This window comes from Solanum lycopersicum, chromosome 12 (assembly GCF_036512215.1).
Source record: "Solanum lycopersicum chromosome 12, SLM_r2.1".
Classification (NCBI taxonomy): domain Eukaryota; kingdom Viridiplantae; phylum Streptophyta; class Magnoliopsida; order Solanales; family Solanaceae; genus Solanum; species Solanum lycopersicum.
In genome coordinates, this window is record NC_090811.1 from 6831662 (window position 1) to 6975840 (window position 144179).

Here is a 144179-nt window from a genome sequence, read left to right on the forward strand (position 1 = left end):
GTTTATCAAATCTTTTAATTTCATTAACCAATTGACTTTTTTTTAATAGTGATTTTAACTTTTAGAATTTTCAAAACATTTTTAGCACTAATGGAGGTTAGTAGATAAACAATGAGATTCTCAATCAAGAAGATTAATCATAGTGTGAATTTTTCTAAAAATAACATTAATAGAGGGTGAAAATGAACTAAAAATATGCTTACAAAATATATTTTTTTAAAAGTATATCATTAGGGATAAAATCTTCTTTTGATTAAAATAAATAGATTTAAAACATCATTACAAAATACAATTAAGTTAAATTAAAAAGGAATAATTGTATATAATGACAAACTAATAATATAAAATAAATATAGTAGCTACCATTTGATTTATTTATGTTTCATAGCAAACTCTCCCTCATATTCTCGCTCACCACCCTCCCTGTCTCACTCGCTTCCTTCGCTCGCCTCTCTCGCAATATACAATAGAATTATATAAATTGTGTTTCTAATTGTATAAAGCGGGAGAAAATAGTATATACACATGCAAATACATATGTCTCCGTCTTATACATTTATAATTATACAATAAAAGTACTTCCCTGCCCAAGTCTCTTTTATCTTTCTCTCTTTCTCGTTTTATATAAATTCAAATTGTATATAATTTCTCTTTTTCTTATATTATACAATTCGATTCAATTGTATATTCTCTACCCAAGTCTCTTTTGTCTTTCTCCCTTTCTCGTTTTATACAAATTCAAATTGTATATAATCGTCCTATACTCTTATAATTATACAATTTGTTTTATACAATTCTCTGCCAAATCTCTTTCTCTTTCTCGTTTTATACAATTCACTTCAATTGCATCTGTATAGCGAATTATATATATATATATATATATATATATATATATATATATATATATATATATATATTGTCGGCCAACAATAAAAAGAAGGGGTCATTATGTAAAGTAGTAATAGTATGTATTTTGTTTTTAGTGTCGGCCAAATATAATTAGGCCATGTGTAAAGTAAGTGTCGGTCACTTATATTGGCCAGATATGTAAGTTTGATAGTATAAATAGAGGGCTTTCCCTCATAATAAAATCAATCCTCTTTCCTCTCTACTACATCTCTCTAATATCGCTTCCACCCCCACATTGGTATCAGAGCTAGTTCACAAAAATAAGATATGGAGAATTCAGAGATGACAAATCTACAAGAACATGTATATTCGTTTATGTTCATGAGTAGCTAAATCTATTTATTCCTGATAATCTCTTGTTGATTATGATTGTTTATCATGTCTTAATAATGTTATAATAACCATCTTTAGAAAGTTTGCTACAGAAATATTCTGCGAATAAGTATGTCCAGACTATGCCATCCTAAGGTTGAAACCGATAGGCAAGAAGGCCGTTTAGGGGAGTAAACAAAGTTGAGGCGCTGTTAGGGTAACTGATCAAAAAAGAAAACTGTTGTAGTCACCAGACGAGATGATTATTAAACCATTATTATTACATAATAAATAAGTATAATCCATTAAGAGGTTGGAAGGAATAAAATCTTAGTGAAAGTGGAAAATAATTAAAATGAATACTTATCTACTGGATGATGATGTTAATTACGAGATATTAATACTCTATATATTAAAAGGTCTTAATATAGATATAAAAAGAGGAATTTATGGTATATTAGTAACATATGAGGTAATAGAAGTAACAACTCAAGGTTGGGCTGAATTAGATATACAAGATAATTTTTATGATGAATTTTATTTTGACATAAATGATTTATATGATGATCTAGAGATATTCAGAGATCAATGATAAAATATATATATTAGGTAAAAGCTAAAGAAAACATAGATCAATATGATAAAATATAATTAGAATTATAATGATTGAACAAAAAAGGTTTGAAGTTTGGCAAAAACGAAGTAATAATAATTATAAGATAAAATTTATTAAAGACCCAAACAAATTAAGTAAACTTTTTAAAATTTTGTACAGAAAAATATAAATGAATAATACAACAAGTAAAGAAATTAAAATAACAAAAACTAAGATAGATAAAAAAGTACGAAAGATATGGAAAAAATTAAAACCCTTATACATAGAATATGAACTATCACAACTTACTAAAACAAGTAATGATAAGACAAATTATTTGATAAATATAATTTCAAAAACAGAATACAAATATGTTTGTTATTTGAAAAAACAATATGAACAAAGAAAAATATAAACAACAATTGATAGAAAAAACAGCTGAAAAGAGACAAGAATTACAACATAGAAAAAGAAGACTAGAAGAAAATATTTTAGCAGGAGTATGTAATAAATCAATATTAGTACAAAGAAAAACTATATTTATGCTAGAACTAGAAATAAATTGCCTTGAATATAGATTACAACATAATATAATACATAAATTATAATGAATAAAGAAAAAATTGCAGTAGACGAAAAGACATGAAAATCAAGACGGAATGATAATAAAAATAATATTTTCAAATTTAGGAAGAAGATATAAAAAAATAGGAAATAACTTATATTTGATGTTAGAAAAAGAAACAGCAAAATTAGAAGATTGTTTAACAGCTATGATAAGAATAACAAAAGAAAATGAAGAAATAGATAAATCAAGAGAAATTGAAAAAATAAAAAATACAAGCAAAATAAGAAATACAACATTTAGAAGAAATAAAAAATACAAGAATAAGTGAATTAGAAAAAGAATTAGCTAGGTTAAAATTATTATATGAAACTAAACAAAAAGAGAAACAGATAGAAAAAGAAAAAGAGCTAGAATTAACAAATGAAATAAAAGAGATGGAACAAAAACTAAATGAAGACCTTGAAGTAAATAAATCAGATACAATAAATGACCAAAAATCAGAAATAAGTGATATAAGTGAGACATACACAGAAATTCTAGAACAGGTAAATAAACCTAAAAAATTAGAAATAAACACAGGAGATATGAATCGACCTAGTACGTCAAGAGTTAAAACTCCAGACAATAGTCCCAGAAATAGTCCTAGAATTAGTCCTAGATGGACACCACCAACTTATTATACAGAATGTTATCAGCAATCAGATAGAACTAACGCAATATGGAATAGTAGATTAAATAAAAATTGGATACCAAAACCAATAAACGAACAATATAATTTCTTAGATCTAGATTGTGTTACAGATATAAATAAAGCAATATTACTATGGATAGGAAATATATCTAAGCAACTAATAGATAACAAAATAAAAACAACAGAAACACCAAGGTATATAGAAAGAACATTTGTAGGAACAACAAGATTATGGATAGAAAATCTACCCTTAGAAAGTTTAGAAGTACTTAGAAGTGACAAGAAAATGGATGGATCTCCATCAGCAACAAATATAGATATACTAGATAAATATGAATCAGCAATAAGAAATGAATTTGGTGGTATGACCACAGATATAAGAGAACAAAATAGAGAAAAAACAATAAATAGGCAACTTATGACAAAATTAGCTATATGTAAAATGTGTTATATAGAAGAATACACTTGTGCATTTAAAGATATTATTACAAAGCAAAATACAATTTAAATGAAGCAAAAGAAATAAGACAACAATATTTTACGAAATTACCAGAACCATTTAGTACAAAAGTAATAAAAGATTGGAATGATGAAGGATTAGTAGATACTTTAGGAGCTAAGATTTTTACATCAATAGTTCATACAACTATGTAAAAACCAAAAGGAAAAATTAAAAATGGAAAAAGTACTAAACAAGAATTTAGCCTGTTGTAAAAATAAAATAGCACCACAGTTTGGATGTACAAATAAAAAGCAAAAGCCTAAAAGGTATAAGAATTATAGAAAAACTAAAATCAAGTATAAATATATGTAACGACCTGTTTAGTCGTTTTGAACAGCAGATTTTATTTCTGGAAAAACAGGGTGAGACGACGGAACCCACGACGGACCGTCATGGGCACGACGGACCGTCATGGGCACGACGGACCGTCATGGGCACGACGGACCGTCGAGGGGTCTCGTTTCAAAACACTTAGAAATTCTGAAAAATGGGTACGAAAATCGACTATCTGAACTTCGTAACAGAATGGCAGGACGGACCGTCACAAGCGCGACGGACCGTCACAGACTCTTCAGAGAATTAAGTCTCTGAACTCTATGACGGAGCAGCAGGACGGACCGTCGCAGGCACGACGGCCCGTCACAGGCTGCGTAATCCCAGGCGGAGTCGGATTTCTTTAAGGTTTTAAGGGACGTTTTTTACTATTCCGGCTTTAATTATAAAGTTAGTGGGTTAATGTAAATAAGTCTAATTACTTGGGGGTTAAAAGAGGTAACCTTGAGTAAATTAGTGGGTTATTATTGCCATCTTTTATTCTTAATTATATGATAATTAGGGTAAAAGAAAGAGGGTTTGAATAAAGAAAATAGAAAAAACAAAGAGAGAGAGGATCGAACGAGAAGAGGAAAATGAAAAGGCTTAGGAAATTGCTTGCTTGATCACGAATCTTCGGTGGAGGTAGGTTATGACTTTTATACTATTCGTAGTAAACTCTTAATAGCGAATGATATGTATTGGGTAGTGTTGTAAACCCTCCTATATGCTTAATTATGTGTTTGCATGTTGTGATTATATAATTGTGATAAAATAAACATGATGAAGCTATTGAATCCTAAATCTTGAAGAAAAAACCCTAATCTACTTTGTTAATGATGATGCCTTGGTATAAAGGAAGGCTTGATGAACGAAAGTAGTGAGATTAGGGGATCGAGTGCCACGTTCCGGTACCAGGATAGTATATGAGGATCGGAGTGTCACGTTCCGACACCAGGATAGAATATGGATCGGGTGCCACGTTCTGGTACCAGGATAGTATATGAGGATCGGAGTGTCACGTTCCGACACCAGGATAGAATATGGATCGGGTGCCACGTTCCGGTACCAGGATAGTATATAAGGATCGGAGTGTCACGTTCCGACACCAGGATAGAATATAGATCGGGTGCCACGTTCCGGTACCAGGATAGTATATATGGATCGGGTGTCACGTTCCGACACTAGAATTAGTAAAGAGAATGAATCTTGAAATATGTTAATATACTCAATTTAATGAACCAAATTCTCAAATGAGTATGATGGAGAGGCGTGAGTCCTCATTGATGAGCTTGGTGTTGTGACCAAGGGTTATGGTAATTGTAAATGCCGCATGTTTCGTATTGTAGTTGATTTTATGATATTATCTGATATATACTGTCTTCTATTTTGAGTTGGCCGATGATATCTACTCAGTACCTGTGTTTTGTACTGACCCCCTACTTTTATGTTTTCTTCTTTGTTATTTGTGGAGTGCAGCAAACGTGCCATCGTCTTCAACTCAACCGCAACTCTAGCCAGTCTTCATTACTCCAGATATCAGGGTGAGCTAATGCTTCTAGCTTGGACTGGATCTTCCTCTTCATGTCTTGATGCCTTGAACTTCCGGCATGGACTAGCTTTTACTTATTTTAGTTTCTTAGAATACTCTTAGTTTAGTTATTTGAAGTAGATGTTCTTGTGATGATGACTTCCAGATTTTGGGGATAATAATATTTGTTGAGTTTTTAGAAGTTGATTATTGATTTTCATTAATGAGTTTAAGTCTTCCGCATTATATTGTGTTATTATATTCGAAATGTTGGGTTTTGTATTGATTGGTTCGCTCACATAGCAGGGTAAGTGTGGGTGCCAGTCGCGGCCCGATTTGGGTCGTGACAAACTTGGTATCAGAGCATTAGGTTCGTTGGTCTCATCACACAAGAACGAGTCTAGTAGGGTCTTAAGGAACGGTAGGGGGACGCCTTTACTTTTCTTTGGGAGGCTATAAGACTTTAGGAAAATTCCATTCTTTCTTTCTTTCTTTCGTGCTATTACTTGGATCCAATTGGTATCTAGGTGATACAAATTGGTATCTGACCATCTTCAGTCTATTTCGCAGATGTTTAGAACTAGAGCAACAACTACGCCAACACCAGCACCGGCGGGACAGGGTGCGTCTGAACCAGCCACTGGGGCTGTAGCTAGAGGAAGAGTAGCGGCAAGAGGCCGTGGAAGAGGTCGTAGGAGAACGTCCTCTAGAGGAAGAGGACAAGCACCTATCCCATCTGATACTAGGGTGGTGACTCTTCCACCGACAGAGAAAGTAGTAAGAGAAGGGGAGGACGGGGAAAATGAATAAGTACAGAATGAGGAATTACCACCCCAACCTACCCCAGAGATGATAAATCAGGTTCTTGCTTATCTTAGTGGGTTATCTAATCAAGGTCAAACACCTCCAGTATTTTCTGCACCAGCACCTCAGGCTCCGGAGGTACAACATGCAGCTACTATGGCTCCCCGCATGGGTGCCTCATTGGAAATAGGCACGTTTCCTTGTCTGACTACAGGACCGATAATGACAAATGATCAGCATAAACTTTTCAGTAAGTTCTTGAATTGAAACCTCCAGTCTTCAAGGGTGCTGAATCTGAGGATGCCTACGATTTTCTGGTTGACTGTCATGAGCTACTACACAAGATGGGTATAGTAGAACGGTTTGGTGTTGAGTTTGTGACTTATCAGTTTCAAGAGAACGCCAAAATGTGGTGGCGGTCACATGTTGAGTGTCAACCAACCGAGGTACAACCTATGACTTGGGCATCATTCTCTAGCTTGTTTATGGAGAAGTATATCCCTCGGACTTTGAGGGATAGGAAAAGAGATGAGTTCTTGAGCCTAGAGCAAGGTAGGATGTCGGTTACTGCTTATGAGGCTAAGTTTCGTGCATTATCCAAGTATGCCACCCAACTTTGTTTCAGTCCACAAGAGCGGATTCGCCGTTTTGTGAAGGGGTTGAGATCAGAGTTGCGAATTTCATCCTTACAGGTAGCGGCTACAGCAAAATCTTTTCAAGAAGTGGTAGACTTTGTGATAGAGGTAGAGAGAGTGAAGCCAGATGACTTCACCATGGCATCGACATCAAAAAGGTTTCGAAAGGGAGGTGAGTTTAATGGTTCTTACTCTAGAGGACAGGGTTCAGGAGGTTACTCAGTCCGACCAATTCAGTCTTCACTACAGCCTGTAGTTGGGGGTCCACCTCAGACCGATCAACACTTCTCTGAGAGACCTATGCTTCAATCCAGAGAGTGTTATGGATGTGGGGAGACTGGACACATTAAGAGGTATTGTCCAAAACAGAGTTACAGACCTCTAAATGTTAGAGGTAGAGGTGGTTATGGAAGAGGCCGTCATTCTGGAGGACGCGGTGGTCGAGGTAATGGTGGTCACCAAAACGTTCGGGGTGACGGACAAATGGGAACTACTGCAGCGCAGCCTGGTAGAGGCAACGGGCAGGCAGGTGATAGGGCCCATTGTTACGCTTTCCCTGGGCGGTCAGAAGCGGAGACATCAGATGCTGTCATCACAGGTAATCTTTTGGTTTGTGATTGCATGGCTTTTGTATTATTTGACCCTGGATCCACATTTTCATATGTATCTTCCTCATTTGCTACTAGTCTTAAATTAAATTGTGAATTTCTTGACATGCCTATTCGTGTTTCTACTCCGGTGGGTGAGTCTGTGATAGTTGAGAAGGTGTATAGGTCTTGTCCTGTGACTTTTATGGAGAGCAATACTTATGTAGACTTGGTTATCTTAGAAATGGTCGACTTTGATGTAATTCTGGGTATGACTTGGCTTTCCCCAAATTTTGCAATCTTGGATTGTAATGCTAAAACTGTGACGTTAGCCAAGCCTGGGACAGATCCGTTAGTGTGGGAGGGTGACTACACTTCTAATCCGGTTCGTATCATCTCCTTTCTTCGTGCTAAGAAAATGGTTAGTAAGGGTTGTTTAGCGTTCTTGGCACATCTCAGGGATGATACTACCCAAGTACCTCCAACTGAGTCGGTTTCGATAGTCCGTGAGTTTTTAGATGTGTTTCCCGTAGACCTTCCGGGTATGCCACCGGATAGAGATATTGACTTCTGCATCGATCTTGAACCGGGTACTCGCCCCATTTCTATACCCCCTTATAGAATGGCTCCCGCGGAGTTAAGAGAGTTAAAGACACAACTTCAAGAGTTGCTAAGCAAAGGCTTTATTAGACCAAGTGCATCTCCTTAGGGTGCTCCAGTATTATTTGTGAAGAAAAAGGATGGGAGCTTTTGAATGTGCATAGATTACAGACAACTAAATAAGGTAACGGTTAAGAACAAGTATCCTCTTCCTCGCATTGGTGATTTGTTCGATCAGTTACAAGGTGCTTGTGTCTTCTCTAAGATTGACTTGAGATCCGGTTATCATCAATTGAAGATACGGGCAACGGATGTGCCAAAGACTGCTTTTCGAACTAGGTATGGGCATTACGAATTTGTAGTAATGTCTTTTGGTCTTACGAATGCCCCTGCTGCTTTCATGAGCTTGATGAATGGGATTTTTAAGTCATATCTGGATCTCTTTGTGATCGTATTCATTGATGATATATTGGTATACTCAAAGAGCAAGAAGGAACATGAAGAGCATTTGAGAATGGTATTGGAAATGTTGAGGGAGAAAAAGCTTTATGCCAAATTCTCCAAGTGTGAGTTTTGGCTAGATGCAGTGTCCTTCTTGGGGCATGTGGTTTCGAAGGATGGGGTGATGGTAGATCCTTCTAAGATTGAGACAGTGAAGAATTGGGTAAGACCTACTAATGTGTCAGAAATAAGGAGCTTTGTTGGTTTAGCTAGCTATTACCGCCGATTTGTCAAGGGATTCTCTTCCATTGCTTCCCAATTGATGAACTTGACTAAACAGAATGTTCCATTTGTATGGTCGGACGAGTGTGAAGAAAGCTTTCAGAAGCTCAAGACTTTGTTGACTACCGCACCAATCCTTACCTTGCCCGTAGAAGGTAAGAATTTCATTGTCTATTGTGATGCATCTTATTCGGGGTTGGGTGCAGTGCTAATGCAAGAGAAGAACGTAATTGCTTATGCTTCAAGGCAATTAAAGGTGCATGAACGTAGTTATCCGACCCATGATTTGGAATTGGCTGCGGTAGTGTTTGCCTTAAAGCAATGGAGACACTATCTATACGGAGTTAAGTGTGAAGTATACACGGATCATCGTAGCCTACAATATGTCTTTACTCAAAAAGATTTGAATTTGAGACAGAGGAGATGGATGGAACTACTGAAGGACTACGATATCACCATCTTGTATCATCCGGGAAAGGCTAATGTTGTGGCAGACGCCTTAAGTAGAAAGACAGGGAGCATGGGAAGTCTAGCTCACTTGCAAGTTTCTAGACGTCCATTGGCTAGAGAACTTCAGACTCTGGCTAACGACCTTATGAGGTTAGAAGTAAATGAGAAGGGAGGATTGTTGGCTTGTGTGGAGGCAAGATCTTCTTTTCTTGACAAGATTAAGGGAAAACAGTTTGAGGATGAGAAACTAAGCAGAATCCAAGATAAAGTATTGCGAGGAGAGGCTAAGGAAGCACAAATCGATGAGGAAGGTGTTTTGAGAATCAAGGGAAGGGTATGAGTACCCCGCGTCGATGATTTGATCAACACTATTATGACAGAGGCTCATAGTTCAAGGTATTCTATACATCCTGGTGCAACCAAGATGTATCATGACCTAAAGCAACACTTTTGGTGGAGTAGAATGAAGAGTGATATTGTTGATTTTATTGCCAAATGTCCAAACTGTCAGCAAGTAAAGTATGAACACCAGAGGCCCAGAGGAACACTTCAGATAATGCCCATTCCTGAATGGAAGTGGGAAAGGATTGCAATGGATTTCGTGGTTGGTCTTCCAAAGACAATGGGTAAGTATGACTCTATTTGGGTGATTGTTGATAGGTTAACTAAGTCTGTTCATTTCATTCCGGTCAAGGTGACTTACAATGCAGAGAAGTTAGCCAAAATCTATGTCTCGGAAATTGTTCGGTTGCATGGGGTTCCACTCTCCATCATATCAGATAGAGGTACGCAGTTTACTTCTAAGTTTTGGAAAACATTGCATGCGGAATTAGGTACTAGGTTGGACCTCAGTACGGCGTTCCATCCTCAGACCGATGGTCAGTCTGAACGAACGATTCAAGTGTTGGAGGATATACTTCGTGCATGTGTGATAGAATTTGGTGGTCAGTGGGATAGCTTCTTACCCTTAGCAGAGTTCTCCTACAACAATAGCTATCACTCAAGCATTGATATGACCCCATTTGAGGCACTATATGGGAGAAGATGTAGGTCTCCCATTGGGTGGTTTGATGCATTTGAATTTAGACCTCGGGGTACTGACCTTCTGAGGGAATCGTTAGATAAAGTGAAATCTATTCAAGAAAAGCTTCTAGCGGCGCAAAGTAGACAGAAGGAGTATGCAGATCGGAAGGTTAGAGACTTGGAGTTTATGGAGGGTGAACAAGTCTTACTGAAAGTTTCGCCCATGAAAGGGGTGCGGTTTGGAAAAAGGGGTAAACTAAGCCCAAGGTATATTGGTCCCTTCGAGGTTCTGAAGCGCATAGGGGAGGTGGCTTATGAGTTAGCCTTGCCTCCAGGGCTGTCCGGAGTGCATCCGGTATTCCATGTGTCTATGTTGAAAAGATACCATGAGGATGGAAACTATATTATTCGTTGGGATTCAGTCTTGCTTGATGAAAATTTGACTTATGAGGAGGAGCCTGTTGCCATTCTAGATAGAGAAATTCGCAAGTTGAGATCAAGGGAGATTGCATCCATCAAAGTTCAATGGAAGAATCGACCAGTCGGAGAAGCCACTTGGGAGAAAGAGGCTGATATGCGAGAGAGATACCCACACCTGTTTACAGATTCAGGTACTCCTTTTCGCCCTTGTTTTCCTTCTTGTGATCGTTCGGGGACGAACGATGGGTAAATTGGTATCTATTGTAACGACCTGTTTAGTCGTTTTGAGCAGCAGATTTTATTTTTGGAAAAACAGGCTGAGACGACGGAACTCACGACGGACCGTCATGGGCACGACGGACCGTTGAGGGGTCTCGTATCAAAACACTTAGAAATTCTGAAAAATGGGTATGGAAATCGACTCTCTGAACTTCGTAACGGAATGGCAGGACAGACCGTCACAGGCGCAACGGACCGTCACAGACTCTTCAGAGAATTAAGTCTCTGAACTCTGTGACGGAGCAGCAGGACGGACCGTCGCAGGCACGACGGCCCGTCACAGGCTGCGTAATCCCAGGCGGAGTCGGATTTCTTTAAGGTTTTAAGGGACGTTTTTGACTATTCCGGCTTTAATTATAAAGTTAGTGGGTTAATGTTAATAAGTCTAATTACTTGGGGGTTAAAAGAGGTAACCTTGAGTAAATTAGTGGGTTATTATTGCCATCTTTTATTCTTAATTATATGCTAATTAGGGTAAAAGAAAGAGGGTTTGAATAAAGAAAATAGAAAGAACAAAGAGAGAGAGAGAGGATCGAACGAGAAGAGGAAAACAAAAAGGCTTGAGAAATTGCTTGCTTGATCACGAATCTTCGGTGGAGGTAGGTTATGGCTTTTATACTAATCGTAAACCCTCCTATATGCTTAATTATGTGTTTGCATGTTGTGATTATATAATTGTGATAAAATAAGCATGATGAAGCTATTGAATCCTAAATCTTGAAGGAAAAACCCTAATCTACTTTGTTAATGATGATGCCTTGGTATAAAGGAAGGCTTGATGAACAAAAGTAGTGAGATTAGGGGATCGAGTGCCACGTTCCGGTACCAGGATAGTATATGAGGATCGGAGTGTCACGTTCCGACACCAGGATAGAATATGGATCGGGTGCCACGTTTCGGTACCAGGATAGTATATGAGGATCGGAGTGTCACGTTCCGACACCAGGATAGAATATGGATCGGGTGCCACGTTCCGGTACCAGGATAGTATATAAGGATCGGAGTGTCACGTTCCGACACCAGGATAGAATATAGATCGGGTGCCACGTTCCAGTACCAGGATAGTATATATGGATCGGGTGTCACGTTCCGACACCAGAATTAGTAAAGAGAATGAATCTTGAAATATGTTAATATACTCAATTTAATGAACCTAATTCCCAAATGAGTATGATGGGGAGGCGTGAGTCCTCATTGATGAGCTTGGGGTTGTGACCAAGGGTTATGGTAATTGTAAATGCCGCATGTTTAGTATTGTAGTTGATTTTATGATATTATCTGATATATACTGTCTTCTATTTTGAGTTGGCCGATGATATCTACTCAGTACCTGTGTTTTGTACTGACCCCCTACTTTTATGTTTTCGTCTTTGTTATTTGTGGAGTGCAGCAAACGTGCCATCGTCTTCAACTCAACCGCAACTCTAGCCAGTCTTCATTACTCCGGATATCAGGGTGAGCTAATGCTTCTAGCTTGGACTGGATCTTCCTCTTCATGTCTTGATGCCTTGAACTTCCGGCATGGACTAGCTTTTACTTATTTTAGTTTCTTAGAATACTCTTAGTTTAGTAATTTGAAGTAGATGTTTTGTGATGATGACTTCCAGATTTTGGGGATAATAATAGTTGTTGAGTTTTTAGAAGTTGATTATTGATTTTCATTAATGAGTTTAAGTCTTCCGCATTATATTGTGTTATTATATTCGAAATGTTGGGTTTTGTATTGATTGGTTCGCTCACATAGGAGGGTAAGTGTGGGTGTCAGTCGCGGCCCGATTTGGGTCGTGACAATACAAGAAACCAAGACGAAGATATTATATAAAAAATTATAAAATAAAACGACCATATAGACCAAAAAAAAATTATCCCAATGTACTTGTTATAATTGCGGAAAGATAGGATATTTAGCTAGAGATTGTAAACTACCCAAAGATCCGAAAAGGAAGCAAATTGCAGAAGTAATTATAGATAATGACGAATATATGCAAATAGAATACATAGACTATGAATTAAGTGAAAACGATAGTATATATGAAGTATCATATATAGAAACTGAAAATGAAGAAGAAAATATTAATCTAGATAATAATGAAACAGATGAAGAAATATAATGTCTGAAGATGAGATAAAAATAATATCTAAAGAAGATTATCAAAATGAAGAATTATCAAAACAAAAAATTATATTTGATAATACAATATTTGAACAAATAAAAGGAAAAGAATTAGATTTAAGTGTCGAAAAAGTACTTGAAATACCTACTTTAAGAAATTGGTTTAAAAGACAAAACGAAGAATACTATGTAGTAAGTCAGAAAGAACATATCATAGATTGCAAATATGCAAGAGGAAAAGCATATATATCTATACTAAGTAAACGAATAATAAATAAAGAAATACAAGATATAAAAGCTAAACCACCTATAAAATATGTACATTTAGGAGGAACAGAAATATTAATAAAAACTTGTTTTAGAGAAGGAATAGATACACCTATTGAAATATATTTAGCAGATGATAGAATTATACATCCTATAAAAAAAACGTAATAAGTGCAGTAAAAGGAAATTTAATATACCAAAAATTTAAATTTATAATAAGTGTCAATAATATAGTAGCATTAACAAATAGAAATATAGATAAATCATTAGTTCTATATTGGAAAATGTCAGGAATAGAACTAGCACCATGTAGCAAAATATTTAGAGCAAGATATAAAAACCTATATATATATTAACAACAAAACACAAAGTAACAGCAAAAAATAAAATTGATAAAATAAAGATAGAAAATCCTTTTGAAAAAATAATTATTGTAATAGACAATAATGACTATAGCTATAAAGAAATTGACATAGAAGAAGATTTAGAAATTATAAAAGAAAGATTAAGTACTTCAAGCGTACCAAATACACTAACAAGAGCTACCTCATCAAGAACGAGTACATCTAAAAGAAACTATGAAATCCCACAAAACTTATTAGATAAGGAAGAAATAACACCATATCATTATTTCATAACAGGAATAATAGACCAAAGAAGATATAATTTTTTTTGATAAATACAGAACAAGAAGAAAATTACATAACAAGAGAGTTAGTATTAGAAGAAGAAATTATAAAAACAGGACACATATGTCCTGGATTACCTAGGGAGATAGTAAATACAAATGAAGAAACAACAGAGAAAGAAGTAATTATAGGAGGAATACCTTTAATTATATCATTTAAAATTTACCAAGGAGATCAAAATGTTACATTAGGAATAAAATGGTTAGAAAAAGTACAATATAGAAAATGAACAATTAACAATAACTTGTCAAAATAAGAAAAATAATTATAAAAAGAACAAAATGAATAATGAAAATATTTATACTCGCAAAAATTATTGTAGAAGGATATCACAACAGATATTATACCCCTATGATAGATATAGCAAAAGCAAATATATGTAAATATAACTGTTTGCCAGAAGATAAATGGGAAAAATTAAAAACACCGATGGTAGTAACAGGATTTAATAATGAAGGAAGTATGATTAAATACAAAGCAAAAAATATAAAAATACAAATATGGGATAAAATACTGACAATAGAAGAAATGTATAATTTTGAGTTTACAACAAAAGATATGTTACTAGGAATGCCATTTTTAGATAAATTCTACCCACATATAATAACAAAAACACACTGGTGGTTTACTACACCATGCGGAAACAAAATAGGAGCAAAAAGAGTAAATAATAAACAACGAAAACCTATAGAATGGATAAAATAAAGTGAAAAAATAAATCAAGAAATGGAAAATATAAATAAGAAACAAATATCACAATTAGAAATTATCATATGTACAATAGATAAAGTTAAAATAATAAATGAACAACTAGAACAACTATATAACGAAGATCCATTACAAGGATGGGAAAAACATAAGACAAAAGTAAAAATTGAACTAATAGATGAAAATAGTATAATAACACAGAAACCATTAAAATATAACTTTGATGATTTAAAAGAATTCAAAATCATATAGATGAACTATTAGAAAATAATTACATACAAGAAAGTAATAGTAAACAAACAAGCCCATCATTTATAGTTATAAAACATAGTGAACAAAAAAGAGGTAAAAGTAGAATAGTCATAGATTATCGTAATCTAAATGCTAAAACTAAAACATACAATTACCCAATACCAAATAAAATACTAAAAATAAGACAAATACAAGGATATAACTATTTTAGTAAATTTCACTGTAAATCAGGATTTTATCATCTAAAACTAGAAGAAGAATCTAAACAGCTAACAACATTCACAGTACCGCAAGGTTTCTATGAATGGAATGTTTTACCGTTTGAATATAAAAATGCACCAGGTAGATTTCAACATTTTATGGATAACTATTTTAACCAGTTAAAAAATTGTATTGTATATATAGATGATATATTACTATATTCTAAAACACAAGATGAACATATAAGGTTGTTAGAAAAATTTATACATATAACTAAACACTCAGGTATAAGCTTAAGTAAAAAGAAAGCAGAAATTATGAAACCACGGATAGAATTTTTAGGAATACAAATAGACGAAAATGGAAAAAAAATGCAAACTCATATAGTACAAAAAATAATCACCCTTGATGAAAATATAGATACAAAAAAGAAATTACAATCCTTTCTAGGATTAGTAAATCAAGTAAGGGAATACATACCAAAATTAGCAGAACATTTAAAATCCTTACATAAAAAACTTAAAAAAGATGTTGAATATTATTTTGACAACAAAGATAAAGAACATATAAAACATATTAAGAATTTATGTAAAAAACTGTCAAAACTATACTTTCCTGATGAAAATAAAACATTTACCTACATCGTTGAAACAGATTCAAGTGATCATAGTTATGGAGGAATTCTAAAATACAAATATGACAAAGAAAAAATAGAACATCATTGAAGATATTACTCAGGGTCCTATAAAGAAGCACAAATAAAATGGAAAATAAAAGAAAAGAGTTATTTGCATTATATAAATGTTTATTGTCATTTGAACCATATATTGTTTACAATAAGTTTATTGTGAGAACAGATAATACCCAGGTAAAATGGTGGATAACTAAAAAGGTAGAAGATTCAGTTACAACTAAAGAAATAAGGAGATTAGTATTAAATATATTAAATTTTACATTTACAATTGAGGTAATCAAAACTGACAAAAATACGGTTGCAGACTACTTATCAAGACAAAGCTATCCAAACTGAGGACAAAAATGAACATACAATTGAAGAGCTATTCTAAGCCATTACTACACTTTGTACTAAAGTGGATAGAATGGATAATGAGATACAAAAGCTACAGACTAATGAAGAAAATCTGAGGTCTAAAGCTAATATAAGTCAGCAGCATGACTATAAAGATGCGGATCTATGTCGATCGGAAGACAGGAAACTTCCAGAGCTAAAAGGAGACGTTGGGAAACTCCATAAAATCCATGACAAAGTGTTTAAATACAGCTGCAGGTACAAGTAGGAAAGCTAGTGAAAAATCACGAAATACAAACCTAAACCAATTATTCATAAAACCATTTATCCAAAATACACAAATACAAATACCCACAGAACCACAAACTTCCACATATGCAATGAGCATACAAAGTGATAAAAAGAGGTACAATTACATTACACAATCTTATATCGAAAACATATATAATATCCAAACATATTTAAACCTAAACCCCAGATCCGCACAAACCAAAAATCCAAATGAAAATTACATAACCCAAAAATTACAAGGATATAATAGGTTGATTGCACAACCCAAAACTAGTTCAAATTTAGTTAAAACATGTTATAATTATGGGTTACTAAATACAGTATATACATATGATGGCGAAGAGATAAGTGGAATACCAGAATTATACAAAGCATTTGTCACATACAAAAGAGTTACCAAAGGAAATCTATTTTATATTAAGTTTTATACAGCACCAGCTGAGATATTATATGAAGAAATCAAATCACCAATTCAAGTTATAAAGATAGGTTTGACCAGAGATATGATAATACCAGAAGAGATAGAAAAACAAGTTGAAATACCGAAGATAGAGATACCAAACTTTTATGCAAATAAAAGAATAATTGGTATAGCAACAATTATACAAGAACTAGCTAACAATTATTTAAACAGCAATGCTATTTGGAGTTATTATGCAAGAGACCAAGTTATGATATATTCAAACTCCAAGGAATTAAGAAGAACAAATATGGAAGAAGTCTAGCGATGGATTTTATCGTTATTAAAACCAGAAGAACAACCTACAACAAGAGCATTAAAAAAGGAATTTATTTCAGAGGAGTTATTAGTCAGATATTGTAAGCTTATTGGAAACAAATATCCAGATCACAGATGTTCCAAATGTAACGGAGAAGATAATGTTATACCAGATGTTGATTTGGAGTAAAAATGGAAGAAATAAGAATAAGATTCTTTTGAGATAAGATTTACTTTTCATTAGCCAATGTATAGCAGCTATTTGTAAAGTTTTTATTTTTAAAGTCGTAGAGTAAATAGTGTGTGTCGGCCAACAATAAAAAGAAAGGGTCATTATGTAAAGTAGTAATAGTATGTATTTTGTTTTTAGTGTCGGCCAAATATAATTAGGTCATATGTAAAGTAAGTGTCAGCCACTTATATTGGCCAGATGTGTAAGTTTGATAGTATAAATAGAGAGTTTTCCCTCATAATAAAATCAATCCTCTTTCCTCTCTACTACATCTCTCTAATATCGCTTCCACCCCCCCCCCCCCCCGCACACACACACAGATATATATATATATATGTTATACAAACTTTGTTATAGCATATAATATTAATTTTATGTTTGTTTGCCCAATTAAAAAACATTAATGTAATATAGTCTCTTTAAATTAGAAGGAAAAGAAGTTTTATGAACCCAAACCTCAATTGTAAAGGTATGTTCATTTAACTTAGAAAGAATTTGCTAGTTCACTAAAAAGGTTTAAATGTCATATATTAAAAGAGATTAAATACTAATACAATCACTGTAAATACAAATTAATAATACAATACTTATTCTACTATTATAGATATGCTTTTTTTTGTTTTGTTTTTTTGTTTCTTGTGAGTTTCTTCTTTTATTACGTTAATTAAATATGGCTTACATTAATTACTTTTTAGATATTATATTTTTCTTTAATCCAGTTCTTATATTATAATAAATGTTCAAGTACTTTTTTTTTAAGAAAAAAAACTTATAAGAAAAGTTCTAGTATATTAATATAAGAGAAAATGGTCTAAACCCCCCCCCCCTCAAATCTATACTCGAAATCTCAACTACACACTCCAATTTCACGGGTGTCCTATTACCCCCTGAACTTCATAGTTTTCAATTTTCTACACACTTAAACGCTGACCTGTCATAGGAGGTGACAACACCTCCTCTAGGCGCGTGAGAACACCTTAAATTTTGACGAAAATTTTCTTTTTTTCCAACAATCATCTTCCCCGGCATCAAATAAACTATTGTTTCTTCTTCCCTACCATTAACCCTTGTTACTTTTACTAAAAAAATTACGATTTTTGCTAAAAAAAATAAGTAGGGTTTAGTAGTTTATGTTCATTTTTACTTCAAATCTTGAATTTAGGATTTGTAATCTTCTCTAATTTTTTATTTAGGGCTCTATTTTGAATTTTATATTTTCTTGAAATTCATCAAAATGACAAATGAAAACTTGAATAAGTTTTGTATGGATGAATCAGACCTAATGTAGCTCTTAATTTCACAAATCAACAAAAATCTAAGGGATAAAACAAAAACTTGAAATAAGAGATAAAGAACTAACCTTTTACTAAACTAGTTGATAAACTATGAAATCAAGTTGAAAATACACAATGAAGTCCTTCGATAATCAGCATAAATGTATATGCAAATGGAGAAGGAGATGAAAAAGAGAGAAAAAACTTTTGTGGGTTTTTTACATTTAAGGAGGAAAATGAGGGAAAAAAATGAAATTGGAAATTGAAAAGTGGGGACCCGGCGCGTGATTGAATATTTGTTTGGTTTATGTGTTGTGGTCAGCGTTTAAGTGTGTAGAAAATAGAGAAATATGAAGTTTAGGTGGGTAATAGGACACCCGTAGAGTTGGAGTGTGTAGTTGAGATTTCGGATATAGATTGGAAGGGTTTTAGACCATTTTCTCTTAATATAATAATGTTTAAGTAGTTTCTACAAAAACTTATGTATTATATAGGGCAACTAGGCGACTTATTGGACGTATAATTTTGCTTAAAATTTTGAGCTATCAGATATTGATTTTAAAATTTCTTAATATGCTAGTCAACCTATAAGATATCGATTCGTTAATGAATTGATAATTACCAGAAGATTATCAAGCGGTATTTTAGATAACTTCGAGCCCGTTTGGATGGACTTATAAAAAGCAACTTTTAAAAAGTACATTTGAAAGTGCTGAAACTTACAATTTAAAATAAGTAGTTATGTCTTTTGATAAAAGTGTTTCAGTTGAAAAAAAAGTTGTTGATGTATTTGACAAATAGGTGCTGGTAAACCCTTTTTTTTTTATCAAAATGTCTGAAATACTCTTAAAATTGTTAACATGATAAAAAGTTGATTAATTTGAGATTTTTATACTTAAAAAAGTTAAAACAATATTAATTTATAATTTACATCAATAAGTAATAATATTTCCTATCATTCACATATTTCTTTATCATCACAATTTTTTTGTAATTATAATTATTATTAATAATAATAATAATAAATAATTACAATAATAATAATAATAATAATAAAAATAATAGTAATAATAATAGTAAAAATAAAAATAATAATAATAACAATAATAAATAATAATAATAATAATAAATAAATAATAAAATTAAGAATAATAAAAATAATAAAATAATAATAATATAATATCATTATTAATGATAATAATAATAATAATAAAAAAAAAAAATAATTAAGGGCAAAAAGGTAATATACTTGGTGAACATAAAATGACTTTTAAGTTGAACGGAAAAGAGCCTAAAATACCCTTGAAGTATTGAATTGTAACAACCCGTGTAGTCGTTTTGAGCACTAGAACATTTTATGTCAGAAAATACTTTCTTATAGATTTAAATGGGTGTTTTGGAGTATTCATAATTATAATTATGAAATTAGTGGGGTAGTTTTATAATTAAGTTAGTTGGTGGTTAAAGAAAATAACTTTAAAATTGATAGTGGACCACTTTTATAACTCTTATAAGTAGTATATTAGATTAGGGTAGAGAATAATTTTGTAGAAAATAAGAAAGGAAGGGAATAACACAAAGCGGCGTTTGAACGAAGAAAAATCACGGGCAGCTTCAAGTAAACTATGCGACTGTTTCATTATTTTTTTGGTGTACTTTGATGGTATGTAGTACTTCAATTAGTAGTATGTCATTATTCATATTAGTGGGAAAAAGGGGATAAAATAGTTAGTTGTTAATCAATTATATGAGGCAATTACAGAAGGATTGCAAATCTAGGCTTCTTAATTAATTAGTGGAGACATTATTAGGGGCAATATAGTTAATCAATGGAAAGTAGAAAATCATTATATTTTATTAGGGGTTTGAATTAGAGCAAGAAAGGTAGGAATGTTTTTGCAGTGCGGAAGTCATGATAAGATTGTTTGTCGAGTTTTATTATCGAATAATGATAAGTTTAATTCACCTCATCATTTTTTTTATTGTTAAAATTGTTGTGGAACGATGTTGCTTCAGCAACATGGTATTGCATATTGTTTTTTTTTTTAAATTATAGTTGATGATTAATGACTATATTAATGGATAAAAAAATGGTGGAAAATTATTTTATTATATGAAAAAGGTAAGTATTTTAGGCATAATGATGAGTCATGAATGGTGTGAGGTGCTCTCTGTTGCTGCCACTGGTTTCATAACCAGTGGTTTCGATTTTAAACATAATAATGTTGTTATCTTATTATATACTAAGTTTTGATATATCGAGATAGGTAACTAAATATTAGATATATTGAATTACTTAAATTTTATTTAAGTTGCGCTAATTGGAAGAATTAAGATTTTCGCTTAGGTTTGAACTTTAAGGAATTAATTATAGAATTAGGTGCATTAATGGGTAGAGGTTAGACATAGAATAATTGGAGCTTTTGTGGGCTTATTAACTTACACCTTATTATATATGTATATATACTTTATAGATTGGGTGATCTTTTGAGTCTAGGCTTAACCTATAGTAATGTGGGTGTTGTTAGTTTCGAAACCTTATTATGAATATATACTTGAATAGATTGCATCGATTTGGAAGGTCAACAGAAAGGAAAGGCTCAAGTCTCAGAGTGATTGTTCGATAAATTGAGGCAAGTGAATTTCTAAACTCTTGTTAAGTATATGGAATGCGTGTATTTCCTTGTGGTATATGTTATATATGTTTGGGAGTAATGAGACTGGGTGATGGGTTGACTTTCACATTGATTAATTCTAATGATGAAAACAAATGGTAATAAAAGGCAATGTCAATAATGGGTTGTGTGTGATGTGTTGATAATATCCAATGATTTGAAAGGTTTGTTGAATCATTGTTGATGTTGTAAATTGTGCAATGTTATGAAAATGGTGATATACTCTTTATTTCTGTGAACAAGTCATTTGCATTATTTTGACACATGGTTGTGAAAAGTGTTATGTGCATTGAAAAAGAATGAGAAAAGAGAATGTACCATTTCGAGGGACGTATCGCGCGCCGCGATGGATACTATATTACGAGGGACGTATCGCGCGCCGCGATGGATACTATATTTCGAGGGACGTATCGCGCGCCGCGATGGTTACTATTATCGAGGGTCGTGTCGTGCGCCGCGACAGATGCATGGACAAATATGTCCCCCATGGGTCCCGGACTGAGAGACAACGGGTGTGTATCACTAGGTCAAACATGCATCATTATACTTGACATTGCATTCCATTGCATTGCACATACTTATCATTAGTGAACTTGATATCGTGTTTTGCTGGTCTTCTGATTGCCTTTCTGCGGAACTTGTGATTGATCAATATTGAGCTTGTTATTGCGTATATATAATTTGTTGAAGTATTGTTGTTGAAGATATGTAATTTGTTAAAGTGTTGATGTTGAGGATATGTAATATGTCTAAGTGTTGTTGTTGAGCTACGTGCTATGTAAACTGTGAGTTGTTAGGTTGGGTTGAATTTACTGCAGGTTGTAGTTGTGGAGGTTCGGTTGGGGGTGGTAGGAGTACCCGTATTTCATCCTCTTAGCTTGTGTTTAGAGGTTTACTTGCTGAGTACCGTGTGGTTTGGTACTCACCCCTTGCTACTACAAATTTTTGTAGGTTATGAGCCTTGATTTTTGTTGTACTTGTCATTCTCTTCTTTTCCGAGGCTTCTTGGAGATTTGTGAGGTAGCTGTTTTCATCTCAGCAGACTTTCTTCTCCTTAATTATGATCTTGTTCTATTCTAGAAACAAGTTCATTTGAGACTTGAGTTTTCATTTTAATCAATTGTAATATTTTAGAGGCTTGTACACGTGACTACCAGGTTTTGGGGTTTTTATTAAGTTACTTATATTTTATTTCCGCACTTAATGTAATGGTTGAGTTTTAGGCTGACTTGTCTTGGTGGGATAAGACGAGTGCCATCATGTCCATTTTTGGGTCGTGACAAAATGGTATCAGAGCCCTAGGTTCATAGGTTTCACGTGTGTACAAGTCGAGTCTAAATAGAGTCTCGATGATCGGTACGGAGACGTCTTTTCTTATCTTCGAGAAGCTATAGGACTTTAGGAAAGCTCATTTCTTTATTTCTTTCGTGCTACTACTTGAATCCAATTGGTATCTAGGTGATACTAATTGGTATCTGAACTTCTTTACTCTATTTCAAATATGGGTACTACTAGAGTATTTGAAGTTGAAATAGCAACAAACAGAAAGAATAAATAAATAAATAAATATGTCCTTAGAAATAGATATATTTTCTCGATCGCAAAATGTGGTGGTAGTCTTATGTCGAGTGTCGGTTAATAAAGACACTACTACGACTTCATAGAGTGAGGGTATATTCGAGAAAGTCATCGATACTTACTTGGTTAGAGTTAGGAAGTGTGTTATTCTGTTATTGAATTGATCTAAGAAGTAAAACAAATTTTTTTGGTCTAGAGAGAGAACAAATTCAATAATGTTTTGCAAATATTCAATGGGTAGAAATATGTGGGCTATTTGGGTACGATATTATGAATATGTATGGTGTGTTCTAGTGAGGTATCTAACGGACTTTCACATTGTGGCAGTACTAGGGTTATGTGAAAACATGTATGTTCATTTTCAAGTATGAATACTAATTACTAAAGGAGTTACCAGTTGTATGACATAGTCAGTAATTACTAAAGGAGTTACCAGTTGTATGACATAGTCAGTAATAAGATTTAGTGTTGCATTCACATTTGAGAAACCAACTAGTTTATTACTACAGGAACTTAGATTGAGCATTATTTTAAAAGAAAATTTTAGTGGTGGATCTTTGGGATAATATTAATACACTTAAGTTGTGAAATGTATCTTGAGGGTTCTGAATGAGTACTGACGATTTTATCTTAAGTTTCAAGGGATAGGTTGATACTGGAATGACCTAGTGAGTATACTTTGGGTGGATTAAGTTGAAAATTTTAGTAAGAAATTGCATATATAATTTGTTAGTCCCTTCATTTTGATTACTATATCTGAGTTTAAGGTGTCATGTCAAAAAAATAAAAATAAAAAATAAAAAAATTTGACTTTGCGATGATGAAAAGGGCTTACAAAGGATGATGGCAATAAGAGTAAGTTATGGATGGTGACGGAGATGCAAATTATAGAATACAAATTGTTGGTCAAATAAATTTTGTATGGTGATAAAAAAAAACTTGTGAGTATCTAAGGTTGAGATTTATACTATTAGTGAGTAATGTGGTTGTATGATAAATTTTAGGAGATTTAGGGCACACTCGAATATAATTTAAAGAAGCTGGAATCATAACTAAAATAAGATAAAATTTGTGGGATGTGTAGCCTTAAGAAAAATAAGTGAGCAGAATTATTTTCTCTGATTGTAAGAAACTAAAAATGTATCTTTGAAGGGATCGAGAATTGGATTCAAAATTGCGTGATTTCATCTATTTTGTTTTGGTTAAGGTAATAGCATAACAGGTTAATCAGCTTGGTTAAAAGCTATTGAATAGGACTTGAGAAAAGAGTGTACATACATTCAACTTGAATGTGACAATAAGTTCTTTTGTGATTTTGAGTTTAGTAATGAGTGCTATTGAGTTTTTAGCAAAGGATATGGTAAAATCTATGAATAGGCGATCAATGATAAGTTAAGATACATGAATTTCTAAAAATCTTCAAGGTATGAGCTAATGTTGATAGATTAGGGAATTTGGTTATATGGTGGAAATCATCGTTCAAGTTCCTTATTTTAAGTCGACATTCATGGTAGTATTAGTCAAGATATGAATTATTAAGGTAATAAATGATTAATCGTGTGGTGTATTGGGTAATTGAAAGAATTTATGCATGCTTTGGATCATAAAGTTGTTACTTTTGATTGTTAAAGGATCTAAGGAAGGGTTTACCCTCAGAGTTTTGATTTAGAGTGTGAAGTAAAATGTCATGGATTATTAGTAAAACATGAGATCGGTAAGCAAGCTAGATAAACAAGAGTTTGATATATTGAAGGAGCGAGATATTTAGAATTTGCACCATGAAAAGAATTTGAGAAGAGTGAAAGAATAAGACCTCTCGTATAAATCCATGGGGTGTAGTTGATGGTTGTTTTAATTTTTGCCTATGAGTTTAGATATAATTGTGAGATGTGAACTAGTTCGGTACAGACTTACTAGGAGTTTATCATCGATTTCTAAAAAAATTAATAATAATAATAAAAAAGAGTTTTGGTTTAGGTGACAAATAATGAGGTATGAAAATTTTAGTATTTTACAATGAGGTTAGATTGTTCAAATTAGGATAGAAGACTTAAGAATGATGTAAAATGTTAGATACAATTCTACATGGTTATTAAGAATAAAGTTGGGTTAATACTACTCCATTGATGGGACTTCATAGAATGTTAAGGTGTGTTGCATGGACATTTGATGGTTAATAGAGGTTATGAGCTTATAGTATACAGAATAGTTTGAGTGACAAAAAATTTTCCCAAGTGTTGGCATGATATATATATAATGGTTTAAAATGGTATCTCAAGCATGGTATGTGAAAGTGGTGTAGAGTTAACTTTGGGTGTGATTTAATAGTTTTGTCTCAATGAAAAGGTACTATCCCATTTGAAATTTGTGCTATAGGCCTTATTTGGGAGTCGTATCTGTCAGGAAATGCTTAAATAGAAAGAGATAGCCATAGCTTGAACATGTATTTGATAAGCATACTTTGATACTAATGATGGTTTGAGAGTAAGGTAGATAATCGATGTAGTTATACATTTTGTTATTATTAAGAGTGTTGACTTCAATGAATATGGAGTTTGATAAACCAAGTATGTGTACAATTATATTAGAGACATTCTATGAGGGGAGGTGTAGATCTCTAATTTTTTGATACTATTGAGATGAAACAATGGGTATTAATATTTTGGAATAATCATTGAGATAACTATCCTTTCTTGCCTTGACTTCCTTTGATCGTTCGAGGACGAACGATGGGTAAATTGGTATCTATTGTAACAACCCGTGTAGTCGTTTTAAGCACTAGAACATTTTACGTCAGAAAATACTTTCCTATAGATTTAAATGGGTGTTTTGGAGTATTCATAATTATAATTATGAAATTAGTGGGGTAGTTTTATAATTAAGTTAGTTGGTGGTTAAAGAAAATAACTTTAAAATTGATAGTGGACCACTTTTATAACTCTTATAAGTAGTATATTAGATTAGGGTAGAGAATAATTTTGTAGAAAATAAGAAAGGAAGGGAATAACACAAAGCGGCGTTTGAACGAAGAAAAATCACGGGCAGCTTCAAGTAAACTATGCGACTGTTTCATTATTTTTTTGGTGTACTTTGATGGTATGTAGTACTTCAATTAGTAGTATGTCATTGTTCATATTAGTGGGAAAAAGGGGATAAAATAGTTAGTTGTTAATCAATTATATGAGGCAATTACAGATGGATTGCAAATCTAGGCTTCTTAATTAATTAGTGGAGACATTATTAGGGGCAATATAGTTAATCAATGGAAAGTAGAAAATCATTATATTTTATTAGGGGTTTGAATTAGAGCAAGAAAGGTAGGAATGTTTTTGCAGTGAGGAAGTCATGATAAGATTGTTTGTCGAGTTTTATTATCGAATAATGATAAGTTTAATTCACCTCATCATTTTTTTTACTGTTAAAATTGTTGTGGAACGATGTTGCTTCAGCCACATGGTATTGCATATTTTTTAAAAAAAAATTATAGTTGATGATTAATGACTATATTAATGGATAAAAAAATGGTGGAAAATTATTTTATTATATGAAAAAGGTAAGTATTTTAGGCATAATGATGGGTCAGAATTGTAAGATAAAGATCAGTACATGGCGAAAGGTAGGCGTGTGGTGTGAGGTGCTCTCTGTTGCTGCCACTGGTTTCATAAACAGTGGTTTCGATTTTAAACATAATAATGTTGTTATCTTATTATATACTAAGTTTTGATATATCGAGATAGGTAACTAAATATTAGATATATTGAATTACTTAAATTTTATTTAAGTTGCGCTAATTGGAAGAATTAAGATTTTCGCTTAGGTTTGAACTTTAAGGAATTAATTATAGAATTAGGTGCATTGATGGGTAGAGGTTAGAAATAGAATAATTGGAGCTTTTGTGGGCTTATTAACTTACACCTTATTATATATGTATATATACTTTATAGATTGGGTGATCTTTTGAGTCTAGGCTTAACCTGTAGTAATGTGGGTGTTGTTAGTTTCGAAACCTTATTATGAATATATACTTGAATAGATTGCATCGATTTGGAAGGTCAACAGAAAGGAAAGGCTCAAGTCCCAGAGTGATTGTTCGATAAATTGAGGCAAGTGAATTTCTAAACTCTTGTTAAGTATATGGAATGCGTGTATTTCCTTGTGGTATATGTTATATATGTTTGGGAGTAATGAGACTGGGTGATGGGTTGACTTTCACATTGATTAATTCTAATGATGAAAACAAATGGTAATAAAAGGCAATGTCAATAATGGGTTGTGTGTGATGTGTTGATAATATCGAATGATTTGAAAGGCTTGTTGAATCATTGTTGATGTTGTAAATTGTGCAATGTTATGAAAATGGTGATATACTCTTTATTTCTGTGAACAAGTCATTTGCATTATTTTGACACATGGTTGTGAAAAGTGTTATGTGCATTGAAAAAGAATGAGAAAAGAGAATGTACCATTTCGAGGGACGTATCGCGCGCCGCGATGGATACTATATTACGAGGGACGTATCGCGCGCCGTGATGGATACTATATTTCGAGGGACGTATCGCGCGCCGCGATGGTTACTATTATCGAGGGTCGTGTCGTGCGCCGCGACAGATGCATGGACAAATATGTCCCCCATGGGTCCCGGACTGAGAGACAGCGGGTGTGTATCATTAGGTCAAACATGCATCATTATACTTGACATTCCATTCCATTGCATTGCACATACTTATCATTAGTGAACTTGATATCGTGTTTTGCTGGTCTTCTGATTGCCTTTCTGCGGAACTTGTGATTGATCAATATTGAGCTTGTTATTGCGGATATATAATTTGTTGAAGTATTGTTGTTGAGGATATGTAATTTGTTAAAGTGTTGATGTTGAGGATATGTAATTTGTCTAAGTGTTGTTGTTGAGCTACGTGCTATGTAAACTGTGAGCTGTTAGGTTGGGTTGAATTTACTGCAGGTTGTAGTTGTGGAGGTTCGGTTGGGGGTGGTAGGAGTACCCGTATTTCATCCCCTTAGCTTGTGTTTAGAGGTTTACTTGCTGAGTACCGTGTGGTTTGGTACTCACCCCTTGCTACTACAAATTTTTGTAGGTTATGAGCCTGGATTTTTGTTGTACTTGTCATTCTCTTCTTTTCCGAGGCTTCTTGGAGATTTGTGAGGTAGTTGTTTTCATCTCAGCAGACTTTCTTCTCCTTAATTATGATCTTGTTCTATTCTAGAAACAAGTTCATTTGAGACTTGAGTTTTCATTTTAATCAATTGTAATATTTTAGAGGCTTGTACACGTGACTATCAGGTTTTGGGGTTTTTATTAAGTTACTTATATTTTATTTCCGCACTTAATGTAATGGTTGAGTTTTAGGCTGACTTGTCTTGGTGGGATAAGACGAGTGCCATCACGTCTATTTTTGGGTCGTGACATGAAAATGGTACACAATTACCCCTATCCATCTATTGGCCCCCCAAATACCCTTCACATCCACCTTTGGGTCCAAATTTACCCCCTCACTAACGGACCAAAATTAAAAATAATTAAATAATATTTTTTTAATTACGTGGCACTCAACCATTGGTTGTAATTTAATTATTTAAAATAATTTTAAACCCACCCATTTTAACTAAACCCGCCCCACTTGACCCAATTGTAAAAAAAACCCATCCAAATAAAATACCCTAAAACCTTATTCCTCCAATTTTCACAACTTCCATGGACTCCATTTTATTCTTCTTCTTCCTTCATATATATCTGCTTATCAAAATGGTCCTTGATGTATATAAAAAGATTATCTTTTTAGCCATTACAATAATTTTGTTTGTCTGCTTTAGGATCTAATAGGCTTTTGTCATTGAATGATTATTTTAGTAATATTTATAAGGAGAGCTTCTTTTTAGTTTTTCCAATAAACTCAAATTAAATCACAAACGCAATGAGTAAACTTATATATATTGAGTTGAACGATTCACATGTATAAATATTAATTTCGAATTCTATCGTATTATTAAAAGTTATGCTTAAATGAATAAAATCCTTATATGTTTTCAATAAAATCCTTAATGAAGAAGAAGAAGAATACAATGGAGTCCATGGAAGTTGTGAAAATTGGAGGAATAGAGTTTTTGGGTATTTTAATTAAATGGTTTTTTTTTTAAAAAAAAATGGGTCAAGTGGGGTGGGTTTAGTTAAAATGGGTGGATTTAAAATTATTTTAAATAATTAAATTACAACCAATGGTTGAGTGCCACGTAATTAAAAAATATTATTTAATTATTTTTAATTTTGGTCCGTTAGTGAAGGGGTAAATTTGGACCCAAAGGTGGATGTGAAGGGTATTTGGGGGCCAATAAGTGGATGGGGGGTAATTGTGTACCATTTTCAATACTTCAAGGGTATTTTAGGCCCTTTTCCGTAGGTTGAAAAAAGAAGAAGCACCCCTACCTAGCTTTTAGCTTTTGGCTTAAAATAAGTCATTTTTGACCTAAAATAAGTCACTTTAACAATTGTCAAACACTTTAATAAGTCAAAAATAATTTTTAAGTCAATTTGACCAGCTTTTAAGCTCATCCAAACAGACTCTTGTAATTTCTATGGTACTTTTTTTTCTTCGGATGAACGCACCTTACAGAAAGGATGACAAGGATTACTTTAAGCAATAACAAGATCAAATGGATAAGTTGATCTAGATTATCAACTGGTTGTCTTATTTTCATTGTCCAGTGGAAATATCTTTATAAATGACCCGATAAATTGTTGCGTAGTTTTCATGTACATATCTTCAGTACTTTTGTGTGTTTGTTGACTTGCTCTCTATTTTTTAAAGCAAAATAGATAATTATAGCAAAGTAAATAGATTTTCATGACTTTAGGACTTTAGCCTTCAAGGGTGTGTTTGGTATGAAGGAATATGTTTTCCTAGAAAACAAGTAGATTTTGGACTTATTTTCTCATGTTTGGTTGGTGCGTAGAAAATATATTCGTAAATGATTTTTAGTGTTTAATTTATGAATGAAAAATGTTTTTGAGGAACATCTTTTATTTTTACTAGAGTAGAAAATAATTTATGAAATTAAAAATATTTTTTTTGGGTGGTGGTGGTGGAGGTGTGGGGGGATAGTGGGGTTGGGGGCAGGGGCAGGGGGTAGGATTGAAAAAGTAAAAATTTGAAGTTGATAGTATTTTTAAAAAGCAAAATTAATTTTTTTTTGGGTTGGGGTTGGGGATGGGGGTAGGGGTGGGGGTGGAGGGGGCTAGTAGGGGGGCTGGCTAGGGGGGAAGTAGGAGTTTAAAAATAAAAAATTAAAGTTGAAAATATTTTTAAAAAGCAAAATTAATTTTTTGGGGAGGGGGTTGGGGGGAGGGTGGCCAGGAATCGGGTGAAAAAATAAAATTTTGAAATTGATTTTTTTTTTAAAAAATGATGTTTTTTCCAAAAAAAAATGTAATTTGAAATTGAAGGATAGTTTTGGAAAATGTTTTTCTTGATTTTTGAAGGGAAGTCATTTTCTTAAATTTTGAAGAAAATGAGTTGATTTAGAAAACATTTTCCAAAACTTTTGTCTCAACCAAACATGAGAAAATTAGAAAACATTTTTCAGAAAATATTTTCGTTCATACCAAACACACTCTAAGAGTTCAGACTAACAAATGAAAAATATATAATTATTCTCACATATTCTGACAAAATATTCAATGAGACTATATATACCTAAAATAAAAATGTAATTATAATAACTCAGAACAAGTTAACAATTTATTTCGATAAGAAAATTCAATAATCCGCTACCATACCAATCAGTCGTTAACTATAACATTTTAATCCGTTCCTTAACCATTTATTCAATAATTCAATACAAATAAAATCAATTCTATGATTGATTTATCGATATCAACTAATAATCCATATATCAAATAGATTCTATCAAATACCATATTTGCATTAATAAATTTCTTAAATAAATATATATAAATATTGAATTTAAACTTAATTATTATTTCATAAAATTATTTTTATAGAACTAAAACTCTTAACTTTTATGTCTGAAAACAAGCCCATCGCACTGATCGACACGTACCCTAGTTTTTATTTTTATATGAATCTAAAATGACAAAAGCGACAGAAAACTCACAAGAAAAAAATGTCTAACAATCCGCCACCGTCGTCGCAGTTACCGCCGCCGCTGCCGCTGCCGCTGCTAGGTTACCCAGGAGGAACTCTCTCTTACCCTAAGCCGGAAGCTGAATACCATGAAATTGTTCAAAATTCCCAACTTTTCTGGAACAAACTTCAGAAATTCTCCGCATCACTGCAAACCAAGTTCCAGTTAGTCTAATTTCCTTTCAATTTCTTCTTTACCTTTACTAATTTTACAACTTCAATTACTTAACTTTTCGTTGTTCATTGTATTCAGAATGTCTATGTCGCTTCCGATTTATAATTATAATCAATGACCGCATTGTAATATTAAAACTGGAGGAAAAAAACACAAATGCACAATTATTCATTTCATGTCTATACATTTTAGGTATAGTTTATTAATTCGGAGATAGTTGCATTACTAAGTTTTTTTTAAAAAAAATTTGATGGAGGCGAGTGTCGTATATGTTCTAAGGTCTCTTCAATGAGAAGTTCAATGTTATTTTGTGAAACATTTATACTCTGTTTCGATGATTAATACATATTTTTTCATAGTTTATCGTATTGTGTTGTATTACATTGTACTGGAATATTTGGAACAGTTTTCACCTTGCATGCATTTTACCAGAGGTGTATCTAGAGGGGTTCCGTGGGTTCATGTGCACCCATACTCCCTCTCTAGATCATATATAGTAGTATAGCGCTAATTATCTTTTTTTAAAAATGCTTAAATATAGATGTGTGAACTCACTGTAAAAATACAATTATGATTGGGAGCACCTCTTTGTGTGAGTATATCATATTTTTTTTTTAGTAATACCTCTCCAAGTGGTTATCGGTAACACTTTTGACGTTTCAACTAATTTTTTTTAATTTTTTTTTCTTTGATATTTCAAAGTTCAAGAGTGTTACATTGAAAGTTCCTAAAGAAATTATATAATTAAATCAATGTGTATATAAAAATTTAAAACTAGTAATATTATGTAATTTTGACCAATAATTTTTAAATTTAACAGTTCAAATTAAGAACCTAAAGGTCAAACTGTTTGAATTTATATTTTAGATACATTTTTTTCATAATAGTGTACCCATAAATACAAACGCCTCTGCATTTTACAGGCATCAGTAGCATCATAAAGTGAAATCTCTTTTGAGGTACAAAATAGTAGGGTAAATAGAAAGTTGTTTCTTTATTGTTCTGGTTGTATAGTGTGCAACAACTTTCGATACAGGATAGGCCCATCTCAGGTTGGAGTGTTTGCTCGCCCTTAAGGCCTGCCAGTGAGATTTTCGCTCATTGCATCCACTTCATAGTTCTTTGAACATGGATGGTACTAGGACCCATTTTCAGTAGGTGGGTGTATAGTCATTCATGAGGTAGGGGATTTTGTAGGCGAGTGCATGGATAAATATACACATAGATGGAATTATTTTATGCAAGCTCATTTATCCTGTAGGTCGGCTCCAAAGCAGTGTTGTGAAAGGCGATCGCCTCGTCGTCAATGGCAAGAGGCGAGGTGACCTTCAAAAGGCGACACCATGACGACAAAAGGTGAGAGGCGAGAGGCAAGAGAAACGAGAAAGGCGTCACCTTTTGTATTTTCTTAAAAAAGGCGACCAATTTAGGGTTTTAAAAGTTAAAAGATAATTTTAGGGCTTACGACTAGAATCCTTGGCGACCAGCCAAACTTTCCTGACTACTCCAAAGTCCAACCAATTCATATTTCTTCTTCCAAGTTTTCTTTTGCCTTCTTCTTCGGACTTCAGAGTCACTTCTACCTTTGTTTTGATTTTTGTTTTGTTTTTTTCTCATTCAAGTTCTAGACTTTTAGTATGTACTATCTATTTTTCAGTTTTTGTTTTAAAATATTTGCTAATATGTTATTGCTATTGATTTGATTATTTACATTCCCAATTAAATATTTTAACTTTTTTGGTATTAATTGGTGCCACACTTCAAAAGGCGAGCGCGATCCTTGTCGTCTTTTATCGCCTTTCGCCGTCTAAATAACTATTCCAAAGTTATAGGATGATAAATAGTTCTATATAGTCTTTCATAATAAACGTGATAATCTTAACTTGTTTTAGTACTGTAAATGGTAGTCAAATTAATGTAGATAAAGATTAACTTTTGTTATCTTGTATGGTAGAAAGTCTTTATTTTGGAGAGAAATGATTGATTCAAAGTTTATTTACATATTATTGACCATAGAAATGACTTGATTGTAATTTGTCAAACTGCAGACTCATGTTAAAGAGGTTCTTTTGGTTTGTCAAATTTGCTAATTGCTTATAGAGTGAACAAAAAGTCAATGATGAAGTTTGGTGATCTTTCTTTTCAAAAACGTCAGTGTGATATTTCCTCCTTTCATCCTAACTTCCCTTGGTTTGCAGGATCCCTCTTGTAGCAGGAACACCACTAGATTTACACCGTCTTTTTGTGGAGGTTACATCTCGAGGTGGAATAGAAAAGGTATGTACAAACACACATTTTGCTTGTGACATATATATATATATATATATATATATATATATCATATTTCACTTCAAAATGTATTTTAATTTTTGGGAGAGAATCTTTGGTATGAAACTACAGTAAAATGCCTGATAAAAAAAAAAGAGAAAAAAGATGCTACAGTAAAATATAAGCATGTTAACACATGAAACTAATTCTTTTCCTTCTGATTGAATTGGATGTCATAGCCTCATTGATCCTAAATCATGTTAAAATATAATAATGGGCTTCGACTCCTTTAGCCTTTATCCCCCTCAAATGCTAGTTCGAAGGTATGTGAAGCTTTTCCTATTCTTTCCCTAGTTTCATTTGTTAAATACATGTTCCCCTTTACATACAAAAATTTACACTTGTGGCTGAGGAAGGTAGGATATATGATACGAAACAACTATGTTAATGCAAGTTAAGATCATTTGTATTTTGTTGTTGTATATAGACAGTCTTAGTACTTGCCTTAATAAAATTTCCTTATCTTATAAAAACTTACATGTTCTCTTTGCGAATACGTATAGACATGCAGATGTTTGTTCTCTTTGCGAATACGTATAGACATGCAGATATTTGTATGTCTGAGATATATACATCCAAAGGCTCTACTGGGCTTGGCTTAACTGCGTAAGGAGTTCCCAATTAATAATCCATGAAAATTTTGATTAAAGATGTCAAATTTTGAATGCACAGGTGTGACTCATACAAAATGTTAGAACCACTTTGGTGATTAGGTGGGAATTTTTAAAGGTAACTCAGTGTAAACTTGAGTGGTACCCTATAAATTGCAGCTGTTTGTTGTAGATTTAGAGGAGTGAGGTTTAAAGGGAGAAAAGATGTGAAAATCAATACTAAGATGCAATCTTCGGTCATTATGACATGATAAATACATACATTGTACACTAAGATACATCAATTATATATCGAATATTCATCAAGTACGCACTGATTATACACTTGAGACAAAATTTGTGATTCTACAATTAGAGATTTAAAGTTCAAAAGCAACTAATAATTGCTTGAAATTGTTATCAAGGTTAGAAAAATTACCACGACTACGTCATGAGGCCACTAACAACTTCCTATTTTCTATGGAACCCTATCCATCACAACAAATCGAAACATACAAATGTGACCGTGTGAAACCACATTCAAAGCTCCATTAAACACCTCAAATCCACAAACTCCATGCTATTTTGACCATCTCAAATAAAGATATAAGGTAACAACTTCATATTTGGGCGACCTTTATCAACCACTTCAAACACTAAATCATTGAAGAGATGGAGTGGATGAGGAGATGTAGGGGGCCAACAGGGAAGAATATAGGAAAGGCATAGAAGAAGAGAAGACAAGGAGGAGAACAGAGGACGACCATATAAGAGAGAGAGACTTTTGGAAACACAAAAAGTGCTTTTAAGCACTTCCATTTAGGCTGAAAAGTGTAAAAAAAGGTCAAAAAAAGCCAAAAGTTAGGTGTTCCCAACTTATGGCTTTTAGCTTTTAGATTATGAGTCACTTAAAAAAATCCAATTCAACACCCCCTAAAAATGGTGAATGTCGATATTAGATTTTTTATTTCGCGAAGTTTATAAAGATTGAAGCTTTTCATTGATGGATTGAATAGGTTGCTATATGTAGTGTAGTAATTTCTAAATTTTAACATGCACATGAAATACCTTTTGAATCAAATATCATAAGTTGCTGAACTGAAGAGAAATAAAATGTATATGACTATAAATAAAGATTCAACTTAGTCCAAAAGTTTGGCACAATTAACTTGTTGGTTGAACAGCACAAGTTCATTTTTCCAACAAAATAGAATAACACTCATAAATAATTGAAATAAAAAGTACAATAACGCAAAAATGGATAGGAAAATGCAACAAATTAAGATTCACAGTAAGAAAAAAGCAACTTGAAAAAACAGTGATAAAACAATATAATTATTATATTCTAAATCGAGGTCCTTGGAATGTCCATCATCTTCAACATTGGTGTCATTGCCTTCTGCTAGTCCTGTCTTTGTACCGCTTCCATCCCCTATTGCAGCCATAGTCTCAAAAAAAAATAACCATCATTCAATAAATCTTCCACTAGACTTGTTGATATTACATTTATGTTGTTGGATTGAGGATTTGGAGACTTTTCCAATTGTATCTTTCTTCCGTTAAATTTTAGCCGTTTTAGCAGCAAACACCTTTAACAAACCTTTCATTTGTTTTGTCTTGCATCAAGTTCATTTAATACTCTTTCCCTCCATTAGTTGGTTGAAGATGAGTTCCATCTCCTTCTCCTTATTCATTTTCTCTAATTTGCTAATTTGTTCTTCTTTCTTATCCGCTTTCCTCAGGAGATAGGTTTCACGGTTGACAGCTTTTTTAAGCCTTCTGTACTTTTGTAAAACTTCAATACCTCGTTAAGACATCCCCAGCCAGACTTGTTGATTTCCAAGCAATTGGTTGGGTATTTCTTGGCCTAAAAGTAATTATGTCGACTTCTACTTCATCTGCTTTCTTGAACAAACTTGTTGTTCTTCTACTATTTAGGATGGAGTTTCTCACATTTTTTCACTATAGTTCTCCTAGTAATCCTAATCCTTTTTGTAGCCATAAGCCTTTTTGTAGCCATATTTGACACTCGAACAAAAAAAAACACTTCCTTTTGGAGTAGAATACATAAAACTTGAAGAAGTGTGTAACTTTTACAGATGCCAAACAAGAAATGTCAATGTAGTCAAACTGAGAAATTTCGTAAGTTGGGGTTCAAATTTTAAATAAATTGATTATTGTAATCTTTTTTTAAGGAAATCGTTTTACTCTTTTCTAAGAAAATTGAAAATTGCTTAAATTTTGACAGGTCATGTTCCATGAATATTTTGGTAATAGGAAGCGCAATAATTAACTTGTTACACAGGCACATTTGGTAGAAAATGTATAGGGGATGTATGTTTTACAAAGATGTTAGCATATCATTAAAAAACACTTCTATCATATTTCAGTATTTTGATGGATAAATAGGTTTGTGATAAGTAGTAGTCATGCAAGGCGTGGGAAAAGGTATGAGAACTTCTTATTGATTATAGTATTTTTTTAGTTAAAGGTACAATAATGTACCGATTGTAGTAATTGATGAATTATAAGATGATATTTATTAAAGAAAAATGATTTTTTTTTTCACAAATAAGAGGCGTGATGACTCAAAAGCGATGGTCATAATGGCAATTGCACTATCCCACTGGTAGGTAAGCCAAGCCTCCACCAAAATTAATATCAAACAATCATGCGGAAATGACATGACAAGCGAAATCAAGTCTCAAAACCCAAAGCTTTCATAGATATAATAGAAGTGCGGGAAGCAAGAAATACACCCAAAATCTAGTGTCACTAGTAGTACAAGTGCATCTAAATTGAGTACATTACTTCAAAATATAAGACTATTAGAAATTGTAAAAAGACATATATATATACAAGATAGAAGAAGCTAGGCACTTTGTAAAAAGACATATATATATATATATATATATATATACAAGACAGAAGAAGCTAGGCAATTTGAACGACAGGTAGCTCGCTAACACTTCAGATAAAATGAATCTGCAGGGTTTGCTAGTGCTAGGATATGCATAAGAAAGATGCAACAAGAGTAGTATAAATACACTAACATGTGTACTTAGTTGTCATCATAGGCCTATAGAGCTAGAGTTAGACAATTATATCATGAGAAGTATTTAATGAATCTCGTTAAGTCAATATAATAGTCCAGTCCACTAACTCTTGCAAAATGGGGATAAGGAAGCTAACTAGATTTATACGATAAGTAAATACAAGAGCATCAGTTAAGGCGGATAAAACTAAAAAGGTACAAACCAATGGAAAATGATAACATGGATTGCAATGACCAATAATCCTACCCGTATAAACCTGCTCAATAGTGGCATTCACTTAACTAGGACGCATGGGGGACTTATGAGGTCCATATGCTCCTCCGGTAATGACCTCAACATCATCACAATGTCACTACCCCGTATATACCTCGGATTTTCCTCAATCTTTTGTAACCACCATACCATATCCATGATCCATGACAAATGAATGTACATGCATGATCATGATAATAGAGAAAGTTTTACAACAACAATTTGTGTATTTCTTTCCAACAATGCCCTTAGGCCACTAACTTCCTCAAATAAGCAAATTCCTTTTTTTTGGCTGAAGCGAAGGTTTCTATTGCTGGCATCAAGGAGATGCATGTAAGTTACAAAAGAGTAGTAGCAAAAATAACTAAGAAGCTCCATTATAGACATTATAATAAAGATAAGGAACTAACGAAGTTCAAAAGGTTATCCAGGGAATATATAGCGGACAAATAACCCAGCTATATAGATACATAAGGCTTTTAGCTCTTAGAGATTGGTAGGTAGTTGATATCCCATTAAAGTATCTTTCCTCTCATTCCATATACGCCAACAAATAAGTGCTGGTATCATTTGATGGGGCTATCAACTTTCCATTTGTCCTAGCTTTCAAATGCATCTTTGATATTTTGTGGCATGACCCATTTGTGCTCAAAAAGTGTTATAAACATGCTCCATAGATCCGATGCCATAGGGCATTGTAGAAAAAGGTGGCTATGTGTTTCTGTTCCCCTCAGGCTCATATAGCATCTGTTGAGTGTTGACCATGTGAAACTTCCTCTTTGCTAGGTTGTCTTATTTCAAACATGCTTCAGGCATGGCAGTACAACTGGTGCAACTTATCTTGGGGGGGGGGGGGGGGGAATTTGCTCCTCCAAATAAGATTCCATGACCAACTCCCTGTGATTGTGCTTAGTGGACCTAGAAGTTTGTAGGCTACCTTCACTGAGAATTCCTTTATATTTGCAACTCCCCATTTGAATTTGTTTGGGTGTAAGGGGTTGATGTTTGCTAATGAAGTGCTGCTAGCAGATTATCATTTCCTCTAACTCCCACTCTGATAGGTTCTTTCTGAGGATTAGGTTCCAAACATTTCCTCCCCTGTTCTGTTAGACTGTTGAGTCGGGAAAAATGTTGGGAAGTCAGACATTGAAGGAGAATTCCTAAGCCATTTGTCTTCCCAAAAATTGATTCTTTGGCCATTTCCTACTACAAGATGGTGGAACTGTGAGAACTCTTCCCATAGCTTGCGCATAAACTTCCATACTCCAACCCCATATGGTTCATCTGACAGCTTTGATCTCCAGTGATTCAGTGCTCCATGCTTGGCAATTATGATTTCCCTCCATGAGATTTGCTCCTCCCGTGTGTATCTCCATAGCCACTTGATCAGGAGACACTTGTTATGTAAGGCTAAACCTTTTATGCACAAACTCCCTAGCCTCTTAGGCAATATGACTTCGTCCCACTCAACTAGGTGAAATTTATGCACATTGTTGTTTCCTTCCAAAAGGAAATTCTTCTTATTCTTATTTTGTCAAGTTTTTCCAAGACCTTTCCTGGAATGGGGTGGAGAGACATATTATAAGTTGGAATGCTATCTAGCACACTGCTGATTTAAGTAAGTTTGCCTCCCATAGAGAAATACTGCATTTGCCAAGAAGCCAGTCTCTTTTCAAATTTCTCTATAAACTCCAATCCAGACGCCTTTTATTTTGAACTTTGCTCCAAGAGGAAGTCCTTAATAGGTCGTTGGAAATGCTCCAGAGCTACACCCCATGGTGGCTGCTAGTTCCTCTACATTAAGCATTCATTAACGGGGTAGATTACACTTTTCAGCATGTAAATGTGGAGACCTGAAATAGCTTCAAAAATCAAGAGTTGGGTTTAAATATAGGATCTGACTCCTTTCAGCACCACACAAAATCTGTGTATAACAAATGGGAGATGTTGACTGCTCTATCCCTCCCTACATCATAACCATTTATCCACTGCATTTGCTTGGCTTTGTCCAGCATTGTGCTCAGTCCCTTCATTGCTATTATGAATAGGAAAGGAGAGAGCGGTTCACCCTGCCTTAATCCTCTCTGAGGAAAGAAGAATCCTACTGGGCTTTTGTTGATGAGGATTGAGTACTTAACTGTAGATATTTTGAATGTTATCCACTTGATCCACCTCTCCCCAAATCCCCTTTGCTTGATTATAGAATTGAGGTAAGAGCAAATCATCTGGTCAAATGCATTCTTAATGTCTAACTTGCATAACAAACCAGCATTCACCTGTTTTTTTTCTGCCAGTCTAGGACATCATTAGCTATGAGGGAAGCATCTGTAATTTGCCTCGCTTGAATAAATACATTCTAATGATTTGAGATCAACTTCCCAGTTACTTTCTTTAATCTTCGTGCTAGGATCTTTGCAACAATCTTGTAAGTGTTGCCAATTAAACTTATTGGCCTGTATTATCTCAGCTCTATTGCTCCTTTCTTCTTGGGGATGAGTGCTATGAATAAAGCATTGCAAGATTACCAACTAACAATGTTGGTGATAATGTTGCAAGATTGCTAACAAGTCTGGCTTGATAAAGACCTAGAATTTCTGAAAAATGCCATAGTAAACCCACAAGGCCCAGGGGATTTCTGAAAATGCCATAGTAAACCCACAAGGCCCAGGGGCCTTGTTAGGTGCTCTGACATTTATGGCCGCTAATAATTCTTCCTCTTCAAACATAGCCTTCATGGAGTTGCTTTCCTCTTCAGTTAAGGAGGCTGTGTCTTCAAAATTGCAGGTGGCCTCCATGATACAGGTTCAGTGTATAAGTTCTTACAGAACTCCAGAGTTCTCCCTTTCACCATCTCCTTGTCTTCAATGATCTCATCCCCCACCAATAGCCTATCAATACAGTTATATCTCATATCTTAATCGGCAGTCTTTTGAAAATATTTGGTGTTTCTGTCCCCTTCTAGCCACACACACCTGGACTTTTGCCTCCAAGATACCTCTTCAATTTTAGCTACTTGTTTGAATTTCGACTCTCAAAGCAGTCATGTTCTCTGCCTCATTGGGACTATGTTGCCTTCCTTTGATGGTCTGTTCTAATGATAACAGATCTTTCAAGGCTTTCGACTTCCTACTCTCTAGTTTCCCAAATTCCTTTCTGTTCCAGATTGTGATATCTTTTTTCAGTCTTTTCAATTTTTGACTGAAGATGAAGTCTGGCCCACCATTAAAGTTGTGACTTTCCTACCATACTCTAAGTTTATCAGTGGAGTCTTCTACTTCCAGCCGCATATCCTCAAATTTAAAGTATTATGGAGATGGATCTGAATCTATATTTTCCACTAATATAGATCTGTGGTCTGAGATTACCTTTAGCTGAGCAATTTGTCTCACAACTCTAAAGGAATCACTCCATTCTGGTGAAATAAGAAATCTGTCTATTCTTGAAGCTTGAGGGCGTTAACACCTCTGGACCAAGTGAATTGTGTTCCTTGTAATATCAAATCAATTAATTCAAGATCTTTGATTGTGTCTGAAAAAAATTCCATTCCTGTGGATTTTCTAGTACTGTGCGTTCTTTCACATTTAAATCTACAAACATCTAAGTTCCCCCCAATGACCCATTTATCTTCCTAGAGCTCCTGACTCCTGCTAATTCATCCCACATCTCCTCCCTTTCTGGATTTGAGCGAGGACCATAAATACCAGTAAAGCACTATCTGAAGTTCTCATTAGAACTTTCCAGCATACAAGAAATGGAATGACAACTTATCAAATATCCACCTTAACCCATTTCCTTTTGTCCCAGATCAGAAGAATACCTCCCCTAGTGCCTGATGCTTTAAGCTCCACCCAATCTGCTCCATGTATTGCCCCACAACTGTTGGATTTATAAGCCTGGATATTCTTCAACTTTTTCTCCTGGAAATAACCTGAGTATCAATCCTTACTTCCACGTCGACCTCATGGGGTAACATCACTGAACTTGCACTCTAAGCACTTTGCCTTCATCCTGCTCAACCTGAGCCCTTAGACTCCAGGTTCTGTCTCCAAACCTCTAGCTTATCGTCATTTTGCTGTGTGTCTCGTCAATCAATACTATGTTATCTGCAAATAGTACACACCAAAGAACCTCCCCTTGGATATGTCGTGTCAGTACATTCATCACCTGGGTCTTGGTTTCATCGTATATGTGCTTAATCTTCCTAACACTTTACTTGGTCCAGGTCTCATGCACTGCGCTCTCTTGCCTTTGCAAGTTGTGTACCTTCTCCCTGCCTTTGTCCTATAGTTCTTCATGCAATTGTTCAAACACTATTATTTTGGCCATTGTAATCGCTAATTTTGCTTCCTTCTTCACCTTCATATATCTCTCCCCATTTTCCCTATTTTCCTCCTCGTCAGTGCTCTCCACAAGGAATTTATTTGTTTATGGAAATACCCTCCACAAATATGGTGGAAAGGATGTGGAAAAAGATTTGAGGAACAATTATGTCTTTAATCATGCTAATGCATGCATTGGAACACCTTGTATTGCGGTTTACCATGTGTTACTTATACATAGCATAATACTAAATAGAGTGTATAACTAATATAGATTGAAAAAGTGTACCAAAAAAAGTTTTAGTAGTACACTAAGGTAATGCATGCATTACTTTTTCTAATGCATCCTACCAAATGACTCCTATGTTTTATAGGCAAGAACACAAGAAACACTCTAAGCTATGAACAGGCAGGTAACAAAACTGAAAAATAGAGGCAGGGAAGTAGGGCAAGTCATATCAACAATGACAGGAAATAAGCTGGAAACAAATTTAGTCTAATAAACACAATTATGACTTATACATAGCATAATACTAAGTAGAGTGTATAACTAATATAGATTGAGAAAGTGTACCAAACAAAGTTTTAGTAGTACACTAAGGTAATGCATGCATTACTTTTTCTAATGCATCCTACCAAATGACCCCTATGATTTATAGACAAGAACACAAAAAACACTATAAGCTATGAACAGGCAGGTAGCAAAGCTGAAAAATAGAGGCAGGGAAGTGGCAAGTCATATCAACGATGACAGGAAATAATCTGGAAACAAATTTAGTCTAATAAACACAATTATATGCAGTAAAATATTAGTGCAAATTGCAATAGTCCCAGAAAGAAAGCAAAGAAAGGACGAAAGACAGAAGGAAACGGGAATATGAGGCAAATGATTTTCCGTCGGACTGGTGGAAACCTGCCAGACTTGCTCCTCTTTCTTGTTGCCGCGTGTACTGATGCCACAACCCTACACGACGCTGCCGGAATGAAGAACGAAAGAAGGGAACCCTAACCACGCTGGTAGAAGTCGCCGTCAAGAGAAACCTGCAGTAGGCATTGTTGCTGGAGAAATAGATGGGACAGAGCATATTTGTTGGTGGCAGACAGTGAAGAGAGAAATAAATGAAATCGAGAGTCTTTCATATTTTCCATCTCAGAGGTGAGAGAGCATCTGGATCTGGGGGTCGCAAGAGAAATGATGGATCTGCAGATGTTGTGTGCAAGTGTTATTTAAATGGGTTCTTTTTTTGTTCTATTTGTCAACTGCCTGAACAAGAATTAAGAATGCATCAGCTGATGTCACCTACTTGTTTTGGTTTGTATTACCTTTGATTTATTCTTGTTCAAGTGCTCATGACCTGCGTCAGATGATTTTCTCAAACTTGATTCAGTGAATTTATTTCTGGTTTGACATTCTCAAATTTACACTTCCTTTTTCTTATCAAGCCCAAAATAATTTTGTTTCACCCTTAAAATGGTTGCTGTAATGTGATTTGTATTCACTCAGTTTCTGTATTGTGAACTTGGTGCAGGTTATTAGAGAGAGAAAATGGGGGGAGGTGAAAGGAATATTCAGATTTCCATCTTCTGTGACCAATGCTTCATTTGTCTTGCGGAAACACTATCTATCCATGCTTTATCATTTTGAGCAGGTTTATTACTTTAGGAAAGAAGAGCCTTCTATTTCTGTGTCTGGTAGGTGGAAACTTTGCAATCAATTACCTACATCTGTTTTAATGTTTTTGTTGTAAAATAAAAACTGAAAAAGTTGTTGCTGTATGTGTTCTGCAGATCCTACAAGTAGAAATGTCAGTGGCTCTGCAACTGAACATGCTAATGATGATAGTGCTGCTACGGATCAAAGTTCAGGTGTGCTTCCAATCTTTAAAACCTTAATTTTCTTTCATGAGATCCTGACTCCTGTTTATGTTGTTTTTATCCCATTACTTTGATATGAGATGGAGTGCATCACCTTTTATTTGTTTGAAAATTCAAAAGAGCTCCAACAAAGAAGTATTGAAGCTTGATGTTGCTTTTTGTGGGATTGCTTTTCTCTCTTGCAACTTTGCTTTTTTAGTTTTTATTGATTTTTTCTGTAGCTCCTATGTGTTTGTAATATTCTGTTTAACAGTGGCTAGACATGTTTATCATGTGTCCAAATTATCATGCAACTTGCAGTGAGCTATAATCTGGAGGATGGGAATTCACTGGTAGGAACAATTGATGCGAAGTTTGATTACGGTTATGTAATCTCTGTGAACCTGGGCTCGGAGAATTTAAATGGTGTACTGTATCATATACCTGCATTACCAAATCAATTCCAAAAGGTGAATACTTTGGCTACACCTTCCCAAAGGATTAGGAAAAGACAGTTGGCTTTGAAGGACCCCTCTCGACCCAAGCCAAATCGAAGTGGTTATAATTTTTTCTTTGCTGAGCATTATGCAACGTTGAAGCCTTCATATCAGGGGCAAGAGAGAGCTATCAGCAAAAGGATTGGAATTCTTTGGAGTCGACTCACAGAGGCCGAAAAACAGGTTGGATATAATCTTGACAGATTAAAAATTCACTTTTATGTTAATTCTTGATATTTGTGCAGAAACTGCATCTGCTATCTGGAATGGTTTTGGTACTTGATGATAATGAATAAGGATTTTTTTTTGAAGAGGAGATTGTTTACATGTTACTATTGTCATCATACAGTAACTTTATAAATAACTTAGTTCTTTAATTGTTTGTTATCTCGTGTGACTTCTAAGCAGAATCACAGTTCGGTTGTATTTTGATAGCATAGTTGCAAAGTTATGGTGTGTTTAACCACCTTTGTCACCGAGTCATTCCGGTTGTATTTTATGGTTCCAAATGTAAAAAGTAAAAAGTTGCCTCTTTTAGTAAAAAGACATTTAAGGGGAGAGGGTGGTGGGAATGGGATGTTGTGTGGGGCTTCATTAGTTGTGCCTGTGTTGTTCAATATAGTTGCCACATACTAGATTGATATTGTGAAAAATGTTATTTCCTCTATTTCACTCTGTGTCTTATTGTCCTTTAGCCTTCTAGTTTGTTTAGAAAAAAATATCACTTTCTTTATTTATTAACTCTTTAATTCTAACATCTTAAGTTACATGTTTAAGACTATAAGTTTCAATAGATCTAATTTAAGACCAAAAGATTCAAAAGTCTCCCTTAGTTTCTTAAACTCCGTGCTCAAACAAACTAAGACACATAATATGAAATAAAGGGAATAGTAAAATTTTGGATCTTTGTTTGCATATGGGTGTTCCAAGGCAATGTAGCTACCGCCTACCGGTAGTTCAGTCTATCAACTACCAATAGTATGCATCCTTGTAGAAGAGCATAAGAAGGTTGTCTATGAAACCGTTAAATATTTAACTCCAAGCTTAGTCTAGTGTTATTAAAGGCTGAAGTAAGCCAGGATAAAGCACAGTTCCGGACTTTAATCTAATAATAAAGTTGTCATTCCTGGATATCCTCAGTAAGACCGAGACGATTTTTGGAGTTACTAAAATGTCCATGGTAAATATATTTTGATGCTGTGGAGGAAAATCGAGATCAATTCTCAGCTCATACTCATATTCGTTCTGGGTTACTTTTGATGCAGGTTTATCAGGAAAAAGGTGCGAGAGATAAGGAGAGGTACAGGGCTGAGATGCTGGAATACCAGACATCCAATGTACAACCATCATAAACTGATATTGTAGGACATCTTTGTTTCCACATCTTTCGTTTTTGTTTGGAAATCATCAATATTATCATAGACAGGATTTAACTTTGATGAATTTGTGAAACTGTTGGGCTCGCGCGCCCTTTTATTTTCTGGGAGTTAGAAAGATGCTTTGGAACAAGATTGGTATCAATGATGTTCCATCTCAGTTTCCTTATGTCAATATAATGTGTTTAAATTAGATATTCTGCTCATTTAGGCAATATGTTTCTATATTTTTGGATTATTTTTCATGGTAGTTTTGCATTACACGTTCTGTCGAAAGCAACCTCTTTATCCGACTAAGGTAGGGGGTAGGTTGGTGTATAACTCTACTCTCTCCAGATCTCACTGGAATGTATTGGTTATGCTGTTTGTTGGACTTCTGAGTTGCACTCTTGTAGGTCATCACTAGAGTTGCTTTCAGCCTATTTGAAATACAATAGATTGCTGCTATTCCTTTTGTTTTAATTTATGTAAAGGGCCTCGGAGTTTACAATCACTCTTTTAATTAGTCATATTTATATCTTGGTGATCTTTCAATTTTCAATTTCAAATTTGACTTGGGGGATGTGTTGAAGTTGTGTAGATGACTTAGAACACAGAAGAGCTATATGTGGAGCAATAATAAAGAACAATATCTATAGTTTTTGCTCAATTTAGGTAATAGAGGAATGAAGGAAAACTACCTGGTAGTACGACTACTATAATCTCAGTTAGATAACATTTCTAAAGTCCAACCTTAGTAGATAAGAAAATCAACTATGTCCCTCGGAAGAACTCAAGAACATGTGTAATCTGCATCTTCTCGAATCTCGATGCCATTAATGTAATCATTACTTCATCCAAAATAAATAAAATAAATAAATCAAGAACACATATGGGTTGATGGTGATATGAATACAATAGCTTTGAAGCAGTGTTGAACCATCTTTGTGGGGATTTGTCCAAGGATGCTTGTTATTACCTGATATAATTGAGGTTTAGTTTTAAGCTTTACTCTTGGTGCCACATGGAGTAGTTTCAAAATAAAAATATTGAATTAACTCTTAATTTTGAGATCGTATTGTATAAGAAAAAAATTATTTATGAATAAATTTTTATATGACGTTTGGCAGGTAGATGAGAAATAAATTACTTACGTATAATATTAATGATGTTTGATTGACAATTAGAACACCTCATAGACTCACCCTCATAGGTGTGACGCGCTCACACCCATGAAAGCGACTCTACTTAGTGCAATTTTTAGACACCCAAGGACTCTTGAACCCGATGCTCTGATACAAAATTTTTCACGCCTCGAGGCTACTCTTTGACACAACACGAGGCTTAGTGTCACAACTGACCCAAGCTAACCCATTGCATGACATGTCGATACAAGTTCAATTGAACTGCATAGTTCAATTAGCGTTTCACGAGTTGTCTAATCATGGCTCGTCTGGTCGGTTGTGATATTGCCTTGCCTGATGGTGCTTTCCCAAAACAAGCATAACTCCTTACTCCGGGCTCAAAATTATGCAAACTTGGAGATGTTGGAAAGAGGACTCAAAGACCTTTAATTTGATAGGTCATGGACAATCTAATTCAGTTTTAGTAAAAGATATTATCGTTTGAAGTTTACCTAAAAAACAAAAACCTGATAAGTCCCTCTCACGGATGACTTCACGGTTTGTGTGAAGCTTCAGACTGTCTAGGCATCCGTGGTCCTTCAGAGTGACCTTGAGGGTGAAAACTCATTGTTTAGGTGATTTGTACGGATCCCTAGACGGTCGTCCAGGTCACCACGGGCCGTCTAAGGCACTGTCTAGGTGACTCCTGCATAGGGGCAGTCCTAAATGGGCTCACGATGCACATGATGGGCCATGGACCTCTAGACGGTCCGTCTAGGATGCCGTGAAAGGTCCATGGTCCATTTTGGATTCATGGACTTGCCTGTTTATCCTTTCTAGCCCTTTCTCAAAATCTGAGGTGTTACACAATTCTTCATCTTTGAATACCATTTTATAACTCTTTGCCAACCTTAATTATATCAAAGAAGTTGTGTGCACAAGTTCCAAGAGGCAAGAAACTTATCATAATATAAACGTTCTTAAATTTGGATGAAGGTTGAGATCATTTACTCTTCAGGAAATGAAAGATGTATTTTTGAAGCATCTAACCTCCATCGTATGGCATTTTCTTGAAAAGATTCACGGTGACATTTTCCTTATTTTGAGTGAATTGGCTATATGCAGATCATCTCTATTATTGAACTCATATCGATTTCCTTCTTTTGAGCAAATTGACATTTTCCAGTTCTCTCACGCCCAGACATGGAGTCATTGCAACATCTTAGACTATCCGAATAGCAAGCAAAACAAGTAGTCCTCGTGTTGAGTCACTCATGGCTACTTATATTTTTATTTAGCATTTATTTGTTTACTTTTCTTTACATGTTAAACTTGTTTATGTGATTTGAATGTGCTCTTGTTCTTGAATTCACAATAGCTAAGCAATGACCTACACTCCATTACTAAAAGGAATGAAGTTCTCTAAATAAAGTTAGCTAAGCAATGACGTATAATCCATTACTAGAAGGAATGAAGTTCTCTACATAAAATTAGCTAAGCAATTACCTATACTCCATTACTAAAGGGAATGAAGTTCTCTACATGAAATTAGCTATTGTGAACTCAAGAAGAGGAATACATTCAAATCACACAAGCAAGTTTAACATGTAAAGAAAAATAAGTAAGCTAATAAATGCTAAAAAGAATATAAGTGGCCATGAGTGACTCAAAACAACGACCACTTCTTTTGCTTGCTATTCGTATAGTCTAAGATGTCGTAATGACTTTCTGTGCATGTGTGCGGATAATATTGAGTCTATGAGACTCAATTTTCAGCGAGAGTCTCGAATAAAGATTCTATTTTGCTCACATCCACATGTCAAGGAACAAGCTGTCATGACCTATACTTCATGACACTCTATTCATGTCTAATGATATTATATTTAGTTTCCTATAACTATGCAACGAAGGTGCTCTCGTGTCAATTAACAAGCTCTCCTCTTAACAAGCATGCACTAATCTTCATTATATTCAACTATGCAATACACTCAAACATATGGTTTTGTATTGAAAGAAACTTATGAACCTAGTCCATCCGTATACACACACCTTTAAAACCTAGACATTTACGAGGGAAAACTCATTGCCAATGATCTACAGTCACTTCCCACATGAGAAAACTCAATCATCTTTTATACTTCACATCAAATGTCAAATCCCATCATTACTCATCCATTCCTAATAATCCTATATATCCATCTCTCACAAACCAACCTAAAATCCCCTAAAACCTAGAATTTCTCATCACCATGACTATAACACGCAACCTAGTTGCCTGCTCTGATGACGTTGAGGACTCCTTCTCACCCGAAAAGGCATCCATGCCCGATTCACCTGAGGATTCGCCCCGGGGGGAGTTATTACCTCTACCACACCCATACACAAGTCTCATCCATGTCGGTTGCCATCTCGAACCCCACCATCCTTTTTTTCCCACCATTTAGCTCTAGAGTTCCTATTACCCCCTCGTTGTCTCCACTTTCTTTATTAAACCCTAATTTTCTCTTCCCGACCTCAACTCCCCTCTGACCACTATCTCAACCACCATCAAACGATATCCATCTCCCTACAACCACTCTCATTCCAATAGCCCCACTACCCACCGCCTTATAGAACTAGAATTCCGATGACGTTCCCCAACTCTAACTCCACCAAACTAGCATTAGAAAACCACATAAGCATATTTCTATGAAGCAGACCACCCTCTGAGTACCTTTCACATGAACTGCCATTCAAACCCAGCTCAGTACAACTAAGGCTGCATATCGGTCATTTCGGTTCGGTTTTGAACATTATCGATTTTGCTTATCAGTTATTCGTTTGTAGACTAGCTAAACTGTTAAAGAACCATTAAGTTATCGGTTAATAGGTTATCGAATCTTATCGGTTTGATATTGCGTTAACCGTTAACATATCATACAATTTTTTAAAATAAAAAATCACATGAAAAATTGAAGATGTAATTATTTATTACAGAATTGCAGATTGCAATTTGCAGGTAGATTACTGAAAACACGAGAGGCAAAACATTTTCTAAGAACTAAAAAGCATATAAAAAAGATATATTCTATTAATCATGTAATTGAGAAGGTACAACAACTCCCTCTTCTCGTGAATCCACAAAGTGAGGCTTCCAAATGTGTAAAATTTTGAAATTCTAGAAGAAGATGAAAAGAAACAAATATGGCAGCAAAATCCAAAGATATGACAAATCAAACAAAACGAAATGCAAAAAGGTAAGTAAAAATAGTCCCTTTCACCTTTGTCTTTCTTCTCATTCAACACAATAACAAGTCAGGCGCCAGCAACACCTGTAAGGCCTTACTGTCATCCAACTCTCATCGGGGTCTCGTGTAGCCCAAAATTCCATCTTCCCAACCCGACCCCTGAACCAATTACCCAATAAAATAAATAAATTGAACCATTTATCCAATAACCTGAACCGTTAGCCCAATAAATCAAAAATCATTTTGGGTTAATGGTTTAACCTGAATTTTGCACAAGCCTAAGTACAACTGTCAAATTGAGTAGGAAATATTTTCATGCTGGTAAGTCTCCGATTCACTCCCCTCGATCTCTTGTGCTTCTTGATTCTAAACCTGAATATGTTCCATTTGATTCCTCTCCCCCTCCACAAATACAAAAACCCAGTAAGAATATGACCAAGTTCTTAGAAATTTTGGGTCTAAAGTGGTTTTGAAGGGAAGAACATTTCATCCTGAGGTTAAGTACTTGGATTTGGTCAAAAATGTTCTTAACTTGTTACTTTAAGGAAGTTAGTGGTTTATGAGAATGCAGTTGTTGAATTTTATATGAATCTCAATGTCTTGGAAGGAAACATTGCCTTTTCTTCTGTCAATGGGTTTGAATTTGTTTTTGATAATGTTCATCTTAGTAAATAACTTCATATCCCCACTATTGGGTTAGCTAAATATGTCTAGACTAAGGATGATAACTATATGCTTACGTCTATATACTCCCAAGGGTGGATCACTGCACGACCTAGGAAGGCTCTTAAGGGGGACATGGAACTCTTTCACAAATTGATGTATAAATTAGTGAACAAGGGTGTTTTTCCTAGGAGGAAAGACGCCATAAGGCATCCTTCAAAGATATGGGCAGAGCAATTCCTTGGAAAACAAATTCCTATTGGTTTACCCTCTCTTATAATAAAACACATGACACAACTGGTTGATCATAAACATGGTCCCCATCAGTTGGCTTTTGGAAACCTTCTTATCATTGTGTTTAAGGCTTTTGAAGTTTCTTTTTTTGGGGGGGGGGGGGGAGGGAGGGTTATGAACAAAAAAGATATGATCATCAGGTCTACTCTTTTTGACTGTAAATTCTTGATAATAACTACCAGGTTTCTTCTACTACTCCCAGGTCTACTGTTCTTGTTGCCATCCTTCTCAATGATCGTCATGTTTCTAGGAACATAATGTTTCCCTTGTTGCTGAAATTGAGACTTTTTGCACTAACCTAACTGGGTCTCAGTAGGAAGTAACTAGATTGAAGGAGTTGATGCAGCAACGACATACAACAATGCTCGAGTGGATCGTGTGTTGCAGCTCCTGACTTTATACTACATCCTTCCTCCTTTCTGGTTTGAAACCCTTATACCGGAATGTCATTTTTGCTTATTTTGAGACAATATTGTTTCTTCTTTTGTTTTGTATTTTTGGATGTTGTGGTGGAGCTCCTACTAAGCTTAAAACATCATATATCAGGTTTTGATTATATCTTTATCTCTGCATGATTGTAATCTTTGCATCTTGTTTGGATGACTAATATCCTTAGATCTTGATCATTTCTCTATTTGTCATGGCTTAGTGTTGTTATTAAGGCTCTAAGTTTTTTACATTCCTATGTAGGGTAGAAAGTCTTGCTTACTTATTTCTCCACTAAGTAAGAGAATGGGGGTTGGTCAGTAAGAAACTCCTCAATCAAGATAAATGAGACCTTTCATGGAAGTCTTAGTTGGACTATACACCGCTACATACTTTACGTCAATCTAGATGATAACAAGGCTTTTCTTCCTCATGAAGAAGGTGTAGAGACCTAGCTTTTCTCTGTGTTAAAATGTAATGCTATACTTTACCCTTGTTTTTGATAAGCCAAAGGGGGGAAGAGTTTGTTTTATTGAAACTGGTGCAGAAAACAATATATATGTCATCATCAAAAAGGGGAGAATCGACGAGACTTGTCAAACTTTCCAATAGCTTTTGATGATGACAATATGAATCAGGTTCACAACATGTACTAGACTTAAAATAAAAAGAGTGATAAAAGACCGCACAAACATATATGCAATAGGAAATATATTTAATACAACAATCCTAGTAAAATAAGGAGAAAACTAAAAGGCAAATGAAACTATGAGGAAGGGATAAACAAGTCTTACAAGGAAAATGATTATTTTTCTAGGAAAAACTAATTTCTTTCCTCATATAAGTTGACTAAAGTTGAAATCCACATCTATAAAATGTCGAAGTGAAAAAAAAGGAAAAAATGGCTTTTGCAATAACAAAGTGAGAGAATCTTCAACAAAGGCAGAGTGACTCAGAGAGATTAAAATGTAAAAAGAAAGAAGAACTTAAGTAAGATTTTTTTCTAAAGGGTAGTTTATTGTTTCGTCTAAGAAGCATTGCTTACAAATTAGTGTTTGATTGTGAGAGTTGGATCTCAACTCATACAGATGAAGGGCCTAAAAGAGAGAAATATTGTAGCATACGATTACTGCCAAAAACTTAAAAATTCCAAAACTGAAATAAACTTTGAACTTGATTAATTGAATATCATATTAATAAAGTAACATTTGCACTTATAAAACCAAACATTGTCGTAATACTATCTCTGTTTTAGAGTTTAGGATGCAATCACAAACCTGATCCAGTTTATACTAATAGTAATATTTTAATCTATTCGTCTAATGAACAATTTATAGGGTTCGATACATGTTATTTTTTATGATATCAAGTATTAAGTTAATTAAGAAACACAAAGATATTAATTACGTATATGAAGAACACTTATAAAATAATGATATTCACATAAAGGGAGTGTACCATTATGCCATAGCGAAGAACAATTGAAGACAAACTTTGTCTTGGGGTGTAATAGGACTCCAGTTCCTGTGCATGATAGAGGTGCCCCCCACCAGCTGTTGGAATGACGTGAGCTGTGCTGGGCATCAATTAACAAAGATGAAGGGCCCGAAAGACAGAAACCTTATAGCATGCCAAAAAGTTAAGAATCCCAAATTGAAACAAACTTTGAACTTAATAAATTGAATATCACTATAATAAGTAACATCTGGATACAAAGTGCAAGTATAACAAATCAGTGTCACAATACTATCTCTATTTTAGGGTTTCGGATGCAATCTAAACCGCGATCCAACTTACAGTAATAGTAATATTTTAATCCATTCATGTGATGATCAAATGAAATGATTCTAGTCCTATGTAATTTTTTTTGTATAAAGTATTAAATTAATCGAGAAACACAAGATGTTTATCAGATATATGAAGAATACCTATATAGTAATGAAATTTGCAAATAGAGAGTGTGTACATGCACGCCATAGCAACACACAACTAAGACAAACTTTGGGCGAGTTTTCCTCTCCTTTAGTTTATGACAGCGGGCAACTGTGGGAAAATTTTTAGGTTAAGTCACAAGAGAGGACCTAGCTCCATATATATAGGCTTAAAAGTCTTAACCTAGTGGGCCTCCCAAATACGAGCTCACTAATCTCTAACAGGCCTATACTTTTGTCGGCCCACACATAGTACATGAAATGATACAGGTCCATCATGAAATCCACATAAATATATGACTTTGGTCTTGTCCACCAACCATCAATACCTGACCCATTTTGGTAAACAAAATAATAAGTTAATGTTAAGTCAATATTTAGTAAATAAGTCTAATGGTCCTAACTAGTTTTGCGATTGAATTATAGTTCTTGTTGTGGAATTTTACCACCAATAGAGCATAATAGACTTAGAGGCTTCATACAACGGATTCCAACTTGTTTAGGATTGAAACACATCTATTATTGTTAGTAGGATTTTATTTTAGCTTTTCTCAAGAGAAAATGACATAAATAGTCCTTTCACTATAGGAGTAGGTCTAAAATGGTCCTTCAACTATACACTTGACGGATATAGTCCTTTCACTATTCAAAAACTTGTCAACTTTAGTCCCTTAACTATAGACTTACCCTTAACTATAAAATTACTGATATGAGTCCTTTAAGTATTCAAAAACTTATCAGGTTTGGTCTTTTTTCATTTGCAAATATAAATAGCTTAGGTTCATATTAGCGGGATCCGTGTCTCGAGAAATTGAATTTTTTTTAGTAATTCTTTCTTTTGTTTCTCTCTCCGCTTCATTTTCTTCAAATTAACCTTATGCAAAGAACCTTAACCTTAACGATTCAAAATAAAATTAATGAGAAAATAAAATATAAGTCATAATTTTATTCAATACAGGATCCAATGAAACGTATTGATTACTACTAATGACTTGAATATGCTAAACTTTATTATAAAAATAAAAAAATTATTCCCCGTTAACTTCAAAGTTTGTACTTCAATGACTTATTTGAGCAAAATTTGTTTAATTTTTCATAAATTGAAATTTATATAATGATATATTTGTAAAAAATTTAATTACTTTTAAATAGATCAATTTTCTTATTCTATTCATTTTATTTCACGTAAAGTGTTTGAGTAGATTCAATAAAATCCACACTAATTAAAATGTTTAAGTGCGACTTCAAGTCATTAAAACAATTATATGCTTAATTTATCCTCCATTGAATAAAATTAGGACATATATCTTGTTTTCTCCTTAATTTTATTTTGAATCGTAGACGTTATTGTTCTTTTTATAACAATATTTTGAAGAAAAAAGGGTGGGGATAGATAAACAATTTTAAAAATGGGTTGAAGATTTAATTTCACGAATATTTCTGTTTATATAAACCTAAGCTATTTGTATTAAAGAAATGGACAAAGACCAAACCTGCTAAATTTTTGAATACTTAAAGGACTAAAATCGGTAACTTTATAGTTAAGGGACTAAATCGATAAGTTTATAGTCAAGGGACCAAAACTAACAAGTTTTTGAATAGTTAAAGGACTATATATGTTAAGTGTATAGTTAAGGGACCATTTTAAACCTTCTTATATAGTTAAGGAACTATTTATGTCATTTTCTCATAACAACTGCATTTCTGAATGGTGGCTTAGATTGACCTCTATTAGTCTATTGCATGCGAATCTGCCTTCTCATTCATAGTTAGGAATTTATTAAACTCAAGATACAACACTGACACCATACCGGGTATATTCGCACAAGTGGGATCTAGGGAGGCTAGAGCGCACACAGACCTTATCCCACATCGTAAAGACAGAGAGACAATATTCACCAGACCCTGAGCTTAAGTAAAACATTTCTAGTCCGTTTGAAAAAGGTAAAATATAAATAAAAGCACTAACAATAATGAAATAACGTGAAATGAAGATAAGAACTCAACATACAGAGGAAAGAATAATAATTATAGCGAAATAATGTGATAATTTTAGCACAAAAAACACAAGGGATCACTGAAGCCGAAGAACAAGAATCTATGAGAGTAAGGCTAATACCACTAGTAAGAAAGAAGGTCTAATTAGTATGACCATTAAGTCTATTCCACAATAAAGCGAGAAAACGATCACTGCCAATTCTAACATTCTATTCTAACCCATGATTTCCAAACTCTCCTATCGAATGTCATGTTTTGAGTAATCTAAAGATACACCATGTCCTATACAATCGCTTCCCCAATACTTCTTCAGGTTGTCTCTACCTCTATTAATGCCCGCCATTGTCGATTTCTCACGCCTCCTCCCTTGGGCATCTACACTTCTCCACTTCACATGCCCAAATCATCTCATGTTCGCTTCCCTCATGCATCTTGTCGACCATGAGGCCACTCCTATCTTGTCCCAGATTTCTCTATTTCTAATATTATCTTTACTAGTATGCCACACAAGGGCGGACCCACATGCGGTCGTCCGGGTGCTGAGCACCCATTAACCTTGAAGTAAAATTATTTATACATATAGTAGTTTCTTCTTAATTTGAATATATAAATTGCTCAGTACTCAATGAATAAATCTCTTGATAGGTGCATTGGTCTTATAGCGATTATTTACCCATTTTCTAATTCCTCTCTCTCTGTACCAATATAAACTCTCACATGTTTTACTTTTTTTTCCTTTATATTTTTTTATAAACTTTTAGTCATAATTTCATTTACGTTTTATAAATTTCTCCTGACATGACAAAATTAAAAAAGTCATATTCAATCACTTTTCTCATTTTTCTTGGGAGATGTTGGCTATTTTGTAAAGAAATTCTTTAAGATAATTTTTTTCCTCAAAATTTGAAAGTTCTTTTGCTTTTGTAATGGCAGTATTAATCATTTTTTTTCTCATTAAGTTTTTAAACATCATATTTAAATAACTATGCAACTATACTATGTGATTTATAATAATTTTATATTAAAAGAAGTGAGCATCCACGAGCAGAAAATCTTGGATCCACCACTGATGCCACACATTCACCTCAACATCCTCATCTTTGCAACTTTCATCTTTTGAGCATGTAAGTTCTTGATTTGTAAACATTACGTCCCATACAACATAGCAAGTCTAACCATCACTTAGTGCACTAATTTGGCGTGGCATATAATTGATAGATATTGAACTAATAAGTAGAGGATTAAAATAATAAAGAGTTGACTGCATTGCATGTTAGGCCTTGTATAAATGCATCAGCCAGTCTAAACTATTAGGTTGTGTACAAAATTTTTGAACTTCAAAAGACTCGGTCGTTTTTTTTTTATATGAATGAGATCAATTCGTTGTTCCTTGCCAACATTGTCTCATAAATGACCTATCAAGCTCATGAGTTTTTCATAAATGACCTAGTTCGTGGATCCACTTTAGCAATAATGAATAATACAGAGCTTTTACTTTGGCAAGTAGACTATCTTTTCTATGTGAGGGTTACAATGGATTCATATTATAGCTAGCATGGTTTTATTATCGGTCAATGGTAAATATCCCACAAATAAACTTATGTTTTCTTTAAAAATCTTGTCAAAACTTTTCTATGGTTTTCAATATGCATCAACATTGTTTATGATTTATGGTTTCTCTTTAAAGGTTTTTACCATATTTTACTTGGTTATGGATATCATGTTTAAATTCACTAATTTATCATGTTTACGTTTTATGCATTTCCTTATATTCAGTACATTCAAAGTAATGATGCATATTATACTTATATTATGAAGTTCGACGCTCCTCCCGCATATTCTCTTATGTACTCTGTTGGCATATTTTATGTCATCTTTAAGTGTTGATACTCCTTGGTTATACTCATATTGCATTTCTTTTATATCATGCTTATGTCAAGTGTCTTGTTTAGAGCCTCTCAGGGTTCTATATTGTAATAACACATCTAGGGTGTATTTTGGGTTGTAACATTTTCCAGTAATCTGTAAGACCTCCACATTTGGACTATAATTCAGTTAGTTCAGTTTATTTAATCTTTCAGACATTGTTAGTTGAATAATCAGATAGTCGTTGGTCTTTTCATGACACCTATCTTCAATTAGTAGAGGTTTCATAAATAGACAAAGTTAGTGAGTCAGTCACTCTTGAGCATTTAAAAGTTCTAATATATTTATATTTATATATAAGACTTTTGCATGATATATATTTCATTGATTTTGAATGCTCATTTTGCAAGGCTTCGGCAGGTATGTATAATTTTCTGTAAAGTAGTCAGTCAGGACAACGGTTCGCATGGGATCAATTATGATTCTGAGTGTCGACTACGTCTAAGGTGTAGGTTTGAGGCAATGCCAGAAGGTTCTCCGAAGCTTTTCCTATTCTTTCTCTGATTTTATTCGTTGAAGACATGTTCCTTTTGCATATAAAACTTACACTTGTAGCTGAAGAAACTGGATATATGATACGAAAAAACTACGTTAATGAAAAGCTAAGAGCATCCGTATTTGGATAAATTAGCAAACTAGTCAAAAATCATAACATAATAATTAAAAACATCTATATTTTATAAATTTTAGTCAAAATGTTAAAATGTCAATATTTTAGAAAATATTGTGTATCCTAATTTAGTTCCTATTTTATCTCACCTTAATTATACCTTTTCCAACTCATTCTCTCTCATATGTATTTTTTTTAAAAAATATTTTCTCTCACTAATTTCACTCTTTCAAATCAACTTCATCTTTCAACTCTAACTTCTCTTTTCTTCTCTTTTCATTTTTTTTCTTCAAAATTTGGGAAATATATCTCTAAAGATATTCACGACAATCCTTTTGATTAAGGTATGCATCTTCATCCGGTTTTTAGGTTTGTTTACTATTTTTTTGTTTAAATTTTTCAAAAATTTTGTTTGTGGTTGGTATTAAATTGACCAATTTTCGTTTAGGGTTTGAAAACCATAAAATCACTCTCTAATCGTCGAATCTAGGAGGATTACAAGAGATATGCAACTTAATCAACAATATGCAACTTAATCAACAATTTTCTAGCAATTTTTCATTTTTAATATATATATGATTCAAGAAATAACGGACAATGTAGGATCCACTGCTAAAATAATGGGAGAGGAACAATCAAAGAGTTGATGTTTGCATCTTTTTGTATCACTATTAATAAAAGAAATAAATGGGTGTAGAAGATCTCGAAAACTTGTTGAATACCAAGTTGAGGAAGAACAATGGTATATTAGTTTGTTTTGTATTTATAGATCTTTTTTAGAATTTTGTATTCCTTCTCAATTTGTATTCAAATCACTATGTATGCTATCAATATTTGTTTTTATTAAAAATCTCATGTTGCATAATTTATGAATCTTGTATTTGTCCCTAATTTGTATTCATCCAAAAGATATGTTAGCTAGTTATGTATTTCATTTATAGGAAGAACAACTTTCTATTAGTTTATTTTGTTTTTATAATTTTTTCTTCAAATTTTGTATCTTTTCTCAATTCGTATTGTATTAATTCAAAATCTCATGTTGCATCGTTTATGAATCTTTATTTGTTCCTAATTATATTCACCTCAAAGATAATCCAACTAGTTATGTATTTTATTGAAGAATGATTGCAACAAATATTCTCATATTCTTTTTCAATTTTATATTTTATTCTCACTTTTTCATCATATTATTTTTATATTTTATACATCATTATATAAAATACAACAACGTACACAAATATAAATAATATACATATTTGAATGAATAAGACTTACGAAAGGAAACAAAATTCTGAAGAGAAAAATAAATACACAGTGAAAGTATATGAATATAAATATGTTTCTTAAATATCTAGATATTATTTCACATACATGTTGAAACGAATACAAACTAATCAAGAAATACAAATTTCACTAACAAAATATAACATGAAAACTAGAATGTGACGAATACAAGTGCACATGGTATACAAATTAGAATGAATACGATTTGAGCAAGGATATAAAAATTTTGAAAAATAAAACAAATACATGGTGAGAAAAGTATGCCAAATAACATATTAAACTATAGGTGTACAAATTTCTAAACTAAAACAATTTAAATTTGATAGATAAAATTATAATGTATTATCATAAAGTTTCTTGACAATAATTACTTAAAATTGGATATTGAATTTTTTGATTCCTTGATTTTAATAACAATAATTAGTGAAAATTGGATATTCAAAATTTTATTGATGTGGTACTTCTATGATTCTGTGATTTTCATAACAATAATGAGTGAAAATTGGAGATTTGTCTTGATAAATAAAAGTGTTTAGAAAAAAAAATTAAGCAAGCGTTTGGCTATAGATTTCCAAATATTCTTGGCAAATATTATTTCAGTGAAAATTTGGGTGAAATTTCACCATGTGTTTGGCCATAAAATTTGGGAAATATATTTCACCTTTTTAGAAAAATATGATTTATACAAACAAGTTTTAAAAACTATCAAAACTAACTAAAAATTTGTATTACAATGTCACGACCCAAAAATGGACGTGATGACACTCGTCTTATCCCACCAAGACAAGTCAGCCTAAAACTCAACCATTACAATAAAATGCGGAAATAAAATATAAGTAACTTAATAAAAACCCCAAAACCTGGTAGTCGCGTGTACAAGCCTCTAAAGTATTACAATTGATTCAAAAGAAAAACTCAAGTCTCTAATGAACTTGTTTCTAGAATAGAACAAGATCATAATTAAGGAGAAGAAAGTTTACTGCGATGGAAACAGCTACCTGACAAATCTCCAAGAAGTCTCGAAAAAAAAAGAATGATAAGTACAACAAAAATCCAGGCTCATAATCTACAAAAATTTGTAGAAGCAAGGGGTGAGTACCAAACCACACGGTACTCAGCAAGTAAACGTCTAAACACAAGCTAAGGGGATGAAATACGGGTACTCCTACCACCCCAACCGAACCTCCACAATTACAAACTGCATAAAATTCAGTCTAACCTAACAGTTCATATTTACATAGCACGTAACTCTACAACAACACTTAGACAAATTACATATACATTCTCCACAACCACACTTTACCAAATTACATATCCTCAATAACAACACTTCAACAAATTACATATCCTCGATAACAACACTTCAACAAATTACATACCCTCAACAACAACAATTCAATAAATTACATATCCTCAATAACAAGCTCAATATTCATCAATCATAAATTTGGCAGAAAGTCAATCACAAGATCAGCAAAACACAATATCAAGTTCACCAATGATAAGTATGTGTAATGCAATGTCAAGTATAATGATGCATGTCTGACCTAGTGATACACACCCGCTGTCTCTCAGTCCGGGACCCATGGGGGACATATCTGTCCATGCATCTGTTGCGGCGCACGACACGACCCTCGATAATAGCATCTGTCGCGGCGCGCGATACGTCCCTCGAAATATAGTATCCATCGCGGCGCGCGATACGTCCCTCAAAATGGTGCATCCTCTTAAGTACCCATTCTTTCTCAATGCACATAACACTTGTCACAACCAATGCCTCAAAATAATGCAGATGACAAGTTCACACATATAATGAGGAGATGACCATTTTCATAACATCGCACAGTTAACAACCAGACAAACATGAAGTTACATCAACAATGATTCAACAAGCCTTCAACCCTTTCTCAACACAACACACATAAACAATAAATCACATTGCCTTTTTGTTATCCCCATTCTTTTCATCATTAGAATTAATCAATGTGAACAAGTCAACCCATCACCAATCCCGTTACTCCCAACATATACCACAAGGACATACACGCATTTCATACACTTAACAAGAGTTTAGAAATCCACTTGCCTCAATTTATCGAACAATCACTTCGGGACTTTAGCCTTCCTCCTTTGTTGTACTTTCAAATCAATACAATCTATAATAACCACAATAAGAGTTCAAATCTTACAACACTCATATTACTATTTGTTTAACTTTGACCCAACAATTTATCCAAATTTATAATAAAGTTTCTCAATCTTGATTCTAACTAATACGTCAAATCTCATATTTCTTAAATTTCAAGTCAAGAGTTAAGTCATAATTTCTCCAAACACTACAACCCTAATAGTTTCCATATAATATAATTGTCCAATTATTATCCCAAAATGGCTATTGACGGCATATCAATATTCCATTGGAGATCTTGACATACTTTCAAAGGGAACACCATCAATAATTTTTTTTTAAAAATCCAATTACATATCTATAACTAGTTATGACACTATCACTTTGACAAATTTCATAATAATTATAAGAAGATTTAAAGAAAATTAAACCCCAACAAATTTTCAGAATCTATATGCCACACATTAAATTCCTATATATTTAGTACCCACCCATTACCATTAACTTTCAAAACAAACTCACAAATCCTTTTTTCTTTACAAACCTACAGTAACCCACTTCAATTTCCTATCTAACTCTTAACGAATTAAAAGTATTAATCATCATAAAACTTATCTTTTATACATGTATTGTTTCATCCACCAACAATAATAATTCATTTAATACCCTCTAGTCCATAATTATATGTAAATAACATGCGCACATGTACACGAAATCAAAAACTAGTTTCACGTATTAGTGTAAATTATACACGTTTTAACTTAAAAATCTACTCCTAATTACATTAAAAACTTAATAGAAAGGATGAAAATAATTACCTTGACGCCTTGAGATAAAAAAAATATTGATTTTGCTCCTCTTTTTTTTTCCTTTTCTTTTCTCTCTTTCTTTTCTTTTCTACGTATTCTTTCTGTTTTTTTTCTTCGTTTGAGCCGTCACAGGCTTTTAAAAAGTTAGGGCACTTTGCCCCCTTTTCTTTTTATTTTATTTTATTTATTCATTGAATTAATTTCCTTTTTCTTTTTTTTCCCATTATTATTAGCAACAAAATAATATTTTATTAAATCTAAAAATCATGTCACTCATTCTTATAAGTCATATAAATTAAATATAAAATCTACTAAAAAGGTCAATATAAAAATAATGATTGAAATTTCTAAAACGACTACGAGGATCATTACATTATCCACCACTAAAAATCATGTTCGTCCTCGAACATAAAGTAGGAGAAGGAAGGATAACTAACACGACCAAAAACTTGGGGTATGATTTTCAAAGTCGCGTTTATCTCTCCAAGTGATCAATTCATCTTTAGCACATTCCATTAAATATCAACTACCAAGAACTGAACTATAGCGAATTTGACAAATCTACATATCAGAAGTGATTGTCAAACCACATACTAACCCATGAACCTAATCTAAATTTAAACCCCTTGGACTATAACACAACAATCATGACAAATATTTTCTCACATAGCAAAGATAACATTCTATTGATACTAGCTACAATCAGAGTGAACTTGAACCAATCATCACATACTCCTAGTGCACAAACCATCACACCTCTTATCACGATTTCCTTTTCACAACACAATCTTTTTAAAAGCTTAAGTTATAAAAATCTGATCTTTAGAAATTGGATACTCTCCAAGAGAGAATCAGATTTATCTAACCCAACGAAGGAAAGTTATTGAGTAAACACCTAGCAAATGATACACCCATGCATATAGAACCTCTAACAACACTTCTCAAATAACTGTAACTATTCAAGGAAGCTCTTCTATAAGTTCTTATAATAAAGGTTGTGTCTTTATACATATTAAGATACTTTAACTATTTCAACAACGCCAAATTATCATAAATGAAATGACCAATTCTGTCAAAGGCTCCTACTCTATCAAGAGGAAATAAGAGGATCGGTACATCCGATCCACCACTAGGAATTCACCCATAGATTTAAAAAAAAGTGGGCATATGCAATGAATCATACTCCAAATCATGTCCAAACGAAGTAGGTGGTCAACTTAAGAATATACGGAATCAAGGTCGAATAACACTAGATACTTTCTCCATAATACCCATATCAGTATTTTCATTCATCTGAATACATCCCTCAATTTAATTTTTTTTTCCCACCCAAAATCAACTAGTCTGATCTCCATTACAATTTTACACATGCTGGATTTGCCAAAACCCGCATACTTCTCACAGTACTCCATCAAATCCAACACTCTTAATATTAACAATTATCATAACCACACCAACCATTTACCTTACTTTCACACCGTCGGTAGTATCACATTCTTCTTAGCAAGCACATTGTAGTCTCCAAGACTTTGAACTATGGTTTCTTATCTTTCCATTTTAAGCGTCCTATAATAATAGATATAAGTCACACCCAAGACCGATAACACTGATTTCAAATCTATATTTCTCCTTTAGGGTAAAATAATTTAGTCACACTTAATGTCAACTTCACCTAAACTTTCACAAACCATTTTCAATCACCATTTGTACTATTATTTACCTCATGCAATAACTCAAAGAAACCCTTGATCCCTCCAATATTTATGTATACTATAATCTCATAACCTCTACTCACCATAAAATGACTATGTAACACATTATAACAATCTATTTTGTCTCGTCAACAAAATACTTTTAATCCCCTCCAATCCTCATTAACCATATAAAACTGTAGGTCCACACGATTAAACATTCATTTGTTACTTAATCACATTCTGAACAATCTAGCTCGACATAACCATGTATAATTTTCCATACGTCATTTATTGTAACCCAACCAAAACTTAATATTCAGAAAAGTTAATAATAAACCCATAGTAAGTAAGTGCCGAACTAGTTCACATCTTATAGTCATATCTAAACTCAAAGGTGAAATCACTACAACCATCACCTCCGAATCCAATGTTTGTACGAGAGTTCTTATTGTTCCTTTGCCTTTCTTAAAATCTTTCGATGACGGAAATTTCAAATAACTTCAACTCTTCAATACACCATAATTTTCTCCTTTTTGCTAACTCACTTACCAGTCTTATATTTTTTTATCTTTTTTTTGGCCAACAATATGGGAAACCTTAGGTATAACAATAAAAAGTAACCAAATGTACTACTCAAATTTTAAGTCCTTCTAAATGCTTCATACTCAATGTGATCGATCATTTCTTGCCTTACCAATTCATACCATGACAAGATACACTATCACAAATCTAAACTCACAATGAAAAACTTGAATTTTGAATTCAATTATGTAACTCAATCCTTTTATCTATTGAAAATAGCTCATACATAGAAAATATTTACAAATTTGGACATCTTAGCATATTATTGATCACCTATCCATCGACCTTGTCATACCCTTTCTTAAAAATCCAATGGTACCTGTTACCAAATTCGAAACTATAAAAGAGCTTATCACCACATTCGAGTCCAACTGTTTCATCAATATGAATCCTTAAACCAAGTTATATCAATCCAATCCAAAGAACTAACCCACTTTTATCCGCACTTCCTTACTAAAACTCTTAATTGTCTTCACATAAATATACTCTTTAGGACTTCCTTTACCCATATGTTTGTCATTCGATATTGATCCAATTTCTTGGACATTACGACGAAATCACCACTCATTTAAAAATTCATAAAATACATTTCACAATCTCAACATATCAATATCATACCAAAGATCCTCTACTAAAAGCTTCCTTATAAATAATGTTTAACACATCCACCCATACCAACAAGCTAGTTGGGTTCTCAAATATGAGTTCAACACCAAATCTTATCATATGAGCATGTATACCATAGATAACTCCATAAGTAGTTAATATTTGCACTTAACAATCAACATGTCCGTTTTCATGTACCACTAGTAATACATCGTGAAAATTTATTACATCCACCACTAGAACATATCATATATATTGAGAAGATCATTTCCAAATAGGTCACACACTTTATCCATCAAATAGCTGTAAAATATTACCAGATTAGTTTTGTATCTAACTCAAGCCATATGTATTCTTTCGTAAGCAAGGTCAATATCAAAAGTAACACACTCCATAATTCTAACCAAGTACCCATCAGTACCATTGTAATAGTCGTATCATGACCTTCTTTGGTATACACTCAATCTGTGAAACCACAGAAGGGATTCTGACCTGAATTGGTGCAACTTCATTTGCTAAGCAACCCATTAATGGTATGAAAGCTATATCAATTGTATTACACTATTTATTATCTAGTAAATTCTTCAAACATTTAACTTCTAATTGTCGAACCACTCCATATTTTGCTTATACCAGATAAGTACTATATTTATTATTATTATTATTTTACAATGATAACTAACCTTGCTCAACTCTTCCAAATATGATCACGCATTCGTTTCATAAGAATATCAGTTCCACCTTAATATCAGATCTAACATCAAACTAATACACGACATGCCAATGATTCACAAAAGGAACTACGCACGAGTCATCACATAAATGAGAGCGAATGGAGTGAAGCGATAAGAATCAAAATGGGACCAATGACGCACAATAGAGATCCAAGAAGTGAAGATATTTCCTAAAAGTCACTACAGCCTCTCGAAGATAGGTACAGACGTCTCCATACCGATCATCGAGACACTATTTAGACTCAACTTGTACACACGTGAGACCTATGAACCTGGGGCTCTGATACCATTTTGTCACGACCCAAAAATGGACGTGATGGCACTCGTCTTATCCCACCAAGACAAGTCAGCCTAAAACTGAACCATTACAATAAAATGCGGAAATAAAATATAAGTAACTTAATAAAAAACCCAAAACCTGGTAGTCACGTGTACAAGCCTCTAAAGTATTACAATTGATTCAAAAGAAAAACTCAAGTCTCTAATGAACTTGTTTCTAGAATAGAACAAGATCATAATTAAGGAGAAGAAAGTTTACTGCGATGGAAACAGCTACCTGACAAATCTCCAAGAAGTCTCGAAAAAAAAAAGAATGACAAGTACAACAAAAATCCAGGCTCATAACCTACAAAAATTTGTAGAAGCAAGGGGTGAGTACCAAACCACACGGTACTCATCAAGTAAACATCTAAACACAAGCTAAGGGGATGAAATACGGGTACTCCTACCACCCCAACCGAACCTCCACAATTACAAACTGCATAAAATTCAGTCTATCCTAACAGTTCATATTTACATAGCACGTAACTCTACAACAACACTTAGACAAATTACATATACATTCTCCACAACCACACTTTACCAAATTACATATCCTAAATAACAACACTTCAACAAATTACATATCCTCGATAACAACACTTCAACAAATTACATACCCTCAACAACAACAATTCAACAAATTACATATCCTCAATAACAAGCTCAATATTCATCAATCATAAATTTGGCAGAAAGTCAATCACAAGATCAGCAAAACACAATATCAAGTTCACCAATGATAAGTATGTGCAATGCAATGTCAAGTATAATGATGCATGTCTGACCTAGTGATACACACCCGCTGTCTCTCAGTCCGGGACCCATGGGGGACATATCTGTCCATGCATCTGTCGCGGCGCACGACACGACCCTCGATAATAGCATTTGTCACGGCGCGCGATACGTCCCTCGAAATATAGTATCCATCGCGGTGCGCGATACGTCCCTCGAAATGGTACATCCTCTTAAGTACCCATTCTTTCTCAATGCACATAACACTTGTCACAACCAATGCCTCAGAATAATGCAGATGACAAGTTCACACATATAATGAGGAGATGACCATTTTCATAACATCGCACAGTTAACAACCAGACAAACATGAAGTTACATCAACAATGATTCAACAAGCCTTCAACCCTTTCTCAACACAACACACATAAACAATTAATCACATTGCCTTTTTGTTATCCCCATTCTTTTCATCATTAGAATTAATCAATGTGAACAAGTCAACCCATCACCAATCCCGTTACTCCCAACATATACCACAAGGACATACACGCATTTCATACACTTAACAAGAGTTTAGAAATCCACTTGCCTCAATTTATCGAACAATCACTTCGGGACTTTAGCCTTCCTCCTTTGTTGTACTTTCAAATCAATACAATCTATTCAAATCAATAACCACAATAAGAGTTCAAATCTTACAACACTCATATTACTATTTGTTTAACTTTGACCCAACAATTTATCCAAATTTATAATAAAGTTTCTCAATCTTGATTCTAACTAATACGTCAAATCTCATATTTCTTAAATTTCAAGTCAAGAGTTAAGTCATAATTTCTCCAAACACTACAACCCTAATAGTTTCCATATAATATAATTGTCCAATTATTATCCCAAAATGGCTATTGACGGCATATCAATATTCCATTGAAAATCTTGACATACTTTCAAAGGGAACACCATCAATAATTTTTAAAAAAAACCCAATTACATATCTATAACTAGTTATGACACTATCACTTTGACAAATTTCATAATAATTATAAGAAGATTTAAAGAAAATTAAACCCCAACAAATTTTCAGAATCTATATGTCACACATTAAATTCCTATATATTTAGTACCCACCCATTACCATTAACTTTCAAAACAAACTCACAAATCCTTTTTTCTTTACAAACCTACAGTAACCCACTTCAATTTCCTATCTAACTCTTAACGAATTAAAAGTATTATTTCATCATAAAACTTATCTTTTATACATGTATTGTTTCATCCACCAACAATAATAATTCATTTAATACCCTCTAGTCCATAATTATATGTAAATAACATGTGCACATGTACACGAAATCAAAAACTAGTTTCACATATTAGTGTAAATTATACACGTTTTAACTTAAAAATCTACTCCTAATTACATTAAAAACTTAATTGAAAGGATGAAAATAATTACCTTGACGCCTTGAGATAAAAAAAATATTGATTTTGCTCCTCTTTTTTTTCTTTTCTTTTCTCCCTTTCTTTTCTTTTCTGCGTATTCTTTCTGTTTTTTTTTCTTCGTTTGAGCCGTCACAGGCTTTTAAAAAGTTAGGGCACTTTGCCCCCTTTTCTTTTTATTTTATTTTATTTATTCATTGAATTAATTTTCTTTTTCTTTTTCTTTTCCATTATTATTAGCAACAAAATAATATTTTATTAAATCTAAAAATCATATTGCTCATTCTTATAAGTCATATAAATTAAATATAAAATCTACTAAAAAGGTCAATATAAAAATAATGGTTGAAATTTCTAAAACGACTAAGAGGATCATTACATACAAGTCAATTAAATGTTAGTTACAACAATAACAAATAATATCCATGACAATGAAACAATGTGATAATTTGGAGTGAGTGCAACAAGAATTATTCTATACATCGTGAAGTAGATAAAGTACATGACTTTGTTACCTAAAGCCAATTTTTAATAATTTTCATCAACCATCATATCATTATTTAATATTCACTAAATATTTCATCACTATTTTGGTGTTCATGTAAAAAATGATGTAATATAACGCAAGCAACTACTAGAAAGGGTGTTTTTGTAAAAGATAAAAGATTGGGGTAAAATTTTAATTTTTAAAATATCCCAAATAATGATATTTGGTCCAAATACTAGAAAAAACTAGTATTTGGAAATTTGGGATATTTGCCAAAAATATTTGCCAAATAATGACAAATTGTATGGACAAACATTATTTGCCAAATTTTTCCCAAATATTATTTGGAAAATTTATGGCCAAACGGGCCCTAAGAAAATTGAATATTGAATTTTTTTAGAACAATGGTAAAAGGCGTGTTTTTTTAAAGCACGGCGAAAGAAAAAGAAAGATATGAAGCTGGTGTATTTTGATAAATTGAAACTGATGAGACTTTTAAGTGTTTGTTTCTTTTTTTAAAAAATTATCTCCCCTAAACTCCTCCAATCTGTTATATAAAAATTGTATTCATTAAATAAAAACAAATAATAAAAACATAAATAAAATACATAATAAATTAAAATTTCGACATTTTTACTAAATATTGAAAGTGCTGCTTTTGAACCCTCTTAAATGTTAAAACATAGATATTTAGAAAAACTTCCCTAAAATGAATGATTTCGTTGACAAGGAAACTAAGCCCAATATCTGCAAAAAAGAGCAGTCGCTGTGAATGAGCAGATACTACGAGCTGCTTTTCCTGATGCCTCAAATAGCGAGGGTGCCTTGAATCACTTCAACCATCGTCATACATTGCTTCGATTGCACTTTCGATGGAATGAAGGAATCAAATGCAACTTTTGCAATATCGTCATCCCAGGTCAAGGTTATGCCTACAATCAGAGGTGTATCAAGAGAGGAGGGGGGGGGGGTCATCGGGTTCACGTGAACCCATGGTCCCCTCTCGAGATAATATATAGTAGTGTTATAATTTTTAAAAATATTGAAATATAGATGCATGAACACACACTTCAAGTATCAGATAATGCGATAATGACTGGGTGCACCTCTCTCCGCGAGTTTAGAAAGTTGAATTTTATATTAATCTAGCTTTATTTTTATTTCTAAAATTAGATAACACTTCTCTAAGTGGTAGTTGGTATATAAGAATTAATTTCAGACTTATAATTTTAAAATTTTAACATTTTTCAGTAGTATAAACCTAAATGTCGAACCAATCAAATTTATATCATAGATCAACCTCTATATAACAACACACCCATCATCTCAAAATCTTAGATACGCCTCTGTCTGCCATCAAACATTGTGATAATTAACTTCATCACGTGTGTTGTAATTTCCCCAGATAAATTTGCAATGATTTTCATCAGGGCTCTGACAATACTCTTATTCTCCGCCCCTTTAAAGTCAAAAACCAGGAACAACTTTGATAGAATATATGCGTCCACTAAAAGTCAATGAATTGAACCAAGTTCTTTGACAGAATTATGATGCAGAAAGTAAATAGCTGAATGCAAAACACACAAGAAGTTTACGTGAAAAGCCCCTAGCTCAAGGGAGGAGAAAACCACGACATGTCCTCACGGGATTTCCAACCCAATTCTATTTAATTATAATAGGAGCAAAGATAGACTCTTGTAACCTAGAAATCAAACTCTTAATTCCTTCCCCTTTACTGTAGCAACTCTACTACCAGCATTAACTTTATTGCCCACTAAACCAACTAACTCGATCTAGTCGATCTAGACTTAGAATTCAACAAGGCTAACTCTAGCCACCAACTCAGATCTCAAGGGTTACAGAATAAATGAGCAGCAACTCAACTGCACTAAGCAACAACTATGTTGCCCTCTACACCAACTAACTCTACCTGATATAGACTTTAACACCCCGACATAGCTAACTCCAGCTAAGAATCGGAAAGCTCAACAAGAACTTCAAATGATCTAATTCCTTTATATATTAGGAATAGATCTTTAAGATGAAGCATTGACTCTAACAAAACTACGAATAATGATAACTCTATCAAGTCCCTTGTTGTTCTTCGAGAAATACTTCCTTGAGAGATTGACTTTTGCATGTAAAATTTCTGATTACAAAAAGCCTAGTTTCTCAATAGAGATCGAACATATTATAAGATAGGCACAAACAGACAAAACAATTCTATTGGTTGAGGGCCTGTTGTATGTGGCCTGTGGGAGATGCGCACCAACCACAACAAATATTGCAGAGATGCAGGCTTTTGAACAGTTATAACTCCTGCACGGACACTTCCACATACACTTCCAATTTCGTCTGGAATCAGGTCCAAAGTTTGTTTAATCATCAAAATTTCAAATATAACTCAAAACAACAGTTTCCCATTTTTGATGATGACAAACTAATATTCAACCTTCTTCTCCCTTTCACCATTTCCCCTGTCAGCAAGTGCAGGTCCTTGTTAGATCCTGAAGTTGTTAAATCATCGAAACTTCAAATCAGCTTCAAAATAACAAGTTTCATTGTGCTGCTTATGGACATGATGATTCTGTTCCAGTCATAGTATGGCTGCGAGCCCTGCAATTTCAATCTTTATCTCTTCGTTGCATTCCCTAGCTATTACCAGTCAGACTGCTACTGTCATTTGCTCAATTTGTACTAAAGTTGCTCCCACTTCTAGATGCTGGCTATTTTACAACCATGAGCATGATTACCTCCGTCATTTCAATTGTGCTGCCGTATCAGAATACATATATAATGGAGAATCACTCCATGGGTAAACTTCAAAACCAGCCGCAAACACTGGCAACAACAAATCTTCCACTTTATACAGAGTTGTTCATAAACCCAAAACACCAAAAGGAACAACTCTCTAAAAACACACACAAACGTATAGTTTGCCCAGAAAACTACCATCTTTTAACACTGCCATCCCTGTTAACTCCAGATCCATCCAAAATAATGTTAGACAAACTTTAAAGGAAGTTCTCCCACTACAATTCTTTTCACTAACTCCTCACATGAATCTATATTTCTTTCTCAATTTTAAGTGTGTTGTTAAGTCTTTTTGATACATAAAATCCTGACTCTTCAATAATAGAAGTATAAAAGAACTTGAGAAATTCTTTTCATAAAATAAAGTTTACTATTTATTTGCTTACAATAGTAAAAAAAACTACTAAGGTCGACGGGGACAACTATTCCTCTACCGACCAGTTTCCTTACATAAACTACATAATTGTGCCATGCAACCTAGAGCAATGTCCATTCCATTTCTACGACGCCTAGTACTGTTGGCTCCAGAAGTTCTCAAATTTTAAATTATTTGCAATTAAATTGAATGGAGGTGGCCAATATGACTCATCGTCCAATGAAAAAAGTATGTTGTTGCAAGTCTACTCGTAATTCTTTGAAATGTAGGACTGGCTGACATAGCTCTTTGGCTGAATGTCATATCCAAAATTTTATGGCATGGCCAACATGGCATATGGTAATTTCTAAATTTTTCACAAGGACATTTTCGGCCTTTAGTAGTGACTATGTGAAGAAAGAGAAATAACTTCATGTGAGGAAGCAAGAGATATAGATTTACATGAGAAGTTAATAAAAAAAATTGTAGTTCACTCATTTCTGGGCGAAGAACCACCTTTAAAGTTTGTGTTATATTATTTTGGAGAATTGTAGTTCACTAATTTTTGGCAAACTACCTTAAGTTTGTGTAGCATTATTTTAGATGGATTTGGAGTTAATGAGTATGACAATGTTAAAATTAGATGGTAGCCATATTTCGCCTATAAATAGGCAAACTGTCCATTTTGGTGTGTGTTTATAGAGAGTGTCTCTTTTGGTGTTTAGGGTACAAAAAGTATCTATTTTGGTGCCGAACTCCCTAATACACTTGCAGGTCAACCGTGTGGGGACGCGACACATTTCACTCATGGCCATTCTCTCAAGGAATATAACTTGGCCAAGCCCCTAACTTGTAGCTTGTACTACATTGGTTATTTGACAGGGTACTTTTGCAGTAGTTGCAATTACTTTATTGACAAGATTTGCTTCTCAGTTCCATCCATTATTCAACATATGTCTCATCACCAAAACCCTCTCAAGCTAACTTGCTGCTTAAGTTTGTTAATTGAGGAACTCAGATGTCCAGGCTGCTATGGCAATATCCAAACTTCTCGTGGCATGGCCTATTATTGCGCCCCATGCATATTTATTATGAATTACCAGTGTGCTGGAGCTCCAAAGACCTTGAGACGGGTAGATAATGTCTCGTACGAGCTCTTTTAGAATGACAATGCAGCGATCAAGTGCAACATTTGTTCCAAGATAGTGGGGACCAAAGGCAGACTGCTCTACTATAATCTAGAGCATGATGAAGCTTTCCACGTTTATTGCGCCCTCAAAAAAGAACCAACAACAATGAGACAAAGATGAATAGGTTCTCAATTCAACAGTTAAATAAAGTGTGGATAGCCGAGTAAACCGAAATTAGTTCCGCCACAAGACTAGAGGTTTTGCAGAGTTGCAGTATGTAGGTCTTTGTTTCTTCCCTTTTTTACTTTTCTGTTTCTAGCTGGTGTGCTTTGTATATCTATTCTGTGATTTTGGTAATGTAATTGTTGTGTGTAGTGTTATCTTGGAATGAAAGCTCTGTTGCCCTTCTTATTTTTATGATTAGGCTTAATTTAACTCATCTTTTGTTGAAATATATAATAATGGAAATCGGAAACAGAGTTGAATTACTATTGTTCATGTGCAGAAAGCAACTTAATGAACTATATAAACACAAATCTAGATAAACTTTTTAATCAACTTCTTCCTTTTCAGCAATTCTCTATTTCTATAGAAAGAAAAAGATTGATTTCCAGTCGTAGTAGAATTTTGGATACGTAAAGACTAACAAAAAAAGTGTTCGACATATTTTTTCCCTTATCCCTCCAATATCTGTTTCTTGGCCACGACTCAGGAGCAATGACCCTGGTTCCCTTGTGATTGTGACTACCCATAACCTACTACCGGATTTACAGTGAATGTATTCTTGCTAATAGTACCATTCAAGGCCATTGCTCAACCACCCAAGCTCCATTTCAACCCAAAGAACTTCCCAATGTTCACATAACAGAGTAGCTACAGTAGCATATGAAGCTCAAAGACTTGGCTAATAGTTCCATCACCTCATAAGGCAGCTCTTCATCTACTTCGGGTTTCTTATTCCAGCAATAGTATGTGCTACTTGTGCTCAGTATCTTTCCAGCCAAAGCCTGTGATACAATAGGAGTAGATGGTTGTGAAGTTGAAATGCATCTTATGTTCGTCTTGGGGTTTCTTATATGTGTCAAACTCAAAACATCAGTAACAAGCAACAGAACTACATCAGGGTAGACAGGGGTATGTTCATTACAATGAGCTAAGACATAAAATCCTAATTCCATCAAATAGATGAATGTTGTAAAGTTGAAGTTTTTCGGGGGTAAAAACAAGGGATAGCTCACAATTTTTTCTAGTTCGTTTTTCTTAATGGATCTTTGATTTGAATGTACAGTCTATTTTCAGAGTGAGTTTACTACATAGCAACCTGTAAATTCAATGTTTATAATCACTAAAGTTGGTCATTTGGTCTTCTCTTTTCTCCCATTGAACAGTATATGCCATTGTATTTGAATGACACTACCTACCTACCAATCATTTACGAACAAACAATGGATGAACATTAACTGAATCCCTAAGCGGCAGACTAACAAAGAGAGAATCTACAAGTGACCCTTGATATTTAAGCCACATCCAAGTTACAGAACTTCAACACAAGTGTTAATCTCCTCCCCCTCCAAAATTGCTCAAATGCTCTCGACATTCACAAAATTTCAGTGAACTTGTCAAAATATATTTGGCTGAGACTAGTAATATTATCATAAACGAATTAAGACGGCTTTAGCTTTTTCTGAATAGACACTGCTCAGCATATAAAACTCAATGAAATATACATCTTTTTTTTTCTTTTTTCTTTTTAAAAATGGTAATGGTAAATATAATCATCTTTTTATCTTCAGAGATGTTAATATAAAAGCTAACATGATGAAAATTTGAAGACAGACATACCGAATCCCTCCATGAGAGAAATACTCATTCATCTGACTGCTCTCCATCTTCTGCAATACCTTCATAAACCAAATACTGAAGAGCTATGGAGTATTTTGCAAGTTTAGTTGCCGCAGATTTAGCAACACCCAAACTCCTAATAAGATATGATCCGAAGCCATCCCCTTCCATGAAGAATCATATATTTCAAAGACAGTAAAACTATGGTCAAGAGAAAGCAACTCTAACAAATAAAAAACAAGTGTTAGCTAAAAATCAACAAGAGTAGCAGGTTACCTTTGATTACGTAGATAGAGGAGACCCATCTCTTGTAAAGGTATAACAACCTTGGGGAGTCACCATTATGAGTATCGGAGAGTAGAAGCTGACATGGCCCCTTTTCACTAATTAACGAAGATATGCTGATTACAAAACCAGCACTAACAAAAGTGCATCAAATTACTAATACTCAAGGGACGTTTGCTCACTCACTTAGCACACAAAATAGCATTACGACATAAGGCTAATACCCGAACCATCGCCAAATCCCTTCCTCGAGTATTATTGTATCTCTCTTGACAGTTTCTGAAAAAAGATTCAGACATAATAATGATACCAACACATATTGGTTCAGGATTGACTAGAAATGAAGTAAGTACCCTTGATCAAAAAAATCAGCAAAATCATCAATAATTACTGAAACTGGAGCAGGATCATGCATATGGAATGCAGCAAAGTATTTCTTAATTCCTTCTTCGTCATCTACATACCTACATCGTTAACTTACATCGTCACATTCAAAACAATACTCAATGACAATTTTTTTGTCAAATTATCAGTATAAAATACATACTTACTTCATCTGAATACGGTTAATAACATCAGAAGACGGATCAATTCCCTGAAAATCATCTCATCACACATTTTTTTCTGGAAATTATTATTTTAAGCTAAAATTACGAAGAAATAACGGTAAAACTTACCTGAGCTAAATAAGGGGGTTTACTCTCCAACTTCCGACGGTTGCAAATGAAGACAACATTACCGGCGCTAGCAGTTGCAGAGTTAATTGCGAATTGGAAAACTAAAGAGGTCTTCCCTCTTACAATCAATCAATCAATCATTGAACAATTTTGAACTTCCATAAAAAAAAATTCAAAAAAATTGGCAAAATTAACTTACGACGAGGGAGGGCCAGAAAGGAGGAGAACTGAGTCACCACTGCAGCAAAAATCATCAAATCGTCCAACCGGTAAGAATTTCTCCATCATCGGAAAAAACAAACGGAGCTTAATCAAGTTACCTTTTAGGTTTACAAGACAAGTTATGGAAAAGCCCCCAAAAAACCTTAATTACACTTAACACCCATGTATTATGACTCAATTACAAATAGACCTCTTGTATTTTAAATTCAAACATTTACACCCCTAAGACGTATATCCATAACTAGGGGTTCGCGGAGGGTGTTCACCAAATGCCGTTGGTAAAAAATTACATTGTCTTATTAAGACTAGTTCGATTGGAGGAACTACATATGATATGAAAGTAGAACATTGTGGTTACTCTACTTATCGAGATTAACTACATTCTGTTTGTTTTAACTTTTTTTTTCTTCTATTAATATAGCTACTCAATAGTAAATATTGTACTCTCTGGTCTTAGTATGAAGACATTAGTGATGGCAAAAGGTACAGTGTTGTTTATGAATGGGAAGCTAGAATGGTCGTTCCAGTTCACTTGAACTCAATAACTTTTGTTATGAACTAGCTACAGCCTAATGTCACACAACCAATTATTGGATACAGAAGAAACAACAAAACTGGAAGGAAGGTCACAAAGGTTGATTTGGGACCCAAGCCCAATTAAAGACGGGTTAAAAGGGGCTACGCCCTTGAATCGGATGCTTTACTAATTGTATATTTCTTTTTCTTTGAATTGTTGAATTGTATTCAGACAGGTGAAGAAGATTGTGAATTTATTTCTATATTTCAATTATTAAGGATAAATCTATCTAAAATCAACAACATATCAGTGTAGTCTACATAGGGGAATCTAAAGAGGGTATACAGTACCTCAGACATAGTATTAGGTTTAAGTCATCCACAACCCCTTAAAGTTGTCTGCATATTTCACTTAGACAATCCAATTAGACCTTATACCTATTGAACACTTTTTACTATACAAAAATTGATCCTATAGACTAATTTTGATAATTACTGAAAAAATGTAAAGAGTATGTCATTCACTCGCCATGTGTAACACCTCGAAATCTAGTAGGCTAAGCTAGGGCTAAGTTCAAGGCATAAACTAGAGATTTTCAATTCATATGGCTTACTCTTAAATGGAGGTTTAAGGACAAGATGTTGAATGCCATTCCTAGAGAGGAAATATATCAAGTGATATCAAGTCCTCTTGTTGTTTTCTAAAGTGTTTGATCATATTTCAGTTGCGGAAGTCTATGCCAATTATATCTCCATTTCCTTGATAAGATGCTTGTCCTCACAACATTTCGTAAAGGCAACCTCGTTAGAATGTCATCAATTACACTATCAGGAAGGTTGCTAAGTACATCGCGGAGGTAAAAGTTGTTTTTTTCCATTTGGAAGCATAACATCAAATGACTACTACAACAAGAATCTGCAGAAAATAAACAAGACCACAATATGTAAGGAATCTCGAAATTGTCTGGTTAGAGTACACACTACATAGTTTACTTGTGAACTGATAAAGAGATAGTTTTTGAAAGACCAACAGCTCAAGTGTATCAAATCCAAGTAAAATAAGTGCTGCTTTAGTTATCCAAAACTTAAAACATATTATTCCCATTTCAACCTAGTGAAAATCCTAATTTCGCCACTACTGAAACACGTCCATGATAGATCTACACCTACCAACACCATGTCCTTGGAAAACATTAACTCCATCAAGTTTTAACCAAACCCCACTTCAATTTCATCATATTAAAGCATACCCAAACAATAAAAATGCAATCTTGATATCAATATTTTATAGAATAAGAACCATAAACGCAGAGAGTTTGTGTTATCAATGAAGAAAACAATAAGTTAAAGAAATAGAGAAGAAGAAAAACCTGAGAGAGGATGAATGTGAAGCACTCTGCACTCTTTGTCTTCTCAAATGGAGGTGTTGGAAGAAACTGAAGAGACAAGCTTTTGAAAATATTTTATTTTGTATGAGGATGAAAGTTACAATTTTACTGTTATAGTTTCGATTTAGAACTTAACAATTTATTTTGTAATGAACGTTGAAAGTATTTTCTATTCATGTGAATTTATTTTTCTTCAAAAAATTTGAAAATATATTTGATCTCTTTTTCAATCACCGTGTAATTATAAAAAAATATAAAATAAATCAAAAGAATAGACTAAAGTTGAAACTAAAAAAATCCAACTTTATATGATTTGATTTAGTTTTTAGAACTAATTAAATAAAATAGTTAGTTTAGGTTTTTTCTAATTAAAATGTAAATCAAATCGACCTTTGTGCCCCCTCATTTGAAATAAAGAGAAAATTTGATTTCGTATTTAACAACTAAAACTTCTTTTTTTCATTTTTCTTAATGATTCTAAGAGTATATATATTAACTCCCAAGTAATATACATTTTCTTGTTTAAATATTTTGTATATCATACGGTCATCTTACATGTTAAAGTATGTAATATATCTTATTTAAGATGCATCACATATATTAAAATAGAGAGAATATATATAGTACAATAAAAAATTAAGGAAAAGATAATCAAGACCCATTTAAAGTTCTATTTTTTTCCTTTTGCGAGTTTTATATGTAAATCATCATGTGTTTTTCATGTTCTATCTGAATTAGTTCGTGACAGTTCCAACTTCCAAAGCCATGTCTTATTTCATAGATGGATCAATAACAAGATTGTCATGCAAATCTTTGTTAGTTCTGCTAACACACAACATAACTTCAAAATAAACAACTAAAGTCTTAAATCAATAACAAGAATGAAATGAAAAACCATCTCTGTTTCCCAAACAAAGTATTCAAAATATTCATCCAGGTTCACAATTCTATGTTTCCAAGCAGATAAAATCTTTATAGTACCTTAAAGCAAAGGTAAAACACAGACATGCTACTCCATCAACGAAACGTCTCGTTTCTGTTTGTACTTCCAAAATATTTTAGCCAAAGATTAAGAAGGATTGTGATAACGATACTAATCAACAAGATACACAACTTCTACTTTAGTTGATGCCCGTTGAAACTTTGTTATCTCCGCGAGTACGTTGAGAGATTTGTTAGTTTCCATTTGACGAGGCTTGATTACCATTTTCACCAGTGCTGGAGACTTTGCCAATAAAACCTTGATAAGCTGCATTTCAACCTCTTCTAATAGTACATCATAAAACTTAACTGTCCTCAGATGATTAAATGTGATATCCGAAAAGCTTGCAGGAATCTCATCAACAACCTCCTGGGGCACAGATTCGAAATAATCTCCATCACTAAGGATACATTCCTAAGAAAAATCAAGAAAAAAATCATCAAGTCATTACATACGAATATAAAAACATGGAAAAGATAGAGAGAAAAATAAACATTAGTGACAACCTTGATTTCAATATCTTCCAAATTTGGAGAGCTTCGTATTATGCAAAGAGCAAACGAAAGCTCAAAAAACTCTCCAAGAGTAATCCAAGACATGAATAGGCGTTTCAGACAGTTAAGAGTTGATGGAAGCCTTGTTGGTATAACTTCAGTTGATCCATTATCGACCTATGAATAAAATGACAAAAATCAGGATGAATCAAAGTCTAAAAAAAAGTACACATGAAATTCCATTACCATTAAGTAAAATGAAGTAACATTACCTCAAAAAAATCCCAGCTGAAACACTCGAGAGCAGGAATAGACGAAAAAATATTGACAAAATCATCTTCGTCCTGTAGAACTAATTCTCTAGGCGCATACAGAACATTGGAAAGAACAGGGACATTTTCAAGATGTATCAATTGTATATCGCCACGAAAGACAAATGACCTTAGCTTCGGAGCATTAATACTCATGGAGTACATATTGTCTATGTCTTTTAGCACCAAATCATCAAGCAACGGGCAATTAGAGATCAAACTTTCAAACGTATCAGAAGATAACGTGACAGATTTCAATATTAGCCTAATCAACTTATTAAACCCCTTAAAGAAACATGGAAGCTGTATTTCACATTCCTTGAGGTACAAATGCCTCAATGCTGAACAATTAAAAAAGAAGTTAGGCAACCTGTATGGAGGATAAGTAAATGGAAGTTTAAGGACAAAATGTTGAAGATGATCAGTGTCGAGGGAAAAAATCAAACGATCAACATCAGGACACACTATTAGACTAGTAATATCGAGGGTGACCTTCAATATTATTCCTCTATGAAACCTGAGGAAACTCTCAAGAATTGGAATAAATCCAATGGTAGGGGACGTCAAGTCCTCTGGTGTTTTCCACACTGTTTGATCAAACTTCACATGTGGAATTCTCCAGCAAATATATTGCCATTCCTTCGAAAGTGTACTAACTCTAACAACATCTCGAAAAGACAACCTACTTAGAATGTCATCGATTAAATAAATGTTAAGGTTGCTAAGTCGGTCAGGAGAAGGTAAAATAAGTCCTTGTTCATCCGGAGGCATGACAATCTGTAGAAAGTAAAAAAAAGTACGATAGGTAAGGTCAAAGTACACGCTACACGAACAACAAACAAACATGTCACAACTCTAAGATTAAAAGAAAAGGTGCATAATAGGAGGCAAATGTAACCTTTTTCCATGTTTAAAAAATGCAAAAGAGATTATTTGTAGCTGACATTTGCATTGATTTCTTTAATCTGCAACTCTTGATGTAAATTTGTTTGGCTTAGGTTAAATCAAACACATATAACGTATTTTTGTATAGAATTTGAAGAGGACTTAGAAGTTTAAATTAGTGATATTATACTTATTATACTTGAATTTTATTGTATTGAGTGCTTATATCAAAACACTATAGGAATAAATAATACTTGACACTTCCTTTAGCACTAAAGGTGTCATTTGGTATTATATATTAAAATAGTGTTTGTATGAAATTTTAGTACAATGTTTGACCGTAAGTTTAACTCTGGTACAACTATTACTAGTATTACAATTAACCTCTTTTGGGATATATGACCCCAAACATTTGTTCTACAAGAAGCAGAAAATATTAATTTAGTGATCTACACACTTGATTTCAATATTTTGGTGTAACAGAATAAAAAAATACATTATGAAATTTTAATTTATGTATATAAGCTATTAATAAGAACACCAAAATCATGAAAATGGTATTATTTTTTAATTCAAATAATCATATCCAAACCATAATTAAACCTAAAACTATCAAGACTTGAATGATAAATCATATTCCTATAAATTAAAAAAAATTTGATAATTGAACAAGGTGATATTCATTATTCATGACTAAGTCATAAGTCCATATTTTACCTTTAACCTATGTTTTCTCAAGACAACATAATTAGAATTACACAAATATTTTACTTTTTTCTTAATAGTGTATTTTTTGTAAAAACTACAATCTTAAGAGGAAACAAGTTTGAAATAACTTAATTTTGTTTCTATCATTACACCGTGAATTTAGATATACCCATCATTGGAGTATACAATAATTCTTTTTTATGAATTTTTTTTATTCATGTTGTTATTGTTGTTTTAATTAGGGTTTCTTCATAGGGTGACTCAATCCCTTTAAAGATGAGACATATGACTTAGGTCCCCAAAATTGAAAGGTCTAACTTTAGTAACAATAAAATTATCTTAAGCTTTGTGTAGCAAAAACAAAGAATGTTTTAATTTTATGGAACTGTTTTATATGGATCAATTTCATATTTAACTTCCACATGATAAGTTTAAGTCCACAAGATTTAAAATATATTTTGGTATAAATATATCTTTAGTTTAAGATCATAAAAATAAAATTATTTTTATGAAAAAGAAATAAATAATTTGAATCTCACATAAAAATAAAATATAATTAAAATATCGGCCTCCAACTTATTTTTATTTTTAAGACACTATCTAGCTTGAGCCTTCACTAATTTTATTTATCAATTATGTGTACTAACTGTTGAAGCAAGCTTGCCGATTGATAGAACACTTCAAAGGAACAGATCCATCGAAGCAGAGTGACGAGTTAAAGTTAGAGCCGTACTAGGATTAGACTACTAAATCTTATGTTACGTACGACTAAGCTATTGAATATTATAGGAGTCAACTAGGATAATGTATTTGATTTGTAATACAATACTACTCATGTAATTATTTGTATTGTACAAGGACTCCTAGTATAACTAGAATAAGACTCTTCTCCGATATAAGGAGATTGTAACTCAACATTATAATAATCAATACATACTTGATTTCTACATACTTTCGTGAGATTTTGACATGGTATCAGAGCAATAAAGATTTTCCGCTTTTTAACATATTAGATCATAATAAAAAAAACAACCAAGTTTATCAATCCACAATGACCCCTTCTACCAACAGTCTTTCGACCTCTTCACTTCATCATTTTATTTAGTCCTACTCTATTAAACTTAAGCTAATGAACTATCTTTTATGAAGGACACAAATGACTCAGTTGATTCAAGTGATGAGATTAACCGAATTCATCATAGAACCACGTTAAGCGACCTGTCCACTAGGAAGACTACTGAGAAAATTGTAATAGGCGAGAAGAGTGTTGAAGACAAAAACATTGTTGATGACTGGAAGGAGAAGGATGTGTTACTAAGGAGTTGGATTTCAGGCACCTTGACAGAAGAAAATATGTACCTGATTGTAGGCTGCTCAACTGCCAATGAGATGTAGAAATGCATGGAAGAAACATATCTTCAAGCAACTAAATATAAGCAGATCTCAAACAACAACTGCAAAGTGTGAGGCTAGGAACCAAAACAATTGACGAATACATTAAGGAATTTAAAGGCATATGTGACGGTCTAGCAACCATTCACAAGCCTGAGATGAAGATAACAAAAGTGATTAATTTTGCTAGAGGTATATGTCATATTTACAAGACCTTCAGGACTGTCATGTTATGTAAGACACCATATCCTACTCTTAATAATTGTTCATGCTCTCAGGGGTCTTGATATGAGGGAGGATAAAGAAAAAGTGCCTCAATAAAACCATAACATGACATTCTCTGCCCAAAGAGGCAGGGGAAGAGGAAACTACTCTCAAAGAAGAGGAAACAATAACTTTAATTCAAGATAAAGATGCTTCAAGTTTGCTGGACAAGGAACATGTCCTTATAACACCAGAAACGGACCAGGTCCTCAAATAAGTCCTTCAGGTGAAAGTCATGAAAGAGACAATAATGATGCATGTCAAATTTGTGGTAGGAATAACCATACTACTCTTAAGTGTTTTTACAGCTGAGACTACTCTTACCAAGCCAACAGATGAGCTACCACAAACATTGACTACTACTAATCTATAAAACACTACTGATGACACCTTGTATGTGGACTCAGGAGCAAGAAGCCAAATCACACATTACTCAGGTATCCTAACTGATCTTAAACAAAACACTGAGCCAAATAAAATAATTATTGGGAATGTATCAAATTTAGACATTACACATGTTGGAAACATATTTGGAACAGGTCCAAAGTTAAAGGAAGTTCTCCTAGTCCCTAAGATCAACAAAAATTTACTCTTAGTTAGCAAGCTTGCAAAGGATAATTGTTGTACTCTTGAATTTGATGAAACTAACTTTATTGTAAAGGACAAGTGGACAAGTACATTGCTGGACAAAGTATCTAAAAGGAGTGGACTCTATGCTTTGCAAGACAACAATCTCTACGCCTTGGCTGCTGCACACGACTAGAACACGTCAAACAACATGTGGCATACTAGATTAGGACACCCTAGTTTGAAGTTTTTAAATTTTTTTGAGTAGTAATAGTTTCATCAATGTTAGTAGTTAGAATAAAATCCCTACTGTTTGTTCTAGTTGTCAATTGAGAAAGAGTTGTAGACTTCCTTTTGGTTTGAGAGATAAAATTGAGAAAAAAACCCTTATTGAAAATTCATCCTGACTTATGGGGACCAGCTCCTATCGAATCTTCCCATCATATGAAATATTATGTATTTTTGATGATGATTACATAAGATATACATGGATTTATCCATTGAAAAAGAAGTCTGAATATATTTTATAAAAATGGTGGAAAAATAATTTGCTAAAGAGATTAAGATTTTTCAGTGTGACGAAGGTGGTGAATTTATCCAAATAGACTTCACTAAGCATTTGGAAGATCTGACATTATGAGATATATTTCATTTCCTAACACACTTGAACAACATGAAATTGCACAGAGAAAACATAGGCATATTGTGGAGACCGACTTAACTCTACTACTTCATGCTAACCTACCTCTGTTTCTTATGGGTTGAAGCTTTTCTCAATGCAATAGTTCTCATCAATAGATTGCCTTAATCAATCCTAAAGATGGTGACTCCGTTTATTAAGTTTCATGGGGAACAACCTGGATACAACAGCCTAAAAGTATTTGGGTGTAGATGTTTTCATATATTAAGGGTAACAATAAGTTCAGTCCAAAGACCTATCCTTGTATGTTCATAGGGTACAACAACTTACACAAAGGATATAGATGTTATCATCCCTCTACAAGAAGGGTTTAATATCCAGACATGTTGTGCTTGATGAAAACACATTACCCTATGTGTCTTCAAATCAATCTCAGACTTAAATTGATGTCTCACCTCACCTTGCTACTTTTGTTAATCTTTCTCTACACTACAGACACCTGATAATTATGATTCAATGGAAATACATGTTGCTAGCCTACGCGTTACTGGTGATAATGCTGGTACACCTCATATACCCATTGATGATGAGAGTATTATTGACCTCTCAGGGGATGTATCGGATGTTGAGGAACAGGTTGAAGTTGATGATCCATACATTAGCATCGAAATTCCAACTGCAAATTTTGAATCTGCCAGAAGCAGTGAAGAACAAGTTTGCTTTTACAGGTCCAGCCAATGATCATCATCAAGCAACCATTTTAGTTGATTTATTAGTTGACCAACAACTTGACAATGCTACACTCTAGTCCACTATCTTGGTTGATGTAATAATTGAGGTACTTCCTGAACAAGGAACAAGGCGAAGGAACGACACTTGTTACTTGTTGCTTGTAGCAGCAAAGAAATTGTGGGAGAACCAAATACTACTAAGGAATCACTAATATAACCTTATTGGCTTGCATCGATGCAAGAAGAAATTGATGTTTTACATATTAACAAGACATAGACTTTTGTGCCTAAATCTCCTGGTATGAACTTGGTTAGATCAAAATGGGTGTTTAAGACAAAATTAAAAGCTGATGGGACAATAGATAGGTTTAAGGCCTGACTTGTGGCAATGGGATTCTCGCATCTTGAAGGGATGGATTTTGAAGAAATATTTAGTCTTCTGGTTAAAGCTACAATTATTAGTGTGGTTGTATCAATTGTTATCAGTTCAAATAGGAAAATTAGACAACTAGAAGTCAAAATGTGTTTCTCCAAGGCTTTTTACAAGAGGAGGTGTACATGAGTCAACCTCCTGGTTTTATTGATCCCTAAATACTAAGCATGTATGTCTACTTAAAAAGGAAATGTATGGTCTTAAACAAGCCCCAAAAGCCTGGTTTGATAGGTTTAGCATGCATATCTTACACTTTGGTTTCATTTGTAGTAAGGCTGACCCTTCCCTATTTACATTGCAAACTCACAAAGGCAAAATATTTCTCTTGTTATATTTGGATGATATTATTGTCATAGGAATTAATTCATTTCATGTCTTAGAGTTGGTTCTACAACGTGGAAAAAAGTTTGCTATGAAAGATCTTGGCCCTTTACACTTCTTCCTAGGATTTGAGGTAAACTATTTCGTAGGTGGAATTCACTTAAATCAAAGAAAGTATGTCGCTGAGCTGTTGGCCAAGACAGAGATGACTTTGGCAAAGGATGTAGCCACTCCTTTGGCTAGAAAACATGGTTTGCTGAAGTTGTGGGAAGTCTTATATATGCATCATTTTACAAAATGATAGTAGGGAGTCTTCAAATTTGACCCTCACAAGGCCTGATATCACTCATGTTGTGAACTTAGCAAGCCACTTTATGCAAATCCCAAACATTGAACATCTTTAAGGGGTAAAAATTATACTCAGGTACATCAAAGGAACTCTACACTTTGCACTTAGAATTATTTCACAATCACTATGTAGGTTGTATGGCTACTCAAATGCTGATCGGGAGGTTGTATCACAACTAGGAGATCAACTACAAGTTATAGTATCTACGTAGATGCAAATTATATTTTTTAGACCTCCAAGAAACAGACCACAGTAGGTTGATCGAGCGCTGAAGCTGAGTATAGAGCACTAGCCTCCACTGCCACAGAAATAACTTGGATTTTGTATCTTCTTCATGACATTGGTGTCCCTTCGATCTGTTCTTAAGTTGTATTATGATAATATGAGTGTGTTGTACATGACAATTAATATAGTTATGCATGCTAGAACCAAACATGTTGAACTGGACTATCATTTTGTTCATGATAAAAGGGCCAGGGGACAATTTCTTACTCAATTTGTGAAGTCAAAGGATCAACTAGCTGATATTCATACCAAAGCCTTATTAAAATAAAGGTTTTCACTGGTTTTTGCAGCAAGCTAGGAGATACAATTCCTCTACTCTCTAGCTTGAGGGGAAGTGTTGAAGGAAGCTTGATGACTGATGGAACACGTCGAAGGAACAACTCCATCAAAGTAGGTTGATGAGTTATAGTTGGATTCATACTAGGATTAGACTACTAAATCCTAAGTTATATACGATTAAGCTAATGAACATTATAAGAGTTGACTAGGATAAGATATTTGACTTATAATAAATTACTACTCATGTAATCATTTGTATTGTAGTAGGACTCCTAGTATAACTAGAATACGACTCTTCTCCTATGTAAGGAGCTTGTAACTCAACATTATAATCATCGATACATCCTTGATTTTTCCATACTTTCGTGAGATTTCTACACTAACTAATGTTAAAATGTTCAATTAAGAAATGACATATGTTGAAAACTGATTGATTTTTTTGCTTCTTATTTTTTATTTGTCATTTGCTTTCAACACTCTTTAAACCACCTAAAAAAGATTTAATACTTAAAAACTTGACTATATTTTTCCCTAACTATTTCTTTTTGGAATTTGTGGGTTCTAGGACTAAATAAGAATCATTTTGTTTGTTTTAGTTAGATTCCTAACATGATGTATTAAATCTATCAAAGTTGTAGTTTATTAAATGCTCATTCTGACACATTTTTCTTTTTTCAATCTTAATAGCGGTTGTCTAAAATCTTATGTCATAATAGAAAATTAAAATCTGTGTCTATAACAAACAAAAAATGAACTTTAGAATTAAAGACTCCAGGTGCATCTGTAAACTTAAAAAGATATAAGGGCTTTAGGTAGATTCAAACCCTAAGTGGGTGATTTCTCTAGCACAATGATAGCTCTATACTCATTAAGAGTGCGCTGTTAATTATTTTTTTTTGGTCAGATATAGATATAGATGTATATGCACCCATACATATGAATGTGAGTTTGCCTCTCATAACAAGATAAATTTAGTTCAATAGTGAAATCATTAGTTCAAGTTTCAGGCTCTGATACAACATGTAAAATCATAAAAAAATATGCTAATATAGAAATTAGTATATATACATACCAGGACTTTGAACGAGCGTATTTGAGGCAGAAAACAAAATCAATGTCCCTTTGCCCTATCTTACGCTACTGTAACTTCAGTGATTGAATCGAGTGGAGGTAGTAACCCTAATGAACATAAAAGGACCAATTATAGGATTCTACGGAAAATGTTATTGTTTTTGTTGCGCAACATGTAATCTAATGAAAGGTGAATCTATTTAATTATTGAAATAGAATAAAACATATACGGTACAACTAGTTTATGATATGTAGTTATCATATTAGTAATATTAGTAGTGAATGCTAAAAATAATTACTATTTATAGCCAATCTTTTTATTTCATAGAAAAATGGTAAATACACATAGCTATCTACAATTTGGTTGTAACATTAGATATTTCTAGGCTAATATTCATTTGTTTTATTAAATCGCGACTCATCCAAAAAAGGATAACTATTTGGTAATTTTATAATTAGTTTTTCTTGTATAAGTTCATTTGTTTCATTGATTATTCTTCTATTTTAATCTTAGGCATTGTTAGGGACGGTACTTGAGCAAATTGGATCAATTTTAGGTCAATCATAATGGGTCAAGACAACAAACGGGTCAATATCTAATCCAAATCGAATTTGATTGGATCGATATGAATTGAGCCAAAATGTGGCAGATAACGAATGAGTCAAGACCGAACTCAACTCAATTTTCGCTAAGTTTAATTATTTTATTAGTTCTTTAAAATATTTTAGTAAACAATAACGTTATTGATAAAAATATATTATGAATATGTATAAAAATTTCATACCTCTACAAAACCTCTAACTTTTTCACGGTCTTCTAAAAAAATGATAATTAAACAAGTGAAATTTAAACACCTTACAATGTACAAAACCATTTATGTTGAATAATTTAAAATTGGAAATACTACCGAAAATGTCAAACTAAATATCAATAATAAAATAATATGGCTACACTATGATTTATTTATATTTTATAGGTATATTTAATTAATAAATAGCAAAATGTAATTCACACGCACAAAATTTACTTTTCACACTTTCTCTTCCCTATTTTCACTTTTGTCAACATTCTTTCATTATCCCTAATTTAAATACTTTATTCCCAAATCAATTCTATTACTCCTAAATCAACTCCATCTCCTAGTAGGATCCATAAAATTACGGACTCTTCGCTCATCAAATCCTCACAATCAACAAGTTTGCTTGTTCTTCAATGTTTAATTGTGACTGAGTTTCGACGATATCTTCTAATTCCCATTTTCCCTCTTTTTTTCTTTGAATGTTTTATATAATTTTACTGTAACGATCGGAATCTATACCTTAGACGATATCGGCGTCGTTGACCTCTCAGAGGTCGCAGACAAGCCTACATACATCATTCTCACTTCATCTAGGTTAATTTTAGGGAAAAAATTGAACTTTTTGATTTCTTATTTCATGTTAAACATTTTAAACTTAAAATCATAGGCGTTCACAAATCAACCATCTAATATAGATATAATCAAATGAAAAAAATAGATCACAATTGCATTAAACGTATTCTTGCAAAAACGGCACCAATACAAAGTCTGAAATGAAAGTGGAAAGAAACACTAGTGGAACAGTCTCCGCTATCTAAGGCCTACATCTAAGCTACATAATAACGGTATACATCCTGAAAGCATGAGTATCTACCAAGTCCGGATGAAATCTCCAAGCCCGGATAGCTGCAACGTCAACATGTAAGCTCTAGCGTCCACCTGTGCCTGCACCTAGAAATATAGAGTTGTATGGGATTAGTACACACTTGTACTAAGTATGGTATATGAAAGCACACACCAAAGATATGAATGAGTAAGAATAGCTCTTTCCTAACAACATGATTATGGAAAGTCAAGTCAGCGGACTTGCCAAATTGGGATTAGGAAAGTTAGTGAGTTTTCCAAATTTGGATTATGAAAGTGAGTGAGCCTTCCAAATTTGGATTAGGAAAGTCAATGCATCATCATACTTATCATATTGCTCACATCATATAACATTTTGCACATAGCACATAACATATTGCATATAGCACATAACAAATTTTTCATATCATTTGTTCATATGCCATGAGACCTTGGAATCATGGACTTGACATAAAGACTTCCCAAAATGATGGCTCAACATATGGGATTTTAACTAAGGGGAACCTTTTTTAGCAAACACAAAATCTGCTTCATTCATTCATACGTACTTCATTTCATTTCTTTCATACGTTAGTGTAAACACCAGCTATAACTAGGATGTAGTATAAGACTTTCATCAGGTTCGCTGTGCAATGATCAAGAATGACCTAGTGTCAAACTGATGCATTTTCAAGTTCAAACGAGTTCCAAAGCTGGTAAGGCCGATTTTAGCCTATCGATTATTTTGATATTAAAATCTCGAAAAAAATGACCGAAATTTTTCATGGACGTTCCTTAAGACCTTAAAAATGAAACTAATTCATCCTGAGGGAAAAATGGTGCATTTTCAAGTTTAAACAAGTCCTAAAACATGTAAAGACAGATTTTACCAATTTTCGTGTATTATAGCCTATGAATTTTTTAATCTGGAAATTCCAAAATAAAATAGTAAAAAAAATTTCATGGACATCCGTTAAGACATTATAAGTTGAACTAGTTCGTCCAGCGGAGAAAAATGGTGCAATTCCATGTTCAAACGAGCCTCAAAATAGGTTAAAATATATTTTACCGATTTTCATATTTTATTGCCCATTTATTTTTTTATCATGAAATTCTAAAACAACATGGCCGATATTTTTCATGGACGTTCGTTAAGACCTAAGAAATGGAACTAGTTCGTACCGCGGGAAAAATGAGTGCATTTTCAAGTTCAAACGAACCATACAATAGGCAAAGACATATTTTACTGATTCTCGTGTACTATAGCCCATTATTTTTTTTATCCACAAATCCTGAAATAAAATTGTCAAAATTTCTCATGGACGTCCGTTAAAACCTTAGAAATGGAAACAGTTCGTCCCCCAAGGATAAATGGTGCATTTTAAAGTTCAAACGAGTCCCAAGCAGGGAAAGACTGATTTTACCAATTTTCGTGCTAACCTTGAATTTTTTTGATACGGATATCCCTAAATAAAATGGACGAAATTTTTCATGGACTTCCGTTAATACCTTTGAAATGAACAAGTTTCTTCCGCCGGAAAAAATGGTGTATTTTTAAAGTACAAACGAGCCTCATAGCACATGGATTTTTTTAATTCGAAAATTCTGAAACAAAATGGTCAAATTTTTTCATGGATGTCCGTTGAGACCTAGCAATGGAACCAGTTTATCCCGCGGGAAAAATGATGCATTTTCAAGTTCAAACGAGTTCAAAAGTAGACAAAGTCAAATTTGCCCATTTTTGTGTAATATATCCCATGGATCTTTTTTATATAGAAATCCCGGAAGAATATTGCTGAAATTTTTCATGGACGTTGGTTAAGACATTAGAAATGGAACAAGTTGGTCCCGCGGGAAAAAATGGTGCATTTTCAAGTTCAAACAAGTCCCAAAAAAGGAAAAGGCAGATTTTACCGATTTTTGTGTGCTATAAAACCCATTAATTTCTTTAATCTGAATATTTCTAAACAAAATGATGCAGAAATGAACACTAAAAAGTGGTGTGAGTATACATGAAGGTTCTACTACTCATTAAGGAGGTCTTATAAAGTCTTTTGAGAAAGAAATTTTGAATTCTCCGGGTGTCAGATCATATGGGCTAATACACACGAAAATCAGAAAATTTGGGCGACTCTTAAAAAAGGGCATGTAAATGTCGTAATTGGTGCTAAAAGTTTGTGGGAGTGTACGTAAATGTTACCTAACTCATTACGGAGGTCCTCATAAAGTTTTTTGATAAAATAATTTTGGGTACTCTGTGCGTCAGATCCATGGGCTAATAATACACATGAAAAATAGGGGAATTTGGGTGATCCTTTAAAAAGAGCCTTTAAATTGCGGAAATGAGCCTTAAAAATGGTGCGAGTATATGTGAAGGTTCCTCTACTCATTAAGGAGGTCCTTATAAAGTTTTTTGAGAAAGAAAATTTTAATTCTCAGTATGCTAGATCATGAGTTAATACACACAAAAAATTGAGGAATTTGAGCGACTCTTAAAAAAAAGCTTGTAAATACGAAAATGGGTGTTCAAAAAATTGTGTGAGTGTACGTAAAGGTCCTCAACTCATTACGGAGGTCCTCATAATGTTTTTTTTATAAAGTGTCACGTTCTGACACAATAACATTAACGGAAAGGACTTTTGAAGGAACTTAATATACTTCATCTCAAAGAACCTATTCTCCAAATGAGTATGGTGTGGAGGCATGAGTCTTCATAGGTGTGCTTGATGTTGTGATTGATGGTGTACCTATTATGGTGTTGTTGTCAATGGTTCATGTGTTTGTTGCTTACCACATGTTAAGTATTGTAGTTGATTTTATATTATTATTCAATATATATTGATTTCTATTTTGAGTTGGCTGATGATACCTACTCAGTATGTGTTCCATGTATTGAACCCTACTTGTATTTTCTTCTCTGTTCTTTTATGGAGTGCAGCAAGTGTACCATCGACTTTGACTCACCCTTAGCTCTATCCAGTCTCCAGCACATCAGAGTTCAGGGTGAGATATTAATTATAGCTCGTGCTGGATTCTCTCATTCACGTCTTGATGCCTTTGAATTTCGGACATGGACCATCTTTTTGCTTATTTTGGTTTCTTAAACACTCTTAGGCTTGGTAATTTGAAAATAGATGTCCATGACGTGATGACTATAAGATTTTGGGATAATAAATATTAAACTTTAAAAACTTATTTAAATTGGTTACTTAAGAAGTTTTGGAGCTTCCGCATTATCTATATTATTTATAGTTTAACTATTAGTATATGTTGGGGGGTTATATGTGTTGGTTCTCCCACCTAGGGGTAAGTGTGGGTGCCACTCACGACTCATTTTGGGTCGTGAAAAACTTAGTATCAGAGCCTTAGGTTCGGTGATTCATCACACAAGGACAAGTCTAGGAGAGTTTTGCGGAACGGTATGAGGACGCCTTTACTTTTCTTCGAGAGACCATAAGACTTTAGGAAAACTTAATTACTTTTCTCTTTCGTTCTATTACTTTGATCCAATTGGTATCTAGGTGATAAAAATTGGTATTTGACCTTCTCACTCTATTTCGCAGATGGTTAGAACTAGAGCAACAACTGTGTCAACACCAACACCAACACCGGCAAGACAGGGTGTGTCTAAGCCAAGCATTGGGGCTGTAACTCGAGGAGGAGAAGTGGCAAGAGGCCGTGGTAGAGGTCGCAGGAGGACGTCCACTAGAGGCAGAGGACAAACACCTGATCCAGCTAGGAATAGAGTAGTGACTCCTCCACCGACTGATGAGGTAGTGAGAGAGGGTGAAGAAGGGGAAAATGAGTAGATTCAGGATACGGAAGTACCACCCCAGCCTACCCCAAAGATGATTAATCAGGTTCTTACTTATCTTAGCGGGTTATCTGATGAGGACCAGACACCTTCAGTGTTTTTTGCACCATCACCTCAGGTTCAGGGAGTAAAACATGCAGCTGTTATGGCTCCCCGCATGGATGGATCATTGAAAGTAGGCATGTTTCCTCGATTGACTACAGAGCCTATAATGACAGGTGATCAGCATGACCTTTTCATTAGGTTCTTAAAGTTGAAACCTCAAGTCTTCAGGAGTGAGAATCTGAAAATGCCTATGATTTTCTGGTTGATTGTCATGAGCTGCTACATAAGATGGACATAGTTGAACGATTCGATGTTGAGCTTGTGACCTACCAGTTTTAGAGGGATGCCAAAATGTGGTGGCGGTCGTATGTTGAGTGTCAACCAGCAAAGGAACCACCTATGACTTGGGCATCATTTTCTAACTTATTTATGGAGAAGTATATACCCCGGACTTTGAGGGATAGGAGGAGAGATGAGTTCCTGAGCCTAGAGCAAGGAAGGATGTCTGTGGCTACTTATGAGGCCAAATTTCGTGCACTATCCAGGTATGCCACTCAGCTTTTCTTCAGTCCACAAGAGCGGATTCGCCGCTTTGTGAAAAGATTGAGGTCAGATTTGTAGGTTCCAGCCTTACAGGTAGCTGCAGCAAAATCCTTTCCGGAAGTGGTTGATTTGTGATAGAGGTAGAGGGGGTGAAACTAGACGACTTCACCACGACATCGACATTTAAGAAGTTCCATAAGAAAGGTGAGTTTAGTGGTTCTTACTTGAGAGGGCAGAGTTCAGGAGGTTACCCAACCCGTCTTATTCAATCTTCATTGCAGGCTTCAGCTGGGGGATCCGTCGCAGACCAGTCAGCCTTTTTCTGAGTTTGGAGGTTATCTCCAGACTTTGTCATTTTCATAGAGACCTATACTTGACTCCAGCACTTGTTATGGATGTGGAGAGGCTGTACATATTAGGAAATATTGACCAAAACAGAGTTACAGATACCCAGTAGTTAGAGGTAGATGTGGTCATGGTAGAGGCTGCCATTTTGGAGGACATGGTGGCCAAGGTAATGGTGGTCACCAATTCAGTCGGGGTGGCGGGCAAGTTGGAACTACTGTAGTGTACCTTGGTAGGGGCAATGAACAGACAGGTGAGAGAGCCCATGGTTATGCTTTCAGCGGGAGGTCTGAGGCAAAGACATCTGATTTTGTTATCACAAGTACTCTTTTGGTCTGTGATTGCATGGCTTCTATATTGTTTGATCCTGGATCCACATTTTCATATGTATCTTCCTCATTTGCTACTGGTCTGGATTTATATTGTGATTTGCTTGACATGCCTATTCGTGTCTCTACTCCTTTGGGTGAGTATATGATAGTTGAGAAGGTGTATAGGTCTTGCCTTGTGACTTTTGTGGGGAGCAATACGTATGTAGATTTGATTATTCTAGAGATGGTTGATTTTGATGTAATTCTAGGTATGACTTGGCTTTCTTCAAATTTTGCAATCTTAGATCGTGATGCTAAAACTGTGACATTGGCCAAGCCTGGGACAGATTCGCTAGTGTGGGAGGGTGACTATATTTCCACTCCAGTTCGTATTATCTCTTTTCTTCGTGCTAAGAGGATGGTGAGTAAGGGTTGTTCAGCTTTCTTGGCACATATCCAGGGCTGATACTTCCAAAGTGCCTTAAATTGAGTCTGTTTCGATAGTCCGTGAGTTTTTGGATGTGTTTCCTACAGACCGTCCTGGTATTCCACCGGATAGGGATATTGATTTTTGTATTGACCTGGAGTCAGGTACTCGCCCCATTTCCATTCCCCCTTATAGAATGGCTCCATCTGAGTTAAAGGAGTTAAAGGCTCAACTTCAGGAATTGTTAGGTAAAGGTTTTATTAGAACGAGTTTATCCCTTAGGGGTGCTCCTGTTTTATTTGTGAAGAAGAAAGATGGAGGTTTTCAGATGTGCATAGACTAAAGGCAGCTGAATAAGGTAACTATTAAGAACACGTATCACATTCCTCGCATTGATGATTTGTTCGATTAGTTACAAGGTGCTTGTGTCTTTGCTAAAATTTATTTGAGATTCGGTTATCATCAATTGAAAAAACGGGCAACAGATGTTCCAAAGACTATTTTTCGAACCAGGTATGGGCATTATGAATTCTTAGTAATGTCTTTTGGTCTTACGAATGCCCCTGCTGCTTTCATGAGCCTGATGAACGGGATTTTAAAGTCATATCTGGACCTCTTTGTTATTGTATTTATAGATGATGTACTGATATACTCAAAGAGAAAAAAAGAACATGAGGAGCATTTGAGAATTGTATTGGAGTTGTTAAGGGAGAAGAGGCTTTATGCCAAATTCTCCAAGTGTAAGTTTTGGCTCGAATCAGTGTCCTTCTTGGGGCACAAGGTTTCTAAGGATGGAGTGATGGTGGATCCTTCTAAGATTGAGCAGTGAAAAGTTGGGTAATGCCTACTAATGTTTCATAGGTAAGGAGCTTTATTGGTTTAGCTAGCTACTAGCGTCGATTCGTCAAGGGATTATCTTCTATTGCTTCCCAGCTGACAAATTTGATTAAGCAGAATGTTCCATTGGTATGGTCGGACGAATGTGAAGAAAGCTTCCAAAAACTCAAGACCCTGTTGACTACTGCACCAATTCTTACCTTGCCAGTGGAAGGTAAGAATTTTATTGTTTATTGTGATGCATCTTATTCTGGTTTGGGTGCAGTGCTAATGTAGGAGAAGAATGTAATTGCTTATGTTTCGAGTCAATTGAAAGTTCATGAACGTAACTATCCGACTCATGATTTGGAGTTGGCTGCAGTTGTATTTGCATTAAAGCAATGGAGACATTATCTATATGGGGTCAAGTGTGAAGTTTTTACAGATCATCGTAGTTTACAATATGTCTTTACTAAGAAAGATTTGAATTTGAGGCAGAGGATGTGGATGGAGCTATTGAAAGACTATGATATGACTATTTTATATCACCCACGAAAAGCTAATGTTGTGGCAGATGCTTTAAGTAGAATTGTAGGGAGCATGGGTAGTTTAGCCTACTTACAGGTTTCTAGACGCCCATTGGCTTGAGAGGTTCAGACTCTAACTAATGACTTTATGAGGCTGGAAGTACTAGAGAAAGGAGGATTTTTGGCCTGTGTGGAGGCACGATCTTCTTTTCTTGACAAGATTAAGGGAAATCAGTTTGTTGATGAGAAGCTGAGCTGAATTCGAGATATGGTATTGCGAGAAGAGGATAAAGAGGCAGCAATTGATGAAGAAGGCATCTTGAGGATTAAGGGAAGGGTATATGTGCCCCGTGTTGATGATTTGACTCACACTATTCTTACAGAGGCTCATAGTTCAAGGTATTTTATACATCCTGGTGCAACCAAGATGTATCGTGATCTAATGCAACATTTTTGGTGGAATAGAATGAAGCGTGACATTGTTGATTTTGTTTTCCAATGCCCGAATTGTCAGCAGGTAAAATATGAACACCAGAAGCGTGGAGGGACACTTCAGAGAATGCCCATTCCTGAATGGAAGTGGGAAAGAATTGTAATAGATTTCGTAGTTGGTCTTCCAAATACATTGGATAAGTTTAATTTTATTTGGGTAATTGTTGACAGGTTAACTAAGTCTGCTCACTTCATTCCGGTCAAGATGACTTACAATGCAGAGAAGTTATCCAAACTCTATATCTTCGAAATTGTTCAATTGCATGGAGTTCCACTTTCCATCATATCAGATAGAGGTACGCAATTTACTTCTATGTTTTGGAAGGCCCTACATGTTGAATTAGGTACTAGATTGGATCTTAGTACTGCATTTCACCCTCAGACCGATGGGCAGTCTGAGCGAACAATTCAAGTGTTGGAGGATATGCTTCGTGCGTATATGATAGATTTTGGTGGTCATTGGGATAAATTCTTACACTTAGCAGAGTTTTCGTACAACAATATCTATCACTCAAGTATTGATATGGCCCCATTCGAGGCATTGTATGGAAGGAGATGTATGTCTCCCATTGGTTGGTTTGATGCATTTGAGGTGAGACCTTGAGGTACCAATCTTTTGAGGGAATCGTTAGGTAAAGTAAAATTCATTCAAGAGAAGCTTTTAGCAGCTCAGAGCAGGAAGAAGGAATATGCGTATCGAAAGGTTGGGGACTTGGATTTTATGGAGGGTTAACAAGTCTTGCTGAAGGCTTCACCCATGAAAGGTGTGATGCGGTTTGGTAAGCGAGGTAACTTAGTCCGAGGTATATTGCTCCATTTGAAGTTCTGAAGTGCGTGGGGAGGTGGCCTATGAATTGGCATTGCCTCCAGGGTTGTCAGGAGTGCACCTGGTATTTCATGTGTCTATGCTGAAAAAATACCATGGTGATGAAAATTATATTATTCGTTGGGATTCAGTTCTTATTGATGAGAATATGTCTTATGAGGATGAGCCTATTGCTATTCTAGATAAAGAGGTCCACAAATTGAGATCAAAAGAGATTGTCTCTATCAAGGTTCAGTGGAAGAATCGGCCAGTTGAAGAGTCCACTTGAATGAGTGAGGCTGATATGCATAAAAGATATCCACATCTTTTTATTGATTCAGGTACTCTGTCTCGTCCTCGCCTTTCTTTTTGATCGTTCGAGGACGAACGATGGGTAAATTGGTATCTATTGTAACGACTATTTTGGCCGTTTTAAGTATTCGAGCTTTTTATTTCATAAATCTTTTTTTTGATAGACTTTCAATGGGTATTTTGGACTATTTAAAACTACCATTATGAAATCAATGGGATAATTTTTATAATTTATTTAGTTGGTGGTTAAAAAAGATAACTTTAAAGTTAATAGTTCATATATTTTACCATATTTACAATTAATTATATAATTAGTAGGAAGAAATATACTGTAAAAGGGAGTTAAAGGGTTTAGTAGAAGAAAAAGAAATTTGAAGAGACGCAGTCAGGGAACAAGATTGAAACGACAACTTTAAGGTATTCCATAAATTTTTCTTTACTTTGCAAAAGATGAATAGATAACAGTGTAGAAAAGGTATAATATGTAAGTGTAGGAATTATTGTATTCTAGTGTTATGGTAAAAGAATGGAATGAGAGTATGCATATTTGTTCGTTGGCGATTGTCGAGTCTGAAATTCCACGAAATTAATGTATTGATTAAAGTTAATTCGATTATTAATATTGAATGTAAAGATTGTTAATGGAATTGATTACGAGTAGTTGGAAAATTGAAAAGTGCAAAGTTAAAAAGACGTGCTGATTGGTCACATTATAGGTGAAACAAATAATGGGTTAATGTTTAGGTAGCAGGGAAGGTTACAGATTATATATGTTTGGTTGGTAGCTGCTAAATATGAAAGGGAGCGTTGAGTTGCTACTACTCGGTCTACCACTGGTTTCTTGACCAGTGGTTTTTATCGTAATATATTTAAATTTTGTATGGAGAAAGCTAGATGTTACTGCTATTATTCTCAAATGTCCACTATTGCTTAGGTGCTCTTTAAATTGAGTTTTATATTAGGAATAGAATTACAGTTGGTTGAGTTTACCACTGGTTTCGTCACCAGTGGTATAGGAATTAAGGTTATAAATATCATTATCATGTTATAAAGTTGAGTTTTTAATATATTGAGATAGATAATTAAATATTAGGTTTATTGAATACTTAAATTTCATTAAATTGTGCTAATTGGAGGAAGTAAGACTTATCTTTAGTTTTGAACTTTAAGATTGATTATAGAATTAGGTGGATTGATGGGTATAGGCTAGACACAGAATAATCGAATTATTTATGGTCTTGTTAACTTACACCTTATGTATATATAGGTTATAGCTTATTTCTTTTTGATAGATAAACTCTCAATAGAGATTGATATGTATTAAGTGATATTGTAAAGCCTCCAATCTACTTGATTGTGTGGTTGTATGTCTTGATTGTATGGTTTGTGGTTGGCCTAAAGTTATGAGACTGTTGAATTTCTAATCTTGAATCCTCTCTATTAAAATGAAGCCTTGAATAAAGAAGGCTTGATGAAATAAAATAATGAGATAATTGGATTTTGGAGTGTCACGTTCCGACACGGTATTATTGAATCGGAGTGTCACGTTCCGACACGTTATTATGGGATCGGAGTGTCACGTTCTAACACGGTATATGGGATCAGAGTGTCACGTTCCGACACAATAACATTAACGGAAAGGAATCTTGAAGTAACTTAATATACTTAATCTCAAAAAACCTATTCTCCAAATTAGTATAGTGTGGAGGCATGAGTCCTCATAGGTGTGCTTGATGTTGTGATTGATGGTGTACCTATTATGGTGTTGTTGTCAATGGTTCATGTGTTTGTTGCTTTCCACCTGTTAAGTATTGTAGTTGATTTTATATTATTATTCAATATATATTGATTTCTATTTTGAGCTGGCTGATAATACCTACTCAGTACGTGTTCCTTGTATTGACCCCTACTTGTAGTTTCTTCTCTGTTCTTTCATGGAGTGCAGCAAGTGTACCATCGACTTCTGTTTTATCGAAAAATGATTTTTTCGAAAAGAGTTTGTTTTGTTTTAGAGATATTTCAACGTTTTTAGGAGTCGCCACTCAATTTTTTGAGAAAAATCAAGAAAACTTATTTCCAAAACAACCTAAACAAAAAAATTGTTTTGAAAATATTTTAGGGGGTTCGAGATTCTTATTAGTGTTTTAGGAAGGTGTAAGGCACCTAAGACACTCCGCTAACTTACGGTTTTCCGGTGATTAACTTATTTGACTATTTTGTTTTAACTTTTACAATTTTTGAAGTTGAACTTATTTTATTTAAACAAATTTACAAGTTTTGCAACGTTTATTGTTTTAGGATTCCGTTAAAGTTAAACTTTTTTAAACTTTAATTCTAAACGACTTTTAAATTCGAACATCTTCAAAGTTTCAATTTTTAGTTTCGAGTCGGATAAAGCAAAAGGCGTTTGATGGGGGTTTGGAGTTATTCTAACCCTAGACTAAAAGGCATTTAAAGCAAAAATATAAACAAGTAGTAAAGCGGAACAGAGAGAGGGAGAGAGAGAGAGAGGGAGAGATTTGGGTCCAACTTCGGTTCTGTTTGCCTTGACCAAATGTTGGACCCACCTGCTTTTGGGTTTTTAACCCATTTTCTCTTTCGTACCTGTCCTAGTCTAAACATACAAATAAAATTCAAGAAAGTAAAACAACAAGGGCTTATGCCCATTACAAAATAAAAATACAAAATAATAAAGAAAAGTCTTTTAATATGACGCCTTCGAATTTCTTCAATCTTCTTGGAATTTGACTTAATGCGCCTGTCTTGACGGATTGACTCGATAAAATTTTTCCGAGCCTTCATGGCTCTTCCGAGATGCATGGAGAAGAATGGAGTCCCAAAGTGGACTCGCGAGGAATTTTCACATGCGACAAAAACAAAAGAATGAAAATTGGCACTTTAACCAAATAACTGAAATAAACACAACTTTTTTTAAAAAAAATATGAATAAAGGAAAGATATACAGCATTTCCAAATGCATCTCGATATACAAGCATAACAAAGGCTTCTTTAACATGCGACACTACACAAATGTTCACGAGAATAACAGAACCAACATCCCGACGATTTTAATGATGCTTAAGGCTATATAAATCATTTCAACCTAAATGATGCCACACAACAATACATTAAGATATACAAGCATAATAAAGAGGAATGAGCTAGAACATGTGGAAAATCATCTTAGGAAGCGAAAATACAGATACTAATTTCCAAAAGACTACGATGACAGAACTTAGAATCAAAACACATCATGCGAGCTCAACTTGCCCACAACGATGGCTGTTTCATAATTTAAAAAAGTAACTAAGTAAACGGTGACAGATTGAACATAACAATTCGAATCAGAGAGTTAATCCAAATACCAAACTAATCATAGAAATGACTTCACACAATCACATTAGGCTACAACAACACCTAATATAATCATATCCCCCAACGATGACTAAAAGGCAACGAAGAGACGGTGAACTACTTCGAAGAGAAAGGGCGATAGCAATGACACCATGACGAACTTGGAAAAGAAAAAACAGATATTAACACAAGCAGGCAAGCACAACAAAATAAGCCATCGTACGCGATATTCTCGGGTTCGAGCAAAACCAACAGATATGCCATCTACACAGGTCACATTTTGAGTTCCATGAAAACTAATCGAAGTGGGAAACGTACCTTCTTCGGAGCAGCGAACGGGAGTCGACGAGAGAGCGTAGGAAGAAAAACGACGTTGTCGCGACCTTGGAACCACCCCTCTGCCTCGAATGCTCGAACTAGAGTTTCGCTCAAGTCTTCTCAAAGATACACTAAGGTGCTGGCAAACTTCCCAAGAAAAGAAAGAGAATCCCCAGAAACCTCCCAAAATTCCTCTTGTTTGCCTTTCAATCCTCTCCCCATTTCTTGCAAAAGTAATACAGAAAGAAACCAAAACTTCCCAGACAATGACTCGACTGTTCTTCTAAACTTTCAAGGAAGATTCCGACTCTGTAAAAATTTCTCAACCCAAAAACCTCCAACCCCCTTTTCTGAAGGCGGAAAGGGGGGGGTTTTATAGAAGATTTTAGGGTTTCGACTTTTTTTTGGGGGGGTGGGTAATACGATTTTCCTCCCTTTCAAATTCGAAATTTGAAATCTTATCCAAGAGGACGATTCCAACGGAAAGGGAGATGGAGGGATGAGATCAATCGTGGTACTGGAGGGTCGACGTGGAGCAATCTCGCCACCAACGACAAAATTTCCCAGCTTTCTCGGCTGCCAGGCCTGCGCGAGCGTACTATCGTACGAGTCGCGTGCGAGAGAGGAGGAGAGAGGGGGAGAGAGCGTGGGAAGACGCAGGGGGCTTTTCGTTTGCAGGGGGATTGCGTGGGCGTTGGGAAAGAAGGAAGGGGGAGAGGGAAGGGGAGGCGCGCGTGGGTTTCTGCTGGGAGGTCGCGTGAGGGGGGTTTCCGCTTTTGGGATTTGAAGGCTTCTGTTTTTTTTTGGGGTTGTTTCGCTGTTCTGGGAATCAACTTGGGGGGAAGGGGATGAAGAAGGAAAGGGGCCGGGTCAAACGGGTGCTGGGTCGAGTAGGATTAAGTTTAGTGGGTTGAAGATTTAAAGTGGAAGAGGGGTTTTGGGCTGCTGATTTTAAGTGGGTTGGGTTGAAAAGAGTTGGAAAGAAATGGAGTGGGCTGCTGAAGAGGATTGGATTGGGTTGAGGGGGATGGGCCGCCTGGGAATTGTTTGGGTTGGGAATTGTTTGGGTTGCTTGAAAGGGTGGGCTGCTGAAACTTGTTGGGCTTGGGAATTTGGATTTGGGAGGGGAAACTTGGGCCTGGGGTTAATTGGGAGGGAATTAGATTAATTAAATAAATAACCAATGACGAATTTTGCATTAACCAATTAACGAGCCCTTTTTATTTAGTAAAATAATTATTAAAATCGTAAAAAGTGATTCAAAAGTATAATTATAATTAAAATCAAACTAGTTTAATAAAACATTTAAATGTATATTTTGATGATTTTTGGAATAATCATAAGATATACTACTTGTATACATAATATATTATCGAAAATTATGTATTATGTTATATTTGTAAAATTTATAAAACTAATTAATTTAAATTATTTAGAAAATTTAGAAAGCTCGATAATTAATTCATACCGACGCGGGTCAAAATGGGGTGTCAACAACTTCAACTCGCCCTCAGAGTTCAGGGTGAGCTATTAATTATATCTCGTACTAGATTCTCTCATTCACATCTTGATGTCTTTGAATTTCGGACATGGGCCATCTTTTTGCTTATTTTGGTTTCTTAAACACTTCTAGACTTTGTAATTTGAAAATAGATGTCCTTGACGTGATGACTATCAGATTTTGGGATAATAAGTATTAAACTTTAGAAACTTATTTAAATTGGTTACTTAATAAATTTTGGAGTTTCCGCATTATTTATATTATTTATAGTTGAACTATTAGTATATGTTTGAGTTTATATGTGTTGGTTCGCCCACCTAGGGAGGTAAGTGTGGGTGCCACTCACGACTCATTTTGGGTCGTGACAATATTTGTCATGATGGTCATGTCAAGGTACAGTTGGAGAATCAGTCAGTTGAAGAGTCCATTATTGAAAATAGTTTTGGTGTTAGTTGAATTACATACAACAACAATTATCACTAGAGTAGTGAGATGGACCCATTTAAGCCATTGGATGGGAGGAGGTATAGATCTCCAATTGGTTGGTTTAATATTCTGATATAAGACCTTGGGTACTACTATTTTGAATGAATTGTTGAGACAAGTACCCTTTCTTGTCTTGTCTTCCTTTGATCGTTCAAGGACGAACAATGGGTAAATTGGTATCTATTGTAACGACCCTTTTGGTCGTTTTCAGTGCTAAAGTCTTGTATTTTTTAAAATACTTTTAGATAGATTATAACGGGTATTTTGGACTATTGGTGACTACATTTATGAATTAGCGGGCCAGTTTTAAATATTAATTTAGTTAGTAATTAGAGAAGATACCACTAAAATTAGTAGTGGGTCACTTTATTTATTTATTTATTTAAAAAAATTGATTATATAATAATTAGGTGATAATAATCTGTAAAAAAAGAGAGAGAGAGAGAGGAGAAGAGGAGAACAATGGAGCGGCGTTGAACGAAAGGAAATTGGAGCGGCTAACCTTTCCGGTAAAAATACTCATCCAAGATACCGATCATTATTCATACATATAATTGGTTAATTAGTGAGTACAAGTCAATATTATACTGTCATCGTTTTATTGTTTCAATTGTGAAAGAAAACTGAGAAAAACCATGTTAGTTATATTAATTAGAAGGAGAAGGAAATTTGTTAAAGGCAGACTCATGGTTATTGTGTGAAAGTGGGGGAATCTACATTAAATGAAAATGATGACATAATGATTAAGGTAATGATTGACTAATAAGGTTATAAAATTTGTTTATACTATACGATGCAGGTAATGATTGACTAATAAGGTTCCATCTTTCCCTAATCTTAATTTGTTTTATCTTCTTACAAATTGATTTTAGTATATTGAGATAGTTAATTAAATATTAAGTATAGTATATTATTGAATGTCATTAAGTAAGTTATTTGGATGGACCTCAAGATTAGGAACTTGAGTATAAATTTGTGTTTACTGATTATGGGTCTAGGTTAGACATAAAATAATAAGAGTGTTTATAAAGTTGTTAACTTACAAGTTATGCACATATACTTGATAGATTGGAAGGGTTCGGAGGCATTGAGGAAAGAAAAAGTACTGCAGAAGTAACTTGCTTGACTTCGGTTCTTTGGTGGAGGTATGTTATGGTTTATGCTATTTGATAGTAAACTCTTAATAGTGACTGATATGCATTAAATGATATTGTGAAGTTTTCTATGTACTTGATTGTGTGATTGTCTGGCTTGGTCGTGTGTTTTGTAATTGGTTTGAAATCCCGAGACCGTGGAATGTGTAATCTTAAACCATCTCTATCGAAGTAATGCCTTGAATAAAGTTTGTTCGATAAAATATTATTAACGAATAAAAAAGTGGTGATATTAAATGATAAATTAATGGTATTATTGGATCGGAGTGTCACGTTCCAATACAGTATTCTTGGATCAGAGTGTCACGTTCCGACACGCTAATTTTGGATCGGAGTATCACGTTTCGACACGATATTCTTGGATCAGAGTGTCACATTTCGACACGGTATTCTTGGATCGGAGTGTCACGTTCCGACACGATAATATTAATGGAAAAACATGTTGAATTAATGGAAGATACTTAATCTCAAAGAACTCAACTCCCAAAATGGTTTGGTTTGAAGGCATGAGTCCTCATGTGTGATCTTGATACTGTTGACTTAATACGTGCTTACTTTATTGCTATTGACACTTGTTCATGTTGTTTGTTTCTTATCACATGTTAACTGCTATAGTTGAGTTCATAATATTATTCTTTGTGTATTAGTTACTATTTTGAGTTGACCGATGATACTTACTCAGTACATGTTGCCTCGTATTAAGCCCTACTTGTTTCTTCTTTGTTTTCCTTTAATAAAATGCAGCGAGTGTACCTATGACTACTGATTTTTCTCAGTTTTAGCCAGTCTCCCGCATATCAAGTTCCAGGGGGAGCTATCCATTCAAGCTCGTGTTGGGTTCCTCGGTCATGACATGATGTCCTATCATTTCGGACATATACCATTTTATTATTTTATTTTGGTGTATTTGATATTCTTAGACTTAGTATTGGAGATTAAATGTCCTTGATGTAATGACTTTCAGATTTTGGGAAATGATATTTAGTAACATTTGAGTTTCCGCGTTATGCTTGTATTTTGTAAGTTAGGTTAAATTGGTTGGTTCGCCCACTTAAAAGGTTAAGTGTGGGTGTCACTCACGACTCGTTTTGGGTCGTGACAGTTAAATTATATAAACTTTCACCCATATTATATTTAATATGTATTTTTTTTAATCATATTAATGTGAGAAACTTTGAATCTTATAGTATTTTTCGTACATATTTCAAAATATTTAAATTTTAATTTTAAAATAGTGAATAAATCTAATTCATTTTAGTGTTGACAATAGTTAAATTAACCATAAAAAGGTAAAATATGATTAAAAAAAATGAATGGAAGCAGTAATTAGTAGATGTTATAGGTCGAATATATGAAACTCATTGATGTAGATTATAACACATGATATCAAAATTTATCAAATATTGAGTAAGAAATATTTTAATAAAGAGATTCCAAAGTAGTTCTCAACCAAATGAATACATCAATTATTTAGTAATTGAAATAAAGTATGAGACTCCTTGATTTATCAAAATGTCAAGATTTAAATGTTGAGTAAGAATAAATAAAGAAATTATAAAGTAGTTCTCAATTAAAACAATACATACCTTAATTTGGCCGTAAGTATGAATTCATTAAGTTTTATCAAAATAAAATATTTAATATCACATGAATTTCTCAAGATAAAGTATGAAAGATGAAATTAAAATAAAATACTGTAAATCTGCGAAGTAAAAACTGATATTATTTCTTTGAGTTATAACACGTAATCCTACCCCAATTAGTATAAAATAATATTAAAAAATATAAAGAATATATTTAAACAAACTTAATATACACATCATACAATTTTTTTTACTTTTTTTGTGTGTGTGTAAAATTAGACATTTTAACCTTTAGGCATAAACTAAACGACTTGCAAAAGTGAAGCTTCACAATCACAAAAAACAAATAAGGAATATTAAAGAACATAAAGAAACAAAAACATAAGACATTGAATATATTAATTGTTCAATTTGATTGGATTATAATTAGATTCAATATTCACCTATGAAAAATGAGCAAAACGGATATAAAATGTAAAATCTAAAATGTGTCAATTATTCAATTTAAATAATAATGACTTTTGAGCTTTCTAAATTAATGCAAGTAATATATAATTTTGTAGGTTTTTAAATAAATTATATAATGTAAAAAATTAAGAAAATGTTAAAAATTGTCATTCTTTGCTTTAGAAGCATGCCACATCACCTCTCCTACGATAACATTATAAGAAGAAAGCTAAAAAAAGAAAATCAAACAACACATTTGTAGTTTACTTTTTTGTACATATAATTTAAAAAAAAAACTTTATATTCAAAATTCGTGATGAACTTCAAATAACAAACTACTTATACAAAATAACAAAAAATCTTAAGTACTTCAACTAATATATATAAAATTAGGGAAGCAACATTAAACTTGTTACTCATCAAGTGGAGGATAAAAACATTTCTTTAGTCTCGAATCTTGATTATCTTGCGCTCCTCTAACATGCTCCTTTGAACATATACCTGCGAAATAAGAAGTTCGACTCCATATGTTAGAACCAATCAGTACATGTAAAAAATAAAAATGAAAATTTGAAAAGAAAACATTAAAACAAAAATATTTAACCATAATATCCTAAATCATTGAGATGATAGCAATTTTTGTCATATGTAACATGTATTTCTGATACTTATATAATGATAGATGATGTCATGAGAATTAAACACAAGAAAAAAAGATCATTTTATTTTGTAGAGTAGTCCTTTAGGGGGGTTATTAGAGGATTAATGATAGTCTTTTGAGTTTCATAAACTGATTTTTTATAATGAGAAATAAAGAAGAGTTAATAAGGGAGGTGTAATTAAAAAATATAATTTTAAAGTGATTTTTAACCTAGCATATAAATAAATAATAAATTTTTAATTTTTTTTAAAAAAAAGATATAATTTTTTTAATGGTGGCCATTGAGATTGAGATTTTTCACATCACCTAATTTTTTATTATTATATATATAAATTTTTTATTTTTAAAAAATAATAAAAATAGAAGGTATATTAATAATAATAAAAACTAAAAAAAATTATAATAATATAAACTTAAAAATAATAGGTAGAAAACAAACATTAGGAAAAAATATTATAAAAATATTTTTTTACGTTTGAGGCAATATGATAGCCTTTTGGAATTCCTTAATTTAGAGAATGTGTAATTCTCATTAAATAACTAATTAATAGTAAAATATATATACACATAATATTATTGTGTAAGAAATAATTTAAAAATCCCTAAATTTTTTTAAAATAGAAAAATATTTTTCTGATCATTGGGGCATGCCACATAGGCAGAACAAAAATCCTCATATATATATATATATATATATATATATATATATATATATATAATGTAGAATAAGTATAAAGAACTTATTGTCAACCTCTTTCAGATATGAATCTGTGCAGAATCTCCAATATTGACCTCAAAATAATCTTCATCATCCGTTTTGGCAAAAACAAAGTTGAGGTTCATATTGATGAGAATGCCATTAGCATTTACCAAGATTACTTGAACTTTTGGCTCTTGAAGGCTTTCTTGTACTGCTACTTATAGCTCTTACGTAGTTCTCTTTGGAAATTTGTTGGGTATATGACCATTAAATTTAAGGATTTTAAAATTGAAATTTTGTTTCATTTGTTAAATAATTCACCTTGCAAGTTCAAGGGCGTAAGTTGTTCATGTGTTGAATTAATTGAAGAGAAATATAATTATTTATAGTCAATGAGTTACTCTATCCTTTCTCTATATCACTCATTTTTTGTCACTATCTTCCTTACTTTTGCGGAATAAATATTTGTAATAGTAATTTATAAATACAGAGGAACAAGTTAATTTTCGCTCGCATGATATTTTTCATCACCCTATTATTTTTTTGTTTTCCCTTTATTTGTATATTGCCCTTTTAGATGCATTTATTTGTTGCAACATATAATTTTTGGCTTATATTGTTTTTTTTTTCTTCCATACTGTTAATGTTTCACAAATGATTATGTCGTATTTCATAATTCGAATTATATGCATATAACTTGACAAAAAATTCTTTTGTCAAAATTTACAAATGACAAAATTAGTGACTTTCAATGAGCCAAAGAAGACGAAGGGTACATGTACATATAATTATTATTTATATAAGTCAATTAAATATTTAAACATGATCATTTTTTATAATAAATAAATATTTTTATTTTGTAGGTGTAGACTATGAAATTGATAATGATTTACTAGACATCCTAAAGAAGACATATGTTGATAGGATTTCTCTACAACTATTACAAAATACCACTCTCCTTCGATGACAAGTTCTCGATATGTATGCTTCTGTAAAAAATGAAGGATATTATTATTCCTTAAAAAAAAGGCGGAAGCTTTTTAGGCATTAAACATTTTGCAACTATAATGTCGACCTTTCAATTGTGTGTTGTAACATGTAAAAAACATATAACAAGTTGAATACTTGATATATTATAAGAATTGTATAATTAAAGTCGTTATAGTATTAGCTTTCAAATTCACCTTAGAACAATTTTTTGTATGATGTGTCTTGCAAAAATTATAATATCAGTTCAATATGCTTATTGTTCATTGATTCGAGTTTGTAATTTAAACGTGGTGCACTTATATTTTATAGGTATTTATACTAATTAGCATTGTAACACGTGCAATGCACGTGTTCGATAACTAGTTATATAATCATATATACATGAATTACTTTAAAATAAAAGCTATAACATTCCAGATTATTATATTTCAAAAAATGTCATTCGTTAAGAAATTATAACGAGGTTGTTGGGTTTTAAAAGGTGTGAGTGAAAATTATGAAGAGTTGCGACTTTTATAAAGAGTTGCGACTATTATGAAAAGTTGCGATTTTTCTGAAGAGTTGTGATTTTCATGAAAGGTTGTGACTTTTATGAAATAGTGATCTTTTCAGTAAGGCACAATATGAATCTTTTCACACGACCCTTTGTCTTCTATAAATTGAGGGATTTGCTCTCATTTTAAAGGAACGATTTTTTTTCACTTCTTCTACTATTACTAAATCTAGTATCGTTGAGTGATTCGTTGACATCGTGATTTTAGGTATCGATACACCGCGAGTACGATCGTGCTATCATGGGAGGATATATTCTATTAACTCGGGTACTTAAGGGGAATAATTTCCTTAACGGGACAATGTACATTCAGTGGGCTCAATTTTCTTTCTTTCAGAAAAATATTTTTATATTGTTTCTAATTTGTTTCTGGTTTTAATTTTTCTACTAGTTTTAATTTTCTAGTTTTGAAAATAATCTTAGGAAAATGCACACAAGTAACCCCCTCCCCAACTTATGCGCGAAATTCCAGAGACATATTTGTACTTTACTAAGGTCCTATTACACCCTGAAACTTATTTTATAAATAATTTTCTACCCCTTTTGGCATACATGACACTATAATTGAAAAATTGTCAACACGCGCTGGAATAGTATCATGTAAGCCGAAAAGGGATAGAAAATTATTGATAAAATAAGTTCAGAGGATAATACGACCATAAGTGTGTCTCTGAGATTTCAGGTATAGTTCAGGGGGGGGGGTACTTATGCATTTTCCCAAAAATCTTTAAGCTTTGTTATTTCTTACCAAGTTCTTCAAAGTTTTGTTATAAGTATCTTAAGGATACAAGATGAACAACAATCTTAAGGAAATTAGTATTATACTATTGGTATTTCTTGTATTCTACTAATTTAGGGAAACAGATTAATGCACTACTTCTCCAGAATTTGGTGCATTGTTTAGCAAGGTTGAAGTGAGAGTGTACTAGAAGAATTGATCATATTTTGGTTAAAGATTACATTAGGTAACCTTCTTTATTATTTATTTGAGGAAAATAATTTCTAAAAGTTAATAGTTTTGATATTTATCATGTATGTCTTTGGAAAAAGATGCAAACCATGTGGTTTATGAATGAATTTTCCTTGGCAAACAGTGTTACCTTTAAAATTCTTTAGCTTGCAGAATGAGAGATAAAATAGTATGTCAAAATGTTTATAGTTGTGATTTTCATGTAAAGATATGTCTATTAAATATAACTATTTGTATAGACATAAATATTGGTGAATAGTCATTTGTCATGTTTTGTAATAGAAGCATTTGAACTATATTCTCTTTATTGGACCCAATGAAACTTTGTTCATGTATAGTTCTATAACAATTAAATTGAAAGTTATGGAAAGTTCCTTTTGAAAAAGGACATTTGACAAGGTGTTGACTCTAAACAATATTTGTATCACACAAAATCGTAATAAGTTGGAACAAAATATTTGTGAGAAAAGCTATCTCACGGAGATCTTTTCAAACTCAATATTTTTATTTGTTCTTAATTGCTTGAGTCAAACTATTTGTGACATGATGAACACTTGGGGCATGTCAATTATTACAAAATATTGTAAGGAAACTGATCAACTTAGAAGTTTTATCGAACTTTGAGTGCAATATATAAAAATATCAAGTGTGTGTAAATCTAAGTATGTTGAACATTCTTACAAATCTGTTGAAAGGAATTCTAATCCATTAGAGTTAATTTACACTGACATTTGTGATATTAAGTTAACACCATCTTGTGATGGAAAAAAGTACCTCATAACTTTTATTGACAATTGCATTTGATATGGTTATGTTTATTAGCTGAATGGTAAGGATGAAACAATAAAAATGACTAGGTAATCTAAAATTGAAGTTGAAATCAATTTTGAAAAAGATAACAAGTGATGGGGATGAAGAATGTAAATCTCTTTTTGCAGAAATATGTTTTGAAAAGTAGATTTATCCATCAAACTACTATCCTATTCACCAAAATCTAATGAAGTTGCAGAGTGAAAAAAAATGAACTTTGAAGGAAATGATGATTGCATTATCTATAAGTTCATGTTCACCACAAAACTTGTATAAAGGAACTATCCATACTGCAAAGAAAAGGAAACAACAAAAAGTTTAGACTTTTCAGAAAGATAACGATTTTGTTTGTTCATGACACTATCTTTTCCATATGAGAAATGGAAAGGAAAGAAATTCAACTTGAAATATTTCAAAGTGTGGGGGATTCTAACTAAGTCCAACTTCCTATTCCTAAAAGAATTAAAATAAGACCTAAGAATCGTGAGCTATATAATTAGACTTGAGTAGTCTAGTGAAAGGTCTAAGAGACCTTGGAAGGAACAAAAGGAGAGTGTACTTAATAAAGAGATTTAGAGTCGTATATATGTCCAAGGACAACTACACATTTAGATCCGATTTTGTAACATTTTCTATGTCTCTTGTGGACTCATCCTTTTAGAAAGATGGTGTCAATAGTGAGATTGATTCAATCTTGAGCAATCCTATTAGAAGTTTGTTGATCTTCCTCAAGAAAATAAACATTTGAATTCAAAGTGAATCTTCATAAGGAAAATGAAAATTGATGAAATTGTTGACAAATGCAAAGAAAGACTTATTGTCAAAGTCTCTAGACAAAAATAAGATCTTGATTTTGCCGATATATGATTGCCAGTAACTAGAATTACATTTATTTAGATGTTAATTGTGTTAGTTGTGGTGTATGACCTCGAATTTCATCAAATGAATATGAAAATAACTTTGTTAAATAGAAAATTGGAGGAAGAAATTTACATGGAATAACTCGAGGGTATTGTGGTTCCTGGTAAAGAATAGAAAGTGTGTGAACTTGTTTAGTCACTTAATAGACTAAAACAAGCACCCAAACAATGACATAAGAAATTTAATCAAACTATGTTGGTAAATGGATTTAAGAATTATGGAAGTGATAAATGTGTATACATTAAAATCACAAGGTTTGCTTGTTTGATTGTATATTAGTGATATGTTGATCATATACTAATGACATAAATACTACTTAACATGTGCTAGAAAGCAACAGATGGATGAGTATTTCTCTCATACAGGGATTCAGTATATCTATCTTAATACTTTCATCCTGTTAGCTCTTATATTAATATCTCTGGAAATAAAAATATGATTATATTTCGTTGAGTTTTCGATGCTGAGCAGTGTCTATTCAGAAAAAGCTAATGTTGTCTTTATTCATCTATATGATAATATTACTAGTCTCAGCCAAATGTATTTTGGCAAGTTCACTGAGATTTGGTGAATGTCAAGAGGATTTGAGCAATTTTGGAGGGAGGATTAACACTCATGTTGAAGTTCTGTAACTTGTATGTGCCTTAAAACAATGGTAGTTTAATTCTACTATGATTCTAGAGAATTGCTGATGATGAAAAAGTTGATTAAAATGTTGATCTAGATTTGTTGTTAGAACAAATGAGCAAGAATGATAAAATTACAAAGAATACAAAATAAAATTTGTTTGGCTTAGAAGCACGTTAATACGTTTTCTTGAAGATAGTTGGAGTCTCTATCACGAGCAATCGGAAGAATAAATAACAACTCTATCTTCAAGATTCAACTAAGCCACAAAACAAGTAGCATTCAAGAATGTTGCTCTTTTATTCTTGAATTGGTGATTTCACCTTTTGATTAATGTCTCACAAGTGCTTTCAAGGGAAAATACTTTTGTTTGAATGCTTATCTTTTACAACCAAAAGAAACTCAATTTATAGGATAAAAGTTTTGCAAGAAAAAGACTTTTAATTAATAGAATTTATTAGGTTCATGAATTGGAAACAAAAAATTGATCTTTCAAAAACCCATAACGTAGAATTAAAAAGAAAAACTTCTTGCAAATGTTTATAACATAGAATTAAAATAAATGAATGTTACAACTCACATTCATAAATTTGTTATTTCAAAAAGGATGAATTTGTTCCAAAATTAATTGAAACACTAACTCTTACAATCCCCCACTAGTTTCAAGAAATTTTATCTTGGAAAAATCCAAAAAACACTTAATCAAAAGGTGAAATCACCAATTCAAGAATAGAAGAGCGATATTCTTGAATGCTACTTGTTTTGTGACTTAGTTGAATACCCAAGATAGAGTTGTTATTTATTCTACCGATTGCTCGTGGGAGAGACTCCAACTATCTTCAAGAAACGTATTAACGTGCCTCTAAGCCAAGAAGTAAGAAGTTTTATTTTATATTCCTTGTAATTTTATCATTCTTGTTCATTTGTTCTAGCAATTTGAAGATAGTTGTCTTTATGACATCCACATCAAACGAACAGTGTTCCATCTTTCCCTAATCCTAATTTTGAAATATTTGATGTCAAAGACTTTCCTAGATCCCGTGGAAAGATGGAATTCTTTTTAAGACGATTAAAGTTGGCGTATGTTCTTGAGAAACCTTGTCCTGAGGCTCCTAGTTCTAAGGTAGCAATGGACGAGGATACTTTAATTAAAGAACAAATTGTCAAATGACTGACTACTTATGCAAGAATTATATTCTTGAAGGAATGTCCAATAAATATTATGATCAATATTATATTAAGTGTAAATTTGCTAAGGAGATTTCGGATACTATTAAACTATTCATTTAGCAGAAGAGGCGAGTTCAAAGAAATTTCTTGTTTCAAACTATATGGAGTTCAAAATGGTTGATGACAAGTCAATCACTGATTAAGTACAAGAATTTACACTTATAGCTAATAAAATTATTATATCTGAAATTGCTCTTGATGAAAACTTTCATGTTGGTTCGATTGTCTCAAAACTTCCTCCGTCTTGGAAAGAGTACAGAAGCAAACTCTTACACAAGAAGGAAGATTTGACTCTTGAACAATTATTGCAACACTTGCAAATTGAACAAGAGACACTATACCGCGACAATAACATCTTAAAGGAGTCCATCATGAAAGCTCATGTTGTTGAAAAAAAGATCAAGAAGGAACCTGCCAATAATAAATTTTTGAAGTCAAAGAAGAGTAAAAATTTCAAGCGTATTAATTCTAATTCTAAGTCGATTGAATGTTATCATTCTCATAAAATTGGTCACTATGCACGTGATTGTAAAATTCTTAAAGCTGGAAAGAAGAAAGAAAAGGCAAATAACAATACAAAAAATAAACTGGTGACAATGGTCACATAAGCATTTGTAGCGGGAGATCAAGTGGAATGGTGGATAGACACAGGTGCAACTCGTCATATGCAGGTAATCGAAATTCTTTCACGACAAATGAATTAGTGGGGGGAGATAAAGTTTTGCAAATGTGAAACTCATCCTCTGCTAAGGTTGTGGGAAAGGAAACCGTTGAACTAAAATTCACTTCCGGAAAGATGGTCACATTGATAGACGTATTGCATGTTCCTGATATTTGAATGAACTTGGTGTCAGGTATGCTTCTTTCGAAGCATGATTTTAAAATAATTTTTGAGGCAGATAAATTTATTTTGTCTAAACAAGGCATGTCTGTTGGAAAAGGTTATGCTACAAATGGCATGTTCAAACTCAATATTTAAAATGAAAATATTTATGCTTATATTGTGGAGTCTTTAGATTTATGGCATGAACATCTTCGTCAAGTGAATTTTAGATCCATTCAACTTATGATGAAAAATTGATTAATTAAAGACTGTGGAAAGGATCATGTTGCTAAGTGTATTACTTGTACTAAATGTAAAATAACAAAGAAACCTTTCAAGTGTGTTGAAAAGATATCCATACTTTTGAAATTAATCCACACTGATATTTGTGAGATGGATTGTGTATCACGTCATGGAAAGAGATATTTTATCACTTTCATTGACGATTACTCAAGGTATACATATGTCTTTCCATTAAAAACAAAAGATGAGGCATTTGAGATTTTTAAAACATATAAAATAGAAGTTGAAAATAAATTGAGTTTGAAGATTAAATCAATTAGATCTGATAGAGGTGAAAATATTTAAAAGCAAATTTTATTGATTTTTGTGAAAAAGAAGGCATTGAGAAACAATTGAGTATGTCTTATACAACCAGAACAAAATGGTGGAGCAGAAAGAAAAAATAGAACTCTCATTGAAATGGTTAACTCTATGCTTTATGGATCTGGTATCACTGGAAATTTGTGGACTGGATCCTTATTTTCTGCATGTCATATTTTGAATCGAATTCATTCCAAGAAACATGATTCATCTCCATATGAACTTTGAAAGAATCGAAAGTCAAATATAAATTATTTTAAAAGTATGGGGTTGTTTGGCTCATTTAGATTAACAGATCAACAATTGACTAAGATTGGATATAGAGGAGTAGGTTATGTATTTTTTGGATATTCACAAACCAGTAAGGCTTATAGATTTTTGAATTTTAAGACTCAAACCCTCACACAATTATTGAATGCTAACTTTTTTGAGCATATATTTCCTACAAAAAAGAGTCTTTGGAACAAAATACAAATTCTTCTATATCTACTCTTAAAAGAAAAATAGTTGAACCGTTGGAAGAAAGTCAACCAAGACGTAGTGCAAGATCAGCCAAACCATGAGACTTTGGACCAAATTTTCAAGTCTATTTAGTTGAAAGGGATCCTGAAAGTTATGCTGAAGCAATGGCTTCACATGATGCTCCTTTCTGGCGTGAAGCTATTGATGATGAAATCCACTCCATTATGTCAAACAATACATGGATTTTATCAGACCTCCCTTCTGGATGTAAGTCTATTGGTTGTAGATGGATCTTTAGAAAGAAATTAAAATCTGATGGAACCTTATATAAGTACAAAGCTCATTTGGTGGAAAAAGATTTTACTCAATTGAAAGATATTGATTATTTTGATACATTTGCACTTGTAGCTCGAATAAATTCTATTCGACTCTTGATTGCTTTAGCCGCAATTCATAGTCTGGTAATATATCAAATGGATGTGAAGACTGCATTTCTGAATGGAGATCTAGATGAAGAGGTTTACATGAAACAACCAGAAGGATCTGTCATTCCTAGTCAATAACACAAAGATTGTAAGCTTCTTAAATCTCTGTATGGATTTAAACAAGCTCCAAAATAATGGAATGAGAAATTTAGAAGAGTAATGATTTCGAATGACTACTCAATCCATGGTGGTGATATTTGTATAATTAGCAAATTTCAAGGAAAACCTGGTGTTACAATATGTCTTTATGTAGATGATATGTTGATCTTTGGAACTGATATTGAAAGAGTCAAAGAACCAAAATCTTTTCTAGCTTCTCATTTGAAATGAAAGATCTTGGAGAAGCTGATGTAATTTTGGGTATTAAAATTATAAGATCAGCGAATGACTTGACTCTTACTCAATCAAGTTATATTGAGAAAGTTCTAGAGAGGTTTGGTCACTTTGATGACAAACCTGCTCCTACACCATTTGATCCTAGCATCAAACTAATGTGGAACTCTAGTGATGTTCTCGACCAGCTGACATATTCTCAGATTGTTGGGAGTCTTATGTATGTCATGCATTATACCAGGCCAGATATTGATTATGCAGTAGGAACTTTGAGCAAGTTTACTAATAATCTCGGAGTTGAACATTGGAATGACTTAATTCGTGTTTTAAGATACCTGAAGGGTACAATTAATGTTGGCCTGCATTATTCTACATTTCCCGTTGTTCTTGCAGGCTATAGTGATGCTACTTGAAATTTCTGATCCGAATGACTCTAAATCTATTACTGATTGGATTTTCACTTTGGCTGGAGCAGTGATCTCTTGGAAATCAAAGAAGAAGACATGTATTACTTATTCAACCATGGAGTCAAAATTTATAGCTATGTCTTCTTCTAGAGAAAAAGCTGATTGGTTGCGATCAATGCTGATAGATATTCCTTTATGGAGTAAGCCAATACCACCTTTAACTATCTATTGTGATAATCAAGCTGCTATATTTCGGGCTTCAAGTGACTGCTATAATGGCAAGTCGAGAAAAGTTCATCTCAAACATAATCATGTCAGGAGATTAATGGAGGAAAAAGTGATATCGCTTCAATATGTGAAGTCCAGATTTAATTTAGCGGATCCTTTGTCTAAAGTGTTAGGCAAAGAGTTAGTGGTGGAAACTTGTAATGGGATGGGAATAAAGCCTATTGTAAATTAATTGTACTTTATGGTAACCCCTACCTAATGATGTATTCTTGGGTTCAAAAGGAAAAACAAGTAAAGTTACAATTGTGAAGCACACCAATAAAATTCTCATTTTCAAGATAAAATGAAATAAGTAGATGTGCATGATTGAGATTCTTTTCTCTTCATAAATTTATAAGACCGATCTCGTTTGGAGTTAGTAAGAAAACTCTTGATAAATTTTTTCGATATACCTACTGAAGAGAAGGATGAGATTATATTCTCTTAATAAGTCTATAAATCGATTTCGATTGGAGTGTGTAGGAATACTCTTGATAGATTTACCGATACTTTATGTAAAGGAGGATGAGATTAATTTCTCTTAATGAAGTTCATAGACTATTTGGTCGGAGTATGCAAAGTTACTCTTGATGAATTCACCGCACTAAGTGTGAACTGGAGGCCGCTTCAATAAGATTTTAACAGAAAAATCTTAAAGTACTTGGCTAAAAAGGATTCAGGACACATGGTCGTAAGGTGTCAAAGGATTTCGATTTTCACCGAAACATAGTGATATGCGTGGAGTATTTTTCTAACTTCATTCAATGAACACCTTAGTTCAAGATTTGTTCACTAAGTAGTCAATAATTTAGAAAACCTTCACTAACTAATGGTTCAAGTCCAAAAGACACCTTATTGATGCATGTTTCTAGATTAATGTCTCAAAATATTTTTTGAATTTTTCAAAGATAAAATTTCTTGAAACAAGTGGGGGATTGTAAGAGTTAAGTTTCAATTAATTTTGAAACAAATTCATCCGTTTTGAAATAACAAATTTATGAATGTGAGTTGTAATATTCATTTATTTTAATTCTATGTTATAAACATTTGCAAGAAGTTTTTTTTTTTAATTCTACGTTATGGATTTTTGAAAGGTAAGTTTTTTGTTTCCAATTCATGAACCTAATAAATTCTATTAATTGAAAGTCTTTTTCTTGCAAAAACTTTTTTTCCTATAAATTGAGTTTCTTTTGGTTGAAAAAATAAGTATTCAAACAAAAGTACTTTCCCTTGAAAACACTTGTGAGACATTAATCAAAAGGTCAAATCATCAATTTAAGAATAGAAGAGCAGCATTCTTGAATGCTACTTGTTTTGTGGCTTAGTTGAATCCCGAAGATAGAGTTGTTATTTATTCTTTCGATTGCTCGTGGGAGAGACTCCAACTATCTTCAAGAAACGTATTAATGTGCCTCTAAGCCAAGCAAATTTTATTTTGTATTCCTTATAAATTTATCATTCTTGTTCTTTTGTTCTAACAGTATTTATATAGTTCATTAAGTTTCTTTCTGCACATGAATAATAGTGATTCAACTCTGTTTCCCATTTCCATTATTAGATATTTGAGAAAATACATAAAGTCCACCCTGAATTAATACTCTTTTAGTAAAAAGACACTTAAATTTTGCGGGGGTCCTAACACCCCCTCAACAATTTGAAAGTAATAACATTGCCTTACTTCATCGATCTTCTTCCCCTCTTATTTTTTAAACTTAAATCTCCTAGATTTTTCAACTTTTTTTTATTTAGATTTATTTGTCATTAAATTTAGATTTGATCAATGTTTTGTGTTGTCCTTAGGTTTAGATTTAATTTATGTTTGGATTGATTTGACGTAAGAGATATAAAAGAGAAAGCGATGTATGATGTAGTGTTTTCCGACGAACAAATTAAGGTGGAAAATTTGAAAGTTGTGCCAGATTGTTTGAAATGCTATTGAGAAATAAAAATAATGACAATGATCGATTTGAAGAAAAATGAGGTGATGTTGGGGTAATGGTTGGTGATAGAGTGGAAAAAGATGATGACTTGAAAAGAAAAGGGGAAGAAGATGATCACAAAAAGTACGGAAAGGGAAGGTGTGGATAAGGTGACAACAAATCCGGTAAAAAAAAGTAGCATGAAGAAGAAGAATAATTACAGATCGAGAAAGAAAGAGAAAGAGCTTTAATGGTGGTGATGCCGGCAATTGTGATGGTAGAATGTGATGGCAATGGTGATAATTGAGTCAAAGAAGAAGAGATGATAATTTGTTAAATGATGAAATTTTTGTTATTATGCATCTCGGGCACCTCTCATGCGTGTACCACACATGTTGCCATGTCAACATAATGTGTTTAACATATAGGTATAAACTAGTGAAACTTATTCACACTTTGCGCGAAGTAATAGAATTATATTTCATCTTTTTTCAGTAAGAATACTTTAGTAGAAAATTAGTTTTGACCATGGAAACTTGAAGTTGAAATCTGAATTTGAAAAACTTCTTAGCAACTTCTATGTTTAGAATTTCAAATAAAATGTTATTATTTCTCATTTATTATCTTATATACAAAATTATGTCGTAACAAACATAAATGATTTTATAATTTATCCTTTTGCTTTTAGGTTGTGTTATTTGGAGAATCAAATGATCATCAACATGAGATATGAAATTTTTTAATAAATAAGTGATCGTTGGTGAAGGGACAAATAAACTTTAGAAAGCTGAAAAAGGTGAACAAATATTCTAATATAAATGTGCAGAAAGTTCATGCCTACCTTTTTCTTGACATGTATCATTTTAAATTTTCCATTTAAATTTATCATAAAAAATTATTAGAACGAAAAATTAAAGGAAGAATGTATCATATTTGACAACAATTTAACTTATCATATATACTTGAGAGAGAAAAATATTACACAAAATTATTTAGTTTGTTTGAGTTCTTTTTAAAATTCAGCATACCAGAGTGATGAAGTTCAATTTGTAACTACACTTCTATTCCATTCGCAGTGTTGAGAAACACATCGATTACTTAGAGAAAAATATTTACAACTTGAGTAAACTTGAGAATCTATCCCTACTTCATATTCAATATCTATGTCCTCGGGATTACAAGAGGCTCCAATCTAGTCATATTCCTCTATAGATCATCCAACGAAACATCTTTGAAATCATGTCAAATGTTTATTAATTTTTGTCTTCTTTTCTTGGTTCACTTCACACATCAAGGTACAATAAGGTTTTTAAGGTCTTTAATGACATATCAAATTTGAATTTTGTCTTCAAAAGATGGTAGTATAGATCTTCAAGAGATTTTTTTTATTGTACCTTCAACAATTGCAGTAGAGATAATATGTGGGTATACTCAACTAACGTGTGTTATTTGATCTATATTAACAAATACTTATAACAATAATTCTGTAGAAACATAAACAATAATTTTTAAAGCACGTACTCATAAATAACAATTAATAACATAAACATAAATTTATGAGTGTAAAAAAAATTAGAATCTGTAACAATAGAATGAAATAGAAAGAAAAAAATTGAGTCCACTAAATGCACATTGTCCTCTTAAGAAAACTATTCTCTTCTAATATTTGAAATTCAAGATAAAATGATTCTATTCACCAGTGTATGATATAATAACAATGATATCAATGAATCACTCAATAAAAGTAAAGTACACAAATATTTAACTATAGAGAAGAAAGAAATAGGAGGAGGAGAAGCAAATCTTGTCACCTTTAGCACAATTGAGCAGAATAGATTAGCTGTCTCACTGGTAATAGGGAATGAAACGAACAGTTGAAGCGGAAGGTCTACGTACACTTTTTATCCTTTCCTTCCTAGATTCCACTTAGTAAATTTTATAAAATATGATAGAAGAAAAAGTTGAATTTATCTCCAAACTTTAATAAATGATATATTTATACTTTTTGTTACACTTTACGTTCATATAAGTCAATATCGTTCAATTATCGGTACACACACCCCCTCTCACTAACAGCCCCCTCATTTTATACACATATCTTAATCCTAATCAACTATCTATTTGACCATTACTTTTAACCATAAACTAACAACCCATCCCATAAATCCAATACCCACCAGGTTCTCACTAAAATATAGTAAAATAATCAAATCTTCCGAGTTCATGATATTTTCTTTAATTTTCCCAATTGTTAATCCAGGTAAATTACTAAGTTAAGGAAAATTCCAAAACCCAATCATCCCCTTTAGCCAGTTGGGCCCGTTTGTTCATCCCGATTAAGGAAGAACCGGTCCTTTCAATGTCTAAATAACTGGGATTTACTCAACTGACAGTTTTTCTGTGAAAAATTGGATACTTTTTAAGTCTATTCACAGTCTCCGTCCGTCTGTATCTAACCAGTTAACAGTCGAGTTGCGGCGGAGCAAAAAAATGGAGGTGGAGTTAGAGCCTTTAACTTTTGAAGTAAAGGGTATGTCTCAGAATCACCTTTACCGAAGGCTTTTCATGTACTTGACTCCGACCTCAGAAAGCACTGGTCCACTGGTACCAATACAAAAGAGTCGATTTTACTCGACTTACATGTATGTATCTATTTGCACTTCCAGTTCATTCAATTTATTGTTCTTTTTTTTCTTAAGAGGGAATCGGGTGGGTATTGGGTTTATGAGTGTATGGGTTAAAAAGAATGATCAAATGGGTAGTTTATTAGGATTAAAGCACACGCACAAAATGAGGGGTCCTTAATGAGAGGGGCATGTGTGTATCGATAATTGAAAGATATGGGTTTATATGGATTGGATGCAAAGTATAACGAATGACATATACGTATCATTTATCAAAGTTCGAGGATAAATTTATCTTTTTTCCCAATACAATATTGTATTTTCTAGCCTGAAAAGTAAAAACGAGTGTCTATTTTTAGTATGATAAACAAGTAAAAGTATACGATAAGATCTAACACAAAATGCCAATCATGGGAAAAGATTTTTCACAAAAGGACACCCTCCACTTCAAAAAGTTTCACCTCCACTTTTTGAATAAACTATTGTTCTTGTCAACTCACAATGCCACTCATATGATATGAAAGTACTTAATTGGATGGAGTTTCATTGACAGAATCTTAGAACTTCTAACACAATTGGTTTATGTTAAAGTAAATGTAAATATTGTACACTCTGCTCTCAGTATGAAGATACTAGTAATCGGGAAGCTAGGATGGTGATATGTAATTGCTCAAGTTTAACTCCGGAAAATACATTTGGCCATGGTACTCGCTCAAAAATTCAACTTCTAAAATTTCCATGAATTTGAAAAACAACAAAAAGTTGTTTTCAGTTCAGGGGTAGAGAACATGACTCAATCAATTGGAGAAAAACATTCCAAAAGCAAACATTACTTTTACTTTTTATCAACATTTCTTTTTGAAATGTTATCTAATCAAACACTCCCACTTTAATAATTCAGCCATTTTGACCCCACTACTACTATTTCTTCCTGCATTGTCACATACCGAATGCTCTATTATTGCTTTTGTTAAGCTTTCATTTAATATCTCACCTTTACTTTGTGTTTCACACCTGATGTTCGGTATTTGAATTCACAAGAAACATCTAGCTAAAGAATTACGAGTACTTACCATTCCATCAAAATCGTAGGCAATAAAAGCTATACATAAAATGAAAATAATTAATTTTACGAGGAAACCACGAGTTCGAGTACTCCATCTTTTAACATGTAAATTCGCTGTTGGTGTTAAAAAGCAAACATCATTCATGTGTTTGTTGTTTAGTCGCTTTCAAAAAATATATAGTAGAGGTCAATGTGTGGGAGAGGAGAGTTAACTAGCTCACAGTCTTGCAATTATCAGCTTTCATTTTACTCTCTTGTATTCATTCACTCTTAAACCTATTTTTCTTACTCATCAATTAATCAGATATGGAATTCTTATCTATCTTTGTGGATAAGGTAACAGATTGCTTGATCCAGCCAGTTGCACGAGGGATTGGGTATTTATTTTACTACAAGAGCAACATCAAATCTATGGATGATGAATCTCAGAAGCTAGAGGATATCAGAATTGGGGTGCATCAAAGAGCGGAGGCTGACCAGAGAAACTTACAAGTCATTTCACCCAATGTTGAGGCATGGTTTACAAGTGTTAATGCTACTACTGCAGATGTGGCAGATGTAATGAGACGAGGTAGAGTTGAGGTTGAAAGATATGGTTGGTGTCCAAATTTGAAGTCACGTTACTCGCTGAGCAGGAGAGCTAAGAAAATTGCACTGGAGTTGATTGAACTTCGAAATGAAGGCAATGCTTATACTGTTTTCTCCAATCCTGTTGTCGAAATTGAAGTTATACCTAGTAACAGTGGAGAGGAGTTTGACTCTAGAAAATTGCAGGAGGAAGAGGTCATGGCAGCTTTGAGAGATGATGGGGTTACTATGATTGGGATATGTGGTATGGGTGGTGTTGGTAAGACAACACTGGCTGAGAAAATCAGACAAAAGGCGAAACAAGAAAGGTTGTTCAATGATTTTGTCATGGTAATTGTCAGTCAACAACCAGACCTTAATAGAATTCAGGGTGAGATAGCAAGAGGAGTCGGGCTGAAATTAGACGGGGATGATATGTCTAGTCGTGGAGATCGGCTGCATACAAGGTTAATGGATCAGAACAGCTGCATCCTTATAATCTTGGATGATGTTTGGAAGGCTCTTGATCTAAAGAGACTTGGAATTCCATGTGGAAGCAACCACAACCATCGGTGTAAAGTGACATTCACAACGCGTTTCCGATCTGTCTGTGAAGCAATGGAAGCTCAGAAGATCATGGAAGTTGGAACGTTATCCGAAGAGGAAGCATGGATCCTTTTCAGGCAGAAAGTCGGTGACTTTGTCGACGATCCTTCTCTTCATGACACACCAAAAGAGGTTGCCAAAGAATGCAAGGGGCTGCCGCTTGCAATTATTACAGTTGCAGGAGCACTAAAAAAGCATAAAAACAAGCGTTCGTGGGACTGTGCTCTTGAAGAACTGCGCAGTGCAGTAACAATAAGTATCCCTGAAGTGCCCACAGAGTTGTACAAACCTCTGAAGCTAAGCTACGATCACTTGCAAAGTAATGAAGCCAAATACCTCTTTTTGCTTTGTTCCTTGTTCGAGGAAGATAGTGATATCTGTCCTGAAGAATTACTTAGATATGGAATGGGGCTTCACATCTTTCCTGGAATAAAAAATTTAGAACATGCAAGAAATAAGGTGTGTTATATGTTAGAAACATTTAAAGATTGTTTCTTGTTATCCCAAGGATCAGACAAAAATTATGTCAAAATGCATGATGTGATGCGTGACGTGGCTATATATATTGCGTCTGAGGGCAAGCACATATTTATGATAAATCACAATGTGAACTCAGAAGAGTTCCCAAGAAAAGACTCTTACGAGCAATACACTCACATGTCAATTGTTGCAAATAACTTTGATGAGCTTCCTAGCCCAATCATTTTCCCCAAACTGAAGCTTCTAATGTTGAAACTCTGTGTTAAAGAGTCATTCAAGTTACAGGCTGATTTTTCTGATGGAATGAGTGAACTCAATGTCTTAAGCCTGAGGGGAGCCAGATATGCAAATCCCATTCTGCCTTTTCCAGGATCCATTCAGAGGTTGTCTAGTCTGAGGACGCTGTGTCTGAGTAAATTAAGGTTGGATGACATATCCATTATTGGGGAACTCGTCACGTTAGAAATTCTAAGCATTGTAGATTGTAAGTTAGAGGAGCTGCCAGTAGAAATAGGAAAATTGATCAATCTAATTATGTTAGAGTGGCGGAATGTGGATAGATCACTTAAAAGGATTTCAGTAGGGGTCTTATCAAGACTAGTTCGATTGGAGGAACTACATATGATGGGGGTTAGAGAATGTGGTTACTCGACCTTGAGTGATCTGGAATCCTTATCGAGATTGACCACACTGACATTAAGTCATTGTTCCAGGGATGTGATCTACAGTAACTTGGTCCTTCCCTCCAAGTTGACACAGTACGCTCTTAAAGTGGGTGAAGCAACTTTACAAAGGGATGATTACAACAAGAAAATTGCTTTAGAGGTCATGGAGACCACCCCATTGGGTGATTGGATCTGCCACCTGTTGAAGGAGAGCGAATTTGTATATTTAACTGGAATGGGCTCTAATAATGTGTTAACTGAGTTACAGCTGAATGAATTTCAGAACATGAAATGTCTCAGACTCTTTAATTGTAATTTAGTGACACTTCTATTGAACATCTCGGGGAGGACACATGAAGTAATCAAGTTCCCCAATTTATATGAGCTGGAGCTTGGATTCCTGGGATGCCTCACTCACTTTTGCAGTGACAATGTTGAGGGCATTGAGTTCCCTCTGTTACGTAAAATGCGCTTCTTTAAGTTATCTGAGTTCCAAAATTTCTGGCCTACAACCAACAACTCCATCACTCACTCACATCCTCTTTTTCATGAAAAGGTTTGCTACTTACTTTTTCAGTTTTTATTTGAGCGTTTACATTATTTACTAACACAAAGTCTAATTTTTTTATCATTATACAAATGACTTAGATATACCTTTTTTGTATAACAAATAAGTGAAAAGTTAATTTTAAATTGATCTTTTAATTTGTTTTTAAAAATACATACACGACTATATTTCATCCTTCTCACACACATAATTTTTTTTTTTTTTTGACTTGTTTCATTAAATGGCTAATATAAGTTTTAAATATCTCCTTATAGATCTATTTGCTTATCATAATTAGAAAATTTTATTCTTATTTCATGTTTTTTGTCCGAAAATACATAGATATGGAAAAGTAAGAACAATTTTAAGACATTTTTATAGCTATATTGTTAGTATCTATTTTTCGAAAAAGGGTCAAAATGTCTTTAAACTATGTGAAATGAACAAAAGTGCCCTACGTTTATACTTGGAAGTTTGCAGGTTTCTTGTCCCAACTTGGAAAAGCTATGTATCGATGGGGCTTACAACATAAGTGATCTATGCTCTCAGCAACTTCCAACTCCCTACTTCAGCAAACTTGTAAATTTGGGAATAAAGACTTGTGGAAAATTGAGAAACTTGATGCCTGCATCAGTGGCTAAAGGTCTTCTGAATCTCCGGGAACTAGAAATTGTAAACTGCAAATCAATGGAAGAAGTGATCACAAAAGGAGAAGGAATCATGACCTTATTTCCTCTATTGGAACAACTGAAGCTTAAAGGACTGCCTAGTTTGGGGCATTTCTTTCTGATGGAGCATACTCTTCAAATTCCATTTCTCAAAAAAGTGATGATATTTGACTCCCTGAAATGAAGACATTTGTCCAAGAGGGAATATCTATGAATCTCGAAAGTGTGAACAATGATGATCTCAAAAAAGCCATGTTCACTTCTAAGGTTTATCTAGTTGTATAACTAATTACTGCTCTCTTTCCGTTTTAATTTATATTGAATTTTCATCCCTTATATAAAATGCAAGGCCTTCAATATTTGCAGGTTTTTTTTCCTAGCTTGGAAGAGCTATATATCAATGGGGCTAACAGCATAAGTGCTCTATGGTCTCACGAACTTCCAACTCCCTACCTTGGCAAACTTGTATATTTGGGTGTAATGAGTTGTGGAACATTGAGAAACTTGATGTCTCAATCAGTGGCTAGAGGTCTTCTGAATCTCCGCAGACTACACATCAAACACTGCTATTCAATGGAAGAAGTGATCACAAAAGGAAAATCAATCAAGACCTTATTTCCCCTGTTGGAAGAGTTGAACCTTAAAGGACTGCCTAAGTTAAAGAATTTCTTTCTAACGGAGCATGCTCTTCAATTTCCATTTCTTAGAGAAGTGAAGATAAGTGAGTGCTATAAAATGAAGACGTTTGTCCAACAGGAAATATCTGTGAGTCGTGAAAGTGATGATGAGGTAAAATTAGTAATGTTCAATTCTAAGGTTTGTCTTTATAACTACTGCTCTCTTTCCTTTTTAATAGTTATTTCTGTTACCTTGACGTAAGATGATATATGGTTCATTATTGGATTTCTACTTGAAGCTATATATATTCAATTTTCATCCCTTCAACATGTGCAGGTTTTTTGTCCCAACTTGGAAAAGCTATATATCTCGGGGGCTAACAGCATAAATGCTCTATTCTCTTACCAACTTCCAACTTCCTACTTCTGCAAACTTGAAATATTACAAGTAGAGAATTGCAGTAAATTGAGAAACTTGATGTCTCAATCAGTGGCAAGTGGTCTTCTTAATCTGCTGAGACTAGATATTGAAAACTGCTATTCAATGGAAGAAGTGATCAGAGAAGAGGAACAACTAGGAGAAGGAATGATAACCTTCTTTCCCCTGTTGAAAGAGCTGAACCTTCAAACACTGCCTAAGTTGGGGCATTTCTTTCTGACCGAGCATGCTCTTAAATTTCCATTGCTTAGAGACATGAAGATATTTGACTGCCATGAAATGAAGACATTTGTCCAATGGGGAATATCTGAGAGTACATCGAGTCTTCAAAATGTGAACAGTGATGACGAGGTGAAAGTAGATGATCTCAGTAATGCCATGTTTAATTCTAAGGTTTGTCGTGTGCCTCTACCTCTATAACTATTTACTATATAAAAATAATTGTTTCGAGAAAAACTTTAGATTTTTTTCTTCCCTCACACCCCCTACCCCAACCACCTTCACCCCAAAAAAATATATTAATGCCTTTTTTCTTTCTTCTACGAATCAGCTTCTTTTATTCAGCGAAAAAGGGTCTGATATATCCCTCCACTTTGTCATTTAGGGTTGATATACCCCTTGTTATAAAAGCGGCTCATATATACCCCTACTTGTAAACAAATGGCTCACATATACCCTTTTCCTCTTACGGAAATGAAAAAAAAAATTTAATCTAAATTTTTATTATTTTTTTCTAAAAATATAATCCCATATGAATAAATTTAATCCTCGTCAAACATATTTTTTTTGATTTTTTTTGTTTCAATGACTAATTTATAATTATTATTTTGATAATCAAATTTATTTATGTTTCACTAATATTCTTGTAAAACTTATTGTAGAAGACCAAATTTTTTTTCGAATATGAAATTAAATTACAATACACACAAAAAAAATAGTTTAATTTTTTTTTCTTTAAACTAAGGAATGAAAGAAAAAAAAACAAAATAAGAATAAGAAACTCAAATAATTATAATAAAAGAAGTCAAAAAATAACTTATGTATGAAAAAAATTAAAATATACCTGAACTTTGATAGAAGAATCATATATATTCCTAAGTAATTTTTTTCTTAAAAATTAGAAGTAACCAATATAAATTTAAAACTAAGTTTTTAACTTCCGTTAAATTAAGGGTATATGTGAGCCATTTTGTAACGGCGGGGGTATATGTGAGCCGTTTGTATAACGGTAAGGACATATATGTGCCACTTTTATAACGAAGGGCATATCAGCTCCAAATTACAAAGTTGAGGGTATATCAGACCCTTTTCCCTTTATTCATTCTATCCATTTAAATACCCACTTTTAAATGGGTGATATGAATTTTACTCATTTTTTATCTATTTTAAATGAGTTGAGTACCCAACGCCTTTAAAATAGGTAAATTTGAATAGGTACTCATATAAATTATCCATTTTGTCAGCCCTAGGCGAAATTGCAGTATTGTCACCCAAGGGTTCACGTGAACCCAATAGCTTTTGCCTAGAGATATTAATGTGTACTATTAATATCTAGGGGTGTCAAAAATGAACTCAAACATTGATAACCCGCTAAGAATTTTAAGGGTTGGACTCAAGATAATTTAAATTGCGTTCAATCTCAATCTTTTCAAGCATAACCCATTTTAAGAGAATCTTCAATTGAGTCCAATTCAATCTCCAATTTCAACCCGTTTTAAAGCTCATTACTAAGGCCTCATTTGTTTTCATTAAAATTAAGAGGTCTGAATCTGAATACACATCTGAATATTAAGATTTGCATTAAAATTTGGATTTTTTGATATGAATGAACATCTGAATATTAAGATGTGGTCTCTAAATCTGAACACTAAATAATTAGTGTTGTTTGTTTTCAATAGCTGAATGTAGACGCGAAATTAAACATTATATTAGTAAAATATTACAAAATTTTCATTTCAACAAAATATCTCACTTTTGATTAAAAAAAAGTTTTAAAAGTTTTAATAATCATGATTTAGAGTACAATTTTTTCATTCAAAAACCTTGTTAAACAACAATACAAGAAAATTATTAGGAGTAATAAAAAAAATACTTGAAAGGATTTATGAAAACTTACCAGTTGGGGAAAAAATGGTGTTTGATTGAGAAAACTGAGAAAGAGAGTTTTTAGTTATGAGATAAAAAGACACATCCAAAGCAGACTAGTTTTGATTTATTATAGGGAAAAGGGTCTGATATACCCCTCAACTTTGTCATTTAGAACTAATATATCTCTTGTTATGAAAGTGGTTCATATATACCCCTACTTGTAAACAAATGACTCACATATACCCTTTTCCTTTAACGAAAATGAAAAAAAAAAATTTTAATCTAAATTTTTATTATTTTTTCTAAAAAATATAATCCCATATGAGTAAATTTAATCCTCGTCAAACATATTTATTTTTTTTGACCTTTTTTTGTTTCAATGCTAATTTATAATTATTATTTTGATAATCAAATTTATTTATGTTTCACTAATATTCTTGTAAAACTTATTGTAGATGACCAAATTTTTTCTTCGAATATGAAATTAAATTACAATACACACAAAAAAGATAGTTTAAATTTTTTTCTTTAAACTAAGGAATGAAAGAAAAAAACAAAATAAGAATAAGAAACTCAAATAATTATAATAAAAAAAGTCAAAAAATAATTTATATATGAAAAAATTAAAATATACCTTAAACTTTGATAGAAGAATTATATATACCCTTAAATAATTTTTTTGAAAAAATTACAAATAATAAATATAAATTTAAAACTAATTTTTTAACTTCCATTAAATGAAGGGTATATATGAGCCATTTTGTAACGGCAGGGGTATATGTGAGCCGTTTGTATAACGGTAAGGGCATATATGAGCCACTTTTATAACGAGGGGTATATCAGCTCCAAATGACAAAGTTGAGGGGTATATCAGACCCTTTTCCCTTTATTATATGATAACTTATCAAATGAGTCTGAATGTTGTTAAGAGTCTCCTACAAATTTGATTCATTCAGACCTCTTCACATCCATTAAGAGATTTTTAAAAAAATAAAAAAAATGAACTGAATTTGAATCATTCAGATTCAGACCTACAACCCGAACGTGCTTAATGAGTTGAATCTGATTGATTAAGATTCAGATCTCCATTAAGTTCAAACAAATGAGGTCTAAGATACATTTTCATATTAAAGGTATTAAGTATTATCTATTTAACGTCTTTTTAGGATTTATCTATCCATTTGTTACTTTTCTTTAAAAATATTAAAGCTGAAATTCGAATTGTGATTATAAAAGTTAAATATCACTATGTTAGAATTGTTGATATTAATCGGGTCAAATTAGGTGGTTCAAAACCCAACCCGTTCTTAGCCCATTTGAACCCAACCCATTTTAGCCCAAAGTAAACTTGGGCAGGTCAAGACCCAACCCGATTCTATTTCAACTCATTTTAATATCTTTAGTTTCAACCCGACCCGCCCATTTGATACTCCTGTTAATATCTAGAGATACCTTGATTATGAATGTGATTGTTATTGGATATTAACCTGAGGTCTTTAGAGATATATATACACTAGTAAAATTATCCGCACTTTGTGCGATAATTTAATATTACAAAATATATAAAATAATATTTAAAACCTATCAGTCACTACACTAAAACACTATATTATTTTTCTATAAAAGATCAATAATTTAAAGAAAAATGTAAATTCTTACATCTTATCATTTATCCTTAATAACATAAAAATAAATTAATTACTGTAAAAATACATACCACGGCCTGTAACATAAGCAATAGTGTCATGAGTCACTCAACATGAATAAAGTACGCAAATATTTAATTGTGAAGAAGAAGAAGAAGAAAAAGAAGAGGTTCACAATTTTCGTTGTTTTATAATGAGATAAAATCTTTCTATTTATAAACTACAAATGATATTATGAACAAATATTTATTGTGTCTTATCGGAATGGTTACGACTATTTGAAAAAGTTGTCCCCCCCCCCTTCTGAAAGGTCACAACTTTTCATAAAAGTCGCAATTTTTCATAAAAGCCGGAACTATTCATTAAAGTCGCAACTTTTCATAATAGTAACAACTTTTTATAAAAGTCCCAACTTTTTATTAAAGTCGCAATTTTTCATGAAACAGAAAGGTTAGTTTTTGAAAAAAAAATTAAAAGCGAATTCTGGTATGTGATGGCGCCACGTAGGCGGGCTTAAGGTTCTTTTATATATATATATATATATATATACTAGTTTCTGATAATGTGTGTTGCACATTTGTCCCTTACTATTATTATAAATTTTTTATTTATTTAAAAGTGAGCTATAAGATAGAAAATGTTGAAATTAACAATATTGATTTTACTATTTATTTATTCATTGAAAATCATAAAATAGAATGGTGTTTTTGTTATCAAAGAAGAAATATGTGAAACTAATTAAGAGAATATATGAATATGTCGGTGAATTGATTGCAAAATAATAATAAGAATAATAAATGTATATAACGCCATTAATGAAATAACAATGGGACAAGACAAATTTATTAGAAATATAAATATCAATTACATATTCTGCATACTACAACAAAAAGATCCTAAAATATGTACCAAACAAATGACTTATTTTTTATAAAAGCACCTAAACATCGAAGTTTAACGACAATACAATAAGATTGCCTTGAGAATGCAATTGCTTGTGAATAGGTCCACTGGTCTACATATGAGTATATTTTATTGTATTTATATAAAATATAACACTATTTGTGTTAGCTTTTGATGATATGATGTTTCAGTATTTTTGAAAATTCAACACTCTATTTGAATAGTAAAAATAATTAATATCTTTTAGCTCAAATTTAATTTATAATAAACATTAAAGTAAATTAACAAAGTAACAAAAAAAGACGATCCAATAATAACATCATAAACATGTTTGTGATGAGTCATGTATAATTTAAAGAAAAAAAAGTTACAAATCCAAACTCAAGAGAAAATAATAAAGATTTTGAATAAAATATCTAAATACATAGAAAGATTAAAATATGTTCTCTAACTCATGAATTCTTCATCTTCAATAATTAATTGGAAATAAAGAATCCCCAAAAATTAAATAGGAGAAGAAAAAACTCTTATAAGAGAAAATGATGACTTATACAATCTAAAAGCCTATCTGTGAAACATGAGAACAAATATATTACATAAAAAAATTTATAGCTACGAAAAATACCATGCGTCTCAAAGGTAAAATCTATTTTACTGTTACCTGGAAATTATATACTTTCATCATATTTATTGTTGAAATTTAGCCTTTTCAAAAATGAAAAACAAGCTAAGGAAAAATAAAGAAAAAAGGGAACAAATAAAGATTAATAAAATAGAGAAAGGAAAAAAATGCTAGAGAATATCCAGACTGAAACTGCATTATAATTAAAAATCCGTGCTAGAAAATATAGATTTTACTTCAAAAAGATTTATTACTTTTAATTGGCGTTTTGCTTACCCTATTCATGTTGATTTAAATGTAAGTTTCGTTGTCTTTTCAATCATCCTAATTATTGTGATTGAAATGTGAATTTATTTTTTAGGTAAATAAAATATTATGTTTTTTTTCTTCATATAATGTTATATATATTCAAATATGTTCAAGTGAAAGGAAAATTGGTAATTCAACTTTAAGCTAAGGGACTTCCCACTTCTCTCTCTCTCTCTCTCTCTCTCTCTCTCTCTCTATATATATATATATATATATATATATATATATATAATATGATGATATATGATTTCAAATTCTGAATGTGCATCTCATACAAAATACTTTATGTTTTGTGCCTCAATAGGATTAATAAAGTGTCCCCCTTGCTTGTACTTTTTAATTTTGAACTTTATTTTTATTATATATACTAATTTTTAGACACTTGCACGTATGTCCAAATAAAAATGTTAATAGATCCATTAGAACGATAAGATTTCTATGAAAACATGCTTGCAGTGAGTAATAATAACGCAATTACAAATAAAACTTGAAAAGTGTGACAAGAAGCGCCACACCAACTGTTAATTTTTAACTTTGTTTACTAGTTATCAAACTTTCAATAAAGTTACAAATGACTAACTTGAACCAAATAAGAATACAGCCTTGTGACAGTAAGAAATTCATAGAAATTTACATTAAAGAAGTCTAATGGAGAGAATATTAGTATTTAATATTTAATAATTAATTTTACAATATTTTAATTTAGTATAGAAATTAAAATGATAGTTCAACATTGTACTTTGGAGCTTCCCACTTAAGTAATAATATATAATATGTGCATTTATTCTCTCATGTCATTTTATATTCTATGTTGTTAATTTTAAAAGAATGCTAAGTTTAAAATGCTTGTTTTATTTCAGTAATTTGCCATTTTAGATTCTATGCAACAAAGTTTGATACTTTGAAGTTTGCAGGTTTCTTGTCCCAACTTGAAAAGGTTATGTATTGATGGGGCTAACAACATGAGTGCTCTATTCTCTTACAAACTTCCAATTCCTTACTTGAGCAAACTTGAAATATTGAAAGTACATAATTGCGAAAAATTGAGAAACTTGATGTCTCGATCAGTGGCTAGTGATCATCTGAATCTCCGGAGACTAGACATTGAATACTGCCATTCAATGGAAGAAGTGATCAGAGAAGACGAACAACAAGGAGAAGGAATCATGACCTTATTTCCCATGTTGGAAGTGCTGAAGCTTCACACACTGCCTAAGTTGGGGCATTTCTTTCTGACGGAGCATCCTCTTAAATTTCCATTTCTTAAAGATGTGACGATTTATCACTGCTCTGAAATGAAGACGTTTGTCAAACAGGGAATATCTGTGAGTCTTGAAAGTGATGATGAGGTGAAAGTAATGTTCAATTCTAAGGTTTGTCTTTATAACTAATTACTGCTCTCTAATTTCCGTTTTAATAGTTATTTGTGTTACCTTGACGTAAGATGATATATGGTTCATTACTGGATTTCTACTTGAAGCTATATATATTCAATTTTCATCCCTTCAACATGTGCAGGTTTTTTGTCCCAACTTGGAAAAGCTATATATGTCGGGGGCTAACAGCATAAATGCTCTATTCTCTTACCAACTTCCAGCCTCCTACTTCAGCAAACTTGAAATATTACAAGTACATTTTTGCGGAAAATTGAGAAACTTGATGTCTCAATCAGTGGCTAGAGGTCTTCTGAATCTCCAGAGACTAGAGATTAAGGACTGCTATTCAATGAAAGAAGTGATCAGAGAAGAGGAACAACAAGGAGAAGGAATCATGACCTTGTTTCCCCTGTTGGAAAAACTAAAGCTTCAAAGACTGCCGAAGTTGGAGCATTTCTTTCTGACTGAGCAAGCTCTTCAAATTCCACTTCTTATGGAAGTGGAGATATATGACTGCAATGAAATGAAGACGTTTGTCCAACAGGGAATATCTGTGAGTACAGCGAGTCTTCAAGAAGTGAACTATGAATATGTGCAGGAAGTACTTGATCTCAATAAATCAGGTTTGTCTTGTATAACTAATAATTATCTCTTTCCGTCTTAACTTAATATTCAGATACTTATTTATGTTTGTCAAAATTGAATCAACTTTCTTCTACAATAATTTCAATGAGAAATCTGAAATCTGAAGCATCACTATTCTCTGCACCCAGGAACAAAAAGCTAGTGAAGGCGATAATTTCTGAAGCTGCCGATGTCTCGAAAAGGGTGAAACATGATTTTGGAGGTGTTGGCAATGAAGCTGAACCTAGTCATGGAAGAAGCTAGTGACGTCTAGAAATCAAAAGCTATCTAGGAAGGTATTTTATGTATTCAATGAAATAGCCCACGTTAGCTCGAACATCACCTAATACCTATACTATTGTTTGTTGATTTTCGAAAGAAGGGGTGGATCTTGAAGAAGTGGCGCGAGCTTAGAGTAGCAGCCTATTACATATTGTCAGGCCCCTTTTGGTATCTTATTACATATTCTTTGACGTGTGGAGGAGGGTGTTAAGCATCTCACATTAGTTGAGGAACTTTCTGATTGATTTTGTTCCAGGACAGTTTTTTTCTGAAAAATTGGACAAATGAAACTGTCTGGAAAAGGTAAGCCTTTGAAGACTGTTTTGGAATGTGAACTGAAGACTAAAAATGAAGTTTTCGTTTAAAATACTTTCTTGATTTTTTGTTGCCTATAATTATTATTTGATTGTCTTTATATACCATCATATCTTCTTGTATAGCCCCAAAATTAAGCTAATATCTCAAAGCTCTGAGCATTGTCTGCTGAAAACTATTGATGTGGTGCCTACTTTAGCTTGTACCCACATTGGTGGATTTCAACTTAAAGTAACTTGCAACAAAATGTAAGTATATCATGTACTTCCGACTAAAATACACTGATAATGTAATAGTTATTTCCATTGCCAGTGTATATAAATTAGATTCTTATTTGAAGTGCCACTCAGACGTGAGATTATATTCTGTCATTTCCTTCAATTTCTGAGTTTTCTTATACTAGAACTTGTTTGGCGTAAATTAAACAGGCAAGAAAGCTTAAGAGTCTACCTTTGTGTTGTTTAATTTCGAACTTATTGAATAGCATGGCCTGGATATACAGTTGAGGAACAAAACCAACATTTTTCCAATCTCATTGTGTCGTCTTGTTATATTTCCCTAAATTACTATTATGTGAAAATTTCACAAGTGTAGTCTGGGAAGGGTGTTGTGTACGCAATCGCACCTTAGTTGTGATGATAGAGAGATTATTTTCAATAGGCACTGAAACATAACAAAGTAAGAAGTGAAAGAGAATACAATACAGACTACCATTAACACCAATAAATAATACGATAGCCAAAGCAAAAGAAACAATATGTAATAATAAAATTGAAATATAAGAAAGTGGGAGAAAAGAAAAGCAAACCCAATGGTAAGGAAAACAAGACAGCACGACTACCTACTACTCTACTAGTCTTCAACCCTAATTCTCGACCTCTATATCCTCGTATTGCCATGCATGTCCTTTGAAGGCGAAAGGTGTTTCAAGTCTTGTCTATCATTCCTCCTCGATACTTCTTCAGCCTACATCTTCGCCATAGACAACCTCTCACACCTCTTCAAGGCATCTGACATCTCCTCTCTTCATATGTCTGAATCATCTTAACCGCACTTTCATCGTCTTGTCCACCACGAAGGCAATTCTCACCATGCCTCGAATATCTTAGCGCGCTTGTCGGCGAGAGCTTTGGAGTTCTTTTGTTTCCTTCTTCCTTTTCACTTCAATATTTAATCACCGTTTCCACTACCAACACTCTCATACTCAGTGGCGGAGCCACATTTTCATTAGGGGGTTCATTCGAACCACTTTCGACGAAAAATTATATTATTTTTATTTGGTTAAAATAATTTTAGATATATATAGTAAATGTCGAACCCCCTTCAACTAGTTCGTGTGTCTGTTTCATCAATTTTTGAACCCCCTTACTGATAATTCTGGCTCCGCCACTGCTCGTACTCATACCATGACAAGTTTAACACTCTTTAATCATTCTTCTACCCTTGTGTGGATCCCATGAACCTCAGGTTGTTTACATTATTTTACTTGTTACTTTACAGAATTAGAAATAAAAGTAACAACAATATTTTTGTAGGATTGAAATGGGATAAATTACGTGGTTAAGCAAATTTATATTATTTAATTATTTATTATAGCTATAGTTTGTTATAATTATCATTCGCGACTAACATTATACATTAATTACGTGAGCTGACTCGAGTTTGTACAAGTAATCACGTTTGTATATGTATAATTCGTCATAATATATAAATACAGATGTATAATATACAATTATCTAACCGATATACATATTTAATTCACCTATCTTTCACTCTTTGCCCTCTCTCACTCGCCTCTCTCCTCATTCTCCCAATCTCACTCGCCTCTCTCCTCACTCTCCCGATCTCGCTTGTCATATATACAAATACATATGTATAATATACAATAATCTAATCAATATATGTATACAATTCACCTCTCTCCCACTCTTTCCCCCCTCTCTCGCAGTGTCACTCGCTTCTCTCCTCCATATAACACGTAGCTACGAATTGTAATTATTAAACTATAGCTATTGAGAGTAATTCGGCTATTTTTGAGTGACTATATGTAAAAGTTTCCCTTTAAAATAATAATAAATAAAGATTTAGACTCTCCCCAAAAAATAACAAATAACAATTTTTTCTTTTCTTAATTTATATATTATTTTAATTTGAATTTAAAACTTTAGAATAATCCACTATCAATTAATTTTTTCTTAATAAGTGTATCAAATTAAAAATAAACAAGTAAATAAGAATAAAAGAGTATATCAAAAATAAAAATATCATAAATATTAAGATATTTTAAAAAGGAAAAAAGAATAAAAGAGTATATCAAAAATAAAAATATCATAAATATTAAGATATTTTAGAAAGGAAAAATATATTATATTAAAAATCTAATTAATTGAATTCCCCATCATTATCATAGTGGTGAGATGTTGCAACCAACATCAGTACATCACATTTAATTTAGAGAAAATGGTCTGAAATCTCCCTAATTTATACGAGAAATCTTAACTACACATTCTAAGTTTACGGGTGTTTTATTATCCACCTAAATTTTATATTGCTCTATTTTTTATACACCTAAGTGCTGACTTGTCATGGGATGTGTTATCACCGTCTCTAGGCAAGTCAGAAGTAGAAATTTGATGAAAAATTTCTTCTTCTCCATTGGTCATTTTCTCACCTTTAAAAAAATCCATTGTTTCTTCTTCGACACCATTAATCCTTGTTCCTTTTGTAAAAAAAAAATCACGATTTCCTCTCAAATTAAGTAGGATTTAGTTGTTAATGTTCATTTTTACTTCAAATCTCGAATTTAGGGTTCGTAATTTGCTCTAATTTCTTAATTAGGTTCCTAATTGAATTTTAAATTTTCTCAAAATTCACCAAAATGTCAAATGAAAACTCGAATAAGTGTTGTATGAATGAATCAGACCCAGTGATCAACACTGTAGAAAATTACAAATACGAATTTTGAACCCTTTGATGATGAAGACCCACTTATTGAAATTGTTGTAAACATTAATTGAGTTTCTTGTATCAATCTTTGAGAAATGTTATAATAGCGGAAAAAGAAAAAATATAGAGTTTTTAGAACGAGATTTTCTAGTGTTTAAAATTACGATGAAGATCGAAGATGCGGTAGTCGTCAAATCTAGAAAAGCTTCAAAGAAAAAGAAATGGAGGAATGGAAAAGAAAAAGAAAAGGAGAAGATGAATATATAAAGCAAAAAAAATAAAATATAAAAGAATAATTTTTTTTTATAAAAAAAAAATAAATATTACGTGGCAGCGCATATAGACCACTACCTAATATAAATCTGGGCATGAATTTATAGTAAACTAGATATTTTACTTTTGAAAAGTTCAGAGGGTAATAGAATCCTCGTAAAACATAAGTATATAATTGAAAATTCGACAATAGCTTAGAAAGACTTTTGACCATTTTCTCTTTAATTTATTTATGACCATTACTTCTAGGTGCAATTATTTTTAAGCACACTTTCTTAGATAAAGAATAAAAAAGGGAAACATTTATTGTATTCAAAATCAAAAAATTCATCACTAATTCATAATCTGCATACATTATTAATGTAATAAAATATCTAAAGAAATAGTCAAAGCAGATAAGATTATATCATACCCAAAATCAAAAACTAAATTCAACCTAAAATCAGCAACAAAAATGTATGCTTAAAAAACAATATTAAAAGACATGTAAACAATATCACAAAAGGTTGTAACTATGGAAAATAAAATGTACGAGTACCCCTAAATTATGACCAAAATCGCATAGACATATTTTAACTAAATTAAGGTTCTATTTCTTCTGAACTTATTTTTTAAATAATTTTGTTCAATTTTTTGGCTTATATAGCATCCAAATATCTCCTACGCGCCTCAATTGTGTGAAGTCACGGAGAATATCATGTAAGACAAAAAGTGTATTAATAAAAAAAAGTTTAGAGGGTAATATAACTTTAGTTTAGTTACGGTGTGTCTGTGATATTTCGTTCATAGCTAGAAAATACTTGAGCATTTTTCAAAAAAAAAAAAATCAAAACTAAGATGCAAATACAATATCAAATCAAAAATAAAATATACAAAAAAATCTAAACCAAAAATTCGAACAAAAATAAAAAATTGCTATAGTGAAAAAATAAGGAGAAAACATGATTAAAATGATAAATATACTTAGAAGAAAAAGAAAAACATAACGTACAATAAAATTTTAATATTCAAAGAAAGTAAGACTTTATGACGGACAAAACATGTATCATGTGAGGAAAAAAAAATCAAAAACAAAAACAAAACGAAAAATAACGTAAAAATATTCTGTGTGCTAACTAATGAAAACAAAATAAATCTTATTTACATAGAAATTGAAATTAAATTAGGTAAGAAAATGAAATATCGACCCAATTTGGTAGCATTGTTTCTTCGTATAACATATTTTCTTTGTTTATTTTTAATGGTAATGATTTCGTTTTAAGAATTAAACTATTAATTAATATTTTACGATATAATTTTTATTAAATTAATATAAAAATTTTGTAATTTATAGTACTTTTCGAAAAGTTTTTGAGTATTTAATTTTTTATTTAAAATATTAAATTAATATAATCTAAATTAATTTTAAAAATTAATCAATTTGATTTTTAAAAAACATAATGTAACAATTAAAAGAAAAGAAAGGTAGTATAATTTTCTCTATTTTTATTGTTTGTTGCGTCATACACGTGACACAAACTAAGCTAGCGTTTGGCCATAGATTTTCAAATATTCTTGGCAAATATTATTTGAGTGAAAATTTGGGTGAAATTTCACCATGTGTTTGGCCATAAAATTTGGGAAATATATTTCACCTTTTTAGAAAAATATGATTTATACACACAAGTTTTAAAAACAATCAAAACTAACTAAAAGTTTGTATTACAAGTCAATTGAATGTTAGTTACAACAATAACAAATAATGTCCATGACAATGAAGCAATGTGATAATTTGGAGTGAGTGCAACAAGAATTATTCCATACATCGTGAAGTAGATAAAGTACATGACTTTGTTACCTAAAGTCAATTTTTAATAATTTTCATCAACAATCATATCATTATTTAATATTCACTAAATATTTCATCACTATTTTGGTGTTTACGTAAAAAATGATGTAATACAACGAAAGCAACTACTAGAGAGGGTGTTTTTATAAAAGATAAAAGATTGGGGTAAAATTTTAATTTTTAAAATATCCCAAATAATGATATTTGGTCCAAATACTAGAAAAAACTAGTATTTGGAAATTTGGGATATTTGCCAAAAATATTTGCCAAATAATGACAAATTGTATGGACAAACATTATTTGCCAAATTTTTCCCAAATATTATTTGGAAAATTTATGGCCAAACGGGCCGCTCTCTCCGTTTTAGTTCTAGCATATATCATTTAACTTGATTTTAACTCATATTTACGTCATCTAATTTTGGATATATATAAATAAATATTTAAATTTATATAAAATTAAACAAATAAATCTACGTCTTACATGACATCTTACATATAAATTTGAATCTTATGTGATGTCCTACGTATATTATGTCACGTAAGACTCATGTGTCTATTTGTTTAACTTTATATAAGTTTAAGTTTCTGATTGTACAGACCAAAGTTAAAAAGCATAAATATGAAATGAAATCGAATTAAAGACACATTTTATCATGCCTCAATTCTATTTTGATTTACCATAGAGTTTAAGAAAGTAAAAATTAAATGTTGTGCTTTTAAATTTAAAAGATATCAAAATTATCATTTAATTTTATCATATTAAAACACGTCACATAGAAGAAAAAATTAACAAAGAAAAGTAGATTTTTTTGTTAAATGAATTAAAAAATTCTCATCCGATTCGATATTCAATACGACATTAAAGCCTAATATTCTGCATTTACACCACGTAATAAGAAAACACTATTTATCAAAAAGAATTTATACTCAAAATTCGAATCCGGAGGTGATTAAGACATGAGCTGAATAATTAATTTTTATTGATAAGATGAGAAAGGTATGAATATATCCTAATTCGTTTAATTAGGAAAAAAAAAAAGTTGGTGGATCACGCACTTGACTTTCTTTCCCCTTTTTTTTCAATTTAATTAAAGTAAGTAATTAATTTAATCTTTTGTTGTAGGTTTCACACTTTTGGCAATACTGAAAAAATAAAATAAAACATTGAACAACCCGCAATTTTCCACTATATTTTTCATTCCCAGATGAACAATTTTATTTTAATTTTAATTTTACCTGTATCGATTTTGAGAGCTTGATGAATTCCAGGACAAAAATAGTTAGATTTCTCCAAATTATATGCAAATTATAAAATTGAACCGAAAAAAAACGAATTTTGATGAAGATGACGAAGAAATGGTAGAATTTGATGATGATGTGAAATGGATCTGAAACCCTAATAAATCATCAGTTTTGGAACAAGGTAACAAATTTTCGAAGCTATTTCAATTGCCATGGATTTTAGAGACTCATGCGTTTATGAAGGAAACTGTAATAAGGAAAAGAAAATTAATAATAAAATTAGTGTTTGGTGTTTAGTTTGAAATATTTGTGTGAATAGTTTGGATTGTTATTAATTCAGGGGAAGTGAGGTTTGGATTGATCATTAGATACTATTTAGGTTATTGAAACATGCATGCCAGATATCGTGGTCCGGTAAATGGGAATAGGTCTAGTTCAATGGGTGTAGGAGCTTCACCTGAGCGATTTGCGAGAGGTGGTGGTGAGTATAGAAACTATAGTCGGGGGCGTGGTCAGTCAAAGCAGTTTGGATTGCCTCATGGAAATGAAATTTTCATGGAAGCTGGACGGCTAGCGGCTGAGTACCTTGTATCCAAGGGAGTGTTGCATCCAAGTGCTTTAGCTGGGAAATATCAAAATGGTAGCTTAAATAATTCGGTTGGAGAGTTTCAGGGGTTTAGGTCACAGGAGGCTGATTTTATGGGGGTCCCTGTTGAAGGTCGAATATCAGCTATTCCTCGTTTGGGGAGTGCTGCAGCTGATGTAGGTCATGGTAGGAAAAGGTTTCCGGAGGAATATAATTCAATGAGTTCAAGAAGTTTTGTGAGAGAAAGTAGAAGAAATGAAACTGCTAGAAATTATGGCTCTGAGTTCGATCGAGAATTAGGAAGAGTTGGGTCGTGGAATAGAGTCAGAAACTCTCCTGATGTGGATGCTCAAGATAATGCTTTTTCAGGGAATAGAGCTGAACAGAAAGTAGCGAAGAATAGTGATGCGGTGTTGCAAAGTTCCCCTCCCAGGAAAATAGATCCTGTGATTGAGAGTTCAGGGAACTCATTGATTGATTCAGACTCTGCAGGCCAAAACAAGGCAGGGGATGATGCAGGTAAAAAGGCAAGTCCTATTAGAATTGAAATTAATCTTCCATTAGAGGATGAACGACAACATACTGAGAAGTGTATTGAAATGGAAACCTCAAAAATAGAAGTTGATCAGGTTGCTGTTTCCAACGATTATTGTGATTTGGAGACAAAATCTGCCAAGGAGGACATAGAAGTTGAACCGTGTACTGAAGAACATATGCATACGAGCAAGAGTACTGAAGAACATACACAGATGACCAAGAGTAGTAATAATTTACTTAGTGTCTGGAGGTTTGAGCATGTTCCCAAGAAAACCCGCTCTTCATTGGCAAATAGAGTTCTGAAGGTTTTTGATAATGCAGTCATCAAAGATGAGAACGCCCGTGAGATGGAGCTTCCTAAGGATACTCAAATGCATTCAGAACTGAACCATGTGGATGTTTCTGCAGGTGTAATTTCATCTCCTCATAGTCATGATGCAAGAAACCTTGATTCTGGCAAGTCGGAACCTCTTGATTTGGAGGAAGAATCACGTTCTTCTCAAGTCATTAAGCAAGTAAATGAGACGGATTCCTCGTCTCTTGGAGACAGCATGGTAATAAAGGAGGACGAAACAATTGTGGAGTTACGTGGATTTGAAAGTTGCAATTCTATTAACTTGGAAAGAGGAGAGAAACGAGCACTAGAGCATGACGATGATTGTATAGGGAGAACTAAGAAACCTAGAGAATTGGTTTCATCTATGTGTTCTCTGTCAGATGCTATTCTGTACCATTCTAGTTCCATGGAAGACTGGTCGAATTCACAGGAACCAGGGACTTCGCATGGCGAGGGAGTGCTATTGTCATTAGATGAGAAGAAGTTGGTTGACATTCCTCTGGTTACCAAGAGTGATTTGGAGTCAGGCACTGACTTTACAGGAAAACAACTTTTTCCAGGCTCCTTGAAAACTTGTGACCTCAATCTTTTGGAAGCTTCTGTTGTGAATGAGACTCAAAATGCTGATCCTGTTAATATCTTCCCAGGGATAACTGGAAGTGTAAAAGAAGAAGCACCAGTTGATATTGATCTGACCATGAGCAGTAACTGCAATACAGCTAGTCAATATGCTAAATCTGCCTTTGATCATATTGACATTGAGGTGATTGATTTGGATAATGATTC

General features: G+C 33.2%; 4 protein-coding genes and 2 long non-coding RNA genes across 19 annotated transcripts; 3 read left to right on the forward strand and 3 right to left on the reverse strand.

Moving 5' to 3' along the window:
- The first annotated feature begins 20244 nt into the window (after positions 1-20244).
- On the forward strand, positions 20245-45768 carry LOC101251156 (high mobility group B protein 10). Of its 10 annotated transcripts, none has more exons than XM_069292627.1 (10): positions 20245-20379; positions 21280-21349; positions 27003-27072; positions 28066-28134; positions 31139-31293; positions 33502-33580; positions 43378-43540; positions 43637-43714; positions 44024-44382; positions 45465-45768. In XM_069292627.1, the coding sequence occupies exons 4-10, from the start codon at positions 28069-28071 to the stop codon at positions 45549-45551; spliced, it is 987 nt and encodes a 328-aa protein (XP_069148728.1). In that variant the 5' UTR covers positions 20245-20379; positions 21280-21349; positions 27003-27072; positions 28066-28068; the 3' UTR covers positions 45552-45768. The 10 variants fall into 10 exon arrangements, with proteins under 10 accessions (XP_069148728.1, XP_069148731.1, XP_069148727.1 ...); XM_069292630.1 differs by lacking the exon at positions 31139-31293 and adding an exon at positions 32565-32659; XM_069292626.1 differs by lacking the exon at positions 27003-27072.
- Positions 45769-49730: 3962 nt separating this feature from the next.
- LOC104644865 (uncharacterized) lies at positions 49731-53352 on the reverse strand. 2 transcript variants are annotated; one of them, XR_003244493.2, is made up of 4 exons: positions 53217-53352; positions 52747-52859; positions 50167-50307; positions 49731-50064 (listed from the first exon to the last, which is right to left on the reverse strand). It is a non-coding gene; the product is annotated as an uncharacterized lncRNA (long non-coding RNA). The 2 variants fall into 2 exon arrangements; XR_738742.4 differs by lacking the exon at positions 50167-50307.
- A 10902-nt stretch (positions 53353-64254) lies between these two features.
- LOC101251654 (uncharacterized) lies at positions 64255-76028 on the reverse strand. 3 transcript variants are annotated; one of them, XM_069292631.1, is made up of 8 exons: positions 75876-76028; positions 75677-75794; positions 75551-75594; positions 75353-75463; positions 75186-75278; positions 74991-75097; positions 74715-74878; positions 64255-67305 (listed from the first exon to the last, which is right to left on the reverse strand). In XM_069292631.1, exons 1-7 carry the CDS (start codon positions 75962-75964, stop codon positions 74739-74741), a joined length of 702 nt encoding a protein of 233 aa, XP_069148732.1. In that variant the 5' UTR covers positions 75965-76028; the 3' UTR covers positions 64255-67305; positions 74715-74738. The 3 variants fall into 3 exon arrangements, with proteins under 3 accessions (XP_069148732.1, XP_019067195.1, XP_004251948.1); XM_019211650.3 differs by lacking the exon at positions 64255-67305 and adding an exon at positions 69162-69505; XM_004251900.4 differs by lacking the exon at positions 64255-67305 and adding an exon at positions 73411-73879.
- A 2867-nt stretch (positions 76029-78895) lies between these two features.
- On the reverse strand, positions 78896-80360 carry LOC109119063 (F-box/FBD/LRR-repeat protein At1g13570-like). The gene is made up of 3 exons (XM_019211369.1): positions 79551-80360; positions 79291-79455; positions 78896-79198 (listed from the first exon to the last, which is right to left on the reverse strand). The coding sequence occupies exons 1-3, from the start codon at positions 80358-80360 to the stop codon at positions 78896-78898; spliced, it is 1278 nt and encodes a 425-aa protein (XP_019066914.1).
- Positions 80361-103654: 23294 nt separating this feature from the next.
- LOC112940486 (uncharacterized) lies at positions 103655-105414 on the forward strand. 2 transcript variants are annotated; one of them, XR_011213378.1, is made up of 3 exons: positions 103655-103762; positions 104321-104398; positions 105184-105414. It is a non-coding gene; the product is annotated as an uncharacterized lncRNA (long non-coding RNA). The 2 variants fall into 2 exon arrangements; XR_003244742.2 differs by having other exon boundaries at positions 103663-103762; positions 105152-105414.
- A 17402-nt stretch (positions 105415-122816) lies between these two features.
- On the forward strand, positions 122817-135987 carry LOC101248751 (probable disease resistance protein At4g27220). Its single transcript, XM_026028783.2, is given in 8 exon segments — positions 122817-125762; positions 126234-126591; positions 126594-126688; positions 126788-127237; positions 127376-127870; positions 133960-134418; positions 134564-135044; positions 135195-135987. Coding segments are annotated over 8 exon segments (4920 nt in total). The 5' UTR covers positions 122817-123194; the 3' UTR covers positions 135209-135987.
- The last annotated feature ends 8192 nt before the right edge of the window (positions 135988-144179 follow it).

What these genes read in the sequence shown, in the direction of transcription:
- LOC101251654 (XM_069292631.1), bottom strand. Translation starts at nt 75,964, where the DNA reads ATGATGGAGAAATTCTTACCGGTTGGACGATTTGATGATTTTTGCTGC. An exon ending in CTTTCTGGCCCTCCCTCGTC is followed by an intron (nt 75,795 to 75,875) that starts GTAAGTTAATTT and finishes ATTGATTGTAAG; the next exon opens with AGGGAAGACCTCTTTAGTTT. An exon ending in CTCTATCTACGTAATCAAAG is followed by an intron (nt 74,879 to 74,990) that starts GTAACCTGCTAC and finishes TCTTCATGGAAG; the next exon opens with GGGATGGCTTCGGATCATAT.
- LOC109119063 (XM_019211369.1), bottom strand. Translation starts at nt 80,360, where the DNA reads ATGCCTCCGGATGAACAAGGACTTATTTTACCTTCTCCTGACCGACTT. An exon ending in TCAGCTGGGATTTTTTTGAG is followed by an intron (nt 79,456 to 79,550) that starts GTAATGTTACTT and finishes TTTTATTCATAG; the next exon opens with GTCGATAATGGATCAACTGA. An exon ending in TGGAAGATATTGAAATCAAG is followed by an intron (nt 79,199 to 79,290) that starts GTTGTCACTAAT and finishes GATTTTTCTTAG; the next exon opens with GAATGTATCCTTAGTGATGG.
- LOC101251156 (XM_019211592.3), top strand. An exon ending in TCACTGCAAACCAAGTTCCA is followed by an intron (nt 31,294 to 33,501) that starts GTTAGTCTAATT and finishes CTTGGTTTGCAG; the next exon opens with GATCCCTCTTGTAGCAGGAA. An exon ending in TGCTACGGATCAAAGTTCAG is followed by an intron (nt 43,715 to 44,023) that starts GTGTGCTTCCAA and finishes TGCAACTTGCAG; the next exon opens with TGAGCTATAATCTGGAGGAT.